The following is a 140,742-nucleotide window of genomic DNA, read 5'->3' on the forward strand; positions in this document are numbered from 1 at the left end:
AGCCAGGTTTATAAAACAAGCCTAATCTCGCTAAACTGTGTTCATTTTATGACGTTACCCACTCCTATCTCAATGTCAGTTCAGTAAATCTATTATTTGAATATGTTCTTTTAAGACTACTCAAACTCTAAACAATTTGAGTCTATTGTTCCAGGATAGTTACACAGAACATAAAAATGTCACTCACCAATACAATCTAACATACTATTTTTAAAACCCAAGACCTGGATGGATTTAAATGTGGACTGCCTGCTACAGGTTACACTTGTAAAAGTTATACAACGGATATGCCTAGAACTGATACCTTGAGCGTGTCCAGTATACCCCGATCCTTAAACGTCTGGTACAGCTTTTTGCGTAGCTCATCCTGACTCAACACGTCAGATTTGGGGGGCATGATGGGCTGTAAGAGAAAGTGATTGCGGGTTACCTGGCAGGTACGGAGGACATGAATTTCCGAAAAGATTCGTGCCTGGCCCCCAGGAAAGCCCTAAGAAGCCGGGCGGGGAGAGGAGCTTTAAGGAAAACAAACATGACGCTTCATTTCCGCCCCTCCCTGAGGAGGGACCAGAGTCTAAGCCCTCACGTGTCTGCTTCCTCCCAAGCCAGCCCCACCCCACCCCGAGTTCGTGACCCAGCCCGGCTGCAGGCCCAGGGCAAGGGGAATCCCCGCTCTGAGTCCTGCCTTTGTAGGGGGCATCCGGAGGAACTAACGACTCTGTCTCCCAATCCGAACTAGGAACTCCCACTCCGAATTTAGAACTCCGGCAGAGACGAGCACTCCCTTTCTCCGTGGTTCTGAAGGGTGGGCGGGGCCGAGGCCCGCTCGCGACTCTCACCTGCTGCTATTGGAGGGCAGAGAACGGGAAAGAGGCGGCTGCTGAAAGCGAGGCACTGCTCAGAACCGGCCCCGCCCCCTCCTGAGGCCCGCCAAGTTGAGCCGCCCTAGCCTGGAGCGCTACAGCGCATGTGCTGGGCTGCAACCGGAAACTCCGCCCACGTCCCACCCGAACGCCACGACAGAGTCTCGCGAGGTTGCTCTGGGAGTCCCAACTGAAGCTGTGGAGCGCGGGTCCCTGCCGCGGGAACTGACTGGGTATTTCCGTTGTTGGTGTTTCGGCGCAGGTAGGAAATGGAGCTGGGAGGGGGGAAGTGGGGACGCGCTACGGGGGACGTCCCAGGCCCCGCGTGACCCGCATGTTGGCCTTGTATCTCCATCATGTTCCGGCCTGGGGCAGCCGGGCCGGACCCGGCCATCCCCCGGCTGGCTGAGCACATCACAGCCCACCCAGCCAATCCACACGGCGTTTCAGCCTGCAAGTGTCCACCAGCTCGGGGGGCTTTGCTTCTTTTGCCTTTCACCAGGTTACCCAGCTAACCCAAGGGCTTCTTAACCGCGGCACTATTGCCATTTGGAGCCGGAAAATTCTTCCTTGTGGGGCCTGCCCTGTGCACTGTAGGGTGTTTAACAGGATCCCCGGCCTCTACCCAGTAGATGCCCCAGCACCTCCCCACCAGTTCTGACAACCATGAATGTCTCCAGACATTGCCAGATATCCTCTTGGAGGCAAAATCTCCCCTGGTTGAAAATCAGTGAATTAAACTTTTAGTAACAACCGTTTCTGCATGCTGTGAGGAAGATAAAGGAGAGTCGGGTCTCTAAGATGCATAAATCTAATTAGAAAAGGAACCAGTCTCTCCAGAAGCAATAATGAAAACATTATAGCCAGAGAACTGGATAAGAACTAAGATGCCGGGCGGCCGGTTAGCTCAGCTGGTTAGAGCACGGTGCTCTTAACAACAAGGTTGCCGGTTCGATCCCCACATGGGCCACTGTGAGCTGCGCCCTCCACAACTAGATTGAAACAACTACTTGACTTGGAGCTGATGGGTCCTGGAAAAACACACTAAAAATAAAACAAAAGTTAAAAAAATTTTACAAAAAGATAGGAAATATTTTTTAAAAAGAAGATGCATTGCTCACTGAGTAAAGAGTTTAGAAAAAGGAGAGGTGGTTGAAGATTGAAGCGAGCAGAGACATCTCTGGAAAAAGTGTGACTTCATCTGGACTTTGATGGATAGGATTTGGATGGTGGCAAAACTGCAAATACTTGGTACCCAAGTAGGCAACTGCCCTCTCCCAAGCCCATAGCAGTGGATAATTGATCACAGCGCTCTTTCCTGGTGACCCCACTTGTTCTCAGAATCTCTCAGCACCAGTTCCTGGCAGTCACTACCAGTTAATTAGAGCTGGCCCAGGAGAGGAAACCCATTTGCTATCTGTAGTCAAATCTCTTTTTCATTAGACAGCGTATTATATTTAAAGATAAGATTGTGCTGTACACCATCTCCACCCAAAAAAATCTCCCCCATCCCCCAGTTTAAACATCCTCAGTTCCTCAGTAGCTTTTTTCCAGAGCATTCTTCAGCCTAGAGCCTGCCTTCCTGGCAGCACACTCAGACCAGTTATTGATTATTTTTTTGAAATGAGATTCCCAGAACATTCCCCAGAGTTGATGTATTAGTAAAGACATTGTCTTCTCTTGATGCGGCCTAGAATTGCATTTGCTTTTTTTGACCACTGTATCAGACTGCTGCCTCTTAGTGAACCTGCAATAAATGAAAACTTTTGGGTTCTTGTAGATGAACTGCTGTTAAACTTGGTTTAATCCTATTTTTGTGCAGTTCATTTTTTTCAAGCCCAAGCATAGGACTGTATTTTGCGGTTTTTTAAATTCTGTTTTGTTAATTTCACCTAATTCTAGCAGTGGAGATAATTTTGAATCCTGACTTTTTGCCTTCTAATAAATTAGCTACTCTTAGCATGTTATCTTTGAATGTGATGAGCTGGCTTCATCTCACAGTTACTGATTCAAATGTTGAGCTGTACTAGGTTAAGGTCAACCTCAAAGTTCCCTAGAGACCCTGTGCCATCTGTAAGCTGACATGGATCCTGTTGTTAACATTCAAATCAGCTATGAGTTGTGTCCCTTATTCAACACATAATGAGTGCTTCCTGGGCTCTAGCACTGTTGTAGCTCTGAGGATACCACAGACTGTTAGCCATCATCCAGGCTACAGGTCTCTAGTTCTTTTTACATAGATACCGAATTATTTCTTAAAATAACTTACTGTCGCCTGTATTTCCCTTCAAAACACAAGAGGTAAGCTTGGCATGACTTGTTCATGCCAGGAGTATGTGAATGATTAATAACCTACTCTATTTTTGTCTAGAGATTCACATTAAATGAGTTAATGTATAATAAAAGCTCCTAGTATGGTGTCTGATCAAAGACAGCCATTGAATATTAATATTTCTGTCAGTGTTTTAATCTCTTTGGAAGTACCCAATTATAGGCTTAAGGAGATAAGCCTTTTTGTTTCTGAAGGAAAGCTACTGAAGGAACTGAGGATGTTTAAAGGGGCGGGGGATCTTTTTTGGGGGATGGTGTACAGCACAATCTTATCTTTAAATATAATATGCTGTCTAATGGAAAAGAGGTTTCACTACGGATGGCAAATGGGTTTCCTCTCCTGAGCCAGTTCTAATCAACTGGTAGTGCCTGCCAGGAATAGGAATAACACTTACGTGGCTCTTTTCCGTTTCTGCGACTTCTCACATGTCACGGATCACTGGATACACAATCATATTTGTTAATCCAAGAAAGGCAGTTTGCTGAAACCGGGAGACCTGTACTTATTGAAATGTCTAGATTTTTAAAACTATACCTATGTTGAGGTTCACAGCCTGCCTAACCCGCTCCTTCTACACGTGCTGTTTGAGAATCATTCTCTTGGAGAAAATTGAAGTTGAGCAGATCTGCATCCTCTGTTAAGTGCGCACCAGGTGCTTGAAGCAGTTGACTTTTCTCCCTTGCTTTTTCCTGACTGTAGCCTAAAAAGGCTATTTTCCTTAACATATTGCACACATTTCAGCTCATTTTGGGCATTTGCCTTTCTGATGCTAGCCTCACTGGTGTCCCAGGTACCATTTTTATGTTCATTACTCATTACTGCCCTACTTACATTATTATGTACACGTACTCTTGGGGTTCAAAGTGGTCCAGAGCTCCCTGTGTCACTACGTTGGTTTTTTTAGTTGTCTCTCTCAAAAGCAGCTCAAGTCACCCTAGCCACCCGAGACAGCTGCTGTTTTCACCACAGGTGAGAGTCCTGGCTCCCCTCCATTCAGCCAAGAAGCCCTGTCCCTTGTAATGGAGGATTTCTTTATAAGTACCTTAGAGACTTCAGCAGCTTTTCACAAAGGTACACGCGAACAGACATTATCAGCGAGGCCACTGAGACCCCGAGGCCTAGGCACTAAAGAGTCAAAGCCATGTTGGGCTAATTCATCCCACCACGCCTGTCCTTCCTGCATTCCCTTTTCTGTATTCCAGCGACATCCCACACTGTCCAAACTACAGCCCCCACCTCGCAGTTCCTTTCTGCAAACACTGAGCTCTTTTTAGGCACTGGGCTCTGTGTTAGGGATACAAGTTGGAAAAACCCCACTGCCCCTGTTCTTTTCCAAACTTTAGTGGCTATATTGCTCTAAGTAGCTTCACTTTGACACACTGTTGCCCGCCCCCCAACTTTTTCCACAGTGCTTTGAAACCCATGTCCCACAGTAAATGAACTCCTTTTGCCCCCACTCTCTTGACAGAACACACCTTCTACCTTTTTGCTGACACTTCTTGAATATTTTCTCATACTTGCAGGGTTTTTTTTTCTCAGCTTTGATATGTATGTTAGTTTCATAGGGCTGCTGTAACAAATTACCACAAATTTAGTGGCTTAAAACAACAGAAATGCATTACCTTACAGTTCTGTAGGATAGAAGTTGTAGAACGGTCTCACTGGGCTGAAATCCAGGTGTCAAGAGGACTGTGTTCCCTTCTGGGGGTTCTCAGGAAGAATTTGTTTCTTTGTCCTTTCCAGCTTCTAGAGGCCACCCATATTCTGTGACTCGTGGTCCCTTTCTCCATCTTTAAAGCCAGCAATGCTGCGTCTCGTGACCATCCTTCATAGTCACATTTCCCCGACTTCCTCTCGGGCCTCCCTCTTCCACTTTTTAAAGCCCCTGTAATGCATGGGGCTCACCTGGATTATCCAGGATCATCTCCCTATCTTAAGGTCAGCTGATAAGCAACCTTAGTTCCATTTGTAGCTTGAATTCCCCTTTGCCTTGTAAATTAGCATTCACCTGTATCGATTAGGATGTGGACATCTTGGTGGGGGGGCAGGGGGCCTCTTGTGGCTACCACCCGTGTTCGAAAGTGACATGTTCATTTTCATCCCTCTTCCTTCCCTTTCTTATTTCCTTTCTCCGTGAATACATCACATCTTGATAGTCTGCTTGATCACCTCATCCAGATGCTGGAAACATCCTCAATTCCCCAGTTAATCCATTGCCAAGTTCTGTGTCGCTACCTCCTCCACACCTCCAGACCTAGTCTTCCCTGGAGATGCTTGCAGGACCCCTGTTTCAGGGGATGGGGAAATTGAGCAGACACACACACAACTCACACAAACACAGCAGTTGCTTTATTGTAGTATTTGTGCTACATATTGGAGTTCTAAGTAATACTTCGTGGTGGAGGGAAGGTGGAAGAAGTCACAGAACTTTAAAAATAATTGATCTAGAGTTGCACTGTCCAGTCCAGTAGCCACTAACTACAAATGGCTATTTACGTTTTAATTAATTAAAATTAAATAAAATGTAGAATTCAGTTCTGCAGACACATTAGCCACCTTTCAAATGCTTGTAAGCCACTAGTAGCTACCACCTTGGACAGCACAGGTATAGAACATTTTCATTCTCACAGAAAATTCAATATATGGGACAGCACAGAGCTCTCGAGTATCTCCCCTTTGCCCACTACCTAGGCACAGTAAGCCCTCAAATGTTAAATGATCGTAGACACTCCCTTCCTGAGACGATGGGGTTATATGGTTTCCTTCCCTTGCACGTTACCTTGCAGTTTTTCCTTGTCAGAATCGAGTAGTTCCTTCCCTCCCTCAGCTGTTTGTGAAATCAAATTATCGACAGCTCAAGTTCTGCCCAGCTGGGTAGTTTGTGATATAATTTATGCGGTATTTCCTTCAGTTCCCTTTCTGTTTATCCTCACGCTGTACTTAGCGCTGTGCTTCTCTCCTAGTCGTGGGATTTCCATACAGGGTGAGTGTTGTGTGGGGGGGTATAATCTTCCTTATGCATATTTTGTCTTCTGCTGCTGCTTAAACGTCTGTGTGTGGGTTGGGCAGGGGCGGGGAAGTATCTGTCTTTTTTCTGCTGCTTCTTAAATGTTTGTGCTGAGGAAAGTAAGCCCTTCCCTTGGCAAACTCCAGCTATGAAACCTATTCCAGCACAAATGCATGATATCATTGTTGACTTTGTTAAAATTTCAACTTTCCATCCCTCTTCCCCTCCCTTCCTCTTAAAAATTATTGCCAGTTCTCCTAATTTTGCAAAGCTTTTGGGTCATTCCTACTTGTCTTTGTTATCTAGTTGTACTATTTGGGCCTTTTTCTCATCTTTCCCCTAAAACAGGGACCAGCTTTTTCTGTAAAGAGCCAGAGGGTCTCTGTCAAAACTGTTCGTCTCTGCCACTGTAGGGCAAAGAGCAGCCTTAGAAGATAGTGAAAGGATGGTTGAGGCCAGATTTGGCTTGCAGGCCGTGGTGTGCCCACCTCTGCCCCAAATCACATTTTAAATCCTACTTCATCGTGCCAAGAGTCTCCTGTCTGCCTTTTCTTCTGGATACGGCCTTCCGATGCCAGAGTTAAAAGTGCCAGCTGTGCCCTGATTTCCTTTACAACATGTTATATTCATTGGGAAATACATTTCAGATTTCTTTGGATTTCGTTGCGTGTTGTGTGTGAGTCAGCAGAAGTCCCAGTGAGGCTTGATGCGCCCTGGGCTCTGGCACACCTCAGCTGTCCACTCCCCAACACTGTACACTCCTGGTTATCCGGAGTCTCACCCCACGTGGAGGCCTTACTACTCACCACGTCTCCGTGTGCATGTGCTCTTCCATGTTGTTCTAGGTAACATTTACTGAACATCTCTTATGAACAATCCACTGCTGGGTGCTTTACATGCATTAGCTTGTGTAGCCCTCAAGCCCACCCTAAGGCAGCTACAATTGTTGCCTCAGTTGTTCTCTCTATTTCACTGGGAAGGGAATACATTGGGAGTGGGAGATTAAGAACTCTTGGGTGGTCACATTGCTAGTAGGCGGCAGAGCTGGGCTTCAACCTAGCTTTGATTGCAAACACCCTGTGATAAAAATATACATAAATCCATCCATCCGTCTGGATTTTGAGTGTGCTGAAAACCACAGAATCACTGATTCCCCCCACCCCCCATTTTCTCTTAGTTTTATTTCTTGAGCAAACCTCTTAACCCTAGTTCTGAGTACTCTTAATGCATCGGAATTTCTTCCTTTTTGGATTATGATTTCTTCCATCTTTTCTAGAGTACAAAACCTTTCCTCCTTTCTCATAAATGGTGTTTGAAGAGGTATATCATAGGTCTTCTATTTGCAGAGACTTAATTTGTAGCATACATACGTCAGGTAGGAAGACAAATACAGCAGTCTGTAGATAAGTGCTATAGTATCTCCCCTTTGTGCTAATAACATGAAGTAGAGTTGTTTTAGCTTCCTCAGAACCTTGCCTCCTGAAAATTTGTAAGGCAAGCCAATTATTTCTTAATCAGCACCCTTCATTAATCTTCCAGGTGTTAGTACTAATGCTAGCCTGTCCAGTCCAACTATAGCCCCGCTTGCCCTAAATGCTCCAAACTTTCGGATCATGAGAATGTTGGTTTTTATGATTTCATATAAGAGTCTTCCAATTTCCTTATGAAAATACAGTACTGGATTCTACAGGACATATCACAGGTATATAATTTGTATAGTCCAAAAGCCATATATCTATGGTAGTATACTGGAAAAGCAGGCCAAGCTTAGTGGCCTTCTCTGCAACTTCAGGGTTAAGTAAAAAATTGAAATCTAGACTGCCTGTTAACGATTTTTGGTTTTCAGTGTTAAATACTAAAAAATATGTATTTTCATTTAATTAGGAGCTATATATTGAAGACAATGTCTGGAAGCTTCTATTTTGTAATTGTTGGCCACCACGATAATCCAGTTTTTGAAATGGAGTTTTTGCCAGCTGGAAAAGCAGAATCCAAAGTGCGTATGGAACCTTAAAAAATTCCGTGAGAATTGTTACGCTGTTGTAATGATAATGGTGTAGTATGATTTTAGAAGTAGAAGAGATTGGGACAGATGAGGTAACTGGAATCCACAATTAAATGAGGCTTGCTCTGCAGTCCCATGGAGATAGAAGCCAGCCAGGGAACGTCCTCTGAATTGGTCGTTCATCCTTTAATTCAGCACACATTTAGCACACACTAGCAGGATGTACCCTGGTCTTCAGTTCCCTGTGCCACCCACTATGAAACGGGACTCCTTAAGCACATAGAAACTTGGTCCACCTATAGTGGGTCTGGAAGAACAGTCATCACTGCCTTGAAATGCCATGAAAACCCGTTCAGCTCCCAGTGAATCACATTTTTCATCAGAACATCCATAGTAGATCCCTTTATACCAGGGAGGGTTAAAGGAGACCTTTACTTACCTGTCCTCCCGCTGCCCCTGAGACTGCGACAGCTTCAGTGGCCTTCTGCATTACCTACTGGCTGGGTGGTGCCCACATGCTCTCCTCCCCCATGACGCACCCAACTTCCTTGTTGTCAAGAATGGTTCCAGAAAAGCAAGCTTGGTTCGGGAACATGTCGGCATTCAGAGTAAACAGAGCCATCGAGTCTTGAGAATAGCTGGGTCCCTTCCATCTTTCTGTACTAGTCCTGTTCCTAATTACTGACGTTAGGCTGGGTTTCTCCCAACCTCCAAAATAAACTTTAATGTCTGTTAAGACAGGAATTGATTTTTGAAATTAATCGTATGATGCTTTTAAAATGTCCATATCTTACCACTAAAATCAGAAATTGAAGGGATATCCTACAGGTGTCATTGCTCATAATTTTTCCCACACTCCTATGAGCTGCTTAAAACGTGGGTTTGAGGTATCTGTGTAGCAGTAGTCAGGTTGTGTTACACAGCTCCTTAAATACAGCTTGTGTGCACTCCAGTGGCCTGGCGATAGGAAAAGCAGTGCAGAGAAAAATACTGTCTCGTGAGTTGGTCTTAGTTCTTTCTCCTGCTACCACTCACCTGAAAGCATTTCTATAGTTTTCTCCTAATCTCTCAAGATTGATCATCAGTGTAAAATAATAGAAAATGCTGCTGTGAGCCAGATACAAAATACATCCATTTCTCTAAGGATTAAATTAGCTGCGTCATGGCAATGGGACTGAAATGAACATGCTTTAGCTGTGCAAGGGTTTCTGGGGCCGCTGGCTGCCTCTCTCGGCCTCCTCAGCAAGGAGGCTGGGTTAGTTTCCTAGGCTGCCATCTCAGCCTACCACCAACTGGGTGGCTTAGAACAACAGAAATGTGTTCTCTCCCAGGTCTGGAGGCCAGAAGGCCGAGATGAAGGTGTCGGCAGGGCCATGCCCCCTCTGACGGGCTAGGGCAGGATGTGTTCCAGGCCTCTCCCAGCCTCCGGGAGTTCCTTGGCTCATAGCAGCAGAATTGATCTTCACATGGCGTTCTCCCTGCGTGTCTGTCCAAATTTCCCCTTTTTATAAGCACATCAGTCATGTTGGATTGGGGCCCACTCTACTCCAGCCTGACCTCATGCTAACTAATTCCATCTGCAGCGACCCTCTTTCCAAATAAAGTCACATTCTAAGGTCCTGGGGGTTGGGACTTTAACGTAGACATTTGGTGGGGGACACAATTCAACCCATACCAGAGGTGTTCTTTGAAAAATGCATGTTGAAAAGTAAAATTCCACAGGAGTAAGGCTGCATTCAGGTTGTGAGTTCCCTCTGCATTGTAGGACTTTCCCACCTTCTCCAGTTAAGTCATTTCAGCCCATGCAAAGGACTGTCTCCTGCTATCACACAGATGACCACTCACAGCTGGGATTGAGCATGGCCTCCTGCCGCTCCCTTCCAGGCCTCCCTGCCATGTAAGCTCCTTACACCTGACAGAGGCCCATGCCAAGCCTTTAGGAGTGCCACCTCATCTGTCTCCACTGTTCACCAGCTGTCACTGCGCACGACCACCTACCCCCACCCTGGCTTGTGCCAACAGCACCTCTGTGGCTCTGCCCCAGCTTACCTAAACTGCCCTCCTTTATCCATAACCACTTAGGTCTTTTTCCCGCCCCCCGTCTTCCTATGAAAAAGATACAAGCATCTGGGAAGGAGGATCTACTTTTGTGTTTAAATGTATTCTTTTTTCACATGCTTAAATAGTTACAGAAATTGGAAACTTCCCTCTTGCAAAATTAAAATAATCTAGTTTCTTGAACACATTCACTATTACAATTATAAATAACTTAATTATCATTGTCTGTTTCTATTGGTTGAGTTTTAGATACCAAATTTAAAAATAGAATATGTGGAAACACTGAAGATCTTTTATAAGTGTGATGACAGTAATAAATGAAGTAAAAGCAGAAAGTGCTTTCTCCCCACAAGAAAAACTATGTATAGAATTTACAGAATGAAACGTTGGCTTTCTTGACGCTCTATGGAACTGTTAACCTGGTGCTGCTCTCACTGTCACGTAGGACGATCATCGTCATCTGAACCAGTTCATAGCTCACGCTGCCCTTGACCTCGTAGATGAGAATATGTGGCTGTCAAACAACATGTACTTGAAAACGGTGGACAAGTTCAATGAGTGGTTTGTTTCAGCGTTTGTTACTGCAGGTCATATCCTTACCTTTTGAATAAAGATCTCTAACTAAAGGTTGGGGTAACAAACTAGAACATGGCACATGGATGCCAGGCTTTGCCATTCACAGGACTTTTATTTTTTTTATTTTGTACTTGTTTTCTAACTTAAAAAGATTATGTTCTCTTTAAGATAAAACTAACCTAACTTTGAACCCAGTTTATGTATTCAACTTTTCCATCGCAAAATACACTGCATGTGACTAATTTGAAGAATATTGTATCAACTGATTGTTTTTCAGTTTTCATTTCTAAGAAAGATTATGCCTTAATTATCTTACATATGAGATTTATTATGCTTCATGACATAAGGCAAGAAGATGGAATAAAGAACTTCTTTACTGATGTCTATGATTTATACATAAAGGTATGGTATGTTCTAAAACTTCTTAAATCTGATTATCAAAAGGGATTCAAACTTTGATAGGGAATGGGTCTATTGAAGTAACTCCCTTATACTACAGTTTTCATCTCAGACTTGCTCTCCTCCAGTCAGAACTCTCTGCAGCTCCCTCATCAGGCAAGCCTTCACCCCCAGGTTATCATGTTATTTAGGAAAACAACTCATGATGGTTATTTTTAAATCGATTTCATTCTCCCCCTTTTGGTACATATAGTTGATTTTATTAGGGAACCCTAAAGAGAAGAGGCAGTCTACATAAGAGAAATTGCTTCATGATTTTAATCTAAAATGTTTCCATCTACTTTACAAATAAGTTCTAGTGCAATGAATATAGATCATAAACCAGCAGGAAATTATTCATATGTTATCAAACAGTCACTCGAATGCCACCCACATTTCTTGATACTTAATTATAAAAAGTAAAATAGGATGTCAGTGGTTAAACTGCAATGCTAACAACGGTATGTTCTCAATGATTTAAATGTTCTGTATTTGGACAAGATTTTTTTGCATATCAGCACAGCTAACAATATTCCTAGTCAGAATTAGCAAATAATATTTTGCCCTCTTATAAAGATGGACAAAGTGATTAAAGTGTAAAAGGTGGTAACTGTTTTCCTTATTAGTGATTCCATTTATTGTTAAGAATTTAACATGTTATGATCCACTCATGTTATCTGAGAAACTGATCACTTAGCCTTGTGTTAAAGGGGAGTATTAAAAAACCTGATTGTTAAAAAATTACAAGAGTAACTTTTAATATCAGTGTGGTGTAACTTTTTCCTAATTCTGAGTATATGGCAGATTTTTAGATTGTTTTATGTAGCCAAAGGGCCGTACAGATTAATCCATGTATTTATAATGAATATAAGTAGGTTAGCATTTCACACACAGGGTGAATCGTGGAAGTTAATTTCGCTGACATAGGCGACCACCATCAGTTATCAGTTTTGCCACACGTACTTCTCCAAAGTAAAACACCAAGACAAAAATTTCCTTAAGGGGAAGTTAACTAACAATGGAACATTTTCGTTGAAAATTTAAAAGCCTTGTTGGGAATGTCTGATTTAATCTAAAACTGAAATAATTTCCTTTTAGCAATCTGATTTGTCTGTCTTTTCACTTTGACAAACTCACTAATACCTTTTTTTCCCCTAGTTTGCAATGAATCCATTTTATGAACCCAATTCTCCTATTCGGTCAAGCGCATTTGACAGAAAAGTTCAGTTTCTTGGGAAGAAACACCTTTTAAGCTGAATGCAGAAAAATTCCGAAATAAACAATGTCACTACAATGGGGTATACTCAGGAATGTGTACATTGTAAGTTACTTGATTAAATAGACTGGAAAAGTTTTACTTGTACTCTCAATTTATCTAAAACTAATGAAATTCCTTGTATATTTAAAAATAGTACATTCGGTTCTTAGAATTATCAACAGATCAACATTTGCTTATGAACAGTGTTATTTATAAAGGGCTGTATTAGTAGTTTTGAAATACCTTTATTTTTTAAGTTGAGAATAAGCTTTTGACTTTCCTCATTCAGATTGCTTGATCTTGATGTAACAATCCAGAACCAAATGTCATTGTCAAGATTTGGTAGACAGATTTAAAACTAAAAGCGTCTGCAGTGAGGAATGAAGTTGCTGGCACATACATGGGCTTAGCTATACATCTAGAAATGTAATAAAAATGAACAGGCAGTATACATAGCACTACCCAAGAAGCCGAAGCAAACAGCTTCTGCAGTGCCAAATGCCACATGCATGTCCCTGTGAGAGACTGGGAACAGTGATCCTGCTGTCATTCTAGAATCCTGGATCCGTGTTTATAAAATGGGGGCTTGGGACCAAAGTGACAGGTTATGTCCTTATATTTCATTTCCCTCATTGTATTAAAGATGGAGTGAACCTGCTGATATCTGTACTAGTAAAGCATTGTAAGGCAATGGTAGCATTATAGACAAAGCAAAGCCTGCATTACGTTGACATTTGCACTCTTGGCCTTTCAGGCTGTGCACCAGAGAGGGCGGGGTGGTCTCTTGTACTGTAACAAGTGTGGGATCCTACTGTGAACGAGTAAATGTCAATTGAAAACCACGGAATATAACCAGATGCTTTCTACGCTAATTATAAGCACTTGAATTTTCTTCTTTTCTGAATAACTTGAGCGAGCAATTCTAAGTTTGGTCTTGTATCTTTGTGAAGTTGCTACCATAATTTTTTACCCCATCTATTTATTTGATTTCTTAAATAAAGATGTTTGTCCAAGATTGTGTAAGTTTAATATCAAATGTTTAAAGTGCTGCTCACCCTGCCACCATAACCGTTTTAGTTCTATTTCCCCTATTGAACGTCCGCAAACAAATATACTCCTATATCTTACCCCATTTTACAGAACTCACATCACCTCACACTAGGTGCCAGAGCTCTGGGAGCACTCAAAGATACTCAGCTAGACATCTAGGAGTAATTTCAGCCGTGCTCATTGGAGAGACCCAAATACGTATTCATTTATAGTTTGCTCTGCGCTCCGACGTAGAATGCAGAGGGCTGTGAAGCAGGCCAGCAGGAGCAGCGGCGGGGTGTTTGAGCAGCAGTTCTAGGGTAGAGACCAGTCCCACCTGGTTGAGCTGCACAACAGCGATCCTTTTCTAGGCTTGAGAAGGTGAGATGGGAACAAGAGCCCTGTGTGAGTATACTACTGTAGTTAAATGCCAGATTTCATGTATGACCGACTGCATCTTTGAAGGATGCTCAAAGGCAAGTCCAACAAGGAGCGTAGGAGCCAGTGGGCTGCATAGGGAAAGCATGCTGGGCTGGAAGGTGTGCAGAAAAGCCACACTGGCATGTGGAGGGGACAGCTGACATGACGGGACGAGGACTGGTTAAGGAGGCTGAAGAGCTAGCAAAGCATAGATCTGGTAGGTAGCTCCCTGGGCGTCAGGCTGCCCTGAGCACTAAATTTGTAATCAGCACTCCTAGAGTGATCCAAATAAAATGCACAAATCTGGTTTTGTCCTCTTGCATGCTTCATCGTTGCCCACACTTTCCGTGTATGTAGAGACCATGCATCTCTGCTGTGCCCATACTACACCCGTGTTCTTTCTCTGCCGTCACATCAACTCTTCCTGGTTGATGGTCCAGTGGTGACTTCTCAGAATCCAGACTATACAGGTCCATTTTCTACTTAACACTTCACTGCCCCACAAGCCACTGGTATGGTGAGAACTGGCATCAATGCCACGTTACAGTGAGAGCTTATACAAGTTTTTATAGAGATGTAAAACAAAATTTTCTTTTAAGACAAGGAATATCTAGAATGTTTTAACATCAACTAGGGAATTTTTAAAGGATGAAGGTGACAAAAACTAATCCATTGATGGAGTTCTACCTTTCCCTCTTCCACACAGCAGTAATTGCTAGATCGGCTGTCAAATGTGCATTTGTCCATTTTCCAAGGTCAGCAGTTTGCCCTCAACACTGAACCGTCTCAAGGCTTTTTACATTCACAGCATGGAAGCACACAGAAGGCCCAACGCCGGTTGGGGTTGGCAAGCAACTGCTGTAATACAGGCCCCTCTCCTCCCAAACTGGGGAGCACCAGACAGTTCTCTCCCGCTAGCTTCCTTGGGGCTCTGCAGTTGCTTCCAGCACTCCTGCCACCACCTGCTTCCTTCCCCCCACCCCTTGTTTTTTTCCCTATTTTTCTGTATAGGTAATACAGGCCAATTAAAGCACCTTTTACTTTCTCCCAAAGAATCAGATTTTCAGCTACCTTTTGCTGCTGGTTGAAGAGCGTTTTCATCAGTTAGTTGTAGTTTCTTTGAAGGCCCAAGCTGTTCCGTCAGGTTTTGTTCCTCCTTAGTTACATTTCAGTACCATGTTTGGTCACTTAGCCCCGTTCCCCGGGTCCCTTTAAGTCACCATGACGATTACTCTCCCTTCCATCGCCTGTCCACACAAACAAAGATCTATCCGTTGCCTTGATCAGTTTTTTGCTGCCCAGCTCTAGACCTCTTAAATGCCAACTAATCTAAACTTTCTTGAGCTAAAAGTAGATTATTTGAAAAGATGCTTAAAAGTTTAAAAACCACTAAGGTATGAGTTAAATCTACACAGGTATCAAAATCCTAGTTTGTAAATACCTACACATATGTGTGTTACGGGCTAAGCTGAACCCCTCCCTCTGCCAATTCATTATGTTGGAAATCCCAGCCCCCAGTCCCTCAGAATGGAACTATTTGGAGACACGGCCTTTAAAATGAGCCCATTAGGTTGGGTCCTAATCTAATCTGACTGGTGTCCTTACAAAAAATTTGGATATAGATGGGGGGAGGTGGGGCAGAGCACGCAAAGGAAAAGTCATCTGCAAGTCATGGAGAGGCCTCAGGAGAAACTAAACCTACCAACACTTTGACCTAGGATTTCTAGCCTCCACAACTGTGAGAAAAGAAATTCCCATTGTTTAAGCCCCCAGTCTGCATTTTGTTACGGCAGCCCTAGCGAACTAATGCAATATGCTTTCCCTAGGTACTAAATATCTAGATGGATACCCAAGAAACCGACACAGGCCTGCCTCCAGGGACAGGAATTTGGTGGCAAAGGTGGATGTTTGTCCCTTGTGCCTTATGATTTTGAACCATGGACTCTACTACCTATTCAAAAATAATCATAAAATTTACTCCTAATACCCATTGTTGACCAAGGTGTGGGTAACTGGCACTTTCATATACTACTGCTAAGATGTCTATCAGCAGAGAACGGTTTGAATAGCTGTTAGACATCCACACAGCTAATAAATGAGGCAGGTCTACTATAATGGAAATATGTCCAGATTATTAAAGGGGCAAGTCACAAAACAATGGGCACATTTTTTATTTGAAAAAACAAAGCAAGTCCCCTTGAGAAAAACCAAAAGGAAGAATATATTATACCAATTTGGGGGTGACCTGTTAGCTCAGTTGGTTAGAGCGTGGTGCTAATATATACCAATTTGTTAATGGTGGATTCCTGTTTTGTTTTTTGGATGATTACAGTTTTTTTGGGGGGGGAAGTGGGAGGAAAGATTGATTATAAATAATAAAAAATAGAGCTCTCTTTAACCTGAGAATATGAAGCGATTTAATTTCCCCAAATTAAGTGTTAAAATGTTTTGCTTATAGCCAAATTATGTTAGGAAATTAGACTTTCAGAAGCTTAGCTTATTGTAATGATACTCTTTTCCAGTGGTTCCCAATGAATGGGGCCAGGGAAAGAACCATACCTATTTCATTTTTGAAAATGTACCCCCCACCCTGCATGACAACCCCCATCCCAAGTATGTCCTTTGATGACCCACCACTACACAACTGAGGGACCCGTCTTCACTAACATGAGGTCTAGGCATTGGTTTGCCTCTGTAGGACAGAATCAGCATGAATGGCGCAAATGTGAATTTTACCCACAAAAGACCACAATTCATTTTATCCGTAACTCTGGTCACTGCAGCAAGATGACGAAAAATCTTGAGAGCAAATCACTAAACAATGTTCAGTGAAAGAGAAGACACTAAATAAACACATGACCAAATAAAGATGTCGTCATTTACCCTCACACGAAGTACAACCCTTAGCATTTCCTCTAAGAATGATAAAGTTGACTTGGGCGGGGGGGGGGGGGGGGGGGGGCAGTGGCACACAATTGACGAGTGATTACTGGTGAGATCAATTCTGGTATGTAGAATGAAAATGTGAACTCCTAAATAATTTTAAGGAGAATGAAGAAGTAATCAAATAACTGCCATGCAAATGCATTCAATTTTAATCTTTAATATCTAACATTATTGCCTTAGGAAAGTTTCCCCCAAACCAGGAATCGAATGCTAATTACATAAAAATATACATATATCAAAAGTAGTTCTCCACTTTCCCGGGAAAAAAACACTAACTTCTAGAATATTCAAGTGCTTTGTTTTACTTATAAAGTCTCGGTCATCTCATTTATTAGCTCTGGAACTTAACATATTTAAATTAAATGTTATTAGACAACTGTTACAATTTGTAAATGTAAGGTGCCATTCATGACTGAGTAAATAGATTCTTCCACAAATGTCCCTTCTCCCATCCACTAATGAACCAGCAATATGGTTAGTTTAATTTTATGAGTAAATGATCCATTGCTGCAAATGCTAATTCTCTTTCCACTCTGTTTATTTGTGTACATGTGTGAGCTGGTTAGAACGCTCAGGCGCCCTCGCTAACGATCAACAGCAAGATGAGCTAGGCTTGGGCTTGCGGTGCAGACTGACCGTGTCTGTCTGAATGAAGTGATCTGACCTATCCTCCGCAGCAAGCACTCTTCGAACTGCTTCCTCAAAGGCCGCTGCGACATTCGTGGCATCTTTTGCACTTGTTTCAAAGTAAGGGCAGTCGCCGTTGTCCCTGCACCAGGCTTGGGCTTCTTCAACAGACACTTGCCGTTCACTTATGTCAATCTTGTTACCCAAAATCACAAAAGGGAAGCTTTCGGGCTCTTTTACATCTGCATAATATATGAATTCTTTCTTCCAGTTACTCAAGTTCTGGAAGCTCTGAGAATCATCGACACTAAAAGTGAGCAGGCAACAGTCTGAACCTCTGTAAAATGGTGTCCTCAGGCTTCTGAATCGCTCTTGACCGGCAGTGTCCCAAATCTGCATGGTAACAATATGTCCATCTACCTCCAAATCTTTATTTAAAAATTCCACACCTATTGTATGGAAGAGCTGGGTATCAAACTTATTAGTCACATATCTATTCATTAGAGAACTCTTCCCAACTCCACCATCTCCAAGGAGAATTACTTTTAAAAGTGATGATTTTCCTGCCATTATTAACCTCAAGATCTTTGACTTCAGAACCCTGTAAAATAAAAAGGTACCATTACATTCCTGTAGACCTGCACACTGATTCTATGAATATCAGCATTTGAGGGAAATAAAACAAAGAGCCCCAGTTCCTTTCTGCACAGAGAATACGTAATAGCAAGAGCTGTCATTTACAGAGCACTCAAGCACGCGCCAGGCACCTAATGTTCCCTACGAGAGCTGGTGAGGGCTCACACTTCCCTTCCTTGGGTCTCAGCTGACTGCAGCTGGTACAAGGCCAAGTCTGCCCCAAAGACCTTGCTCTCCACTGCTCCTCTCTACGCACAATAAGCTCTGCTACCGCTTGTTAGAGATGCAGCAGGAGACCAAAGTAGGCAAGTCTCTGTAACAACTTCAAACAGCCCTTTGGTGACAGACACAGTGGCAGTGTTCACCAATGGCTTTCCTCTCGTGCCAGGGGTTTTCTCGACGACCCCCGCTTTCTCTCTTCCAGTGCCATTACCATAGGAGCTGATAACGGGGAAACCAGAGACAGAAGCTGACTGACCTGGCAGTGAACAAAAATAAGCCAACCACTGAGTAAACAGACTCTGTTCTCTTCATCACGAACACGATTTTGAGTTTGCCAAAATTAATGTCAGCAGCAATGGAATTTTTAATATAATATTGTAATATAGCACATTCTACCCTCAATACTCATTTGGGCAGTTCCAACTCTTAACAAACGTGCTGTTACATGTGTGTTTTAAGGGGGAATGAAATAAACCTTAAACAAGAATGTGGTACTACGTGTACCCCTTGGAGGGCACCCTGGGGCAGGATTAAAAACTTTCCTCCACTACAGGCATCAGCCTGTCGGGTGGGATTTCAGATGCCCATTTACAGATGGCTGCTTCTAAGCACTGATGGGAGCGCTGTTCCTATTCAAGCTTCTGTTTTAATTCTTTATTAATGGAAAGCATACGCAAAATTCCTGAATAATGAGAATAATATCATGAAGCTCCATGGACCCTAAACCTAGCTTCACAATTATCAACTTATGGCAAATCCTATTTCTTCCATAACTCCCCATTCTCCCATCTCCCTATTTTGAACCAAATTATATCACTTAATCTGTAAATATTTCAGTAGTAAGTGGCTTGTAAGTATATTGAAATTTGTGAAAGTAGACAACCTTTCGCGTAGCACTAACAGAACTTTCTGCAAGGGTGGAGATGTCCACCATTTACAGTGTCTAATATGGCAGCCACCAGCACTTGGCATATGGCTGGGGGGAGTGAGGAACTGAATTTTAAATTTAATTTTATTTTTATTTAATTTTAACTAATTTGAATAGCCATATTTAAAGAGCCAATAGCTGTATTGGACAGCACGACTCTAGAGCAAAAATGATAATCAACATGAAAAGTAGATATTGTGAATCGCTCAATGGGAAGGTAATAAAGACATGAATAATAATTGTGATATTTATTGCTTAGGATGAATTTGCAAGACCACTGCAGTTGCAGTAAACATTCTGTGGCTATCTCCTAGTTATGTGCAAATGTGACCCAGTGTAATGTAAGTGAACATGTCCTATAATGTGTAAGAATTCTGCATTTCCAACGACATGCTACACTATTCTGGTAAAACTTGTAGCAACTTGTCCCTAACTCTTACTGGCTCTTTTAAATTAATACTCCAGTAATTACTGCAATTAATACAATTTAAACTGGCCAACAAAAGTATGAGGCAATTAAGGTGCATATACCTCTTGGAGTCTTTCGACTGCCAATGGATCACTGTGCCCAATGCCCAGACTAAATTAATGTCAGAGAAGAAACTGAAACAATCTCAAGCCTCTTAATTTTGTGAAATAGGTAACAATGTGCTAAATCGGTTCCTTTAATACTTTGCAATCTTGCTTAAACAACTTCAACTTATAGAAAAAGGAGTGACAAAACCAAAAAAGCACACAAACTATTCTGACATTTGTCAAATGCCCCCTCCTCAACATTCCTCAGTAGTTCAGAGATTCAAGTCTAAGTTCAACTTCTAAGGCAAGACACTTGGCCCTGCTCCCCATTCTCGGCTTCAGTCACTACTCGGAAATGCACAGATGGGGCTGAAATTCAATTCCACTTGCTCAGTTCGCACTCTCTCCCTTGCCTTCACCTGGCACATGCTGTTCCCGCTGCTGGTGATTCCACCCCAAGTCACTTAGGGCCCTCAGAGCCACTCAGCTTGGTCATCGCCAACACTGGGAACCTTCCCAGCAGCCCCCATCCCAAGGTTGTTCCTTTCACACAATGTCTGAGACACGTGAACACAAAGTTCCATGTTCCGTAATGCAGGTGTAACAAATTATAAACCAGATTATACATGCTAACCGCCTCCACTCAGATGACTGTTTGCATCAAATTAAGTCTTGGAAATTCCTTGTGATTTGTCATTTGTAATTTTATCAGGACACTTTCTTTTTTCCATAATAACATGGGATTTCCTAGTTTGTGCCATTATTATGATCAAACAAATTTGGGGAATGTTAGACCCACACACCAGGAAATAGGGTACAATGTTTACATTTCCCATCTATAATTTGAGGCCTCCCAGATATCCTATTTGGGAGTCGGTTGACATTTACTAAGACAGCTAATATACACACACAAACATCTCTGTGATTCTCAGTAGAGTTGTATATAAGCATATATATACATGGTGATACAGATACTTGTACAAAACATCTTATTTCCCAGTGACATCTAACAAAAGCTAAATTCATGCAATCTACACAGTAACATAACTATAATCAGCTTAGACATTAAAAATGTTACCTTTTTCTTCTCTGAAAACAGTAAGTCCTTTGAAACTTCTTTAGTGTAAGCTGAATGAATGAAGGTAGCCTGCTATGTTATTTTCAGAACCCACCTTAAAATGGAATGTGAAGTCTTTTATACTCCAGTTTGGAATGGTTGCCCAAAGACAACAATCTTCATCAAGATTAAAACACTTTTTTAAATTCTATAAGGAAATCTGAATAAGAAAAGCACAGTAAGTACATAGGTCATAAATCTCACCTTAATTGTTCAGTTCAAGCATCATCATCTGCAAAGAAAAAAAAATTAGAAAGCTCACTTTAGCAATGTACATTAGATTTGTTTTTGTAATTGTAAGAGTACACGCAGGTGGGGAGGGTCCGAGGCCCACACCCGGAAACCTAGCAAGGTAAAGTTGCGTCTTGAGTGTGGAGGCGACGACTTCTCCGGTTCCTCGGCGATGGCGGCGTCCGGGAGTGGTATGGCCCAGAAAACCTGAGAATTGGCCAACAACATGCAAGAAGCCCAGAGTATCGATGAAATCTATAAATACGACAAGAAACAGCAGCAAGAAATCCTGGCGGCGAAGCCCTGGACTAAGGACCACCACTACTTCAAGTACTGCAAAATCTCCGCGTTGGCTCTACTGAAAATGGTGATGCATGCCAGATCAGGAGGCAACCTGGAAGTGATGGGCTTGATGCTGGGAAAGGTGGACGGTGAAACCATGATCATCATGGACAGTTTTGCTCTGCCTGTGGAGGGCACTGAAACCCGAGTAAATGCCCAGGCCGCTGCCTATGAGTACATGGCCGCATACATAGAAAACGCCAAGCAGGTTGGCCGCCTTGAAAATGCAATTGGCTGGTACCATAGCCACCCTGGCTATGGCTGCTGGCTCTCTGGGATTGATGTTAGCACTCAGATACTCAATCAGCAGTTCCAGGAACCGTTTGTAGCCGTGGTGATTGACCCAACAAGAACAATATCTGCAGGGAAAGTGAACCTTGGAGGCTTCAGGACATACCCAAAGGGCTACAAACCTCCTGATGAAGGACCTTCTGAGTACCAGACTATCCCACTTAATAAAATAGAAGACTTTGGTGTACACTGCAAACAATATTATGCCTTAGAAGTCTCATATTTCAAATCCTCTTTGCAAATTGCTTGAACTTTTGTGGAATAAATACTGGGTGAATACACTGAGTTCCTCTGGTTTGCTTACTAACGCAGACTATACCACTGGTCAGGTCTTTGATTTGTCTGAAAAATTAGAACAGTCAGAAGCCCAGCTGGGACGGGGGAGTTTCATGTTGGGTTTAGAGACACACGACCGAAAGTCAGAAGACAAACTTGCCAAAGCTACGCGAGACAGCTGTAAAACTACCATAGAAGCTATCCATGGATTGATGTCTCAGGTTATTAAGGATAAACTGTTTAATCAAATTAACATCTCCTAAACCATCACTAAGTAGTACTTTTGCCTGCAAGCCAGTCTGTGAAAAATACTCGAGTAACACATTAAAACCAGGTACCAAAAATCTGTTAGAAGTATAAGGTGCTCTGAAGTGTCCTGAACATTAACACCCTGTAATAAAACTCTTCAAAATGAAAAAAAAAAAAAAAAAAGAGTACACGCAATAATTAAAATGTGGAATATCTGACTTCTATTAGCAGCTAGATTTTTAATTTAAAAGGAAAATCACAGCTGAAAGCTGCCCATGACCATTCTGAGCCTAAAAGAAGTCATGGAATCAAATACTACACTTTAATCGTTTTTTTCAGAAAGTTTTTCACCTGCCTACCCTTTTTTTCTAAGTTTCATACTAAAGAGAGCTATAAAATTTTCTTAAGATGAAAGGTAAAATGTTTCATTTCTTCTTCAGAATTTGCCTCAATTTTGAGTGGCTTGGAATAATCATATTCCAGGGAATAAAATACAAGAAAAATGAACATAAGCAAGGCAAAAAGAAGGGCCACGCGAGGGAGGGGCACTAATGAGAACACAGGAAAAGTCGGGCTAAGGCACCAAAGAGTGTCGTGAAGCTTCTTTCTGGGCAGCCAAGGCCGAGGTAAAAACCTTCTTGTGACCAAATAAAAGCCTGCTGTCAGAAAGGAGAAGTGGCTCCTGGCACCAAAGGCCAAGAAGGCAGACCCGCGGGCATCCTGAAACTCACAGGACAATGGTGACGAGTACCTACCTCCAGTGCCCTTGAAGCAGTTCAGCACTGTGCCAGGCTCATTATAGGCGTGCAGGAAGTTTCTGTGGAATGAACACATGAAGAAGTCTTTACTGGCAGTTTTCGCAAAAGGTTTCTTTATGGCCATTTCTTCAGTCACATTTCAGTAAGAGTTATGGGCAGAACAAATGAGAGGATTACGCAGGCAGACGCTGGGAAGCCCAAGGATCCTAGCCAGAGACCAAATTCAGTGTGACAGTTTCCCAGTGAGCACCGCGGGGCTGTGCTCAAGTACTAGCCTCTCTTGGTCTAACGAAATGGTTTCAAAGCCCCTGCCCCCCTAAAAGCAAAGGGCATTTTTGTGGGACTTACATACAGCTGCCCTTAACTTATCAATTCAATCGATGGGAAAAAAACGAGACTCCAAACCTTGACCTTTTGGCGTTAAGGATAAAAGAGTAATAATGCAGGCAGACCTCAGGGACACTGGGCGTTCAGTTTCAGACCACCACAATAAAGCAAATACCACAAGAGCGAGTCACATGAATTTTCCGATTTCCCCGTGCATATAAAAGTTATGTGTATACTATACTATGTGTGCAATAGCATTATGTCCAAAAAGCAATGTACATGCCTTCATTAAAAAATAATCTATTGCTTAAAAAACATGCTAACTATCATCTGAGCCTTGAGCGAGTCCTAATCTTTTTGCTGGCGGTTGCCACAAACCTTTAATTTGTAAACAACCACAATATCTGCAAAGCGCAAGAAAGCAAAGAGCAATAAAACGAGGTATGTCTGTAATAACAAGGCTAACAATGACCAAGCCCTGTAAGGCATTCACTCCTCACAAGTCTCTCTTTATCCCTATACTCCAGACAAGGGCACTGACTCAGAGGTCACACAGCTAGTAAAAGGTGAAGTGAGACCTGAATGTGGCCAACTGACTACTCTAAAGCCCAGCACACAACCTACCAGGGACAGCTGCATTTGCATTCATTTCTGGGGGTTTTCCTATTGCTGCGGCGGGTATAATGAAAATAAGCAGTTGCAATGGTACGTCTTTCAACTGCTCGCTTTATTTCAAGATCTGCACAAAAACAAATAAACTTGACAGAACTAGTAGCAGTCAATCCACTGACACGTAGTAGAAAGCAGTATTAGTGAAGACTATACACCAGTTTCCAGTGTGGGCTGTTCCAAAGCAATGTGTCAATGCTCGTTTTAGGCACACGCTGTCCTTAGAAGGCAGCCTCACCAAGGTCAGATTCCACTACAGGTGGATTTGACCACAGGCTAAGCTCAGCAGGGGACAACTGTGAGAAGAGGGGAGGGAGCAGGAAGTGGGACCAGCCCAAGCCAAGGCAGCCGGAGCCACACTGGGGGAGCGCCTGCACTTGGAGCCTGAAGAGAGAGGAGGGTTCCATGCAGATGGGAGTGGAGAGAGAGGCCTGCACCAGGCACGGCCTTAGAAGCCAAGAAGGATTTTGGAAATGACTTAAATGCCTAACTGGGGGGTGTTGTGCACACCTTGCGGAGACATGGAGACATGGCACTGTAGAAATATACCCAAATAGTAAGCACACCGTGACCACACAATGTAGAAGCTTACAGGTTTATATTAAAGTCTGCAAGTCACCCCAATAAATTTAATTAAAAAAAAAAAAAAGTCTGCAAGAAAACCTAGAATAATCAATACTGAGTTCAGTCTTCAAAGTTCTGATCTGGTTGCAAAGTCATACTGTTCTAAATATCAAAAGTATATCAAAATGAATCAAAAGCTTCATTTTCACTTAAAGTCTAGCTCGACTGAATGCTGCAGTTAAATGAAATGGAAATCATCTTTAAATTCTTTAAATACTGCAATCCACCAGACCTCAAGGAAAATGGCTTCCTAAATTTTTCTACAACTAATTATATTAAAAATCACTGAATATGACACCAAAACCACAAGCAACAAAAGAAAAACTAATAATAAATTGAACTTCATTAAAAGTAAACTTTCGTGCTTCAAAGGATACTATCAAGAAAGTGAAAAGACAACACAGAATGGCAGAAAATATTTGCAAACCAAATATCTGATAAGGGACTTGTATCCACAATACATAAAGAACTCTTACAACTCATCAATAAGAAACAATAACCCAATTTAAAAATGGTCAACATCATTACCAAGTAGGGAAATGCAAATCAAAACTATGACATACCACTTTGCACCAAGATGGCTAGAATAGAAAAGATAAACCGTGTTTCCCCGAAAATAAGACCTAGCCAGACCATCAGCTTTAATGAGTCTTTTGGAGCAACAATTAATATAAGACCGAAACACGGTAGACAATAACAAGTGTTGAAGAGGTTATGGAGAAACTGTTACCCTCATGCACCGCTGATGGGAATGTAAATGGAGCAATGATAATGAAAATCAGCCTTGTGGTTTCTCAAAAGGTTAAACATAGAGTTACCACATGACCCATCAATTCCTCTCTGAGGCACATACCTATACCATAAATCCACACAAAAGCTTGTACACAAATGCTCACAGCCGCATGATTCATAAAAGCCCCAAAGCGGAAAGAACCCAGATGTTCATCAACGGATGAATGGATAACAAAATGTGGAATATCTATACAATGTGGAATATCTATACAACAGAAGATTAATCAGCTATAAAAAGAAAGACGTACTGATACACGCAACAACAAAAACATTACAATAAGTGAAAAAAGCCAGACACAAAAGGCCACATATTACATGATCCCATTTATAGGAAATGTTCAGGATAGGCAAATCCATAGACAGAAAGTCGATCTGTGATTCCAGGGAATATGGGGGAGAGGTAATTGGGGAGTGACTGCTAGTAATAAGGGCAGAGTTTCTTTTTTGGAGGACAGGGTGAAAATACTCTGGAATTACAGAATGGTGATGGTTACACAGCTTTGTGACTATATTGAAAGCCACTGAATTGCACACATTGGAAGGATCCTTCCAATATAATATAATTCACAGTATGTGAATTATATAAAGAATACAGATATACAATGGGTGCCAAAAAAAGTATACACATTTTAAGAAAGGAAAAAACTGCATTAAAATTGTAATACTCAATATATACCGATAACAAAACATGAATACAAGTCACGTGTATACATTTTTTTGGGAACCCCTGGTATGTTTAGATACACACAGCCTAAGGTCTTATTAGCAATAAGACCCTAAACTTTGATTTACACACAGCCACAAATACTCTTTGTCCCTTCAGCAGTGTCCTTTTAAATAAACCAGTCACAGGCACAACAGATACTATTTTAGGATTACAATACCACGTGCTGGCACCAACACATGCTGCATGTGGCACACACTAATCTGAATGGAAAGTTGGATAAGTAGGTCACTGGCAGGAAAGAAAATAAACCATGTTTTCAGCAGATACCTCTAACCAGCCAGTTGTGTATGTGTCGGTTTCCTAATTGCAATGTCACCTCCCTGGGAAGGCTCCCCAACACCTAATGCCATCATTCATTTGTCCTTTTTTTGTTCTGCAACATCTTGTACAAAGCTTTACAAATGGTGAGGTATCAAATAAGTGCTAAACTGAGAACAAAGTAAATTACTTCCTCCTTTATTCTTGTTATTCTATTCTTATTTTCTCCTTGTACTTTCCGTACATACAATTTTTTGTTTCTCTAATCAATCAGTTCTTCCCCCATTCTATTTTTGAGGATTATTAAAATGTGTGGGGACAAAAAAATTGATTTTTAACATGCAAGTCTAATGAGAAAATCACTTTAAAGTAAGTACTGCTGACTGCCACAGGGAGCTAGTGAATATTAGAAAAGACAACATTCCTCTAACAAGTAGCCAAAGGGATAGGAGGCTGTGTTTATAAACTGCTTTTCTCAAAATTTCAGATTTTGAAACACAACTCTGTAACCTCTTGATTAGTTCTCACTTCCAAACACTTAAATTGCATTTATTACTGTTTTAAATTTAGGAACAGATTTTTTTTCAAAATGGCATGTTCCTTTTGCATTCATCCTGAATGTCCTAATTAGAGGCATACCGCTTATTTCATTTCATTTCATAGCTTGAGAAATTGAGGCTCAAAGAAACTAAGGGAAAAAAGCATGGATAATCTCTAAATTATTTCTATTTTCACTGGAGCTGTATTTATTTCCTTATAGTATCTTAACATAGGTGTGTCTCTGTCGCGTCCAGCGCAACACCGGCAGTGAGGGTGCGAGAAGGGGCAGCTTGGGTTAAGTTTTTTTTGTTTGTTTTTTAATTAATTTTATTGGGGTGACAATTGTTAGTAAATTTACATAGATTTCAGGTGTACAATTCTGTATTACATCGTCTATAAATCCCATTGTGTGTTCACCACCCAGAGTCAGTTCTCCTTCCATCACCATATATTTGATCCCCTTTACCTTCATCACCCACCCCCCACCCCCTTACTCTCTGGTAACCACTAAACTATTGTCTGTGTCTATGAGTTTTTGTTTCTCATTTGTTTGTCTTGTTCTTTTTGGTTTATATACCACATATCAGTGAAATCATAGGGTTCTCTGCTTTTTCTGTCTGACTTGTTTCACTTAGCATTATTCTCTCGAGATCCATCCATGTTGTCACAAATGCTCCTATATCATCTTTCCTTACCACCGAATAGTATTCCATTGTGTATATGTACCACAACTTCTTTATCCATGTTCATTGCAGCTTTGTTTACGGTGGCCAAGACATGGAAACAACCAAAATGTCCTTCGATAGATGAATGGGTTAAGTTTTTAAGAAAGAAACAAACAGAGACTTAATGCAGTTAAAGCTCTCCGAAGGCCAGGGGTCTCTCAGTCTCAGAGGACTGGAGCCCAGAAGAAGGCCGACTGGAGGTTTTATTGAGGTATACAAATACAAGAAAGTAACATTGTTTCTTACACGGTCTGTGAGACTCATACATCATAGCAGAAAAATGCTTATTCCAATCACCCTTTGTCTATAAGCAGCCGAAGCACAAGGTCCCATGATGTCTTACTTAAGGTATGTACCCTCTCAGGGTCAAGTCTCTCATATTGTAACAGCTCCGTTGAGATAAGTGGAGAGAACTGATCTTTATTGTCCTCATGACTTCTCTCACAAACAGGTACCAGGGAAAAGCCAGAGCCAGCAACAGCTTTTCCCAGGCAGGGGCAAGGGGAGGCAAGGCCTTTTCCCACATTTTTCTAAGGCAGCTCATTGGGAGTTCCACCTGGCTTAGGTTGTATCTCCCGTGAGATATCTTACCCGTCTTTGGCTGCAAACCATCTTTTGGGGACCAGACAGAGAGACATAAGGTGTAAACACAAGAATGGAACAGAGTCCCAGAAAGGCACAGTCTTACAGACTCTTCTTTCCTTAAGGAAAGACACGGGGGGGGGGGGGGGGGGGGGGCGGGGAGACAGTCGGCTAGGCTGTTGTGTGACTACAGGTCTCACTTAACAGCCTAATTAACTCCAACCTTTGTTTCTAGTCTTCCCGGTTGTCTTGCTGAAATGTATGAGCAAGAAGCAAGTCAAGGAAGTCAGTAAGTCTAATGGGTACTATCTCTACAGCAAGAGGGCCACCCCAAAAAAGCAAAATACCATAGGAATAGACCAACTTGGAGCCACAACTTGCCAGATGAAATTAATTATCCAATGGACCACTGAGTATTACCTCATCGAGACAGCAAGAGAAGGAAAAAACTGAAATCAAACCACACTATCAAGCTATTTTAAAGAACTCAGTTCAATAAGTACTCTTTTCTGAAGACGAGTCATCTAATTAAACTTTGAAGAAATACAGGCTCACAGTTTTGCTTAAAACAAGGCACCGCTGTAGTTAGGTATACTAACTAATCATTAACAGTTGTGGAGACAGTGGGAAGGGAGAAGAGAGGAGAAAAAAGATTTGGTTAAGGAACTGACTCTTCTTAAACCATCCTGAAAGTAGAGCAGCCTTATCCAGGAGAACTTTCTGCGATGGAGGAAATGTTCTCTGTGCTGTCTAACACGGCGGCCACTCACCACATGTGGCTACTGAGCACCTGAAACGTGGCTGTCCAGCTGAGCAACGGAATCTTTCATTTTAATTAGTTTACATTTAAATTGCTACGTTGCCCTGTGTTGGACAGTGTACATATAGAGTGTGCTTAATTGGGAGTCCATGGAGGAGCTGCAGGGGGAAAAACGCACCTTCTAGAATCACATGTGAAATAAGCACGAGTGTACGAATGGAAGCGTGTGTGCTGGATTGAGCTTTTCTCTGCAAAGAGTAAAAAAGGTTTCAAAGAGTAAAAAAGGGCCTCAAGAAATGATCAAGACATATCTGCATCATGTGTATATTACATGTGATCCATTTGTGTAGCTCATAACTTTCTCAAGACTTCATCTTTACTTGGCATCACTGTTTCCCATTCTCTCCCTCACTCATAAGACTTTATTAATATTGCACTTTGACCATGAACTGTGATGGTTCAGCAAACAGACTTACTCGTGGAAAACTGCTAATCCTGGGAGTAAGGATAACGTTTTGTTCTTTGTTGTGTTTAATGAGATCTTTAAAAGGAACAAGCATAAATAAATCTACCTGTAATAAGTGGGGACAGTTTAAGGGTACACTTTGGGAGACAGAATTAAAATGCAAAGAAACAGATAAAGATCACAAGATAGGAGGAATGCAGTACTGAGAATTGGCTGGGTGTTTCAGGAAGAATGCATTATAAAAGAAAGAAATTTAAAAATGCATGTTAGAAAAATACATTAAAGCAGCTAAACACAAATGTGATCTGCAATGACCTACTGTAACTTAAGGGAACATTGGTTCTGACTTCTCTCCTCAAGTTAGATAAGAAACCAGGTGTCTTGAATTTGGAAAAGGTAAGGGCTGGAGGACTTCCAAATAAACTCAGGAAAGAATTAGTATACAAACACTGCCCAGATGCATGAAGCCACAGCAAAGTGGAACTTCTTGGCTATTAGAGAAATTAAGTAAGAGGAGTGGAAATTTCCCAAGAAGATATATTTCAATGGCAGCTACATGTCTGGCATATAGGACTCAGCTAGATTAGGTTCCCATTCTGCAGGGAAGTTGTCACCAGGGCAAAATGAGAAAAACGTTAAGAGTGCTGCAGGTAGCTTTCCAGAAAGTTCACTTCATCCCACTTCTCCATCAACGATGCCCCCATCAAGGTAATGAAGCTGACTTCGCTTACAAAAAGCTTTCCAAGCCTGAATTTACTCTGCCATCACTACCTATTTCACCTCTATGCCTGATTAACCTTCTATTCTGCTCCCTACACATAGGCTCCCAACTTTATCTCCCTCCTCTACATATGCAGAAGTTACCAGACATCTCCTAATGTTCATCTGGTACCCTGATGGCAGTTCAAATACAACATATCTAAAACCAAGCAAATATTTTCCCCATTTCCAAAATCTCTGTCTTCTTCTGTCTTACCCACTTCATTCACCCACACAAGAAATGTGTCCATTTCCCTCCCTACCTATTGCTATTGTCATGTTTGCTCAAATAGCAAATGCTACGACCGGGATAACATTAGCCACCACTGTTTACTAAATATCTACTAGGTACCTGGCATAGAGCACCTTCAAATCACCTGCAAGTTGGACAATGTCACCCATGTTTTATAGATCAATAATCTCAGGTTCACAAAGATCAACTTCCCCTGATCTAATTAAACAGGGCAGATCAAACATGTGTAACCTTCACTCCCACCAAATGACAGAAAGGACTAAGAAATGTACAAACCCCCAAAAAACAAGAGGGAACAATGGTAAATGAGAGACAGCAACCAAATTGAAAAAATGGAAAACAAATGGTCCACTAAGTGACACACTGAAGAGACCAGGAAACCTAACACACTTCTTGACACTTACTGAGACAGGTTGGCCAGGGCTGAAAGTGCAAGGGTTTCTGGAATACGGGAGAAATTGACCGGGAGAATACGACCACCCCTCTGCACCCAGTGGCCCCTTTCTCCACCAGAATATCTACTTCCTAAAGAAGTGTGAGCAGCAGAAAGTGGGGATGAAACACCACGGACAGGAAGGGAGAGGGGAATCAGGGACAACGTGCATAGGAAACAGGGGCAGGGCAGGCTGTTTTAAATTTCTGAGGAAACCACAGAGCTACTGGCCATTTGCAGGACACTGTGCAAACTGGCACTTGAGGAAGTTCAGAGTTTCAACATTAGATCACCCCACATTCCTTTCAATGACATCATACTAATACAGGGAAGGGACATGAGGACTACTTTTACAAAAGAAGAAACTAGGAGGCTGGATTCCAAGCCTGCCGCCTACGTGCTCCAAGACACAGAACTCGGGCAGTTAATCAATCAAACAGAACAAACCATCCAAAGGCTGTTAAGCAAAGAGATTCCATTGTGGCCAGCCCCCATCCCCGTAGGAACAATCCACAGGTTGTGCCTTACAAAAGTTAAAGATAAACCTGCCCCTATTCTTCTTGCACCTCACAGAAGTTAAAGATAAACTTAACCATTGTTCTTTCCTCCTTTCACCCACACCAAGAAATTTTCCATGGAAGTGTACATGAACCCTAGCCCAGCGGACAGAGGGGGGTCTCTCTTCCACTAGCAGTTAGAGACCGCCACTGTCTGTGGGTATCTTTCCTTTTCTTACTTACTCTTTGCTAAATAAACTTTCACTTTGAACTCTACATCGGCTCACATTTGAATTCTCTCCTACCTGAAGCCAAGAATCTTCTTGGCCCAGGGCTGAGACCTCACTCCAGGGGATTTGCCCGCGGGCATCAATACCTCTGCAAGTTGGTTTTCCAGGGCTGGCATGGCAAAATATCAAGCTCTGCACAAATATTAACGTGGAACAGAATATGAGGGCGGCAGCTGCTCCAAAACAACTATTTAAGGAATTTTATTACGAAGACTGGAACTCATTCCAGAGAATACTCTGCATTCACCAACGTGTGGTCCTCAACAATTCTTCTGTTGTCCTGACTTCCAACTAAACCATGCAGGTATTTTTTAGACACATGCACCTAATCACTGCTGATTCCACATGCAGGAAGCTGCAGACTAGAGCAGTCACCTAACAGCACGCGCAGCCCAGTGAGTTCTAACGTTTTTGAGCCTGTTAAATCATTTAAACACTCCTTTATTTGTCAGGGTTCTACATAGCAAGTTCCAGAAACAAATCTGTAAGTCTTTCGCATTGATAACACAACCACTCTTATGAGAACTAACCTTCTGCAAACTACTTTAGCCTCTGTACACAAAAACCTAATAATACACGTCTCAAGAATTTGTAATTAAAACAGTTAGTTCAGTTTACACTGAACAGTTCAGTTAGTTTTCACTCCTCTGCTATCCTTCACACTTGGATAATGAATGTGGCCATGGAATGAATGCGTCAAACTGTGCCATACTGTTTCTCCATCCCGTTAAACAATAGCATAGATTTGTAAGGCATCAGGCATGGGACAAAGTGAAGTCTGTGTCCAGACTCCTCACGATGAAATGAGCTGGGCTGGGTGAAGCCTCTACTGCCTGCTTCACTTCTACCGTGTTTCCCCGAAAATAAGACCGAGCTGGACCATCAGCTCTAATGTGTCTTTTGGACCGGGTCTTATATAAGACCGGGTATGATATATGATGTGATATGATATGATATGATATAATATAATACCGGGTCTTATACTAATTTTTGCTCGAAAAGATGCATTAGACCTGATGGTCCGATTAGGTCTTATTTTCGGGGAAACACGGTATTAGGTTGGTGCAAAAGTAATTGCCGTTTTTGCAATTATTTTTAACCTTTTAAACTGCAATTACTTTTGCACCAACCTAATACATTTCTTCCAAAACACACCCATCTGTCTCTATGCCATGCTGATCTAGCTGTCACCTTACTTATATTCATGTACATCTAGTCATCCTCTCTATGCTCATAAGCAACAGCATTCCAAACCCTGTACCTACCATGGTCAAAAATTAATGAAAGAATCCAGAATGTGAAAATACCCAGGACTCATCTTCACATGTACAATATGAAAATTCACTTTGGGAAACAGATTTCTCCTTCAAGTGACTTAGTGAGCCCTGCACCCCGGGCCTCCTGGCAAGCAGGGGCCTGAGGCTGCTTCTAGCCTGGCCTCCTCCTCGGCACAAGGCAGTCAGGCCTCCCTCCACCTACACACCTGCCTAGCCAGGTCTCCTCCCTCAGGTATCCTGTCCTTTTATTTGCATCACAGCTTTCCAAACTCCCTGAGGCATTTTGTGAGTTCACCCCTCCCCCACAAAAAATCCTTAATAAACGTTCTCTGTTGATGACCTACTTAGTCACAAGCCCTATTTTCTTGTCCTTGGTTTTGACTAACAAGTTTATTACCTACCTAACTTTCAAGTGAGAAGTGTTTCCCAAACACACACACACACACACACACACACACACACACACACACATCCATTTGACATATTTCCTTCTGCTGCTTAACCAGCAAATTGCCTGGGGCAGAACTACTTAGAAGCCAATAATTTGATGTCTCTACTTGGTGTCATATACTCTCATAGAAATTATAAAAGTACAACTGTCTCATTTTACAAAGAAAGAAATGTGGTGACCTAACTTGGCCAGAGTGGCAAGCCAACTACAGATGGAGCAAGACTTCCTCTGAGGCCAGTGATGTTCTTCCTGCACCAACTCCTTTTGCCCCTTCCCAGAATAAAACCCCTCCAGTAAGAAAAGAATACACTTTCCTTCCTTGGATCCCAAGTCATAGCGATCATGTTAAGCTGTATAATTTAGAATACCCTCTACCCCACAGCAGACAACTCCTGATATGAGGCAGAGAAATCTAGTCATTGGCAAAGAACACGCTGTCAATTAGCATGAGTCAAAAAGCAAAGCTACCCACAAAGATTCCTAAAAACAGAACCAGCCCTTCTGACTCCTCTCAATCAGTCACTCCCAAAGTTCACCTAAAAGTTACACTTGTCACCGGAATGACGCAGTACATATATTGAAGGGCTTAGTCTTAGATAGGCCTGATGAAAACAGGCTGGAAAATGCAAGAAAAGAAAATAACACAAAAGTCGTTCTTTAAAAAAATGTCATCATTTATTTCTTGATTTCAATGATAAAACGCATGCATAAATACTGTCTACTGAGGCTAAATTTAAGGAAGAATTTTATGCTCAACAAGAATGGCTACTCAATTTGATTGTTAAATATTCACGTGGTCAAACTACAAAGCTATCAAAAGGACAGCAACTTTTCTTCATTTCACCTAAGTCTGTCCACAGTAAATGCCATGTTATACCTGTGTGTGTGCCCGTTTTGTTTGTGCGTGTGTTTTTGGGTTTTTTTTAATGACACCTGGTGCCTGACCTTGAGCAGCCCGGGTAGTAAATTTTGTCCTAGGACAAAGTCGGAACCTGATCTTATGATTGTAATTAGACTGGAAGCTCCTACTGCCCTCCAAATCACCAGCACCTTTGTATCAGTGCCTGACAGGCTACTCAGAAAATGTCTGTTGACAATTCGAATAATACAGAAACCAAACTCCCTAAGTCTACTTCCAGGGATCTGAATGGCTCTCAAGTTTTTTTTTTTTTTTTTGACACTTCTGCCCTAAGAAAAAAAGGATTCTGTTATCAGAAAATTATCTTCTCAGTCCTTAATCTTTCAAATGAATGAATATGCCTCTTAGTCAAGGGAAATCTCAAGTTCTCAAATTTACCCCTGCTCTTAAAATAATGAGGAAGAATCCTACATAGGAAAATAACATTGCATTTGAACTACAGAAGCACTAAAATGTGAGCTCTGAAGTTCCACGGACTGCTGTAAAGCAGGGTTTCTCAATCCCCGCACTAGTGACATTTTGGGCCAGACAGCTCTTTGTTGTGGGGGGCTGTCCTGTGCATTTTAAGTCATTGAGCAGATCTCTGGCCTCTACCCACTAGAAGCCAGCAGCACTCGCTCGCAGGTGTGAACCAAAATGCCTGCAGACATTATCAAAAGTCCCCAGTTGAGAACTACCTCCCACAGGCCTGCTTTGAATCCTGGTCTGCCCTATGTGATTATGCGGACCAGACTGAACCCTCCTGTGCCCCAGCAAATTCCTCATCTGTAAAATGGAGTAATGCCGCAGAAATGCTGTGAAAATTAAATAAAATTATGTATGTACAGGATTTACATGGAGAGAACAACCAGTGCCAGAGGAGCTGCCCAAGAAATAATTAAGATATTAGGGGAGGCTAAAAATTAACTTCTAAAACCAAACCAACTTAATTTCAGGCCACCAGAGTACTGTAGCCTTCATGGTTAGAAGTAACTGAGATAGAAAGAGAAAAGAAGAAGTAGGAAAAGAAGGAACAGCACTCAAGTTATCTCCCTAATCTCCAAGAACCCAGCTTGGAATCAAGGCCAAAGATGTTCTACTTAGGTTTCACTGATCCACTCTAACCTCACAAATGATAAACCAAAAATATCGCCACATCACAAAACTCTCCAAAATAAATGTCATCAAGCCAGAAACGTTTTAGTATAAGCAAGAGGAATTTACTACAATGTCTACACAAAGACACTGAAACCACCAGACTGCCCCCCACCATTGTCTTAGATTTGGGAATCTAAGATACTAAGAGTTCTGGACAAGCCGTTATAACTTCAACATAAGCTTCTAAAAGAAAAATTAAGAACAGTCTCCTTAAACACCCGACTGAAGAGTTCTGGGTTTCCTTCATCTCTACAGTTTTGCTCCACTGACCAGTTTTTGAGATTACAGGCAATTTAGGAATTTTTCCATAACCATGGTGCCAGAGATTGAAGGATAAACACGTAAAAAATTTTTTTTTTAATTTAAAACAAGCAATCAGATTCTATCCATTGCTTTCATCAGGACGCTGAAATCCTATAAAACGATTGTGGCCACGTGACCATTTGCAAACTAGCAGAAAAGTCATTCCTCAAAAGAACCGTGGTCACGAGATGTGTCATCACTTAAAAAGAAACAACAAAACTAACACCTCCACAACGACTTGGTCAGCACTTAAAATTCTCATCCTGCCTCTTTACATAGTAAGTTGGAAGAAAGGAAGGAACGCGATTCGGAAACATTAGCCAGCGTGAATCAGGTAACGCCCCAAACCTCCTCCAGCCCCCAGGACTGGCTTTACATTCCAAACCCCTCACCCGAGTGCTAGTAACACATTAGCAAAGGTCCACCTAGGGAGCGAGGCGGAGGTCGCCAACATCAACTCGTGCCTTTGCTTTCTCTACATGAACCACTCGGGGGCAGGTTTGGTTTGGGTGGGCTGGGGTGTGTGGGTGTGTGCCCCGAGTGGTTGGGAGAAAGGTGGGTGTATGTGTGTGTCCCCGGGGGTTGTGCGTGTGCCTATCTCCCTCCCGGGGTTTTGTGTGTATGTATCTCCCTCCCTGGGTGTTTGGGGAGTGTGTGTCCCCGCGTGTTTGGATGTGTGTCCCTCCCCGGTGTGTGGGTGTGGGAACCCGTCTTTCCTGCGTCAGTCAGGAGGAGGTGGGGGGCAACAAGTCGTCCCCCTCCCGGGGCCGGCGAGTGGCCCGCGCAGGCCCCGCGTGCACCCCGTCCAGCTAGCTGCCCGAGGCCCAGGCCGTACCCGCCGCCCGCGCGTTCACCTCAAACCCTGAAGCCAGCGCACCCGGCCCCAGCCCCCGACCACAGCGCCTGGCCCCCGGCCAAGCCCGAGAGTCCGCGCCCCGCTCACCTCGCGGCCACACGGCGGATGTCCGGGAGCTCCGGGCTGGCCGGTCCAGGTGCAATGAGGAAACAGAGAGGGTCGGGGTTTCTGCGGGATGGACAAAGTAGCAGCGCAGCCCGAATGCAACTCCGGCTGCTCCCGCCTAGCGCTGAGGCAACAATATGGCGACGGGCAGGGGCGGGGCCTAGGAGATGGTGCGGGGCCTGGGAGGCGGTGCGGGGCCTGGGAGGTGGGGCGGGGCCTGGGAGGCGGGGCGGGGCCCGGGTAATTGGGGTCTCGAGGTGGCCGTCTGCCCCTGCCTCGCCCAATCCCCAACGGCTGGTCCTTGCTAAATCAAGGTTTTTCTTGCGGCCGGCTCTCCCTCGAGTCCTCCGGCTGCGTTCCGGTGAGAGAGGGCACGACATAATACTTACCTTTGTTTACGTAAACTGGGAAGAAACCATCGCGTAAGCACAAACACAGGATGTTGTGATTACGCTGAGAAAGCGAATGCGCAAAGAGAAAACCGGTAGATGAAAAATGAAAACAGCTGTGATTTGAGGAATAACAAGAATTAAATTGAAAAATTTTTCTTAATCTTGTTACAATACTGGCTCTGTCATCTCTAAATATAAAGCAGTATTGGGAAAAGGCAGTATTGGGGAAGCTATTCTTAATTACTTATATATGGAGTTGAGTGCCTGGGTCTTCCTATACAAACACCCAGGAGAGCGAAGGGGTTTTTAGTAACCTCTCAATATATTTTGTGGGGTACATATAGTTTGTTTATTTTCCAAGAGAAAGATTTCACGTTTATGAGTTGCTAGGTTATCATCATTAAATAACCTCTGGCTCTTCAGGGAGTCATTTTCAGGTAATGAATCCAATGCAGTCTTTTCATTCAGCTCTGGAAAGGTTGTGTTTGAGTTTCTCGCAAATATAAAAGACAGTTTTAGAATACTTGTGAAAATTACGCATGTAAAAAAGATTGAGTTCTAGTTTGAGTTTAAATGAATTTTTCTTTTATCCATGCAGGATATTTCCCCAAGGAAATATGAGTAAAGGTTTATAAAATACGAATCTGTTGAAAATAAGGAGGGGGAAGAGATAGCCATTATCTAATTTTAATTTTAAAACACAATAATTAAAACTACACAATAAAACATATAAGAACATTACAGTTAATTTTCCAAAAGAAAAAAAAATACATAGTGTCATGTATATAGAACTAAAATGCAACAAGCAATGCCCAGGGTCACTAAGGAAAAGCCACCTAAAAATTGTATCTCAATCATAATCAAACAGTGATGGAATAGGAATTGATCTCTTCAACTGCTAATACAAACCAGCTATTAACAAGTGCTCTTACAAAATTATTGTATCTTGGCTTAAAGTAAGCCCTGAGAAATCCAAGAGTTTTCAAAAACAGGTTCTAAGAAGGTCCTACAAGTGATTCTTAGGCTGTTCCAAAATGTAAGTGAAGCATGCAAACATATCTGAGTGTAGCTTATAGTCAGCACCTGAAGAAAGAATAAGGAAAGTTACATTTTCTGAAATAAGTATTACTTGGTCACTAGCCAACTGACACTTAAGAATATTCGTATATTCTGTCTGGTCTCTTCCACCATTCACTTCTTTACCTAACTGGTCTGACAGTGCACGAGTAGTTTGGGTCAAAAGGTTTTTCCCTAAAGGGCAAGTTTGGGGGATTTTTGTTGTGGAATGTGTGTGGTTGGCAAGCTGACACAAGTTAGACAGATGGTCTCTATCTCCCTTCCTCCATGAACTTGTTTACTGATGAAACCATTTAAGAACTGACCCAGTTTGACTCCCTTCATCTAATTAGGACTTTTTGTCTTTATGTTCTGTAAACATCTAAAGCATCACTCATGAAGGAAAAAGTGGTTAAGCTTGCTAGGCATTAATGATTCCTTAAATGACACCTATTCATTTAGTACTGTGAGCAGTGGGAGTCAATACTCCATTTCAAGCCAGAGTCTGAAAGACATCACCTCTGGTACCTCTGATGAAAAGCTACAAGTGGGCTCCAGACTCAAGTATAATAAATACTTATTATAATTGATTACAGGCATACCTCGTTTTATTGAGCTTCACTTTATTGCACTTCACAGATGTTGTGTGTTTTACGAATTGAATGTAAGACCCTCTCCCAGCAAAAAGATTATGTCTCGCTTTATTGTAATACTCGCTTTATCGTGGTCTGGAACCGAACCTGAAATATCTCCAGGCGTATCTGTATACTTTTTACATACAAGGAAAAACACAAAACTCAATAGTAGGCAATTTGACCATTAAATGACATTTAAATAATCAGAAATTTGATATTTTTCCCAAGTCATTGGCCAAAATAGAGATTTGTCCTCAATATTGCATAGATGTTCTTGTATAGCTATACTAAGAAGGGAGAAAAGCATAAAATGTAATTCAAAATCCATTATATTTCACTTTAAGGGAAAGTCAGAGTGAACCTAGATAACAACATATAATATTAAGTGAAAAAACATTACCAAATAATATATGGAGGAAAATCCCAATTTGGGGGAGGAAACATTTCTTGTATAACTTTTCAATATACCGGGGGTACCACAAAAATGTATACACATTTTAAGAGATGTTATCTATGTATTACTTTTCGAAGTTGAATTGAATTACGTAGCAATGTGTAATATGACGTTCGCTCAAAAGATGGCATTAATCAAATGAACGCTAGCGTCATTCATTGTATTATAATTTTAATACAGTTTTTTCCTTTCTTAAAATGTGTATACTGGGGCGGCCGGATGGCTCAATTGGTTAGAGCACAAGCTCTTAACAAGGTTGCCAGTTCAAATCCCGCATGGAATAGTGGGCTGCGCCCCCTGCAACTAAGATTGAAAACGGCGACTGGAGTTGGAGCTGAGCTACGCCCTCCACAGCTAAATTGAAGGACAACAACTTGGAGTTGATGGGCCCTGGAGAAACACACTGTTCTCCAATAAAAAAAAATGTTTTTTAAATGTGTATACATTTTTGGGGATCCCTCTGTATATTGAAATATTTATCTAATATATTTATTTATATGTATTTACATATTTATATAATATATACATTTTCAGTATTTCAAACCAATATCACATTCTTCCAGTTTGCTTAGAAACTAAATTCAGCATGTTTCTTACATTAATACAGAACTATTGATCCCAATGCTTAAGTCAGATAAAATTTCAGTATATGAGGAAATATCAGAAATCTGATTTCTTCACTACGCAGCTTAAAAAGGAGTACTGAATCAAAAAGTGAATAGTAGCATTATCCTTAATCTATATATCATCAATGAGCGAATTTCGTAATTTGCAATCTTTAGATTGATGCAATCAAATGCAAAGTCTGACCCACAGCCATGATAGATCATATATTCTTGCATGGGTCCAGTGGTTGATGAATGGCCACCTGGGAATCCAAAGCCACTGCCATGCTTCCTTCCATCAGTCTGCCCACTGTCAGGAGATGGAGCATGGGAGTCAGGAGCTAACACAACCGGGCCCCTCCCAAATGCGTGGGTAACCACCATAGCAGCCCACACTTTTCCATTGCCTACAGCATAGACTCACGTTTATTCTGTCTCCTTGGGTGGTTTTACGATTTGCAGGAAATGAAAAGTCATTTCACGTTAGTATTTATTCAACAAATATACAGTGAGCGTGCACACTGTGCCAGGCACTGAGAATACAGTGGTAGATAAGACACGGGGAGAATTCAAGGGGTGTCCCTAAGCACCCTCCCCACATTTTTATTCCACCAGCTGTGTATATATCATATGACCTTACCTTGGTGAATAAATAGATTCAGTCCCTTCCCTAGGAGCTCAGAAGAGCAGAGGAGACATTTAATAAGCAACTTAACAACTTGGATTAAGGCCTTTGAAGGAAATAAACAAGGTGTACTGAGTGGGAATGCAGAGTGATGGTATCAGAGAAGACATGAATGAGGAGGTGACTCAGGCTGAGCCCTGAAGATGCATAAGTAGCAGTGGGAAGGGCTGCGGAAGAGTGAAGCAAGTTGAGGGAACAGCAGTTCCCGCCAAGAACCTGGCACGGAGCAGCACTCAATAAAATTTGAAATAAAGAAAAGATGCAAATTATTACAAAATCTTCATAATTGATGGAAAACCTGAAATTGTAATTGTTTCTCTAGCCATAACTAGATCTGATGTATTTTCTTAAAGATAATAAGTGTATGTTGAATAGTGCTGCTCTTTCTCTACCACACTCTAAACATAGCTTAACTCGGGTAATTACAGATGGCAGAATGGAACAGACATTAACATTCAGGAATGAAGTGGGGAATTTGATCCCTTGGCTGATTTCCTGACAAGTGTGAGTCATAAAGTGCACTTCACCTTTAAAGGCAGTAGAAGGAAAATCCCAGGCATGCTACAGTCACGTTAGATAAAAAGTATATATGTGTGGGTGTTTGTGCATGAGTGTTTATTTAAAAAAAGAATGGAGAGCGACCATGAAAATCAAAACAGTTGAAAACAAAACAATGGAATTTAATAAGTCATGACAATTCCGATGTATCTCAGAGACGCAAGGGTAGTTTAACATTAACAGTTTAAAGGGGGGAAAATACAATCAACTCAATAAAGAGAAAAACATGTTCAGTAAAATTCAACACCCATTTGTGATAAATCATCTCAGCAAACCAGTAATAGAAGTCCCTTAACCTCATAAAAAATTATCTACTAAAAATCTATACAAAATATTATTGTTAATCGTTAAAATCTATAAGTATGTGTTTTAAAACAAGAAAAAGATAAATATGTCTGCTGTGACCACTCTGTTCAACATTGGAGGTCCTTACACACAGAAGTAAAAGGAAAAATAAGTATGAGGATTGTGAAGTGAGAAACAAAACTGTATTAAACAAAGACGATACGCTTAGAAAATCCAAAAGACACTATAGAAAACTTATTCAAAGAGTTTAACAAGGTGGCTTGCAGTAGACTGAGTGTTTGTGCCCCACCCTCCAATTCCTAAATTGAAATCCTAACCTCCAATGTGATGGTATCAGGGTGTGGGGCTTTTGGGAGGTGAGTAGGTCATAAGGGCAGAGCCTTCATGACAGAATTAGTGCCCTTATAGAGATCCCAGAGAGCTCCCTCACCCTTTCTACCACCTGAGGACACAGCACAAAGAGGGCTGATGGGGAAACTGAACTTAAAATGGTTCCCTGCCACGTGGAACTGAGCTAAAATGGTGGCCCCAGCAGAGAGAGAAGTCCCCAACCTAAGCCCCAGCCCACTTCCGCACAACCCCTCCAAGCCACACCTTGAGCCAATCACCAGACAACACCTACCCCTTCCCCGACTCAAGGAAGTTCCCAACCCACAAATACCTGCTCAAAACCCTGCTAGAGGCTCAGTCTTTTGGGAAAGATCCCACTGAACCCGCCGGGGTTAATAAAGCTGTGTTCTCCCTGATCTCTGCGTGCCGCTTGAGTTTCTCGGTCCTTGCCGTTTTTTTCTGCAACAGGGCCACCCATGAACCCGGAAGGAGGCTCTTATCAGACACCAAATCTGCTGGCACCTTGATCCTGGACTTCCAGCCTCCAGAACGTGAGAAATAAATTTGTTGTTGATAAGCCACCCAGTCTATGGCATTTTGTTATAGCAGCCTGAATGGACTAAGACAGTGGGTAGATTAAAAAATAGTTAACAAAACTAAATTCCATGTATACAACCAATAAGCACAGGAAATATAAGTAAAAAAGATACCAATTTCAATAACAAAATTATAAAATACTTAGGAATAAATCTAACAAAAAATGTAAAGACCTTCATGGAGAAAATTGGGTGTGGTGACTGAAAGAACTAGAAATGTGTTAATACAGTAGCTACTAGCTACGTGTAGTTACTTAAATTGAAATATAAATCAATTACGATTAAACAGCATTTAGGATTCAGTTTCTTAATCATTTCGCCTAATTTCCAGTGCTCAATAGCCACATGTGGCTAGCCCACTGGACAGTGTAAATATAGAGTACTTCCACCATCACAGAAAATTCCACTGGACAGCACTAGACTAGAACATGTCCCTCCATCTCACAAATTTTCAATTAGAATGTGATCATTTATACTACACTGCTTATGTTATCACCCCATAAAGGGAAGTATGACTTAGTAAGAAATATGGATTAGGAGTTGTAAAGTTTTCTTGCCTTCCAAGAGTTTGGGAGATTGTCTTTTTTGGGGGAGGGGTTTTGCTTAGCATCTGAAGGCCCTTCTGACAGTTAGGAAGTCAACTATTTTGTGAGTCTTTTCATTATAAAAGCCCCAAAGGCGAGATACTTTGATACTTGCTCTTCCAGAACCCTGGCAACGAGGATACAGGCACAAGACCCAAGACTGGCCAATGAGATACTCTCTTTGAAGCTCTGAGTCTTGGGCAAGCAACAAAGAGGTGCTGGAACAGCTCAGAGTTCATTCTGGCATGGATTGTGGCGGCGTCTGGTGTCTAGTGGCTACAGATGGTGCCTATGGTGATGGTGCCAGTGGCAGTATTTAGTACCCAGCAGTGACAGCACCTTCATCAGGCCATGCATGTTCTGGATTCCTGTTGTTCCTGCCCACTGAACAAACTCAGTGTTCCAGTCTTACCTCTAAGAGCTACCCAATATCTCCCCCCAAAAAATTCATTTTCTAAGTCAGAAGGAGTTGATATCTTTATTTGCAACTACAAACTCTGACTGGTACAAAGTTAGAACGTATCTTACAGATTATCTAGTGCAAGCTTACTGTGATTCAGAATGTAAATGCAGGCAAAAGGAATGACACCTCTTAACACTTTCATATCAGTCAGCTGAGGCTAAGCCATGCTGTGGTTTAAAAAAAAAAATCTCAGTGAGTCACAAAAACAGATTTCTTTCTCGCCTTAATGTCCGTTATGGGTGGTTCCATGTCATCTTCCCTCTGGACCCAAGCTGATGAACCTGAATGGTCCAATGGAGCAATCCTCTGATAATATTGCAGGTGTCACTGGCTGAGAGAAAAGGACCAAAATAATACCCCTGCTAGCTCTTAAAGCTTCACTAAGTCATGACATTCATCATTCCTACCCACGTCTTTGGCCAAAGCAAGTCACACATTGGGAGGTACAATTCTTCTAAAGGATGGGACACTGCAAGTTACATGGCAAATCTTATCTGAGTGCTGTGGTGACACTGGGAGTGTCATCAAATTTTGATCAATGATACAATAAGATACAATCTAACACAATTCTTATGGCTTTATTTTATTAATTTGACAAATTTCAAATTCCATAACATAAAAGATTTATTTTGAATAAATTAGTTTTCTGGAGATTGGGCTTAAAACATTAACAATAGTAACACTTGATCCAGTTTATTAAAGTTAGATGCAGTGCTTCCAAAGTGTGGGGTGAAATATGCAGGACAGAAACACTATGAACTCATATGGAAATTCCATTCTCACTTGAAGTAAAAATCTACTTTACAGAATTGCATTAAGCATCTACCATGCCCAGAGTTAACCTTGGGGCTTTGGGGGATACAAACCTGATGGACAATTAAAGGGAGAAAACATGTCCTTCACAGTATAAAGCAGTGATAAAACAGCAGTGATAGAAGAAATGAATCAGATGAGCTAAGTGTGAAATCCTCCTGCCTAGTAATATAATGGAATTGTGTGAGGAAGGGACTGCTTTACAACAAGCCATACAATTCAGAATCACAATAATTTTATGCCAGAGGGTATGTGTGTTTGGCAGGACACATGGAGGGGAGGAAAACTGACCCAACATCTTACTAAGAATTTCCAAGGACTTTAGTCCTCACTAAACACAATGGCTGTAAGTCCTTAGTAAAGGCAATGGTTATAGTAATGAAACCTAATTGAACTCATCTTTGTCAACTAAATTATGAAACTCGGGGAAAATATCCATATTTCCATTTTCTTAAAGAAAAAAAATCTTATGACCTTTATCTTGTAGATAAGAGTGAAGTTTTTTCTGATTTCAAAATGTCAAGTTTGCATGTGGTTAACCAAAAATAATTATTGACACAAAAGTTTGAAGAAGTGTAATTGTGACCGATGTAAATGTAAAATTATTTATGTAAATTCAGTTAAAGCTGAACTTTAAATGAAGGTCAGTACAGTTCCTTTGGTTAGTAAAATATGGTTTACTTCTTTTTTTTTCTATGAACTTTTTTTAATTAGTTTCAGGTGTACAAAACAATGTAATGCTTAGACATTTACACCCCTCACAAAGTGATAACCCCCTCCCCCAATCTGGTACCCCTCTGACATCGTATATAGCTCTTACAGTTCCATTGACACTATTCCCTGTGCTGTACTCCACATCCCGTGACTATACATAAATTGTAGTTGACATTCAATATTATTCAGCTTCAGCTTCAGGTGTACAGCACAGTGGTCAGGCACCTACACCATCCCTGAGGTGGTCTCCCTAACAAAACAAGTGTCCATTGGATACCCTACAAAATCTTTACAACATTACTGATTACATTCCCCAAACTCTCTTTCGTATCCCCGTGGAAATCTTGTGGTTTATGGTTTACTTCTTGAGAGTTTTAAAAAAACAACTCATGGGGGTGGCCGGTTACTTCAGCTGGTTAGAGCGTGGTGCTAATAACACCAAGGTTGCCGGTTCGATTCCCACATGGACCACTGTGAGCTGCGTCTTCCTTAAAAAAATTAAAAAATAAAATAAATAAAATCTGAACACACTTTAAAAAAAAAATTTAAAGAAAAACGTTTAAAAAAACCCAACTCATGTGAAAGAAGCCAAACACAAAAAGCCACACATTACATGATTCCATTTATATGAAATGTCCAGGACAGGCAAATCCATAGAGACTGAAAGTAGATTAGTGGTTGCCAGGGGCTGAGGGGAGGGGAGGATGGGGAGTGACTGTTAATGGGGACTAGGTTTCTTTTCGGGGTGATGAAATGTTCTGAAATTAGATAACGGTGATGGTTGCACAACTTTGTGAATACACTAAAAACCGCTGAGTTATAACAAAAAATGATTAATGCACATGAGCTAAAAAGACTCATAAGTTACAAACAGTGTTAATATATATATATATGATTTGGGAATGATTATTTTCAAAGAGCCGTTTTTAGAATCACCAACATACAGCCAAGTACACTCTGTAATGCGTAGATAATTAATTCGACAACAGCCACAACATCACCAAACAACTCTTTCAACTATCTTCCTTATTAATACTTGCAGGGTCTTCTAGCAAATAAAACAATGAACAAATAGAATTTAATTTTGATCTCCTTTTCCTTATTTGTTTCTGGTGAACATGCTATTGAAGACTAAAATGGAAAGCCATGCACAAGAAAAGGTTATGACAACTGAACAATTAACCATATCCTAGTGTTTGAGCATATATGGGCCTAAGACTTTATATTATATCTGATGCTCACTCAAAAATACTACATGGGGAAGAAAATCTCAAAAATGTTCTGGGAAAACCTGTTCTCCCTGTTCCACTTTCCCAATTCTCCATTCTTTCCACTCTCAAATTATTTTGCCTGTTGTAATCACTCCCCCTGAATTTGTTTTTAATTCTTTACTTAAATGTACATGTGCATTCATATATCATATTTCTGGCTTTTCTGGTTTTGTTAAGTGTATTAATTCAACAAATATTTGTTGAAGGTTTTCTATGAGCTAGGAACTGTTCTAGGGGCTGGGGATAAGCTGTGAACCAAAAAGACAAAAATCCCTGCCCTTATGGAGTTTACAATTTAGCCAAGGTGGTGGGTGGGAAACAGACAATAAATATAAATAAGCAAGGCATTGTATTTAAATAGTGAATAAAAAAATCTATGAAAAAAATCAGAAAGGGTCTTGGGAGGTAAACAGCCAGGGAAAGCCTCACTGCCCAAGATGACATTTGAGCTAGGGCTTGAGAAAAGTAACTGAAGTCACAGAGTATCCAAGGTAAAAGCATTCCAGGCTAAAGCAATAGCCAGTGCAAAGGTCCTGTGGCAGGTGTGTGCCTGGCACAGTCAAGGACCAGCAAGGAGGCCAGTGACCTATTGCAAGCCACGTGGAAAAAAGTGTTCTCAGGAAGGAAGCACGTGTCAAATGCTGCTAACAGGTTTCATGGTTGAGAATTGTCCCTTGGATTTAGCCACGTAGAGGGCGGAAGTGGTTGTGACCGACACCAGTGGAGAAAGCAGTGCCAGCTAAGAACTCAGGCATTTCATTCAAAGGTTTAAGCGGGAGGCGGAGTTCATTGGCCTAACTGCTGTGGGCAGGACAGCATTTTGCAAACTGGAATATGTGTAGGACTCACTGAGGGCTTTGTGACAGCCTCGATTTGGATTCAACAGGTCTGGATGGGGCCCCCATTTCTGCATTTGCTCCCAGGTGATGCTGATCCCGCTGGTCCCAGCGCCTCACTAAGTAGCCAGAGTGTAGGGCTGATTTTATCTGCAGTTTCCTTCCTGAGTACAGATATAACCAGGGACGCATATGGCAACTGCTCTGGGTTGATTCTAGATTTTCTAGGTTCCAGGGGCTCGCTACCATTGACAGTGCAACTCAAATGTGTGGCTTCAGAAATGGAGAAGAAACAGAGAGAAATGGGGAGCAATGATTGTGGATCGAAGCTTTAGCCTTGTTTGTTGTGTCGCTGAAAGAACAAGGGGCTGTCTCTGCAGAAATGCAAAGACCAGGGCCCAGCAAGCTGCAAACGACGGAGGCCCTGGATGCTGGAAGACTCCTTCCTCTTTACCTGGCACAGGGAACTGGGGGCACCTCCTGGGAGGGCCCTTCGAGAAGATTGCCGTGTTTCTCCATTACAGGTCTGAGTGAAGTGGGACAATAAAAGTTCAGAATGACTCACTGAGATAAATACCCAACAGAGATCCTGTCTCCAATTCCCTCTTTCAGTTCATCTGATTGTGTTTTATAATAGCTTTAATGACATATAATTCTGACCATGCAATGCGCCCATTTAAAGCATGTAATTCAATAGTGTTTGGCATATTCACAAAGTTGTGCACCTGTCACCGCAATCAATTTTTAAACATTTTCATCACCGCCAAAAGAAGCCCCCGTGCCCTTTAGCCACCAGCTCCTTTCCTGGGAGTTCTTTCCTGTCAGACATGGTGAACATCTGCCCCTCCCGACAGAGGGGCACCTGGTTCCCCCGCCCTGGGCGGGGCTCAGTGGAACACTGGCAGGACAAGTCCTGACCATGCTAAGGGTGGGGAGGAAAATGGAAACTAGTTTGCAGCCCTGTCTCTTCAGTCTTTGACAGACAGGCATGTTAGGTGGCATCCAGCCATAGATGACTTGGGCCTCACGGGGCACTCTTGCAAATGCCTTAATGTTTTGTTTCCATCCACAAAGGTGAATTTAGCAAAGTATGATACCGTTTTGATGATTTAAAAGCAGCTGTTGGGTTGTTCTCTATGCCTATCTTTATGTACATTTCGAAAGTGAATATATTCCAAAAATAAAAGTTTTTAAATGGGCTATATTGTAATTTGCTTATTAATTAGACCTGTAACTTTTCCATGGCTGTTTTAGATTTTTTTAGAAATGTGTCATCGTTTGAAAAAGATTAATACTATTTGGAACCTACTCTGATTTGTACCTTGTCTATATTAGAAAAGCAAGAATATGTCCAATGAATTACTTTTTTTTTTTTTATTTACTGTTCTGTAGGATGCTTGCAATGTTTTAACAAAGGATGCAAAACAGCTTGGCTATTTTGTCATAATTGATTATTATCTGTGTTATATAGTTTCCCTAGGTCACACAGAGAATAAAGATCTAAAGACAGAGAATGAAGACATATTTGATAGGAAAGGGGATTGGAAACTGCATTTATAGACTTATAATCTTCAAATTCATCAAAATATAAACATATAAATGTCTCTTTAAAAGCTACATGTTTTTACATTTTAAAATTTAGTATTTTAGGGGCGGCCAGTTAGCTCAGTTGGTTAGAGTGTGGTGCTCTTAACAAGGTTGCTGGTTCAATCCCCACATGGGCCACTGTGAGCTGCGCCCTTCACAACTAGATTGAAACAACCACTTGACTTGGAGCTGATGGGTCCTGGAAACACACACTTAAAATAAATTTTAAAAAGTTAAAAAGAAAAAGACAGGAAGAAAGAAAAACACCACATTAAAAAAAAAATTAGTATTTTAAAAATCACTTGCTTTTCAGAGAAACAGATAACCCACATGGGTGCCGTGTGGTTTGGGAAGGCCCCCCTTATTAGGAGAGTCAACAACCCATGCCAGGTGTTCCTGGCTGACCTCCCCATCCGAGGGAGGGAGTCACAGCACTGGGCCAAGGTGGAGTCTATAAACCACACACTCCTGTTATTGGAAAAACAAACCACCATAAAAATCGTTCAACCTTGCATGGAATTAACAGGAAGCCTGGATGTTTCTGGAAGCAAATTGATATGCAAAAAAAAACAACAAAAAACCCCACTTGTATTATTACGACATAGTCCTGGCTTTGTCTTTGTTTACCCCTCGGCAAGTAATCTGTCTCAGCTTCAATTTCCTTATGTCTAAAATGCTGGCAGGGTAGTTGCAAAGATTAAATGAAATGCTGTATATAAAGTGCTAGGAATCTAGCGAATATGATGATAGAGCATCCTTCCCCCTGCCTCTGCCTGGCTAACTTCATCTCAAGATTTACCTGAAGAGTCACGGCCTCTGTGAAGCCCTCCCTGATACCCTTGGGTCCCCTGCACCCGTCTCTTCAGTGTCTTAAAATGTTGGCTACATGGCATTGACACTTGCCCTGCATTTGTGGGTCCCAAGGCCTGGGGCACTGTCTTGATCACCTCTTTGTCACCAGCACCTGGCGAAGTGTAAACCAATGTGCAATCATTACTGCATAGCCTTTCTGACAACACAGTGACATCTCTGGAAACCTAATTTTAAATAACAATGCAAATGAGATTATGTGAAGTTGTCATGCTTCTCCCTTTGGATTGCGGGCTCTTCTGAAAGCAAGAAGGTGCCTTCTATAATACAGGTCCTTACAGTAAATACCTCTGACAGGAGAACACTTGAGTCAAATATTTTGCATTTACTGGTAAGTTATAAATAACAAAGCAATCTGACCTAAAAGATGAAGGCCCAGCCCTCCCAAAGGCAGTGGAGCACTGCCAGCAGCAGGCTTCCTGACTGGTACTTAGAAATGGTAATAGGGAATGAAAGGGGCCTCTGATCAGAGGAAGTGCTGGGGAAGAGACAGAGCTGCGATTGTACCCAACTTTTTCTCTAAAAGATGTAACATGGACAAAAGGCGAGTGATATGGGAAAACCCATGAAGAGAACAGTTCTACATTCAGATATAATAACTGATGTTTGTGCCCAATGCAGAGAGAGAGAGATTCCCGGTAACCGTGGCAACCAAGAGCCACGCTCTACTTGTGCAGAATTTCTGTGGTTTATTTTATATTATGGGCCACGGGTAGGGAACTTGAGGTTGGTTGTATTTTATGAAACATTCATTTGCAATATTGCCAATGTAGGGAAGGAAAAAAATCTTTTTTCTTCTATCGGCTAGGTTCTTGACTGGGGCTCTGCAACAACAGACAGATTAACAAGGGGAAAGCATACACATTTATTTAATATAAGTTTTACGTGACATGGGAATCTTCATAAGGAAATAAAGACTCAAAAAAAGGGTGAGACCTGGGTGTTTTTATATTAGGTTTGATGAAGAGTGGAAAGTCATGGGAAAGCGTGATAGGACAAAGGGTATGAGTAAACTGGGGGAAACCTAGCAAGGCCTGTCCGTTCAGATTCCTCTCAGCATGTCTCTCCATCTGCAGAGATAAGGATGCTACTTTCCTTGGGTGTGGGAGGCCTCGGGGAGAAGGAAGAGATTAAAGAGTCCTGGCCATTTCTCAAATTCCTTCAGCTTCAAGTATCCAATATACCGAGGCACCATATTTTGGGATAATGTGTCCTGAACCCCATCATCACGGACTTTGTCGACTATAAGGGTATAGGGAGTGCAGTCTCCATGTACTTGTGTTTGAAACCAGGCATATGACATTTGGACCATTGCTGTGGCCACTTAACTAGTATCCCTGCATCTGTCCTTGCTTCCCTCCCCACCTAACTTAACCCAGCAGCCAGAGGGATCCTTCCTAAAGGTCATTCAACTCTTATCACGACCAAGTCCCTTGCTTCCATGGCTTCCCATCAGACTTGGAAAAAACCCCAAAGTGCTTACCATGACTGACAGGGCCTTTATGAACCCTGTGGCACTTTTACTACTGTAGGCAGAAAGAGAAGGGCCATGGGGAGAGAGGGGGAGGAAGGGAAGAAGGAAATAAAGGTGAGAAAGGAAGGAGATGAGATCATTCTTAAGAAAAGGTGCAGCTACCAGCCCGCCAGATTTAGATTTTGGTGACTTGGGACGCCAACTTGGCCCTCAAGGTGAAGTGTAGCTAACTGGAATAGATTACAGTGCTATTAGCATTGCGGGCAGGGAGAACTCTCCACCCCGCGTGTGGTCGTGGCAGTTCCAACAAGGGCCCAATAAGGACAAGGGAACCCCACCTCCCGATGGAAAGGAGGGGTCAGCAAGGACCCGAGCACCACCCATAAATCTTGAATATTTCGCCTCCTCATTCTAATAAAATCCTAAGCCTCTTTGTTCTTCGATGCAGTTGTTCTTCTCTGGACCTGCCTGTTCTCACACCATCTTGAGAGTGTACTATCTCCTTTCTTTAATTAAATCCACTGCTTGCTTGACTTTGCTTTCTGGCTTATTTGGTGCATCCTTGAATTCTTTCCTGCAATACACCAAGAACCCATATTCCGGCAACACTTTGACTTCACCTCTCTCTCTGTCCCCTTGCCACTGCGCCTCAGCTCCAGTCGGCCCCTGCTATACCTTGTCTGTGACAGGCACACCCCCATTTTAGGGCCTTTTCCTGTAAAAATGATTTTAAATTAAATGAAAGATGTTTTACCCTATAAGCAATTAAGAAAAAAAAACACCTTTTCTTTTTAGGGAATAAGAAATAGAATGTGAAAGAATGATTACCTATGTATACTTAGAAAACGTAATGCTATTTCATTGGCTAAAAGAAAAAAAACCCAGGTTACTATTTTCCTATCTCTAGTTGCAAAAGGCACTGACAAAGTTGATATGAAATGAGGAAGAGTACCCAGATTTTTACATCTGGGAGAGTAAAGGAATTTCCATTTTAGGTGCTTTTATCTCTGCAAATTCAGTTTGCAAAATTCCAGTATAAAGAAAAACTACCAAAAAAACAAAAAACAAAAAAAACAAACAGAAAACCCCCAAACAACCCCAAAACACATAAAAAACCCCAAACCGAAAAGCAAATACTGACATGAATTAATCACACTTGGTTTCCATGTGCTGTGCTTTTATACCCACTAAACAGTTTTTTTTTTCTTTAAATATTTCTTTGGGGGAGGGGACACCACACTCCTCAATTAAGAGAAATATTTTTACAGAGGTCTTTTATTTTTTTATACTTATGCCATGAATTCACAGGGAATGGGTTCCAGCCGCTCAGGCTCCTTTCCATTGGTTCTCACAAAGTGTGCTTCTCTGGGTGGGGCAGGCTGGCGTTTCAGCTGAACCCAGGTACCTTTCTTTTTGGCTTCCTTCTTTTTCTGATTATTTTCCTTCACCCGTTTCAGGAAGCTATCTCGGCTCTTAGAAGTGCTTAATATGCTCAATACGAACATTAATTCTCTTGGCAAGAATCTTGCCCTTGACTTGTTTGTTTACAACAATGCCAACCACATGCTGAGTAACATTGTAGACCCTTCCCGTTTTGCCATGGTAACATTTGTGGGGCATTCCTTTTTGAACAGTGCCCATTCCCTTGATGTCCACAATATCACCTTTCTTGTAGATTCGCATGTATGTGGCCAAAGGAACAACTCCATGTTTTCTAAAAGGCCTAAAGAACATATAACAGGTGCCTCTCCTCTTTCCCTTTCTGTTGGTCATTTTGACAAATTACTGGAAGATGGCGGTCCCGGCCGAAAAGGAGCCCCACTAAATAGTTTTTAAGATCATTTCAAGTCATGTCAAACCGCACTTTGTGAAACTTGAAGTTTTAGGGGACTTTGTAAGTTTCTCTTTGGAAAGATTAACATGTTACATCGTAATAAGCAGCCCTGGGAAGCCAGAGGGAGAAAGAGATCAAAATGGAATTCACACTCGATGGCGTCAAGACAATTTCTTCAAAACACATTTTAGTTTTGTGCACCTTTTGGGGAGTTCTGTCATAAGGCAGGTAGACTGTACATGCTTAGGCCTTCAGAGCCCTGACAGAGCAAGTTAGGAGAAAAGAACTGGTGAAAATATGTAGGTTTGTAGGTAACTCCGAAGTAAACTTGTTAAAACAATCACAATTAACATTCTATGAATTTTTTACAAAAGAAAAGAATCAGCTGTAATCACACAGAAGGCTTGTTCTGTTTAAGCATTATACATATTGGTTAAATACCATTTGCAAAGGCCTCAAAGAAGTAATTTCCTCTTTAATTCACTTATTAGAGAAATGTTGGTGGATTAAAAGGCTGAGGTGATGGACTTTCTCTAACAGATTAATGGCTGTTTTTACATAAGCAAAATTGGAACTTCAAACCTAAAGGAGTTCAGAGTATGCCACCCCCAAATATGCCATCCTGGCATGAGGATCGTTTTGAACTGAAAGCAAATGAGAAAAAGCAGACACGGGATGAGCTCCCGGCCCTCCCCCATCTGCCTGAAAGCAGAACATAAATTCCCCTCGTGAATTCCGTACCAGGAAGTGGGTGACAACTTTATTACTAGAGGCGAGATGGCACCCAGAAGAGCTTACACAAATGAACTTGACTAAATAACGATTATCCCCCATGTGTTTACTTCCCCAGTTTGCTGCCCCTAAAAGCTTAAAGCCCTTTTCCTTTGTCTTGCTACTTCTCTATAGACTTGTTCTTTGTTAAGATGTTAGATAAGCCCAAGGTCCAGCCACCCCTTTGCATTACTCATCATTGAGTTTCTCCTGCGTGTGTACCCACTGTGCTGCTCCTTACTAAACTGTTTTTCTCTTGTGAATGCCCTTTGTCAGTCTAATTTGCAGTCCCAGATCCAGAGCCTCAGAGGGTTTTTGTCCTCCCCGCCTGACCTTACACACATGTCCTTGGGAATATGCAGGCTCCCTAACATCAGAAGCCAAAAGTCATAGTTAACGAGTATCCTGGAGACTTGTGCAAAAAAAAAAAAAAAAAAGAAAACGATTCCTTCAACTAAGCAAGAGGACTCGAAACAAAATTCTGTGGGATTAGTTATTGGGTAATTTTCGTTGCTCAAGAGAGACTGTAGAGTGAGAAAAGAGGGGGGAACACAGCAAAGTTCTAGTTACCCAATGTTAGAGCCTAAAGTATTCATGTAGTCAGTCCCACATCTCCAGGAATACGCTTCTCAGCAGTCAGTATTGAGACAGGCTCGGACAGGGAATTTGGAGGATGAAAATCTGGGAGTAGTTTGAGCTGGGCTATTTATGGTTGTGTCGCTTGGGCAAGTCAAGGCACCTTTGTGGACCTGTTCTGTCATCTGTAAAGTATACAGAAGAACAGTCTTAGAGTTCTGGAAAGGATCAAGTGAGGGCGTATGTGTGAGCCATTCTCAACTGTGCATCTTAAAATCATTTGAGGAATTAAAAAAGAAATGTTGATGCCTGGGTTGCATACCACAGATTCAGATGTAATGGTTCTAGGGTGGGCCCTCAGTATCAGTGGGGTTTCAAAGCGCCCCAGATGATTCTAATGTGCAGCCCCTGACAACTATACGATAGGCTGATTATTAAAGCAGCGCTTTTCAAACTTGCTTGGACAGGAACACGTGGGGATTCTGCCAAAATGCAGCTAGGATCCAGTAGCTGGGGGCCTGAGAGTCTGCATTTCTGACAATCTCCCAGATTATGTTGAGCTGCCCTCAACCACACTCTGAGTACAGCGGAGTACTAAGTGGCCAGCAGCACAATGGTATGGAGTTACCCACTCTCTCTCCCCAAACCATCAACTTTTAGTGATAGTGGTGTGAGCTTCAGAAACGCCATTCTTTCCTTCTTCTTAGGATTGTTTTAAAAATAGTGTGTACAACACCTGAAGCTTAAGCTGAACAATCATGAATGTCAACTACAAGTTTGTATATGTGTATATGTGTGTGTATATATGTATATGTATATATGTATATATATATATATAATATGTATATATTTACAAGAAGCGGAGTACAGCATTAGGAATAGAGACTGTGGAAATGTAATGGCTGTGTGCGATGTCAGAGGAGTAGTGGATGGGGGAATGGGGGTTGTCACTGTGTGAGGGATATAAATGATAAATGTCTAACTATTACATTGTTTTGTGTACCTGAAACTAATGGGGGAAAAAAGTGCGTACAAGATGTTTAAAACAAGCCTAAAAGGGTGGTACAAATAGAAGGTGTCAGTCTGGTTATCGGCTGTTAAGAGAACATTTGTTTACAAGCACACCCACTTGCTATGGTACCACTGCTCCCCACATTCATTACAGATTACATAGGTCATCATTTCTTCATCGGGGTTTGAATTCCTCACCCAACTTGGAAGGAAAAGTGTTCCTCTGGCGATTACAGTGACCCTGCAATTGAACTTCTCACAGCGTCTGCATTTTATTTTCTTTGTCTGTGTGCCCTCAATCACCTGGGGAAGATAATGTTCCTGTATGCCAGATTCCGTGTAGGAGGCTCTCAATTGTTTCAGTTCCTTGCTTGCCATTTCCATGACAGTCATTTCGGCAAATTCTCTTGGAGACGTGGCCCCGGAGAGCAAGTTTTGTTGTAAGTGAGAATTTTGGGGGTTCTTCAGATTGGCAACTTTGCTTCTGATGCAAGTTTTATATTTTTTGAGGTTCTTTGAATAAAGGGTAAAAATGTGCTCTTCGATTTCCCTTGCAAAGTTTTGCCACAAATCAGCTTTGGGATGATATGTGGAAGAACTAGTTAAAGCTTCATAAAGAAGTTCTGTGCATTTCGTTCTCATGGGCACTGCAGGATCCAGCGACTCATCCGGTCTCTTGTCAGTGGATTGAGGGTCAGCAGCCTTGATGTGCTCTTCCTTAGGTCCTACTGGACGGGGGCTATTTTCAGGCACAACCATTTCCGTGGCTTTTGCCATAACATCTTGGGATGATAGCCAAGAATTAGGACTGGAGCCGCCCAAAACCTCATCCTGACTTGCGTCATGAGCAAGTCCTGCATTTTCTTCATGTCCACCTGTAGGGGATAATTTAAGGCTCTCCCCTGGTTTGAAATGAGGATCCTTATAAAGAGCTTTCCATTCTGACAGAAGACGCTTGGCTTTCTTTTTCACAGCCACGGTGGGGCAGTTTTTGAGGACTCTGTACACAGCCCTGACTACATCTGTCTGCTGGAGGTGCTCCTTAGTCACATGAAGAATTTCTAGCTCAGTCAGGTGGTTGCCAAGATCCTCAAAGTTCCTTTCAGACATCAGTTGCTCAATAAGGGAAGCGCTCGCAGCGATCTGGGTCTTGTCAGACATTTTTACAGCTGCAAAGAAAAAGAGGTTTCCATTTTCTTAGGCTTGTATTTGCCAGTCACAGCTTCCTGCCAGTTACCTACGTGGTGTTTTCTAAAAGAGTTAGGTCATAAAAATGGGTGCGACATGTTAGAAAATGGGATCCATGGTGTGGTGTGGTTTAGTTTCAAAAGTCTGATTCTCAGCGGTTAAAAAAAAATGGCACTGCAAACAGCTTCTGCATCAATAGCTACTTAAAGAAGCTTGCTGGAAGATCTGCTGCAATTTTTTCCAGTTCTAATTTTACAGATCAAGATTTGTCAGTTCCTTTGGATGGAATTTGGTGGTCACGTTGGAGATGAAATCATGCCAGTATCAGCATCAGCAGGGTAAGGCTGAGCGAGGCTGGACTACGTCCCCCCATACTCCGCTATCTAACTCAACTTGCTGATTTGACCATCTTTAAGTGGTACTTTTCTGAATATACAAGAATGAGAAACAAGGCACAAAGGAGATGCTGTTTTGATGTCCCACGGAACCTAAAGAAAAAATGAGCTAGCACAGGTTGGGAGGCAGATGGAACCAGGTCTGACGGGCCCCAAAGTAAACAGGTGCCACTGTGCTGACATCTGCGTCTTCTAAACAATCAGTAAAGGTTCGACTAAATTATCCTAAGGATTTATGACTCTGGACTAATTGGTCCCTAGGCCAGAGTTTGGTTCCCTTAACTGTTTTCTCTTTTTAACGTTTAGGTATAAAAAGTTGCTTGATGATTATGTCTGTGTGGATCTCATCCTGGGCAGGCAAATGTTTACCTAACCAGTCTATTTTTCCCCCCACATAATCTACATATATACAATCTTGATAGCAGGGACCCTATCCTTCAAAAAACCCATTGACTCCCATTTTATAGCACTTGATATTAAATAACCACCACTGGACGTACACAGGCTAACAACACTGAAGCGATTACAGACAATAAACGCAGTCTTCCTAGAAACCATCTGACAAAGGCTGTAAAATGTAATGTCCTTTTAGTGAGCAATTCTACTTTTATAAATTTACTTTAAAGAAATGACAGACAGGGAGGCTGTATACATAAGAATTTCCTTCAAATTGAGAAGAAACTAGGTTCCAGATAGTTAAACTTACACACGAATATTAATAGCAGCATTATTCATGATAGATGAAAAGTGGAAACAACCCAAATGTCCATCAACTGATGAATGAATAAACAAAATGAAGTATGTCCATACAATGGAATGTTATTTGGCAATAAAAAGATACATACTACATGGATGAGCCTTGCAAACACTATGCTAAGACACAGAAGACCAAATATGGTACGAGTCCACTTACATGAAATGTCTAGAATAAGCAAATCTATAGAGACACAAAGTAAATCTGTGGTTGGCTAGGGCTGGGGAGCAGGAGTGACCAGTGGGGTAGAATGACAAGGGGAGTGGCTGCTAAGGGGGGCAGAGTTTTTCTTGGGGGAGGTGAAAAATCTTTTCTCAAGTTGATTGTGGTGATGAGTTACACAACTGTCAATATAGTAAAAAACCACTGACGTGTACACTTTAAAAATGTGAATTGTATGGTATATCAATTATATCTGAATAAAGCTGTTATTTAAAAACAACACATAAAGTCTGGTCCAAATTTTATTTAAAAATCACAAGTGAAAGGCCAAAAATAGATACACAAAATTTTAACAGTGGCATTTTCTGATTGGTAAGATTTGTTCTTTTACTCTTTTCTGTATTCTCTATGATGAATATGTATTATTTTCATAATCAGAAAAGTTATTAGTCTAATATAATTTCATGAGAAACTCTATACATTTAAGATGTGCACCTACTGAAAAATGGCACGGTAAAACGGAAGATCAATCAACCTTCCTTCTAGAATCAGAATATCGCAAAGGGGCTACATCACCTGTGACTTTGCATTCACATTAGCATTCGCAATTTCCTCAGAAGTCTATCGCTGAATCTAAAACGGCTGACTCTCCCCTCAAACTCTATTACCAAATATAAAGAATTAAATACCCTTGGCCACAACTATGAGGTTTCTCCTGGTGTTTCCGGGCTGGGACAGCTCAAGGATGACCAAGATTCTGGGTCTTACATTTTTACTTCAGAGGGAACTGGAGTGTAGACAACCTGGGCAGTTTCTTTTTTTGTCATTTTTCTTTTTTTAAGTCATTTAACAGTCAGTCAGTGGTTCATCAATTCAGGATCTTAAGTGGCTATTTTTCTAATGATCAGGAATCAATACTTCAAGATCATTGATTTTCCTTTTTAAAATTCCACTTTTAAAGACTAACAACAGTAAAAGAGGTCTTCCTAAGAATCAAAGCTCAGTAAATAAAAACTAGGCAAGATGGCACAGAAGAATAAAGAATACATGCCCTCAACTGCTGGATGTTTCTCTCAAAACGTCTGCCTGGGATCGTGGGGTCTGGAGGAAGTCAAGCAGCCATGTCATGGTGAGGTTCTCAAGCCCTCCCCCATATGCTGGAAAGTTTCCTAACAAAGAAGAAATATTTATCCTGCCTGCATATTCTATATTCATTCTATATGCATCACTACCGCAGAAAGCAGGATTGAACTTTGCTGGATGTCAGCAGGGTGGTTAATAAGAGACAGGTCTAGAGTGCCCACAAGGGGTTAGGCAATATTTAACTCAGGTCAGATCAGAATTTCTCAACGAAGGGTCAGAGTCTCAAGGAGATTCTGAAGGAGATTTAACTGGAACTCCACGGCTTCAGTGCCATGCCAGCAGCAGTCTGTCTTACTAGCAAAACTTGTTCTTTACACACATAAACTTATAGAAGTTGATGTATTCATGTATAAGCACTTTGCTCTTCACTTCATATGCCCCTTTATTTACCTCTCCTCGTTTATTTATTTTTAATTTTTAATTCTGGAAAACTACACATTACCATACAATTTACCATCTTACCCCTTAAGCATACGGTTCAGAAATGTTAAGTACATTCACAGTGTTGTGCAACCAACCTCCAGAACTCTTTTCGTCTTGGGAAACAATCCCTTTCTCCCCGCTAGCCCCCTACAACCACCATTCTCCTTTCTATCTCTATGAATCTGACTACTTTAGATACCTCACATAAGGGGAATCATACAGTATTTGTCCGTGACTGACTTATTTCACTCAGCATGATTTCCTCAAGGTTTATCCATGCTGAAGCATGTATCAAGATTTCCTCCTTTTTTAAGGCTGAATAATATTCTATGAAGAGACCACATTTTGCTTATCCATTCATTCGTTGCTGGACATATGGTTTGCTTCCACCTTTTGGCTCTTGTGAATAATATTGCTATGAACATGGGGGTACAATATCTCTTCAAGACCCCACTTTCAATTCTTTTGGGTATACACCCAGAAGTGGAATTGCTGGATCATATGGTAATTCGATTTTTAATTTTTTGAGGATCTGCCATACTGTTTTCCATTGTCCTCCATATTTGTAACAGCATTTAAATCCTGTTAAACTGTCTCTTTCCCCTATGGGACAATCATGTGACTATAAAGCATTTATTACCCTAGGAGGGTATAGCGTGGAAACAACTGGGATACAAAATTTTGAGAACTGCCATAAAAAGACAAAGTAAACTGTATGTCCAGTTTTGAGTTCTACATAACTCATTCAATAAATATTTATTATGTACCTAGTACATGATAGATGCTGAGTCTCTCTACCTTGAAGGACCTTCCAGCCCAGTGGAAAGAATACAAAGAAACCGGCCAATTTCACTCCACAAGGACAGACACTGGCCACTAAAGGACGCAGGAAGAATACTGAAACTGAACCTGGGCCTGCCACCATCGGGCCAGCTCCAGTTGAGTCTACACTGCCTTCATTCTGATTCATGATGCTTTGTTAGAGGGGTCATCTTCCAGTACAGATCTTAGCAAGATAGTCCTTTATTTTCCCCCTTCAAGCGTGTCAGAGGTTCCCCTCTGCTCTCAGGTTGGAGTTAAGGTCCTTGGCCAGGTGATGAAAAGCTGCCTTCCAGCCTCCTCCGTGACCCCACAGAACCACGGACAGGCACTGCCCATTTCACAGCTCTGAGCCTTTGCTCCAGAAGCTTCGAGCCTAGTCTCTCACGATGAGTCATTCTCAGTCCTGAATGCAAATCTGAATCACCTGGAGAAATTAAGGAACAAAAACAAAAACAAGCAATGCCAGGCCCTTGTTTGATAGAATGGTAATGAATTAGAATCTTTGAAAGTAGGCCTGGGTATTGTCTCAGTTCTCCAGGTGATTCTGATTTAAACCAGGACTGCCACCACTGGAGAGGCACAACTCCCTTCCTGCAGCAGGCCCATCCCAGTTACGCTGTTATCAGCCCAAAGACAGCTCCCGCCCTGCTCCTAGACGGAACGCACAGAACCTGACTTCGGGTTTGCTAGATGAGTGACATTAAATCAGGAAATGTGAAAAACATGTGCTGTGCACAACTCACCTGAGAGCCCTCCTACAAATAACAACTGGTGACTGTCATATTTAAAATGACACGATGCCCCCAATTCCTCATATTCATTCCCTCACTTACCTCTTAACAGTGGAAGACAATGTACATTTATTGAGCAACTCCTTGCCATACACACTCATGTCATCTCAATCGTCACAAGAACCGAGACAGGTGTACAACTTATCTCCATCTTACTGATGAGGAAACCTGAAAAAAACATCAAGTATTTGCACATTGTTTTTTATGGTCCGTACCATGTTAATTTTTGTTAATTGTCTGTCTTCCCCACAAGACCCTAAGAATGACATTTGTTCCATTCACTGATACACACCTGGCAAACACCTGGCCAGTGCTCACTATTACTCAACAAATGTTTTTTGTTAAATGAGTAAACAGCACCCAGGATGTTCTCCTCTTTGCTTGTGAGCTTCATTCTGGTCACTACAGATCACCTTGCTTGTACCCATTGCACCTAAGCTCAGCGCCCTCAGCTTCTTCCACGAGACCAACCTCATCTCAATTCTAGTTAAAAAGTCATTTAAAAAATTCTAGTTCAAAAACAAACAAACAAACAAAAAGGGAGCATGGTGCCTACTGTGGACTAATCAAGTGAGTTCCAGGCGTCAAGCCATTTATGAATAAGGAAGGTCAAGAAGGTACAGTTCCCAGAAGTAAGGAGTATTTAGAACATTGGGTAAATTTCATGACCATTTTGTGCCTCGATTTCCTCATCTACAAAATGGGGGAAATCCCACATCCTAGGATTAATATGAGAATTAGACGAGATAGTCCTTATAAAGTCCTTAGAAGTGTCTGCCTGTTACACTGTAAGCCTGACAATTACACAGGACTACAATGAAAAGGCTTACACATATTTACCACAGCAGGCATTGTTCTGGAACAGGGTTAGCAAACTTTTTCTGTAAAAGGCCAGATAGTAAATATTTCAGACTTTGCGGTCCATCAAATCTCTGTATGGACTACCCAACTCTGGGCTCTTATGGAAGAACAACAGCCATAGACAATACGTCAATGAATGGGTATGGCTTTGTTCCAATTAAGTATTTTTTTCAAAGACAGGCAGGCTGGATTCAGCTGCAGGCCAGTGCTTGCTGATTCCTTTCTAGAGCAACGCTTTCTTCAATTGCAATGTAATACAAGCCACTGACAAAATTTAAAATTGTCTAGTAGCCACGTTAAAAAACAAACAGGTGAAATTAATATTTTATCTAACCCAGTGTATCCAGAATACTGCCATTTTAAGATGCTATCGATATAAACAAATTACTGAGATATTTTATATTCTTTTTCATACTGATTCTCCAAAATTCGCTGTTTTACACTTACTGCAGAACTCAATTCGGACTGGGCACATTTCAAGTGCTCAACAGTTAGGTAGCTAGTGGGAGGGAGCAGTCTAAAGGCCCGCTCTGGTCCGGGTTCGGGTTCGGGTTCGAATGGGTGTGGTGCGACAAGCAAAGCCGGAGGCAAATCGTCCCCGGGTGAGTCTGGCCCCCAGCCCAGAAGCAGCGGCGGCACGGAGAAATCTGCCCACGCCGGGACCTCCGCTAGAGGAGACTAGGGCACGTTCGGGCCTACCCGGCCCAGGAAACACCGAGAGCCTCCCCGAGCAGGTGTGGGTTTCCCCAAGCAAGGGTGGGCCGAGACCCCAGCCAACCTGCAGTTGCAGTGTGTCTCACCGAGAAGCGTAGGCGATGCCTACGGGCCCTCACTGATCCCCTCGCCCTGAGTGAACTTCCGGTTCTCAGGGCGGGACCAAGACGGCTCAACCAATCCAAGCCCGCAGACCAAAGAACGCAGCCTGGATCCAGCGCGTGCGTGCAGTGGAAATGGCGCCTGCGCAGAGGGTCAGCGCCCGTCGGCCCGCCTCTCCGCAGCTGGGTGGCGGAGGTCGCGTAGTCCAGCATCCCTGCATGAGTTGAAAAAAACTAGCCCGACTAACGTTTTTGGGCAGCAAGATTTGTTGAACTACTCTGTAGCCTACCCTATTTGCTTCCAGTCAAGACAGTGCTCAGCTAAATGTTGACAAAACTTTGGACAAAAATACGAATTATCTATTTAACGCAGTAATTAATTCAACAGTATTTACTGCATCCCTAGCATGCATCAGTTCGATACGAAAGTAGTAGACATTCATGAAGTAGCCATGTGCTTCCCGCGCTAATCATCTGTACACATCTTTCCGTGGAAGGGTTCAATAAAACCAAAGTGATGGTAGAACTAGAGAATGTGGCAGCCTTCTTTGCTGATCCCCTTCTATAAGGTAACTTGGGGGAAGGTTCAAGGAAGCAGGGCTTTGCTCTGGACTGAATGCTGTAATGAAGCAGGTGATTCTATGATTGAGCAATGTAATAAACCTTACCTATAAGGAGGGAAGACAGACCAAGGTTAAATGTGTAATTAGTAAAAAAGTAAAAGTAAACAAAACCCAGCAGCAACTCAGTTTTTAAAACTGTTGAAATACTGCCGGTCCATCCTGGATATAGCCTAAGAGATTTTAGTTTTAAAAGGCTATTGCAATAAGATTGTTTCGATCACAGAACAGTGCAACACGTATAAATCTATGGAACAGGCTGGGCTCTGTAAGGTGTATGAACGAAGAGACTCTTAATTTTTTTTTCCCTCACCACTGCCTTGAAACAACCTCTGTGGGCTCTCTCCCCTGCCCATTGGTTCCTCCAGGGCTGGAGCTTGAGGCTTGAGTAAACCCCACAGCTTTTCCAATGACTCTCAGGTATAAAGAAATAATCTTATTTTTAGGTTGTTAAAAAGTCCATTCTAATCCAATATAAAAAATTCAATTACTCATCCAATTAGAAGTTCTGACCTTTCCTCAGCTCAGTTGTGGTCTGTAACTCTGTGGAACAGCAAAGGGGAAAGACATGGATCAATTTCTTCACTTACCTTATTGCACCCTTTCTGCGCTTCCTCCACTATTTTCTGGTCTCTGTCAGGTGAGGGTAGGAGGAGGAAGGAGCAGTAAAAGGTCTTAGTTAACTTGAGTTGTAGGTTGAATGGTGGTCCTCCCACCAAAGATAGATATGTATCCCCAGAATCTCTGAATATGACCTTATTTGGAAAAAAGGGTCTTTGAAGATATAATTAAGGATCTTGAGGTGATAGCATCCTGGAATACCCAGGTGGGCGCTAAATCCAATGACAAGTGTCCTTGTAAGATACAGAAAAGGAAATAAACACAGAGACAGAGGAGAAGGCCACATGAAGATGAAGATGCACATTGGAGTTGTGCAGCCACAACCAAGAATTCCTGGAGCCACCAGAAGCTGGAAGAGGCTAGGAGGGATTTTCCCCTAGAGCTATGGAGGGATTGTGCTCCTGTCAACCCCTTGAGGTTGGACATCTGGCTCCAGAACTGTGAAAAAAATAAATTTCTGTTATTTCGTACAATTAATAATGTTGTTACCTGGTATTGGAGTTCTCTGTGTGCTAATGTCCAAATGCTGCCTCTTTGTTCTTTGGGGATTTTTTTTTGGAGACACCCCCCTCCCTCCCCTGTTGCTGGGAGTCCCTTCTCACCTATTCTCAGATGATACACTGGTTGAACATCAGCTCCTGCTTTTGGTGGCATGTCCCCACCCTGCCTTTTTCTGTTGTGTCACCTCATTGCAGACAGGCCTCTTGGGCAGGGTCCTTTCAAAACAGCCGCAGGCCAGCTATTTGCTTGATGTACACTTAGCAGACGGGAAAACCCCAGCAACTCTGCCTTTCACTAAGCCCTGGAAGCTGAGGCTGCTCCCTCTGCAGCCACTCTCTGCCCCCACACTGTATTTCCCTGAAAATAAGACCTAGCCGGACCATCGGCTCTAATGCATCTTTGAGAGCAAAAAATTTTGCTGCAAAAAAGACGCATTGGAGCGATGGTCTGGCTAAGTCTTATTTTCGGGAAAACACAGTAGGTAGTCTTAGGCAGCCCCAGCTGGCTTCTCACTTGTTGAATTTTTCAGAAGAGTCAAGCACCATTTCTTGTGCCCTTTCATGACAGGAGAACCTGCCAATCTCTCCAAGTGGTTCTCTCAAAGTCCCCTCCACTTGCCTGGAAGGCAGGAGCAAGCTTCCAGAATTTGAACAGCCCTCTTTCACTCTTGCCTTCTCTTTTACATAAGCTGAAGAGGGGTGAGGGGCCATAGATGGCAGAAATAGTTTGGGCTCTCCACTCAGCCTTGTGTAAATGGTCTGGCATGTCTCTAGAATCAGTGGGTACTTAACAGTGTGCTCAGTTTTGGGGCCTTGGGCGAAACTCCAAGTCAGGAAGAGTCCCATTTAACATTCTCTTGTACCTGTAGTCATCTTTAGGTCATGTCCATACCTCTTGCTCTCCTTTCCCACACCATGAGTCCATTTGTGTTGTTTCTCTAGAATGTGCATTATTCTACCATAGATTTATGGCAACAGATTAGCAGAGAAACGAAGGACCAGGAAGTCTGGCTTTAATCAATTCTTGGTGCAGATCATAGAATGGAAATTCAGAGGCAATGAGACAATATTTATACTACTTGGTTACTGGGGATGCTTCAAAATTCCATTTAATCAGGAAAATATAGAAAAGGTACAAAAAGAAATAGGACGAAAGGACGCCAATTCTATTCAAAAACCTCTGCCTGCCTACTCAATTGCCGTTTGCACTGCTGTGAAGAAATCTGAGCTGAACCCTACCCCTGGGATTTCATTGTCAGAGTGGCTTGTTACCAGAAGGAATAGTCTGCCAGTGATCCTGATATGTGGACTTCTCCAAGAAATACCTCACTTCATTTTGGTTCTCAGGTTTTTCTTTTAAAGGGAGTTCGTTTTGTAACAGCGGTTCACCAGAGTGGCAAGACATAAGCATTGAACTAAAAATCATTGGCCTGTGCTGCTTCTTTGTCTTTTGTTCTTGCATCATGTAGCTTCGAGGCTCATTCTCATGGATTGACACTGTACACACCATGCACAGCCCTCCTTTCATGATATAAGCTGGGCGTGCTGCCAGAAGGGACCATTCATCAACAACGACAATATAAAGGATAACCATGTTCACTCCAGGTCTTCTAAGTCTTCAGGGGGAGACACATTTGGCCAGAAGTGTACCATTCTGATTTACGGTGCCCAAGAGAAGCATTTTTCCATTTCAGCCTCATTTCCTCCCCATAACGACCTAACACATTATACTTGCTGCAACATTTGACTCATATAATAGTTTTTATTAGTTGCTCTTCATTTCAAACCTGATGCAAACACCACCTAGTTTTCTAGCTGCTGGAGAGAATGAAGGCATCGACTCCTTTGTCATAAGAGTAAATCATTTAGGTTGGTATGTTGGCTAAGACAATGACAAGTACTCAATCCCAGCTTTTATGTGATGGGGTCCACGTGGTGGACATCGGTGGGTTTGAGCCAACAGCTTTCAGCCCACTTCCTGCACAGCCAATCAGGTGCCCCAATCTGCCCTAGCCAGGGGGCAGCCACATGACCCAAGCTGAGCCAACTGCACACCCCTCCCCAGAATAGGAATTTTGAGCAGAGTAACGTGGACAGTAACATGGTGACAGGTCATTCTGGCAATGGTTGCATGCTGATTAGCATGCCTTCCCCCATAGCTCTGCTTCTAGCCCTGCAGTCCATTTCTAAGGCTGGATCACTGGTCTTCCACCTGCCTGCACATTCCTGCTTCTTTGCTGTATCCTCCCTTTGCTGTAAGTCATCTGAGATCTGTTTCTGTTGCTTGCTACCAGCAAAGACTAACTGACACAGCCCCCATCTTACTGTAGCTGTGAGATTTGAGAGCCATCAGAAGAGAATCCCTGATCTTACCATGGTGCTTTATATGAAGCACCATTGTTCTGTTGTATGAAGGCATTGGAAGCTGCAATTATAAAACAGAAAATATTAGTCAGTAAAGGTTACACTTGTAGCTGTTGATTCCCGATGCTTGAGTTATAAAGATGGTCTCCCTTCACTTGTCAGAGACCAGCAGAATGGGACATAGGACCAGTAAGTGTTGATAGGAAAGGATGAAAGTCCTGCAAGATTGGATTCTCCAAGATCTCAGAGGTGACTGAATTGTAAGGTTCTGGATACCCAGAAAGAAGCATGAGTTCACAAGACACTGGGAAAGGGAGAAATGGATCAAAGGAGGAACAGCAGATGCTGTAGACAGCCCTCTTTGTTGTGTGCCTGGTGGCAGCCACACACATGCTCATAGGCTGCCACAAGGGGGCACTGCTAGAACTCTGAGAAGGTCTGAAAACTGAAGGATAGGTGCAAAAGTGTCTCACAGGAGAGCGGGAGAGCTGTGTGACTATAGCTTGGACTCATGAGAAAAGAGATTTTTAAAAAGACAGTGACATGGAGGAGGTGATGGTGATGGAATAGAGGAGGTCAAAGAACTGTGAGGCCAGGATATTGGATGGGTCATTTTCATAGATGTTACCACATTGGTTGATGACAATGTCTAGGAAGGACAGACAGATGTAGAACTATTTAACTGTGCCTCCAATGAACAGTGACTTTTAGATGGAAGTCGAGAAATAAGAGATTGTGAACAAGAGTAGGGCAAGGAGGATGCCGCCTTCAACTCCAGACCCGGACATGTGTGCAGTGTGGGAGGATGAGTGGCTTTCATTTGATAAGGCTGCAAAGGTAGAGGTGGTCCTGGGAGGGAACTCAGTTCAGCTGAGGTTGAGAAATGAGGAAGAGATTTTGGCATGAATTAAGATGGAGAAGAGTTCCTTCACCAGACAATGGAGTATGTGTGATAGGGGAGGGGGCAGAAATAGTGGGAGTCAATGTCCAGAAAAGGAAACCCCTAACAGTGTGGGGATGAAAGAGTGGGAGAAGATGGATGACATGGGGGTTTGCATATTGGATGGTGGCCAGGGACAACAGATATGTGAGTCATGGCTGAATTAGCTGACCTTAGGTTTCCCAAAAGGAAGCAAAGTATGATTCGGTGCTGGTGTAGGTTCGAGCTCCATGACATTAAAGGCTGTTGACTGGAATTTAAAACAACATGTGGGCATTTATGGGTCTAAGAAGTTAGCCCCAAATGGCAGGGGCAGCCCTCAGGAATCAGGAAGAGTGGTCACCTGAGTCAGGATTGTGCTGTGTTTGAAATCCTAGGTAGGCCAAGAAAGGATTTACTTTTCTCTCACCTAATAAAATATCAAGCAGTAACCAGTCTGGGACAGAGGTAGAGATACCACAATGTCATCAAGGACCCAGGCTTCCCCCAGCATGCACTTCTCCATAGGGTGTGGTCCTTGCCCTTATGATCCCAAGGTAGCTGATAGAGCTCCTGCCTTCACAAGCACATTGAGGGCAGGAAGGAAGAAGAGAAATGGCAAAAGTGGGCTTCTGGCTGACAGCCTTCTTTATGATCCTTCCTGGAAGCCCCAGCAATGCTTCGGTGGCCCCCTCCATCTGGAAGAGATTTTGAGAAATGAAACCTTTCAGTTGAGCACATTGCCCTCTAACTCCCCAAATATATTTGTATATGGTTATATTAGTAAAGAAAAAGGTAAGAATGGATATTGGGTAGGTAACTAGAAGTCTATGCCACAGCTATTAGAGAAACATGAAATATTATTATTCAATTCAACTTAACTGAGTTTCCTGCATTGATTTTCTATCCCTATGTAATGATGCTCAGGCCTCCCTATTTCGTTTTTGGTTCAACTTCTTTTCCTTTAACCTGGATCACAGGGACATGTCCTTTACTGAAAGTTCTCTTTTGTTCTAAGCCACAACTATGGTCTCAAATTTCCTTGGTCACTGAATGGACAGGAGGTTGCCATCAAGTTCTATCACAGTATTTGAAAACACGTGTATCAGTTAGCTTTTGTTGTGTAACAAACCACCCCAAATTTTAATGCCTTAAAACAACAATTTTATTATCTCTTACAATTCTGTGGGCTGATTTGATTTAGCTGGGCAAGTCCTCAACTGGTATCACTAGAAACACTATTTCTGGGGTAACCATAACTACCAGTTATCCAACATATACCGCTACAGTGCTGGGTAGACATTGTATGAACAAATTATTTCACACTAAAGAGAAGCAATGTAGTTTTCTCCCCCCAAGGAGTTTCAGTGTAATAGCTCAAAGATAGCTTGGAGCTATTTCTGACCCAGAATCTTAAAGCAGAATAGCCTTTCATCCTCAAAGAATTCACTCAGATTCATTACCATACAAAGCTGTTCTTGAATTTGGAAGAAAAGAGAAACAGAAAAGAAGGCATCCATCTTTTCTTTGAGTCCTGCTACACGCTTAATTTAGTTTTAGATAGTTCTCTGAGGTGTTGAATTCAACAACTTATGCTAATTTGTATTGCAGTCATGAGGCCTAATAAAGCCCTCATGCTTTTCCCATAATAGAAACTCATTTTAAGAGTTTTTAAGACTATAAATTATTTCCATAGAGAAAAGAATGAAAACCACATTTTCCAGCAAAGCAAATAATCACACACATAACCAAACATTGAATTAACAACCATACTTTCTTACTTAGAAAAACTTAAACCATGACCCAAGGTGATTATTTGGATACTATTATTACAAAAAATTTAAATATACAAGTTGGCCATAAAAGATCAGGCTAAGCCACTTAGGTAGAAGTCTATCTGTGATGTCATAGTTTTTAAGAAGTGCCATAAAAGTCAAACAGTTAAACGTTTTGACTTTTTTTGTAATCTAGAAATGTTATATAGAGAGGTTCATCAACCATGTAGACAAATCAAATATACTAGGGGGAAAAAGCAGAACTGACATTTCCACATTTTATAAATTCAGAAATGAATGAGAAGACACAGTAGTACTATATTGAAAGCAAATATTGATACATCTTATACAAGAAAGGCATCTTACAATAATGTTCGTACATTACAATTTTTCAGTATTTCTAAAATGGAGGGGCATTTACGATACCATATCAAAAAACAGAGAACTGACATAAAAAGCCAAATATAAAGATATAAAAGACAACAGTAACATTCAACCATCCACAGATAAAAGGCTGCCTGGACATAAGCCTGACACCAGCAAGACGCCGTCCACTGCAATTTCTCCAGTTTTGCCTTTGCCACGTTCAGCTTCAAAAATGATCTAATAATGGAGAGGAAATAAAAAATTACTTCAAAATATTCAAAACAATGATATAATCAAACTGTTTAATAAACTGTTAAAGAGGACTAAACTCATGTGTCCCTATTGCAGAGACACAGGCTTTGACGTTGAATATATAGTAATATATTATATTTTCCAGATATCAGGAATCCACACTGAGTGAATATTTTCAGAGAAAAAGGGGTCACTGTAACACCTAAGAGAATCTGGAAAGCCCTGAAAAGCTGAGAAGGGTAAGGTTTAACAAGAAATTTTGAAATTCCCATTTAACGGGGAAAAAAAGCAAAAATAAAATATGATTTGCTTTAAGAAAAAAACTGGCTAGAAGAAATATTCCCTGTGAACATCTAATACAAAACTGTATAGTCAACAGAGAATTATTTTGATATATTTGGATTTTGGTAGTTTGTAGTAGTATAGTAAATTTTCTTAAAATATTGATTCACATATTCAGAAATTATCTGAAATGTCATTGTTTCCATGTGTTGAAAAATGTTTCATAATAGGTGATAATCATTTTTATCTAAGACATTTATTAATAATCAAAAGAGAAGCAAACTTCTTTATGTCTTAGAAATTTCTATTGTATAGAAAACAGAATGAAAACAAACAAAAAAAACCCCTTATCTTCAAATTGGACACAAAATGACAGGGATGGCTCACTCAAAAAAATTAAGGATATGTAGTGACTATTTTATATTCACTCATTCACCCAAAAATATTTTCAAAGAAATATTATTAAAATAAAGTTTTGCTGAATGATTTTCATCAATTTCTTCAATTTTATAATGTTTTTTTCAAAAATACTTCATGTTGTCTTTATAATCAGAAAAAGACACCAGAATATTTTTTAATTCAATAATTATGAAAATAATAATAGCTACAATTTATGGAGCACCTATTAAACATTCATTTTAAGGAGAAGTAATAAAGAGGATAAAATGAATAGTGGGCTCTTTAATTCTCAATATCAGAGATAAGCAGATTTAGAGGACAGCAAAATTATTCTGATTCAAAGATGGTTAAGGTTACCTTGGAACAAAAATTTTAGAGAAAAAATAATGTTTAATTAATTTGGAACATGTTATTCTTCTTAAAAATGACACACACGTAATTCTATCACAAAGAATTCAACAACATGTATGTAGTAGTGTGGTTATAAATATATTAAAATATGTATTGATGTGTAAAGTAAAATGCAAAATATGGAAACACTCATGTTACTGTGGAATGATTATAATCTTTATTTTTTTTAGTAAAGTGATTTCCCTTTGTCTTTTCTAAACTTTTTAAAAAATAAATTCAAACTTATAGAAATTGGCATTATAAAGAAAGATCCTTTAAGAATCATGCGTACAATAATGCCATCATGCAACTATTCACCATCCCCAACAGCATCTCTTCCTGCTTCATAAATAATAATAGAATAGTTTCCAAGGTGGCAGAGATGAAGCAATTTTAGGCTTGCTGTTACCACTGTGTCCCACTTTCCTCGGCTCTCCAAAGAGAAAAAGGGAGCCTCAAAGGGACAAATGGGGGCAAAGAGGGACTGTGACTGCCCACTTCCTGGGCTGCTCTCTGTTGCCCCTAAGCTCCCTGGATTCATTTTCTTGAGAACAAGTTATCACTGAGTGGCGAGTGATAGCACAACTGGGTATAGAAATTTCTTCCTCCCCTAGTCTCTTCTCAGGAGGGAGCTGCTTTCAGGAAGATGTGCCTCTTGAATAATTTTTAAAAGCAGTGAGCTAAGAAAGCAGACATCTCACAGAAGCTGAAATAGGTGGGATAATGAGGGTGGGCATGTCTGGATCTTGAGATATGCTGGCTATTCCATCACTGAAATCCCTGGCTGATATTCCCAGATAACTAAACATAGACATCAGGATAATTAATTGATATCCTATTTGTGTTTGTATTTAACTGCATTTTTCCTTACCCTGGTACAAAAATATTAGGCAGGCTGTTTATGTTCTCTTATCAAGAGACTTTTTTACAAAACAATCCCCTTCCTGATGTTTGTTCTCCCGCAAGCTTAACCTCCTTAAGGAGACAATGCTAATAGAAGGTAGAGTGACCTTTGTGGGAGATCACCTGTAAGTCCTTGGCATATCCTACCTCTTAAGAGTGTCTGGCCATGCCAGATAATTTATGCTAACAATGTGATTTATGGTGGGATCTCAGGTTCCACAAGTATTAGCCTGACTCTGGAGAACCTAGAGACTGAGTAACTAAGGTCAGCCAGACAGTTAGTCATGCAGGCAGACTGACCCCCAACAAAAACTCTGAACATAACGGCTTGGGTGAGCTTCCCTGGTGGACAACATTTTATGCATGTTGTCACACAACATTGCTGAGAGAATTAAGAGCTGTCCATATGACTCTACTGGGAGAGGACAGCTATAAGCTTGTGTCCAGTCTGTCCTGGACTCCGCCCTTAATCTATTTCCTTTCACTGTAACAAACTGTAATCAGTTTTTCTGAGTTCTCTGACTCCCTCCTAAGGAATCATGGAACCTGAGGGTGGTTTTAGGGACCCTAGACATCAGCCACTCTCTCAGTTCAGTTCAAAAAACATTAAAAAAATGACCTTTTAGCTTCCATTCATTGTGATAAGTGCTTGGCATAGAACAAACAAGATGTTCATTGCTATCTTAAGGAATTTATAGCCTGGTTCAGAAGGAAGTTGGTGAGAGGAACCTGACACACAAATAGATCATTTCCATAGAGTGTGTGACATGCGTGTGTGCACCTGACAAGTATTATCATTAGTTGTGCTGATTGATTGACTTGCTAATTTTGCTCCAGAATATAAGCTCTTTAAGTGTAGGGGAAAAGTCTTATTCATCTTTGCAGCCCCCGTGCCTAGGTACTATCAGGAAGCGTTTTGTTCTATTTGTTAAATCATTGAAAGAGAATGTAAATATCTAGTTTAATACTGTTTTTCCACTTACAGTTTCGTTAGTGTCAATCCCTTGATACAACTGAATTTTCCCGGTCCTCCACATTTCATCCTCACTCGTGCTCTCCTCCCATGCCAGGACATTGTTACTGTTTTTCACAAACACTCGAAGTTTCCCTACTTTGTCTCCAGCCAGCCGGTAATGAAAGAGCAAACAGAAGTTGCTTTGGGGCTGCAAGTAAGGGAGGAGAAGTCTCAATCGGCCAACGTCCTTCTTATGGCCTGCCAGGGCTGGAACTGCCATATAGTAGCCGAGAGCTTTAGGAGAAGAAAAACACACACTGAATGAGGCCACTGTAAAGGATTTGGCTATAGTGTATAAAATATTTATAAAAAAATGAATGGTAGATAGTCTCCTATAGGGAAAGCTGAAGTCCTTTTCATTTCGAACACGGGAACAAAATTTTCATGCTAAAATAGATTTTAGGGATCACAGAGCTGAAATACTTTGTTGTATTTCAAAAATACTTTGTTGTATTTCAAGAAAAGGAAACTGAAGGTCAGAGAAACTGAGGAATTTGTCCATATTCACAAAGCTTGGTAATAGCAAATGTGGGGTAAGAATCTAATTAAAAGATCCTTTAGCACTGTAGGCAATTTGCAGCTGATGGAGAACTTGTGTTCCAGAACTTTCCAACTTGGTTGTTTAAACCTCAGAATGCATTTCCCCACTGAGACAATGATATGTATGATGGTCTGTTACTTAGGTGGGTCCATAGTGTGGTATTTAATCCACAACATACGTTAATTTGGACTAATGGTTCCATGGAGCTCAACCACCACATGTAACATATCATTCCATGTTCTGATTTAGGTTGACAGGAACACATCTTCTATTTCTACATATCCATCTTCTAAGTATCTTTTAACCAGTGGTAATGGATGTTTGCTCATCTCCAATCTTCTGGTTGTGGCTTTGATGAACTTAGGCAAAAATTCTCATAGAATGGGGTCTGAAGAAGTTGAGAAGGAGGAGGAATTCCTATAGAAGCCAGGAGGAAGACACTAGGATGGAGTGGAGTCTTCCACTAGTGTAATTCCTAGAGATACTTGAGGACCCATGATGCCCAGTGGAGCTTGAAATTCAAATCAACAACATGTCTGAGATACACTAAAAAGTATTCACTGCTTATCTGAAAGTTAGGCATCCTATGCTTTATCTGACAACTCTACCAGCTACATTCTGTCTTCTGTGACCCACTGTGGCAGGTTTCCCCTTCTCTCTCAGCTAAAGCCCACTTTAACTGGTCCTGGAGATTTTATCCTTCTATTAATGCTGATTCATCCCATGGTTCTTTTTTATGTTTAACTCTGGAGGGAAAGACAAGTCCACCTAGAGATGGAAGTACAAAAGGAGAGGGAGTACAATTTGGGTGATGCAAACCCCTGGGTCTTTTGTGAATCAGGTGTTTATAAATAGGGGACTTCCCATTGATGAAAACCCAACTTAAGACATTGTTGACTGTGTGAACAGTCAAGATCCTGGAATAATCTATAGGCTCCCAGTGTGATGTAGCTCTGGTAGACATAAATTTGGAGATGCCATGATGGAAGAAAGGATAAACTCAGGTTGGTTATCAACAAGATAGCTTCTCCAAAGATGGACTGTCTCTGGCTTAGTTAAACTTGCCCTGAGCTTGCTCTGAATCTTTAATGATAGTCCCACTCCCATAACTTACTGTGTGGGATGTATCTCCTCTACCCTAATCCCAAATTCTAAAAGGAATTTTTGTTAGGGAATATCCGGGTTTCCTGACTACATGTGAGGGCTTGAAAGAAAAGATCTCAGGAAGGAATTAGTCTAGAGGAAGGATCTAGAAGAAGGCTCTTTTAACTGAGGGCTGAGCCTGTACATCCCCAAATAAATAATTTAATTGGTAAGGAACTAGAGTCCCTGAAGGTATAACAGTTGTCTCCAATTATACAGTTAGCCTTAGGAGACAGGGATTCAATTTATATTCCAAATGAGATCTGCCAGCCAAACGCTCTGCCTAACATGAAGGCTAAGGCCCATCAATAGTGTTTAGGTAGGCAATGGAAAGAGCTGAGGCTGAGAAAAATCCAACGTTTAGTGGAAAGAAAGAAATTCTAAAGCAACAGAAGCAAAAGTTCAGTACAGGAGTTCAGGTTGTTGATTTGATGCATTATGGTTTTCAGGCTTTGAGGGTGACTTTACTAAAATTCCAGGTTTAGGTAGAGGTCCTATTTCCTTTCAAGATTTATTTCCCCCCCAAAAAACAAAAGAAAAACTATAGTGCACCATAACTAGCAAATTGTGGAAAAGGAACAACTTTTTTCTACCATTGCCTCAATACTCTTAAACCTTATGTGAATTCCAACATCTCTCTCTCTCAGCAACAGGAGAGTGAAGATGGAAGAAGTTTGCTGGAACATCCTTTGTTGGGTGGGAGAGGAATTAAGGAAGAGAATACGAGGTCTGCCAAATAAGTTTGCAAACTCATCCCAGAAAAAGTGCTACATACCTCATTGCTGAATATCACTACAGTCACCTTTGAAGTACTCCCCTTGGGAAGCTGTGCACCTACACCAGTACCTAGTCCACCCTCAAAGCAATTTTGGAACCCTTTTTCTGAAATGGCCATCAGAGCTGTCATTGTATTATCCTTGATGTCCTGAATGTCATCAAAATGTCTTCCTTTCAATATTTCCTTTATCTTCGGGTAAAGGAAGAAGTCATTGGGGCCCAGATCAGGTGAGGAGGGAGGGTGTTCCAATGCAGTTATTTGTTGACTAGCTAAAAACTCCCTCACAGACAGTGCTGTGTGAGCTGGTACATTGTCGTGATGCAAGAGCCATGAATTGTTGGTGAAAAGTTACGTCATCTAACTTTTTCATGCAGCCTTTTCAGCACTTCCAAATATTAAACTTGGTTAACTGTTTGTCCGGTTGATACAGATTCATAACGAATAATCCCTCCGATATCAAAAAAGGTTAGCAACATTGTTGTAACATGTTCGTGAACTTAATTGTCAAACCTCATATAATATGCCAAACCAAGTTAGTCATTTATCAGGGGAGACTTCGGAAAGTCTAAAAGTTTCCAAACATGACAAACAATCCCGACCTAACAAATGATAGGAATAATAACCCTCCCATAACTGGAGAGCTTTCTTTACTTATACCATATCGCAAAACATGAAATAGTGAAAGCTAAATACCATTATCTCGATCAGCAGGATTCCAGTCAAAATCATCTTCTATATCCTGTTTCCAGTCACAGACCCCATGGTCGAAGCTGCAGTCAACTGAGATGTTTAAATCTGCTAAGAAAAAGGGTGCATTTCATAATTGTTAAGAGCATTAGAAAAATGTCTAACATTTGGAGCTTTGGAAGGCAATGCCGTGTTTTCTACTGCTGTCAAGAGTTTAGCTAAGCTAATCCATAGTATTGCTGCCCTAGCATCCATTTTGTTGGGCTAAGCAGCCTGTGGGGACCTTAAACTGATGCTAGCCCTCATGCAAGTTCATGCCCAAGATTACAGCCCGTGGTGTCACAAGTAAATGTAAGTTCCTGATATGACTTCCCTGATAGCCCTTGTGATAAACCATCTCCCCTGCCTCCCAGGGCCTTCTGCTTCTGTATTCATTCCTTAGATAAGACTCCCTTGGATTCAATCAAGATTCAATTCAATCTTGTTGGTTTGAATTGACGAATCCAGCCTTATCCTGGGAACCTTATGCTGAGGAAGAAAGGAATGGCAAGGACAGGGAAACACCTAAATAGAGAAGGGGCAGCAGCTGGTTGTTGACTTATTACAATCTGTGAAATATTCTCATACATCATATCATCTGATTTGATTGTTGCAAAAATTCTATAGTTAGAACCATTTTCAGGAAAGTAAAACTGGGTCGTGATTTGTCCTAGTCCCGCAGACATGGAGTGCTGGAATTGGACCTGAATCCTAAATCAGACTGAAGTCAGGGCCGTCCATCTTGTAAATATCCCAAGTCAGCACAAACACACTGCTGCTGTTCTCACTTTCCTTTCTTTCTTAACCCTTATTTTCCTCTATTCCAGTGAAGATACTTTATTTCTAGTTCCAGTTTTAAAATTAAAAGGTGCCCGGTGATACTTGTTTCTAGTCTTCAATATTCTTTAGGGAGTATTATTACTAGTTTGAGAAGTTGATGTTATCAGCCCACAAATAGTACAACATGAATTTTTCAGGCGGTTTATAACTGTGCTGGCACATCTGTCCCAAACATCCCACTTTTTCTCAACATGCAGGAGACTAGGAATGAAAACGGGGACAATGGAACAGTATAAAGGCAACTACTCCTTAAAGAGAGAAAACTCAAGACTGGTCTCGAGCACAATATTTCATTTGTATAGCACTGTATGATTCACAAAGTGCTTTCAAATATATTCTCTGATTTAATCCATACCACCCCAAAACAGATGCTGTTGGTGCCACACCAATATCTGTCAGCATGTATGTTCCCGTGCAAGCAAAAAACTTTCTACTGCAAACACCCACAACACTCTGAGAGAGAGTATTCGTTCGCTGGAGCATGCCTGGCCCAAGCCAGGCAGACCAGAATACCAGGGAACTACTGGGAGAGCAGTCAACTAGTGATGGACAGGTGTTGGTGGATAAATACCTCTGTTGTCTTACCTTTGGGTAGGACCACTAAATGCTGGAATTGGGCATGTACCTGAAGTCAGACTGACTCCAAGTTCTCTCTAGTCTTGCAGAGGCTTCAACTGGAATGGAGGTCCAGTTGCCACAGTGGTGTCCTTCCCTGCTTTTATGGCAGGCCAGGAGCACCCTCCTGGGAACAGACTTCAATCAATGTCAGATGTGAGTTGGTGTATAAATACTCTAGCTCTTTTGCCTCTCTAGGAGGACACTGCTGAGCCACGTGCTCTACAATGGCTCCCAGACTTCCCCAGCGGAATTGAGCTCCAGTTGTCCACAGTGGAAACTTGCTTTATAACGCACCCTTCTCTTCCCTGGCTCACTTCCGTGCTTCCCAACTACTGTTTCCTGGGATCACATCCCACATAAAGCACTCACACACAAATTCTTGTCTCAGGGTCTGTTTCTAAGGCCCCTAGCCTAAAAGGAGTGTTGCTCTTCTTCCAACTTTATGCATGAAAGCAATGAGGCATCACAAATCTAAGAGACTTGCCCAAGACCAACAGCAAGTGGAAGCATTGGGGTGTCCACCTGAGTCTTAAAATTGAGACTGAGTGCTCCAGGACACCTTACTCAAGAACCTTTGAAATCACAGTGATATATAAAACTGTACACTTTCTGTGTTTCATTAAGGATCATGGAAGAAAAAGAAAAATAAGAAACCCAGTAGGTTTGGGGATCCAAAGAGGACTCAAATAATTTATTAATGTCACTTAGCAAGTGCAAAGCAGAGCTGGGCAAAAGTTCTGAGCATCTGGAGAACGTGGCTTATTGCCTGAGCTATGAAACATTTTCTTCCTAACCAGGAAAATGGGCAATAAAATGTTTAAAGCAGAGAAATTAAAAATAAAAAGGAACACTTAGGAGAAATATGGAGGAAAACAAGATGCCTATAGGAGTTGGGTCATGGGTCACTAGCCTTTGGAGAGTTTTGAGTAGAAGCTTCTCAGATTAAATTTGGATGACTGAACTAGAGAGGTACTTTCTTCATGGTGGAGATTGTCCTATAAACCAAAGGAACAGAATTGGAGAATGTACTCATGAGGTAAACACCAAAGGGAATCAAATTGGCATATATAGTGGTAAGTAAAAGACAGTTTGAAAAGGAAAGAGAAGATCAAGGCATTCATATTTACACTAAGTAAAAGCAATAAATACACAAGTAGGCTTTTCCCTGATGTCTGTGTAGAAATGTCACATATAATTGGTCATGTGTAGTAAAACTGGTAAATAAACTGAGAGGAATTAGGGATCATGCCTAAGGAATTCCAGATTATGAGGCTTTGATAGAGTGATCACAAAAATGGTCTGAATTTTTCCTCCTCCCTGTATCCATGCTCTTTGCAAATGTGACTTTGTAGCATCTTCCTTAACTCCTAAGTCAAGACTGGCTTTGTGAATTACTTTGGCCGATAGAATATGGCAGAAGTCATGTTGGGCCAATTCTGGGCCTAGACCTCAAAAGGCCTGTGTGCCTCCACTTTCTCTCTTGGAACTTGCCAATGCCTCATGAGAACAAGCTTGGCTAGCCTGTTGGAGGATGAGAGACCACATGGAGCAGAGCTGAGTCAGCCCAGTTGTCCCAACTGAGGCCCTAGGCATGTAAGAGAGCCCAGCTTAGATCAGCAAAGTCACTGAGCACGCTCACAGCTGACTGCAGACACATGGTGAGCCCCACCCAGACCAGATTAGCATATTAGCAGAACCGCCCAGCCAATCCACAGACTCATAAGAAAAAATAAATATTTACTGCTGTAGGCCACTGAGAATTTGTGGTTTGTTATACAGCATTACTGTAGCCATAAGTAACAGGCACTTTGGGCCAGTTTTTAGTGCATGGTGATTTTCAGTTTGTGAGCCCTTAGGTGTTGGATTTGAAGCAAATGAGTCATTTTCTCCCATCTCCATACATACAATCTGCCTCAACTCTTCATGTTAGGTGTCAGGTGAGAATGATGGAGCGAAGAAGACAGCCTTATATTGTAATCATTGGTATTAAGGACATCCTATTTTCATACTGGCACTGTGTGTCACAATGTGACAATTTTTCCCTTGGGTGTTTAGGAATGAAGCAGTGACTCAATCATTGCACCCTATGAAGAAATGAATACAATATGGGACACCGTGGGAAAGCATATACTGGGAGAAAGGGTTATTTACCTTTGCGTTCCAGTCTGGATGTTATAGCTTTTCTTTGGACCAGAACCAGACCATATTCATCTGCTCCATTCACCTTAGGGACTACCAGAGAACACTTGATCAGTTAAGAACAACCCTAAAACCCCACATGCTAAGAAGGTATGAGTGAGTGACTGAACAAAGAGGGTTTTATCATATATTCTATCGACAGCATAGTTTAGAGTGGTGTTTCCCTAACATTTCCAAGGCATTCACTTGGGTCCAGTTTCCTCATCTAGAACATCTTTTTCCAAAGGTTCCCCGAGTTGACTTAAGTATCTATATTGGTATCACATCCCTTCTCACTAGGTTTTGGAAATACAATTTTGTGAGATTTTCACTCTCTATTAAGGGAGATGATGTCATTGGCATGCTAGTTCTCAGATGGGTGGGCTTGTGTCTGCTTCTCACTTGGTTAAATCCAAGAGCCATGGAGCCAAGAACAGACAGACAAAACATGGAGGGAGCAACAGATGCCCAGTGAAAAGGAAATGAAGTCTCAGTGTGGGGGATTCAGGGTGGGTTAATACGGAAACTGTCCTGGAAGGGTTGAGACTTAGGTAGATTCTGCATTCATGGAGAAAACTTAAGCTTAAGTTCTACTATAGAACTGTCTTTGCTACAATTGTCTGTTTTGGCTTTTAAAATCATAACCACACAACTGTAAAATTCTCCTTTCATTAAGTGGGCCTAAAAAAAGTGCCTTCAAAAAGGAGAAAGGTAGTCTGGCAGATCCACCTGGTAAGGGTCACTCTGGTTTGGGGGGTGCACCGCATGGAGAGCTGGGCAGCCAGATAACTGTTCTTGCAGGATAAGCAGGCTGACTTGACCAGAAGAGGAAAGAGAGGGTCTGTGTCAAACAGGAAAGCCCCCAAGGGGAAAGGACTTAGGCTCCTTGTTTCCCACAGGACAAATTTGATTACATATCTCTGGAAGATGTTAAGTTTCCAGACCTTACAGAGAACCCTGCTTCTTAGGACTTAAAGCCAAACCCATTTTACTTAAGGCATGAAAGTGTCTTTTCTTTCATTTGCCAGGAGAAATCACAATTCATTTTTCATAAAATGTATAAAATAACAAAAGTGATACTCACAAAACACATCTCCTCGAAGGCTTTGCTCCTGTTCCACATGGTTCTTCAGGGCTGTCTTGTCTCTTTTCTCTTCCTCCAGCCCCTTGTTCTTTCTTTCTTCATTCCCTTTTTTTTCTCCATTAGAGCTCGCATCTCTGGAAACGCTCTCTTCAGAGTCGAAGGGCCGCAAGTTAACCTTAGGGTTGGGAGTCCCAGCAGGTTCTGTGATGACATTTTTAATTGTTACCTTCTTTTTCATGCTGTTTTTGTGAGCAAGCAACTTCTTGATTCTGTCTTTGATGGTACCAGGTGCTCTGACGACTTCCTTCACAGACTTCTCAGGAATAACTAAAACAAATAAAAACCAGTGAGAAATTCCACATTGGCTGATAATTAGATCACTCACAAAAAATGGAGCATTTAAAAAGTGTTAAAGTGCACTAAAGGAATGCTTCCAGAATCAACCCATATTTGGCTCTACCATTCGATACTTTAGGAAGAACTAGATTTGCATCCGTTTAAGCAGTTCCACTGTTACTTAGTATCTTAACTACCTTTTGTTAGAGGACACAGCTTTGTTTTGCTTCAGAGACTACAATAATGAAATACCTACTCCTACCAAGCTGGGTTACAGATCCCAAAGTGATGGATTATCCAGGGTCCTCTAATATTTCTGTTTTTACGCAGGTATTCTCCAAAGCTAGTGTTGTCCAGGTAGCCCTAGAGATTTGTCCAAATGTGACGTTCAAAGATTACAGTTATAGCATTAGGTTGAACCATGTAAATTACCAATAATGGGACATTTGTGACCTATAAAAATGGTGATTGATGGTTCAGTGTGGACATACCTATTTTTTCTTCCCCATTCTGTACCCTTCGAATTTCTTCACCTCAATCAATTACTCTCTAAAGCTAATGATTTTATTTTTTGAACGTTTAAAGAGAGGTTTCTATATTTACTGTCTTACATTCATTTCCTATTTCTCAGCACTAAATTAAATTGCTTTTAAAAATGCACCTCTGGATTGATTCATCATACCCCCAGTGGATCAATGACCCGTGGGAAAATATTAGTGTAGAAGAACTCAAGAGGTAGATAAAAGATCATTTAGCCTAACACATTTGTTTTGTAGATGAGGCAACTGGGTCATGTTAAGTGACTTGCCCAAAGTCACTCAGCTACCCAGGGGCAGAGGTAGGATTTGAAAGGATAAAGCAGATGAATGACTTCTTTTCCAGTCCTATTCCCACGACAGGTTTATTCCTCCTTCAGGGTTAATGGTTACTTTTCTCTAGACTGGTTTGAATTCCTTGAGATCTAGAATCTAAAGATGCATGCCCCCCATTCCAGGGACCTATTCATGATAATCAAGATTATCCAACTGATGTTAAAAAGTAACTTTTTAAAAATTAAAAACACTGATCTTTAAAATGAAATACATTGTCCTTTTATAAAATATCTAGGCATGTGCTAGTCTAGAACTAAGCAAGAAATGGTCTAAGGACACCTGAACCAATTTACTCAACTACTTGGACATTGTTTAGAGGGAAATGAAATAAGGGAGTAGACTGAAATACTATAAAATAAATCGGATTAAGATTTTATTAAAATATTTTTCTTGGCAGTGTTTTAATCTCTTCTCCTGCTCAGTTCCTTCTCCATCATTTGGCTGATGCAATCTGTACCAAAGTGGTAGAAAAACAAACAAGGAGAAGTCCACAATATTTTGGGTAATCAAAAGGAAAAGGAAAAATGCTTTGAAAATATATGTGCTCTTAATTAATACATTGCTTTCACTTTGAAATCAATATAAGGCTGTTATGATAAGAGCTACGTTTCCCTTTTCAATGCAATGTCCTAGTTATTTATCAATGTGACAGCCTATAGTTATAAGTTCAAAACCAACTACTACTAATAGAAGTAACACATCATTACTCATTTTCCTAACCTTCAGATGGCCTGTTTCAGCCTCTCTGCCAGAGGTCTCCTGTTGAGTTTTGATTGTAATGTGCTGATCAGATATAGACCTTCCCCTGGAAGCCCCACTGTGTAATTCTATCCATGGTTCCCTGAATCTTTTCCCAGGACCCAGCATGAAAAATGAACAGGAAACACCCATTCCCTGGACATTTCCTTTATGCAATCAGTAACATAAAACGAAGGACGTTTAATAAATAACAAGGAGGGAGTTTCAATGCACACCAGGCAAACCTAAACATCTGCTTTCAGTTTTTGCTTTGAAGTTTCGATTTTTCTTTCTTTTTCTTTTTCTTTTTTTAATCTTTACTGGGGAATATTGGGGAACAGTGTATTTCTCCAGGGCCCATCAACTCCAAGTCCAGTTGCTGTTTTCTCAATCTTTAGTTGCAGGGGGCGCAGCCCACCATCCCATGTGGGAATTGAACCGACAGCCTTGTTGTTGAGGGCTTGTGCTCTGACCAACTGAGCCACGCGGCTGCCCCTCGATTTTTCTTATTGAAAAAAAAAATCCCCTGAAACTAATATAAAAAAAAAATACTATCCAAAAAAAAATAAAATCAAGCCATCAGAATCTTTGTGGTGTCAACAATTTCACTCCGTTAGTATGGTAAAAAGAGAGCTGGGGCAAGGATAAAAAAGCTATTCATATGCATGACTATGAATGGATAGATTTGGTTTTATCTGGATATTGCTGTTTCAAATAAAACATAACTGATTGTTTTCTCTTAAACATTTCTTACTTATTGCATCATCTTCTTGAGACTATAACAATGTGAGAGAAAAGTGCAGTAGGAGGGTCTTTGACCCATTTGGGGATCTCAGATATAAAAACAGGGAATTCCAGAGTTTTCAGATTCATAGGTCAGTCTTCTGCAGATGAAGTTGGCAACTTCTCTTGGGAGACAGTTAAGATTTCTCTAAATATCCACTTGGTCCAAAACTTCTGCTGACCTGAAAATTGTAACTTTACTTAGAAAAGATCACTGATGTGAGAACATCTTTTTCTCAGGAGGAAGATGAATGACTTTGGCTTTCATTCGCCTGTGCTCAGTTCACCAGATGATCTGTTATCTGGCAGGGGAAATGCTCCTGTCATCTGTGCTTCAGACACAGTCCCAAAAGAAGAGGCTTAATCGAAAGGAGAGGCTTAATCGTGGAAAGGAGAAACTTAATCGTGGAAAAGAGAGGCTTACTGCACCAAGGACCCCAGGAAACAGGAAGTGGCAAGGATAACAGAAAAGCTAGCCAGGAGAGTTTGTCAGGGAGAGGCCCAGGAGAGCTCTCCATGCCAGAGGAGTAGCCGTGGGTTATGGGCTCACCCATCCTGCGTTAAGCACACAGCCCAGTTTCCTGGGTCTGACGCCTAGCTCTCACATCTTCTAGTGGTGTGCCCTCTATCCAATACTTAACTTCTCTTTGCCTCAGTCTTCCCATTTATAAAGTTGAGATAAGAATAGGGTTTTTGTGAGGTCTAAATGAGTGAATGCATGTCAATTACTAAGATCAGTGCCTGACATATATTCGGCTTGTGTTTGCAATTATTTTTAGAATTCACCACCAGACTGTTGAAAATCTGTTGCTGTGTTAAAAAACAAATGTCCAGGCCATACCTCCAAACTTCTAATGTTTATGTTATAATTGAAAGAGAAAAAATTGGAATGGCCTGGGTAAAGCAATACCTATGTTCTTGAAAATGGTCTGTATAAACTGAATTAAATCAGAAGCATATTTCTAATGACTGAGGAAGCTGCTTTTTGATGGGGAAAATTGCTCGATTTTTGTAAAGAAGCCATCGCCACTATTACTTCCACTACTAGTGCATGATTACTGAGCATTTAATATATTCTGGGCTGGAGCTAAGCCCTTTATATGGACATTTATTTATTATGTGTGGATTATGTCATGAAATCATCAATATTATGGACCTGATGCTATTATCTTTATTTTGCAGATGTGGAAACTGATGCACTGAAAGGTTAAATAATTTCTTCTCAGTCCACAGGTAGTAGGCTAGGGAGCCCAGAATCAAGCCAAGGTCATTTGATTCCAGAAGCCATGCTCTTGGTAACTCAATGCCACAGTGTCCCTTCCTAAATTGACTATTATTACTCAAGTTAGGTAATACCAAAATGTTGATTTTATTAGAATGAGGTACAGCTGCTATCAAATTAAGGCCAAATTATCTAAGAGTATTATTAATACTCACACATATTAGAATAATAAAAAAATATATAGATCTACATTTAGGGTGCTTCTTCCTCTGGGTACAGATGGTGAGTAAGGATAATCCACTAACTCCTCTTCTGTACCGCAATGTAGAGTCTGGATTTCTGAAAAACCAATGAACTCAATGCAGAGCACATTACAGAATTGCCCCACCCTATGAAGGGGGAGCTGGGTGTTTCTTTACAGACTCCTGGACCCACTGGTTGAGGGTTGTCCCTAGGGGTGTTAACTCTGGGTTGTACCTACAGGGCGCCGAGCAGCCTTCTAAAGAAAGCTGGAAGGCCAGAATGCACAGACAGTCCACTGCTCTGGGCCTAGCGGTGTGCATTGGAATATCTACCCCACCTCGCTGCCATTAGGGAGCTCCAACGGACTATGGTCTGGCTCATTACAAGCACCTACCACAGGACTACCATGATACCCATTTTGGATAGGAGGAAACTGAGGTTAGAGGGGTTTAAGAAACTAGCTAAAGGTCACAGCCAGTATGGGGCAGAGCTCAGATTTAGATTCAGGTCTTCCTAGCTCCTAAGTCTGAGCTGCTGAGCGTTACACCACATGGCCTGAGACAAGTGACACTGCAATGCACATGTCCACATTTGGTGGTGTGATGTAGCCCTCGGTCACATCCAACATGAAAACTGATTTACCGTATTTTGCCATGTATAATGCACACTTTTTGGCCCAAATTTGTGATGGAAAAATAAGGGTGTGCATTATAAATGGGTAGTACTAATTCCATATCTACATAAATGTTTTTAATTCTTTTATTTATGCTTATGAGTTAAAAGTGTAACTCTAGAAATCAATAACGATATTCACATGCAAAAGAATACCCTGCAATACGATAATTGGTTTTGTTGAACTTAAGACGAACTTGCAACGATGAAGAGTTCTTGGCCTTCTAGGATGTATAAATATTGTAAATTTGTTAGCAGTACATAAAATTTCTTGTATACCTTGTGTCTATTCTTGTGTTTTGTAATTATTTGTCACATAAATTTTCCTGTACCATGTTAAAAACTAAACGCTAAAATTCCTTTATAATACCAAAAACAAGTACCTAAATGTAAACAAATAAAAACTTGAATGAAAAAATTAAAACAAAAGATTGTTTCCCCTGAAAGTTTGGGCCAAAAACGTGGATGAGCATTATACACGACAAAATATGGTATTCAGTCTCCTCTCAGGGGCCTCTCAAGGTTATGGCATCCCTTCCCCACAACCCTCCTCCCCCCTACCCAATGCACAGGCAGCCAATCTCTCTTTCTTTGAATAAAGTTCCAGAAGGACATCTTGAGCACGTCTATACAGAGGGATAGAAACCACAGCATCGAGTAGCTAGAGACTACATGGCTGTTTAAGGCCAGAGCCGCCCCCCCCCTCCCCGAAAGTCTGCACAGTGAAACGCAGCATTTTCCTGCTCCATGTACAGACACCTGGCGGCCGTTTTTAAGAGAGAATGTAACCTCCACCCATTGGGCTTAGTCTGCTTTGGGAAGCCACTATTATTTCACATTCCTTAAAATATTTATGGGCACAATTTATACTTTTCCACACTATTTTTTTCTTCTAGACTACATGCTGCCCAGTTCTTTTGGCACATCTTCATGGAATTTGATTTCCAGACTCACTTTCTTTGGTTATATTCTTTTGTACACAGTCCATCCAGGGGCGCTCAACCACAGCCCACTGGGGTACTGTGAACCTTTTATAGGTGTGTTGCTCAATGTTTATCATGGGACAGACAATTTATTTTTGCCATCCCTGAATGGCCACTCTGTTGTGTCATAAAGAGCCTTGGCTGGATGGGGACATGAGATGTGATACAGGTCAAGGTACCGCTTGAAGCCATATTTACTAGAACATGTGGGAACTCTGCTAAAGGGTATATGAGAGAGTAGGGTCCGGGCAGTAAACAAATCTAGTCATGCAATGAGCCAAAAGGACACAACCAGAGGGACAATCCTGGATGACTTTAAACATTGTGACTTTAAACATCGCTGCTTGTCAGGGGAGTGATGGCACTGCAATGGTTACTGTCTTGCCTTGTAGACATTCCAGGTACTCATTGTGATTTCTACTTTTCTTTTCTTTCGGGACACACAGCAGGATTATATATATATTTTTGCCCCTACTTCCAAGCCAAATTAACTAAGAGCTGGTGTGTTATTGCCCATGCTTCTCTCGGTGCTGTGACAAACCTACAGCCTTGGACTGATACCATGGTACCAAAAGATGGTGAGACCTCTGTCAGTCCGGGTCCCTAAGTGATTACATTGAGAGGAAACACCCTGATAACTCTCTTCAGACAAGCACGAGTGAGAAACAAACCACTACTATTGTAGCTGTTAATAGCAGTAGCATTCTATTGTTACATATTCGGTTTATAAATTTAAGATTTTACCACCTAAGCAGTAAGGAATTCACAAGCAAGAACAGTGGGACTCTCTGCTACACATTAACAATGTGGATCCAGGTTTAAGGATGACAGATAAAATGACATTAACTTCATCATACTTTGTTTTGGTTGTGTATTGTTGAACTATTCCTGATTCACATGGTTAAAATCTTTAGCGATTCTAAACCCCTGACATTTTAGGATTGCTTCTTACTGCACCATGACCTAGCCTATCCTGAGAGATACATTTGCCCAGTGTCATTTGTCCTTAAATCTTATTTTCAGTATTTTAAAGTCTGCTGTGACCAGAAAAATATCCAGTACCCTTGCTAGTCTTTGATTTAGTTCCTACAACTTCAGTGAGTCCTGGACATGTAGTCCAATTAGCAGAGAAGACAAGACTGAGGCAGTTAAATTTTCAAATACTGCACGTGCACTCATGGGGGAGAGAGAGGGGAAAGGGGGGAGGGAGGGAAGGCAGGAGAGAAAGAAACAGGAAGGGGACATAGAGAGAATGCTTTATCAGGAAAAGTTAGGATGCCATGACCAAATGCTACTTACGAGAACACTGAAGTCCACTGCCTTTATATCCCTGCTTGCACTTGCATTGGAAGGATCCTTGGGTATTGAGGCAATTGGCGTAGAGGCTGCATGTGTGAGTATTCACAGCACATTCATTTACATCTAAAAACGTGAACATCCATGAACAACTTTGTGGTAACACAATGCGCTGAAAGACTATCATCCCTTACACTTGAGCAGCTCCAGGGCCAACCACCAACACCACCACCAAATTAAGTGTGGCCTGAGGATTGAGAGGTGTTCGTAACTCCCCCACTTTGGCCCAGAGCCCTGGTTTGCCTCCTGCCCAGTATGCAGGCAGTGTCTACAGCTCATGCCCCCTACGGCAATCTCATCTGCTTATCAACACTGCTGAAGTCTGGAAGACGTTTAGGTTGTTTTCTTAACTTTTCCATCTGTCTAATTTAGAACTAAATCACAATATCAGAAAATAAATTCTATACATGGAAGGGCTTAGAATTCCTAACCAATGAAGGACAAGCTGGGTTAGGAACTGTTGACATCATCTGCATTCACAGGTAGTTTGTTCAAAGACTGCCAGGAGCAAGGGTCAGCTGATCTGAGCTCATCTGCTGGATTTAGACTAGGAGAGTTTGCCAAATTCCACCCAGGTGAGAGGTCCATTAGCTCTTCACTTTCGAGCTACGCTTTTGTAGACATATGCACACAAAACAGCCTACTGTTATTAACTGCAAAGAGAGCTCAGATGCTAATATCAATCACTTTTAAAATCACAAAGATTTGTTTCCCTGGGAAGCTCTCCATGTGACTTTGCACCCTGTCCTTTGGAACCTCCCTGTAGGTATCAGGGAACAGGCTTCTGCTCTGTGACACAGCATCACTGATTACAGAGCTGGAACGGGTCTGCAGCAGGGCGTGGGGTCCAAGCCCCTGAGAAATGAGGATTTTACCAGACTGTCTAGGATGGCCTCTGTGATTGAGAAGATTTAAGAGAAGAGCTGTGGAAGCTTCACAAGACGGTTCAAAACCCAGGAACCGAGTGTTGTCCCAACACGATGACACAGGACGTGTCTAGCCCGGGACGCTTTGAGTGTAGGGTTGAAAGAAATCCTACTTTTCCCTCAACTGTTAGCTTTCCATGTCACGTGCATGTTTGCTACACGTTATGTGAATAGGATTCTACAGGGAGCCCGAATTTCCCTTCGCTGTAGGACAGGCCCCATCACACATTACATCAGGGAGATGGGAATATATCCAAGGGCTCCCCAAACACCCTACTTCACTTCTTCATCGAGACTTGGAATCCCTTCACTGAGGGATAAATATTTTTATTTCCCACAAATCAGGCCCATATCTGAGAGCAGAATCTTATCAGAGTGGTTTCAGTGACCCTGAAAAGGGGACATTTTAGGGGATGTGGGGCTTGAATCATGAAAGGGCTGAAAGAGAGAAAAGAGCACGTGCCTTCATCTCCATCTATTTTTCCAAAGCCACCCCTGATGCAAACTGTCATAAACAGATCACTAAGATCAAGATTAAATAGGCTTTGTTATTCTTTTTTTTTATCAAATACAAAAACTGCTTTATTGTTCCCATTTTTAGATATGTACTTAGATAAAGAATCAAAAATTAAAAATGAAGCCAACCAATTTTTTTTTAAAGGCCACAAAAATCACCTCAACATATTTGCCCCCATAACAGAACTGTACAGACTGAAGTTCCTTAATTTAAATCTTTACTGACTTGGCTTCATATAATTTAGGTCATCAGAGTTCCCTAAATGCCTGAAACATAAAAAGTGTAACCTTTTCTGTGTTGTTAAGCTGATCGGTTACAGCAGATTGCTCAACTGACAGACTAAATCAAAACAGCTGTAGAGAAAGCCTACAGGTTTGGTGGAGACAGGGAAAAAGGAAACAGTGACACCAAATCTTACCTATACAGTCATATCGGCCACTGATATATTTCAGCTCAAAACCAACATGACATTTGCAGTAGTAGCTTCCAAATGTGTTCACACACCTTCGGTTGTAGGGGCAAACGGCTTTACCAGAGGCACATTCGTCAATGTCTAGGATGTAGAACCAGAAGGTGTCAGCGCATGTGCACACACATACTACTACATGTCTGCTGAGGGAATTAATATTTTTCCAGCTATGTACATTACATAGCACATTTAATTTTTGAAAACAAAGTCAGATAGCCACACTGTAAGCAAACCAAATACACAAACATCTAAATTTTGCATTTTACAAAAGAATTGCTTTATTAGCAAGCTCCTCCAAGTCCTGTAATATTGACCCAAATCACAGAAATGTGGTTTCCTAAGAATGCACTTAGATATAAATTGTGGGTCAAGTGTAATGATGTAAAGATGCAACTTTAACAGACAATAGGCTTCCTTCCTTTTCTACCCCTGAGAGTCATGTTACACAGGTGCTGCCAGTTCTGTTCACCAAACCATTAGGACCCAGGCTTTGCTTTCACTTTCAGATATCAAATCAAATAGATGTCATATTGTTATTTTGGAACTGTGCTTACACAGACAAGTCGGCATTGGCTTATTTCATTGCATTCTTAAAAGAATAAATAAGTGATAGACTGACAAAAATTATTTTTCATGCATATCCTCTACCCCTTCCAATAAAAATGGCACCCAACAAATTAAAGAGGTGGGTGAGAATTTGGATTCAGTTTGGTCAGGAATTAGCCTTGTCATATAAATCTTATGTTACTACAGAGTACTAACCCCTATGATTCTAATTAAATCTTTGATTACTCTCAAAGAGCAGAGCCAAAATTTTCATTTACATGATTTTTAAAAAGTGTTTAACTGATTTAGGACCTACTTCGCTGAACTTTCTAAATGCAGTTTATCAAGTTATGTACAGTTAGGATAAATAAACATCCAGCACCTTGACTGAAAAACACTGGAAAACATTTCTACTACAGTAAGGAAGTAAGAATATTAAATCATACTGGTATTTCCTTATTTAGATCAAAAAGATTAAGAACTCTTTCAACATTCTGATTTGGTTTGACATCCCTTATTAGTGTTATATGCTCCTTGCTATAAATATTATGTATATTTTGTGCATTATAATTAAGTACAGTACTATGAGGATATACAATTTGGTGGTTAAAGTAAAATGTGTAAATATACTAAAATAAAATTATTTTTATTCTTTTTCCACTGTGGCATTAGGCAACCCCAAAATAATAGAGAAGTGTTCTTTCTAGCATCCCAAAGTATGTCTAGAGCATATATGGGTAAAAATGTTGTCTCCGAAATGGACATACATCTGTACTTTTGGGAGATTGTGATGTCTAGTCAATAAGCAGACTGTGATAAATGAAAAAGGAGGAATTCAGTAAAGGGAGCACTGGAGGGAAGAGGAGTAGGAGTGGAGTTGAAGTCAGCTGCTTTACCCATACAAATTCTTCCGTTTGGGGCCAGGCGGAGTCCCAAGGATGGACACAGACACCGTGGCCCTTCCTCTGTGTCTTCACAGCCGTACTGGCAGCTTGTCATGGCACATGTTCTCAAGTCTGAAAAAGTGGGCAAGGATTAGCCTTTTCCTTCCAAGATGAACAAAAGTGCTTACTGAGAAACAATCTCTGAATTCGGGGGTATTAAACCTAACACATAGATTGTTTTTAAGGGATAAGCTTCATTACTTGAGAACCATGGAAGAGCCAAATGGAATCTGTGCAGGAGTGGTGACTTGGTGGCCCTACAGTCTGTTTGGTTGGCCCATTGAATTTGACTGTCTTTAGGCAGGGCACACACCCCTCAATTCCCAATGATTGCATCTTTCTCATCCTGCACGAGCTCTAATCGCTGCTTTATGTCACCTGGCTGGTCTATACAGTTTCAAATGCAATTTCTGACGTAGGTGATCAATCTGAGTAATTAGGGTAAAGTAATTCATTCTAGAGATCTCACCATGCATGCGAGTCACAAGATTCGGTCTTTTAGGTGCCAGTATTTAAACATGGAGCAGATATCGCTGATTGGCTACCCGAAAGCCATTTTGGACCCCTTTTCTCTTGTCACTCCCATCATTGAGGCTGAAAAGCCAGATACCTGTATTTGGTTTTTGTCCAGTTTCCTTTTTAGCAACTAGGAGTGGCCATAAGACCCAGTGATGGCCAAAGAGATACGCAGATGAGTCTGATGGAGGGAGTGGGTCTTCTAGAAAAGATGCTGCTGCATGATAAAAGGGGCAGGTGTGAAGAGGTGTTCATTCACTGGTGTCAGTCCTTTCCCTTTTGTCTTGTCTACCTTAAATATACATGTGGCCAAGACATGGAAACAACCAAAATGTCCTTCGATAGATGAATGGATAAAGAAGTTGTGGTATATATACACAATGGAATACTATTCGGTGGTAAGAAAAGATGATATAGGACCTTTTGTGACAACATGGATGGATCTTGAGAGTATAATGCTAAACTAAATAAGTCAGACAGAAAAAGCAGAGAACCCTATGATTTCACTGATATGTGATATATAAACCAAAAACAACAAAAGAACAAGACAAACAAATGAGAAATAAAAACTCATAGACACAGACAATAGTTTAGTGGTTACCAGAGGGTAAGAGGGGGTGGGGGGAGGGAGATGAGGGTAAGGGGGATCAAATATATGGTGATGGAAGGAGAACTGACTCTGGGTGGTGAACACACAATGGGATTTATAGATGATGTAATACAGAATTGTACACCTGAAATCCATGTAAATTTACTAACAATTGTCACCCCAATAAATTTAATTTAAAAAAAAAGTCAAAAATATACATGTGATATCTGGAGTGGCCATATTGTGACTATGAGGCCACAAGCATGAGAGTGAAATCAATATCCTGAGGACGGCAGAGACTGAGTATTTGCTGAGCTGTTCTGGAACTGCCTGCTTCCAGCTTTTTTAAGCAAATGAGATAATTTAGTTGTATTTTCCTGCACTCATTGTTAAACATAACTTACGTCACAGAGATGCATTCCTTAGCAGGGGTCCAGTATGTGTGGATCAATTTCTATAACGGGGAGCATGATGAATATACTCCCTTCATCTACCCCATCTACAACATGCTGATCACCCAGCTGGACAAAAGAGACTGTAAGGGGTCAGGTGAAATACAATCAGCATCCAGGAGAGAGGTCCAGGGCTAGTTGGACACTTTGAGCTATAAACACGGAGGCACAGGTAACCAGTGTACATATACAGAAATAGACAAAGGGGGTACAGGGCTAGATACACAGGCTAAGGTAATGTAACAAACACCTACCCATGGTTATATTTCTAGTTTATTCTTCCTTCTCTTTAGTTGTCGTCTTTTAAAATTAATTTTCAAAATTTACCTAATTCTATCTTTCCATTGGGAGAAAGATATCTTTTTTGGCACTGACTAGGCTTTCATGGAATGTTTTAAAAACATCCATTAGCATATGTCTTTTCAAAAATGTTAAGTGATTACTATAAAAGCCTAGATAGTGGTTCCCACGGAGGAGGGGGGTTCTGGCAAAGTTCTATTTGGTAGTGGTTACATGGGTGCTCACCTTATAAGAATTCATTAAGCTATGTGTTTGTCTCTTGTGGGTTTCTGTTTAATTTATAATAGTAAGGCTTTTTTTTAAAAAAAAAACTCTTTGAATGCCTGCTTTATCTCTTCAGCTTGCTTGCTAAGAAGAATCTAGATGACTAGTGGTGTTGGGGCACTCTGCCAAGGAGGGACAGCACAAGGACCAGCCAGGGCAGCAGGGAGCCATGCGTTAGCCAAGATTTGACAACCGCGGGAAAGCCCAGGATGGGCTGGGGAGTCCACGAGGCTGCAACCATAGGAAGCTGGCAGACTGCACAGGCTCCAGGCTTGTTGGGGGTTGAAGGGCAGAGGAGAGATATGGGGAGAGGGGAGGGAGGAGGGGCGGGGGAATGGAGGATGGGTTTACCTTTCAGTCACAACATAAAACTTGAAAAGCCTTCCTTCTCAATAAAGGAATGGATATAGACTCTTACCCTCCCACAGGACATGGGTTTCTCTTTATCACAGAAGGCTTTTCTTTTTGGCAATGGGAATCACAATGTATTTCCAATAAGAGTGACTAACCTTTGAGCGTGGGGCAAGGGGCATGAGAATGGTGGTTGGTGTCCCAAGACGATGTCCCAAGATGGAATTTAAATTTATCACCTTCCTAAAACAATATGCTTATGTTCCTGAAGGAACCAAATATATCCCTGCATATATAGAGATAGATAATTTATTTTTCTCCTCGGCTAGTCTTTCTATTTAAAAAGTCAGTGTCCAGAATAGCCACATCCACAGAGACAGAAAACAGATGAGTTGCTGCCAGAGGCCATGGGGGGAGGAGTGGAGAGTGACTGCTAATGGGTGTGGGTTTCCTGTTGGGGTGGACGGGATGTTCTGGATTAGACAGTGGTGATGGTTATACAACACCGTGAATGTATGAAATGCCACTGAATTGTATACTGTAAAATGGGTAATTCATGTTATATGTATTTTACCCCAATTAAAGAAAAAAAGTGCTCAAAGATATTTTAGTCAGGGGCGATGCTAGAGTTTGTTTTTTTTTTTTCAATCACTCAAGGTAACTTTTCCCCAAGCATCAAACGGCAAAGTCATGCCTCAAAGGTTGACTGATAGCAGCCCAGATATTGAAACTTACTGGCACACGTGGCGTCTGGCATGAGCATGTGGCCGCTGAGGCAAAAGCACTTGTAGGTCCCATGAGTGTTCACACACCTATGTTGGCACGGCCGGGGTTTCACTCCACATTCGTTCACATCTGCAGGGGGCAGTTAGAACATGGAGAAAGGTGAACTGAATCGAGAAACATCCAGATGTGGAACGGAGTTGGCTTCCCTGGACATGGGGCAATGACTCGCCTCTCCTCCAACCTGCATTAAAGGGTTGGTGAGGATGTGGATCAAAGGGAATGGTCGTACACTATTAGGGCACTGTCAGTGGGAACAACCACTCTGGAAAACCGTTTGGTAGAATCTACTAAATCTAGATCTAGACAGACTCAAGACCTAGCAATTCCACTCCTGGGTGTTTACCCAACAGAAATGTGGATATAGCTCACCAAAAAACTCCCATCAGGACGATGGATAAACGACCGGTATACTCAAAGGAATACTACAGAGCAACGAGGCTGAACCCAGTACAGCTACAAGCAACAGTGGATGAAGCTCACGAACACGATATTGAGTGGAAGAAGCTGGATATGTGTACATTGAAAACCAGGCACAACTAATTTGTGATGTGAGATGTCAAGATATGGCTCCTTGTTGGGGTTGGGGGCAATTGACTGGAGGGGAGTGTGAGGGGTTTCCGGGTGGAGTTTCTGTGTCTTGATCTGAATACCAGTTACAAGGGTATTTTTGAAAATTCATTTATTTGTACATTTTTGATACATGCACAGTTCTGTGTGTGTACTGCTTGAGTAAAAAGTTATCAATAAACAACTTAGATCATACTACGTTTAATGCTAATCCCAAACAGCCTATGACAGATGCCAACAGCATAGCCTCCTTTCAGTTGTTAACATTTTAGAAGGCTCCTCAAAACCAAATTTGTAAATTAAAAGAAAAGAAAAAAGAACAGGAAAAAAAAGGCTGTGAGGCTGTGCTCTAAATGCTAATAATCAGTTGGTGAGATTGAGGGTGGCTTTCTTCTCTGTGCTTTTCAGTGTTTTATAAAAAAGAATTATAAACATTAAGAATCAATAATTTTTTCATTCAAATGAAAAATGATACAGAAGGAGATAAAACCTTGAAAGTGACCATGGGTGAAGGGGCTTGTGTTTGCAAATGCTGTCATGGGGGTACCTCCTGTCTTTACCCTTCAAGGAAGATAGAGAACTAGAAAACAACCACATTTCTCCTAAAGCAAAAATTCAGCATGGCAGCAGGCAAAGTGTATCCTTGAAAAAAAGGAAGTGGCCACTTTTGCCTCTGAAAAGGACCTTATATGGGGATTTTCCGATGCTCTAGCTAGACATCTGAAAGCCCCTCTCCATTGCCTATCCCCTGCACCCTACCATCTCCCGCAAGGATCCTAACCACTTCAAAAGAGGGAGTTGAAGAAAGCTGATTGGACACAATGGGAAATCCAGGAATACCCCTCACTTGGGCCTCACTCGTCTCTTGGAAGAAGCATTTTTGGGAAAGACGTCGATGGAGGACTGAGGCCTGTTGCCATTAATGGGTATATGTGGGCTTTGATCAGGCTGCCCTGAGGCAGAGAGGCTGTGGGGGAAACACAGACAGTCTCAAACTTGAGCCAACTGGGCCACTCCCTTAATGTTAATATTTCACCGAGACTTGACGACCAGTGTGAAAATTATCTCCTCTATTCCAATTCTCTCAGAAGGTATCTTGGTAGAGAATCCAAGACATTTGGAAAAATAGGTTTTCTGGTGTGAAACCACTAGTAAGGGTACAGCTGAATTATTACTTATGAGAGAGAGCATGATTTTGGACGCATCTCTCTCTAGCAGCTGGCTGCGGTTCTGGGAAGCACCTTAGGGCGCTGGCCTCTACGTTGGGGGTAGGACATAGGAGATTTGAGAGACGCCTCTCTCAGGCTGCAGAGCTGGCAGCTCCAAGAGACGCTGTTTGTGTATACAGCTAACCTCTGGGCTGGGCATGGCAGAGTGCAGTGGGTGCCTGCCCTTCTCTGTAATTCCATTCTCCCTTTTGGGACCCTGGCAGCCTTTTTCAAGGGCAGCTGAACTTGATTCACAGCTCTTTGCTCAACTGCATTATAGGACTGGGGGCACGTTCTTAATTGTTGCAGGTTCTTTCATGCCAGGGTTTCTCAACCTCAGCATTGTTGACATTTGGGTCAAACCATTCTTCGTTGTGGGGGGCGGCCCAGTGCACTGTAAGTAGCAGCATGCCTGGTTTCTACCCGCTAGATGCTGGTGGTAACCCCTTCAAACATCTTCAGATGTCTACTGGGGTAAGATTCCCAGATTGAGCAAATAAAAATCCAGGATGGCCAGGTTCGCCTGGAATTTCAGATAAATGACCAGTACTTTTTTTTAGTATACATATTATCCCATGCAGTATTTGGAGCATAAATTATTTGTTTATCTGGAAGTTAAACCTAACTGGGGATCTGTATTTTATCTGGCAACTCTTCCTAGGGGACAAAATTGCCCAGATTGAGAACCACTATTCTTAATATTGTAAATAAACTCCTTAATATCTTCAGCTAAATAGTCTTTGACAAAAGCCACAAATTGCCTTTTAAAATGTCAATTACAATAAAAATATGCATATCATTCAAACCAACAATTCCAGTTTTAGATATTTATTCTATAAAAATACCCACTCAAGGTGCAAGCATATACACTGAATGCTATCTGATTCAGCTTGGCAAATCATTGGACACAACTTAGATGATAGTGGTTAAAGTATTTTTTATATAAATAATGAAAGCATTCGTATTATGAACAAGGACACAGGCTTAAACAGTACGAGGTGGCTCTGTGTATGCTGCCACGGAAAGATGCCCATGAGAAATACTGAGGTCTGTACTATCACAGAAGAGGCCTGCAGGGGTGTAGGACAAATTGTTAACTATGGCTAGAGCAGGGACTGGGGGTGGACACTCTCACTTTTTAATTTATATCCTTTTGCATTGTTCTATATTTTTAGTGAAAAATATGTATTACTTCGGTAGCTTAAAAACACAATAAAAGTATTTGTTTAGAGAAAAAGAGACCTTTTATCTGACATCTTGAGAAAAGCATCAGAATGACTTTTCTATTTTTCTGGGAGAAGAGATTGGCTGAAAATTCTAGTTCTCAAACCACTTTCATTTGATGTCTCGAGTTGAAACCTATGAAATCCTGAGCACTCTCCTGTGTCACAAGCCCAGGTGCAGTGATGGAAATGCTTCAGAAAGGTCTAGGGTAGGTTTGTACTAGGACCCTGGTCTGTTGGACTGACCTTGACTGCAGGTTTTCCCGGTGTATCCTGGGAAGCATCTACATTTGTTTGGTCCCACACACTCCCCAAACTTGCACCCAGGTTCACACGTAGCTGTGAAAAGAAAAGGTGTTTTGAACAAAGATAAAAGAACAGTAGCAGTTAGCACAGAGAAACGCACGCGTGTCAAACTCCGCCGCCTTCTGTACAGCAGAGAAACCCATGGGGACATATAAGGGATGGTCTGCTTCCTCTCTGGTCTGTTTTCACCTTTAAGATACTGGAAACTGTTTTCCTTGTAAACTAGATCATACCCTACTATTCCTCCACCCCAACGATGCAAGTTGTTTTAACTTTGCTTAGCACTTCCACACGTCCAGTGCCATTCAAAGAGAACGAAAGCCTCCCAGACCACAATCAGCCAGTTTTGCATGTAAACACAAAAGATTTAATAAAGGAAGTATAATGTGTAAGCTGGAAGAGACTCCTGAAGCAAGTGCTATGATCCCTCTTTTTCTTCTGTCACTTGCCTCTTTTGCTTCCATATTTCCTCTTCTATTTTCCATTTGAATGACCAAAATCTTTTGCATGCTGCGTGTTATCAGTAGAAATGAACAACCCACAGACTGGAGATGGGGAAGCACTACCTCCAGCCCTAAAGATGGGAACAAAAAGCCTGATGATAATGATGATGATGATGATGATGGCATGACAAAGGCAGGATTTGATTTTCTGTTTTATTCTGTATTCAGACACTTGACACAAATTAGGCACTCACTCAATCAATATTTGTTTGCTGAATGAAGTCGTGGGAGAAAACACAAGGACAGGATGTTTAACTGATTGCATTGGGGGCAAGAAAAAAAGTAGATTTCTTTTTTTTCCTTCCAAAGATGCTGGAAAGTTTGAGTCTAGCTCATAGGGAGGAGATAAGGAGAAAAAGCAGCAGATAGGAAAAAAAAAAAAAGGAAAATGGGAAAACCCAAAGCAAAGAAGGGGAGAGAAAAAAAATAACGAATGAGAGAGAGAAGAGGCGTAGGGATTCAAAGGCCCTCAGCAGTTTTTGGATCGACGTAGTAGGAGCTCAGGAAGTAGTCATGGTACAAAAGTAAGACTCAGCATTTGTCCTGGAATGCTGACTTCTCTGCCCATTGATTCCATGGCTCATAGTAGGTCCACCTCTAAACAAGCCTGTTCCTACAGACGCCAGCATCTTCCCCTTCACCCCAGACCCTCGTTTATATTAATCTCACCATTCATGTCCGAGTTACCTGGAATAAGAATCTGTCATCTGTTTTTCCTTGTCCCCAAACCAGACAGTTACAACATCCTATCCCTGTTCCTATCACTAGATGGCTCACTGAAGAAATTTTTATCGAGCTAATGGGAATCATTTTGCCCAGATATTACACCCCACCCTTCCTTTCTCCCCGCTTTCCCCGCCACTGCCTGTGACCAGTGCTTGATGATACAGGAGTCCAATAGCTTAGCCGCTGGTTTCTGGGCAGGACAAACTCTGTGGTGCAATTAACACCCCAAGGCTCCCTGTGGGGTCAGGGAGCTTTGCCCAGCTTCTTTGCCTGTTCCTTCACGCCCTTACAGATTTCTTCTGAACGCACCCCTCAAGAGACTATTTGCACACGAATCCCCTTTACAGGCTCTGATCCTAGGAAATCTGCTGTCAGACATGAGACTAAACTGATATTCCAAAAGCATAGGTCTGATCATGCCATGCCTTGTACAGAAGTCATCAAATAATCTTTACTGCCTCTTGAATAAGCCACAGGAATCATAAGTATAATCTGATCTCCATCATCTTTTGCAGCCTTAGCTTACTCTGTTCCCTACACATAGGTACCACTCTGCTCAAACTAGATTGCCTGCCATTCCCTAGACCTACTCTTTGCTTTCTGCCTCTTCCTTTCTACTGTTACCCCACCTGGGGCACCCCTCCCTCTCCTTCCAGTGGTTAATGTCCTTCAGATCCTTCAAGGACTACCTTGCTTAGTCCCTTCTTCCAGAACCCTTCACAGATTTCTCCAGCCACATGTGAACTTCCACTTAACTCTGAGAGGGCCATGAAACTTTGGCGGGCTTCCCTCGTGAAATTGATCAGTCTCCACCTTCTTACATAATTAGACATATATTTGGCTTCTATCTACTACCTGGTTCTAAGCGCCTTTAGAACACGGACTTAAACATTCTATCTTTGTTTCTTGTGCTGTGTTTAATAGTACTGTGGACTTATTTGAGATAGATACTCAAATTGTTTTGAATAGTAAATAAAGTAACAGGTGTAGAACTTTTAACAGGGCAACATTTTATGGCTCTGAATAAATCATAAGTGAGAAGGTAGGGGGGGAAATTCTTCCCAGGAAAATTCTTCCACTTTTGGAGACAAAAGAGATACAATTTGATTTCCAGTGTCTATTTTGTTGTACATAACTACTTGGAGATGTAGCTTTAAATTTAGATGTTAGAAAAGTAGTCTTTGATGTTTTTAAAGTCCTGAAGACCTCTGACCGTTCCCTGGAAAGCTATTTCCAATGTGGTCCAGACAGTAAGGCCCAGGATCAGTGCCAAATAGAACACAGGAGAAATGGTGAATAATACTCTTGCTGCTATAAGGTCAAACTCCAGAAAGATATTTTCAATTCATAGTAACTTTGGATCTGAAATTTCAATAGCCAATCCATAGGACAAGGGAAATTCAGTTTATGTCTAGTCTAAAATGGCCCAAAATTCAAGTGTGCCTTAGACCAAGTAAAGCTCTCTTGTTCAGTTCTCCCCAGAACTCCTCCATCCTCAGCTTTTCATTAGGGATTGGTTCATAGACAACTCTTTAGCCCATCTGGCTAAATGATGCACGCTTCAAGGTTAATGACATCAAGTTGAGCAGACCCTGCCTGGGGAGCAGAGACCAAGATCTAGAAATCTCTGGCATTGAGGCAGAGCCTTGGAAGAATGAAGGGTGAATAGACGGATGGAGGTGAAGGCCTGGGTGGACTGGGGTCTCACAGGCTGGGTTCTGACTCTGCTTGTTTGGGCAGGCTGACCTGAGTTCTTGTCCCATTACCATGCAGCCCACGCTGTGGCTTAGAAGTCAGAGACCCACCAATCAGGGACTAACCGCCCTGTTATTTGGTGCTTCAAGGAGCCTGTGGCTTTGCTGTCGAGGAGGGCCATGCAAATTGGATAAACTATGACAGAGATTTTAGATATAAAATTCATGGCAATGGTATTAACCTGAACATTTGACTGGGGCAGTGAGGGTGCTGACAAGCTCTTCAGCCTGCCAAACGTGCATAGTGAGCATTTTGCTTGAACCCTCTGCACTTGCTCTTTTAACACCTTGCTTTAAATTCTATCATGCCTACGGTATCGTAGCGTCCACATAAGCATGAAGAATGTGATTGGCCACGTGCACCATGGCCAAACTGCTCTGATCCAGTTACAGAACAGCCCTTCCAAAAAGCCAAGGCTCACTCTCATTTATTCACCAGAAACATGCCAAGTTTTATGGCAGGAGGTGCTGATGTTCGTGTGACTATAAAAGAGATTCCAAATCATGTGTCTGACCTGGCTTTTGCCCCTTTCCACCTGACTGACTTCAATAAAAATGTGTTATGTTGTGTCTAGAAAAAGAATAAAGCAACACTTAATTCCTCCATCACCTGGTATTCTAACAGAAGTCTGTGATGAGTTATTAGCCCTTCCTGAATCGAGGGTAATTTATGAGGTATTTTCTGTGTGTGCCAGGTGAATAGCATGCCCTTTAATGCTCACCCTCTTTACCCTTGAAGTAGGCATTGCTCTCACCATGTTGCAGAGAAAACGGAGACTCAGTGACCTTGCCCAAGGTCACCCACATCATTTTGGTTCTCAAGACAATGCTTTGATCATGACTATCAGTGTGAGGACCTACCCCTTTAATTGACAAAGTCACAGGGGGATGTCTAACTTTCTTTATCTAGATGGGCAAAAATGATCTTCAAATATTTTTTCAAGCATCTTCATACTCCTGTCGACTAGTCACAAGGAAGCTGTGATGGTGGGAGGTTTTGCCTAATGAGCCTGTAGGAGCAATATCAGTGTCTTCCAATGTTTCCTAGATTTAGGATATTATCAAGCCCTGCCCTCATCTATGGTCTATCTAGATATTTTTGAACCAGAGAGAGAGGAGGCAGTTGGGGCAGGGGCAGACCCGCAGAAAGAAGGTAGCACTGTTATTCTTAAAAACAGCCAAATTGTTTGTGCTTTACAGTTTACAATCTAATATGAGGCACACCAACACCTGAAGTGTACGGCGCATGCAGTCGTGCGTGTATCCCATTTAACAGATGAAATTGAGATTCAGGCATATGCGACCCAGGGACACGGGGACAGTAAGACCAGATTTCTGCCCTGAAGGAGTACACCTCAGCAGACGGTCAGCCGGGAAGAATGAATGCAGATTTGATTCGTGTACACTGCGAGTGCTTTTTTTGTATAATAAAGTCATACAAAAAATAAAATGCCACAAAACTCTATGCAAATCCCTGTCCTCCCCAGCCCTCCTGAAATTATCAGAAGACTCTCTCAGAGTTCCTAACACATGGTCTGAGAAACAACATCTAAAACGAATTGTGGTTCCTTACTTTGAAATTTGTACACAGAAATCAGAAAAATATTTAAAATCTTTGCATATATGCATGTATCCTTGAAACCATCTAGAAACTGGCACAATGGGCCTTCAAAATGTGAGTAACAAAATTATAAAGTAAATGGCTTACTTTCATGTTTGTGACTAAAGCCTACTGGCTGGGTGATTCATAATTAAAAAGTGTATTTCATTAGAAATCAGTTGGAAAAAAATTATAATTCGAGAGAGGCATTTATTGACCTATTTTTGCCCAACTCGGTTTCTCCAGATTAAAACAGAAATAATAATAAACAACCCAGTCATGCTCGCTAAGACAGCGACAGAAAAAAGTGGCAAGGCAGGTCTCTTAAAACAAATCATGTGTAGCGTAATGGTGTCAGCCACATTTTGGACAGGAAGACATCTCACAGGAACCCCGAGTTTGGATGTTGGCAGTTATCCATGTCTCTCTGCTGAGGAACCCCCTGGCTTTGGTGAGAGCTACAGTGTCACAGATAAAACGCTGAAGACCCTGGCCTAGCCCTCGAGCACAGGGTGGTCTGAGTTTTTACAAAATTACCTTCACAGACTCCCTTGCTGCTCTTCCTCCAGCCATAGCAGCAGGCCAGTTTGGTTCCATAGCGACAGACCCCAGGCTGGAGAGCTGGTGCCGACAACCCGTGATCGCTTGGACTGTGGATAAAGAGCCACATGTCAGTACTGAGAAAACAGAAAGGGCAACAGTGACCCTTCCCTGCTACTAAATGAGCAGCAGAGATGGCATTACCTGGCTTTTTCAACAAGCCTGCCCTAAGTGCTAAATTAAATTTTAAAAACCTGAATTTCGGGTGGCCAGTCTGGGCTACCATCCCATGCCAGCACTTTCCAATAATTAATGTTGTTCATTTTTTTCTTCTGTGTTTTAAGAAAATTGGGTTGCGGAATCTACAAAACCAGCTCACAGAAAAGTGGCCTAGTTTGCTTACGAACCTCATAGCCAATTTTCCAGTCTGTTCTGTAGAGACACAGTGGCTCCCCAGATCTGTGTCTGTTTCAGTGCAGAGTGGTAATGTGCCTCTGTGTCCCAGACTGGAGCACTGCATTGTTACCCCATTGACCACCTGGGAACCACTGGCCAAACTGGAATCTCCACACACTATAGTCAGGTAAGAGCTGGAAGGGCTCCAGAGATCCTTCAGCAAAGCCCTCCCATGTTACAGATGCAGCAAGTCCAGCCCAATGGAGAAGAGGCCCCCGCAGCAGAACCAGTGGGCGCGATTCCAGCCCAGGCACCTTCTCATTCCTCACTGCTTCCTGGAAACACAATTCGCTAAACTCTTTAACTGTAGAGCAGGGGTCGGCAAACATTTTCCACAAAGGGCCAGATGGTAAATATTTTATGCTTTGTGGGCCATACAGTCTCTGCCTGATTGCAAAAGCAGCCGCAGGCAATAGTAAACAGATGGGCGTGGCTGTGTTCAATAAAACTTTTTTTATAGACACTGAAATTTGAACTTCATATACTTTTCATGTGTCCTATAGTAGTGTATTCTTTTGATTTAGCTTTAACCATTTAATAAGGTAGAAACCATTCTTACGGGTCACATGAAAGCAGAGGGCCACCCAGCCTTGGCCTGTGGGATGCAGTTTGCCGACCCCTGATCAAGTGAGCTCTGCCACCAAGTGCCCCTTAGTGTTCGCTGCATGTTTACATACTTAGTGGCTTCGCATGAGAAAGGGGTGCTGCCAGATTCTGGAAGAAAAGACTTGAGTTGTATATTTTTATGGAGGGCGAGGGTTGTTTCCACACACATATTAAATACACTGTAAAATGTTTCCTGGGTTCTTTAACAGACAAGCAATGCACATTTTACCACGTGCTTTCTGCTGCAGGACTGAATTTTATGCGAGCTAATAACATCTTAGTCAAGGTCGGGAAGTTAAAGAACCTTGCAGTTTTCCCTCCTGATCTGCCTCTCCCACCAACTTGATTATTCGGTTAACAGTTACAAACACATGATCTGTGACATTTCATTAACTGGGAACACAAAATGCAAGGATGATTTTAATTATTACTTTTTCTCGAAGGGCCTTTGTTTTCATCCTCTAATGGAATTAATTTGGGGGACTTAAAAGTTATTCAGTCAACCTCTGAATAGGATTTTTCAACCTCTACAACCTCTCCATGACTGATATTTTGAGCCAGATAACTCTTTGTTGTTGGGGCTGTCCTGTGCATTGTAGGATGTTTAACAGCACCCCTGGGCTCTGCCTACAGAAGCTAGCAGCACCTTCCCCTCCAGTTATGTCGCCAAAAATGTCTTTAGGTATTGTCAAATGTCCCTTGGGGCACAAAACTCCCCAGAGTTAAGTACCACTGCACTAAAGTGAAACACTGATGGAACACTTGCTGTATTCTAAGCTGTCTTAGGCATACAGAATAATGAGAATGACCCAATCTTTGCTGTCTTAAGTTCCCAGTCTATTGTAAATAGATACCCGATAGTATAGAACAGCATGGTAAGCAGCTTCACAATGCTCTCAGAAAGGGTAGTGACTGGGAAGTAACACAGCCATCTGCTGGAATCTAATCTGGATGTTACTAACAGTTCTACAAGGGAAACCATAATCTTGACCCAGTCTGTGTGTAACCAACAACACCCAAACAAAAACCACGGACTCCTGAACATAAAGCATGTTGAGGAAAGGAGTGCTGGTCTAAACACAGTGATGTACTCAAGAATCTTTTGTTTTTAGCATTTTAAACATTGAGATATAATTCATATAATATAAAATGTACCATTTAAAAGTGTACACATCAGTGGGTTTTAAGATATTCACGGTGTTACTCAACTCTCCCCATTATCTAATTCCAGAACATTTCCACCACTCCAAAAGGAAACCCCATACCTAATAGCAGTTAGTCCTGATTCTCCCCTCACTCCATCCCCTGGCAACCACAAATCTATTTTTTGTCTCTGGATTCACCCATTGACATTCACATAAATGTAATCATACACTATGCGGTCATTTTGCATCGGCTTCTTTCACTTAGCACGTTTCCCTGGTTCATCTACACTGTGGCAAATGTCAGTACTCCATTCCTTTCTATGGCTGAGTAATATTCCATTGTGTGGACGGACCACATTTTGTTTATTCATTTACCAGCTGATGGACACTTGTTTGTTTCCACTTTTTGGCTACTGTGAATAGGGATGCTATGAACAATTATGTACAAGTTTCTGTGTGAATACGTGCTTTCATTTTTCTTGGGTATATTCCTTGGGTATATTCCTAGAAGTGGAACTGCTGGGTCATATGATAACTGTATGTTTAACTGTTTGAAGAACTGTCAGACCGTTTTCCAAGAGGGCTATATACTTTATATACCCACCAGAAATGGATAATGGTTCCAATTTCTCTATATTCTTACCAGCACTTGTTAGTGTTCATTTCCTGATTACAGCTATCCTAGTGGGTGAGGAGTACTATCTCATTTTTCTTTTAATGGGATTCTTTTCTTTTCTTTTTTTAATTGGGGAAGGGGAACAGGACTGGGGAACAGTGTGTACTTCCAGGACTTTTTTTCCAAGTCAAGTTGTTGTCCTTTCAATCTTAGCTGTGGAGGGCGCAGCTCAGCTCCAGGTCCAGTTGCCGTTGCTAGTTGCAGGGGGCGCAGCCCACCATCCCTTGCGGGAGTTGAACCAGCAACCTTGTGGTTGAGAGGATGCGCTCCAACCAACTGAGCCATCTGGGAGCTCAACGGCAGCTCAGCTCAAGGTGCCGTGTTCAATCTTATTTGCAGGGGCGGAGCCCACCATCCCTTGCGGAACTCGAGGAGTTGAACCAGCAACCTTGTGATTGAGAGCCCACTGGCCCATGTGGGAATTGAATCGGCAGCCTTCGGAGTTAGGAGAATGGAGCTCTAACCGCCTGAGCCACCGGCCGGCCCAGTACTATCACATTTTGATTTGCATTTCCCTGATGGCTAATAATGATGAGTATCTTTCATGTGCTTACTGGCTATTTGTGTACCTTCTTTGGGGAAAGGTCTATTTAGGTCCTTTGCCCATTTTGTAATTCGGTAATTTGTCTTCATGTCCTTCATATTTGAACCATAGATTGAAACTAGTTGGTAAAAACAGCTATCCCCATGCCTTAGTGAATAAGGTAATGCAAAAAAACTTCCACCTAGGTCCTCAGAGAGTCAGTTCCTTGACCGTACATGCCTGTAATAAACCTCGCTGATATGCCCAATTCTGCTTTCTCTTCCTTTAACAAGATGGAGCTGACGTTTGGGGAGCAGAGTGGTGGGAGGAATTAACTTTGCCTGGGAAAGAGGATGATGGTGTCACAGGGGAGATGACACATGAGTTGCAGTTAAAAAAGAAAACACGACAAACAGGAACACTATATGGGAGAAATTCTGCATAGGGGACTTTAATTTCATACATGAATAACAAATGTGTGATTGATTTAATTAGAGTCCAATCTATCAACAAAACCTTAGATATGACCTGCTGACTTCTTGACTGCAGGTTTGCAAGCAATACACCCCCCAACTCCAATAGGAAGGGCCTTACCTATTTCCTGATGCCAAAAAAAAAAAACCACCCAGCTTAATCCTCAGTAGGGCATTGCTGTGTATTGAGCAGTCTGCTAGGTACAAAGACAAGCATGGCAGACAGAGTCCTTGGTAATGAGCTTCAGATGAGAAGGTGAGGGTAAGAGAGGCACTAAACATAGTCAGCTATACGAGCTTCAAACAAAGACACATAGTCTGTTCAAAGGGATGCAGATTCTCTGAGGGTGCAGACTTTAAATGAGACTGAAGATGAACAGGGTCAACCACTTGGAGTGAGGGCAAGAATATTACAGGCAGAGTGAGTGCAGGCTGAGGTAAGAGACACCAGGCATGTGCTTGAGGAACGAATAGAAGACCAAATGATTGGACAACTGAAGGGAGATGAGCCTCAAAAGGTGGGCAGTGGCTCCATCACAGAGGGTCTTGTGAGGGCAATTGGACCTCATATCCTAATGGCAAAAGAACAGCATTGAAGGGTTTTAGGTGAGAAGGTTATTTGAGAAGATTTTCCTTATTATGGCAGAAGTCTGTAAAATGGACTGGAGGGAGGCAGAATGGAGCATTTGGCTCAGAAGAAAGATTCTGGTAGCTTGGACTGGAGCAGTAGCAGTAGAGGTGGACAGAAATGGATGGAATCAAGGTGGATCCAAACGACTTGATAATGGATTACTCATTCATTCAACAAGTATTTGTTGGGTATCTACAATGTATCAGGCACTGGGTTAGTCTCCAAAGGTTCACTAGCAACCAAGAGGGACAGAAGATCTCTGCCCTCGTGGAGATCATATTCTGGCCAATTGGATGTGGAGAGCAAGAGAGATACATTATCTGATAGAGGGCAGTGTTGTAATTCTGGAATGAGGAATGTGGATGGAAGAACATGTTAGGGAAGAGAGTAAATCATGGGTTCTCTTTGGGACACGCTGATTTTGAGGGCTCATCAGACAGACAACCAAGGAGAGATGTTGAGTAGGAAGTTGGATATTTGGGCCAGAAGTCTAGGAAGCAGGATGAGATTTGGGAGACATCTGCAGGTAGTTGGTTATTGAATCTCTGAGAATGGATGTGTGTAAGAAGAGAAGGAGGCTTAGGGCAGAGCCCTAAGGAAACTAGCATATGAGAAGTGGGCCAAGGAGGACAAAGATCCAGAAAGACACCCAGGCAATGCTCAGGAAGGTAAAAGAAACACCAGGTTAGTCCAGTGTCAGGAAAGTCAAATGCAGAGATTGTTTCAGGAAAGAGCAGGATCAGCTCTGATGTTAAGAGGCTGTAAAATACGGTGGTTAGGATTACAGTCTCCACCCTGAGTTTGAATCCTATCTCTACTATATATTAACCTGTGACTTTCAGCAGGTTACTTCACCTTCCTAAGCCTCAGCTATCTCATTTCTAAAATGGGAATAACAAAAGTATTTACCTTAAGGGATTTTGTGATAATAAATGATTTAATATATGTAGGGCTTGGGACAGTGACTAATGCAGTAAATGCTCCCTAATTGATTATTTTTAATAGTACTAGCAGCAGGATTAATATTATTAGATGTGTTGAATAAGGTATAAAGTTGAAAATAGCTATTGACTCATAATCAGTTAACTACATCTCAGTTTGAAGTAGGTTTCTGCTTTAGTCTGAGTCCTCTGAGAAGCAGAAGCCAAGATGGGATTAAGCATGAAAGGATTTTAGTACGGGAAAGGCCTGTGAGAGAAAATGGGAAGGGAACTGGGGAAGGCTGGGAGAGCCATTGGCCCACCATGGAAGTCTGATCTTGAGTGAAGGAGAGAGGGAAAGAAGATTGGGTGGAAGTACCCAAGACTGCTGTGCAGTCTAAGGAAGGTTTGGCCACGCTGATGGGGAGTCCAGGAGCCAAAGTCGACCTTCAGAGGAGAGCAGTGTTTCCCACAAAAGGGTCTGCCTTACCCTCTTTCCCCGAAAATAAGACCTAGCTGGACAATCAGTTCTAATGCGTCTTTTAGAGCAAAAACTAACGTTAAGACCCGGTCTTACATTATGTTAAATAAGACTGGGTCTTATATTATAGTAAAATAAGACCAAGGTCTTATATTAATTTTTGCTCCAAAAGACACATTAGAGCTGATTGTCTGGCTAGGTCTTATTTTTGGGGAAACACCATAGTATCCCTGACAAGCTCGGCCTAGAAGAAGGCATGGCCTCGCTCAAATGTGAAGATGGATTTTCAAGAGCAGAGTAGGTGGGTCCCTCTGTCAATTACGCCCCCAGCAGCTGGAGGTCTCATGGCTGCTAGTTTCCACGTGACTTTACTTTTTAACGTAAGTAGGGATCAATTTTCACTGTAAGGGGAAATTGTTGTAGAATTTCACGTTAAGGAAAGTGATTTAGATAGCATCCAGGCCTAATCTATCATTTACACATGAAGAAACTAGGGCCAAGAAAGACTGGGTGACTTTTCATTGATATTAGAAGTCAGAGAGAATATACTTCACCAAACTAATGAAGGGGAAAAGAATCTGCCACCCCAAAATATGACTCTTTGGGCTGATTATTTTTAAGTAACAGCAGACACAAGCTCTAAAAACCGAGAAGTTACCCTTTGGTAAAAGGCCTTTACATTTATAAGGAAATCTCCATTTGTAAGGGGGTCTCCCTCACTGTACCAGGAAGAGGAGGTGACTTTAAATCTCTAGAAACTCTCATCAATGGAGAAGGCTAGGACTTAAATCTGCATAATAGCCTGACCTTTGTTTACTGTACTTTGCCTGGTCACCTCCCAGAACTGGTTCCCCACCACCACATCTTCTTTTACCTTAGCTGGAGATGGTATGGAAGGTGGTGGCTTGGGCTGTCTCAGTTTTCCTGGGTTTCTCCCATGTATACAGGAGGGATGCATGTTTTTAAACTTCTGTTTGTTTTTCTCTTGCAATCTGCCTTTTATTGGGATGGGGGAGTCTCAGCCCAAACCCTAGAGGGTAGAGCTGTATTTTTCCTCTTTTACACTATTCATCCATCCATTTATCCATTTGTTCATCCAAAATTTATTCCATAACTACACATATCAGGCACTATACTAAGTAGTAAAACTCTAGAGGTATATGAGAACCGCCTCTGCCAGCAAAGAATTTATAGTCTAAGGATGAAGATAGACAAGTAAACAAATAATTATACTCCAACATGATGAATCCTACCAAAGGGGTGAGTTCTCAGGAGCTGGGAGAAGATACAGGAATTGTTAGGTTGGGGGGTGGGTAGGGAAGTAGGTGAGGGGTTTTCTGGAGGAAATGGGGCCTGATATGAATTCTGGTGACTGATAGAAATGGGAGAAATCCGTGTAGTGGGGAAGGTGTTCTAGGCAGAGAAAATAGCCTGTGCCAAGGATGGAGCCACTAAGAACATGAATTGGTGGCCTATAAATGCGAGCACAGAAAGTGACGTGTTTGGAGCAGGAGAGTGGGAAGGGAAGCAGAGAGAAGAGTGGCATGGAAAAAGAGCAGAGAGATAAGCAGGGGCCAGAAAGAAAAGGCCTGTGTCCATGTGAAACATTTTGTCTATCCTGAAAGCTCCAGAGAGTTATGGAAGGGTTTCAAGCAATTGGAAATATCAAGGATTTTACACAACACGAAACAGCCTCCATAGAATTATGGTGAACTTAATAAGCGCCAACAAGATTACTAAAACTATGAGATATGAAATCACACAAAACAAATTGAAATTTGTTGAAATACGATATTTTTCCAAAAGTCTAATTAGAAACTTTGGTGAAAGTCCCCTGCACAGGTGGGCAAACCCATTTCATATGTATTGGTCAAAGTCAATTACTTTTGATTATGCAGAATACTGCCTGGGGTTAACTAACAGGAGAAAGTTACCAGAAGATGAAATTCATATACTGTTTGCACATTACCACAATTCTCCAGAGACATCCTCTTTCTTGAGTTTTATTGCTTTCACATGCTTGCCTGTAGGTGAAAAGGTGAAATTGAGAAATCTGAGGTGTATTAATTTCTCCCAAGTCATCATTTTTTGACATGCTACAAAGTATCACTTGTAAAACTCTCCAAAATGTTAATGACTAACACTTGGGCCATCAAAAACTTGTTAATAAAGTAAGATTTCTCATTCACTGTAAGGAATTCCTTCCCCAGTCACAAATGCATCTTCAAGTTAGAAGATACCAGAAATTTGTCGTTAAATCTAGCCTTACTCTCATTTGTTTGAAAAATGAAAACAATAGTTAGGAACCAAATCATGATTAGGAATTATAAAATAGATTCCGATGTTCGGGCAACTACATAATCAGAAAACACCAGTTCCACCTTCAGCGGCTCTGTGGATGCAGCAACATGTTCTGTACATATTTTCTAAAGAAGACCAAGCAGCTTGAAACAACACTGAAAGAGAAACCGTCAGAGAACCATGCGAGTCCATAAATGAGCAACATGCCTTTTAATTAATGGGTGTGTCATCATGTGTTCACCCAGTTTTGAGAGACAGCTTCAAAGGGACAGCCACAAATGGGATTTTACTGGTTTGATCATCAAATTCCACATCTGGTCATGAAAATGGAAAATTAGTTTAAAGGGGGGAAGTCACTAGTGAATAGAATTGCTAATAATTACTTGCTGATTTATAGATGCCAGAGGATATTGATTTATTACACCAAAAACCCAGTTCTGCATTCTATGTTTGCCAGTTCTTTTAATGCACATGTGCAGCTATTTAAAATTATGAATAAAAATAAAATTAATTATTAAATGTTTCTGTTTACGTTGAAACAATATTATTGAGGGGAAGAAAGAAATCCAGCACTGGCAAGCATGACTTTGACAATAACAGTAAGGCACACTATCTTCTAAAATCCTTTAAAAACTGCTAAAAAATGCTTTAACTCTTAGTTTCTAAATAGTTCTTGCATGACATTCCATGTTAATGTTAGCAAATGATTTGGATTACTTTCCCAGCAATCTCTTCTACCTTTGCTCTAATCCCACGCCCACTCACAAACTTTCCCATCACTAATTCAATTATTCTTTTACTTTAATATCTGATTGTGAGTATTCTGGATAAGGGACATAAATTATTAGGTTAAACTATATGAAACCGTCTTTTTTTTTTAAAGTTACAAATGGCCAAATAGCTGTGATTTCATATGTTGCAATTTAATGATCGTGGAAGAGAAGGTTAAGCAGTCATCAAATCCGTTTCTGTGTCTCCCAGGCACAAAGCTACACTATACTTTCCAGCCAGCTTCTCAGGTAGGTGGAGCCACATGACTGGTTATGGCCAATGGAAGGTAGGTGACCACCTCCACGTCTGCTCACAAAGCCTCATGGGATCCGTGACGTGCTCCTTTTCCATCAACCCATTGAATAAAGAGCACTCTGCAGACCTGGAGGAAGATGGCACCTCTCAAGAGGGATAGGGCCTGGTCCCAGGTGAAGGCATGCCTCTCAAACATGCCTTGGACTTTGACGCAGGTAAAGAAATAAACTTTTACTGTGTTCAGCCACTGAGATTTTGAGATGCTTTGATACAGAAGTTAGCCTACTCTGATCAACACAATAGTATTTCAAAGAACTCTTTCTTTTCCTAAAGTCTAGTACACATGATTCTTCCCTTATAGGTGAATCCATTCACACACACCCCCACAAAAAAACAAAACCTCACAGAGTTGTCAATATGAAGTGCACTTAGTTCCACACTTAGTGAAGCATGTGTTTTGAATGTATAAAATAGGACCACTGCCTTCTGGCATATCAAGAATGCATGGTTAAGGCATTGTATCAATCATCAGGATTTAATAGATGTCTGAGTATGAGACTTTATACATTTGGCTGGACTGACCCAACCCCATAGAACCTGATAAATCTGGGGTCATCAATAAAAAGGAGTTCATGAACCTAGAAAGAGAATTCTTGATCTTGGACTGAAACGATCTGCCACCTTGGGAGGTCTGGCTGGGCTGACCAGCTGCTCACTCTCACTCTTGCTCTCTCTCTCTCTCTCTCTCTCTCTCTCTCTCTCTCTCTCTCGCTCACACATCTCTCTTCCTAAACAATGTTTGGCATATCGAAGGCCCAGAGAACCTGGTCCTGAGGAGGGAAGTATTAACGTAGGCAAGCAAGTCTCTGTGGAAAGGAGGCCCTGAGCTGCAGGAGTCTGAACTAAATGCTAAATTTCCCAGAGTTCCTTTAATGCATCATACAATTTGCTGTCTACATTGATCAAATTAATCAGAAAATCACCGTCTGCACAGCTGAAGTTAATTTAAAAACATTCCAGTGATTGTGGAAGTAGTATAGTATTTCTTCATGGGATTCCTTATTTTCTGCAAAAATATACTGTGCCGGAATTCTTAGTATGCTTGTTTATGGTCAGGTTCCAGGAAACTTCATGATATTCTCCAAGACAAATTGAGAAGTTAAAACTTCTTTAACTGATGTTTAAATCTGTTTAAATATTGCCAAACAAATGAAATAATTTTTTTTCTAAATAGGGATAACAAGGTCCAACCATGAGGGGTTTTTTGTTTTTGATTTTTGTTTTGTTTTGTTTTCATCAGAGCTCCCAGTATGGCAAGTCCATTGTACGTAACCAGTTAAGATTAATTCAGGGTTCCCATCTATCTTCAAGATACAGAGTCTAAGTCGAACAGGCAGGCTCAGGGATGCCCCAAATCATCTCACCTTCCTGGATATGTGGACTATCAAGCTCCTCGGTTCTAGTGTGTGGTGATGCCTCTTCCAATTTCCCACACCAGGAGTGGAAGGGCAAAACTTAGCAGAACTGAGAACTTCACTGCTTCCTCTATTTCTCTCACTTACCTTCCAAGCTTAGGAGTTAGGTGGAAATTGGGGATGGAGGAGTATGTTAGTTTGGGTTCCCTCCGAAGCAGACCCTGAGACAAGGATTTGAGTGCAAGTGGTTTGTTTATGAGGTGAAGGGAACATCAATAGGAGAGTAGGGAAGTGAAATAAGGAAGGGAAAGTAGTCGAAAAAGCCAGTGTTATCAAGAGAGCTACATTTATTTTCTATCACATTCATTCATTCATAGTGAACATGGTGGAGAATGATATAAAATGGAGTTAGAGAAATAGGCAAGGCTAGATCAAGCAGGCCCTTTCACACCATTCTAAATAGAATGGATTTTATTCTTAACCCCATGGAAAGTCACTGAAGGGTTTTAAGGAGAGGGCTGACATGATCTGATTTAAATGTTAAGAGGAACGCTGGGATGTGGACTGGAGGGGGCAAAATAAGCTATTGAGAGTGTTCAAGTGAGACATGGTAGTGATGTTGATCCAGAATGCAGTTTTAGACGTCCTAAACTCAGTGACACATCCCAATGGATGGGTCAAGAATAGAGAGCCTGGGCTTCATATTTTGAATTCATCTACAGATAGATGCATTGAAAGCACTAGGACTGCAAAGATCACCTGGAGAGGGTATAGATAAGGAATAAAATAGAGTCAGAAACTGATCTCTATGGACATGGGGACTGGTAAAAGAAGTTGAGAAGGAAGGAGGTAACCAGTGTGGCAGAAGGAAAACAAGTGTGTGTGCTGTGTTGCTTTTAAAATACATCCAAAATTTCTTTGATATGCTGCCTTTCAAAAAGTTAAAAATAGAACTATTTTATGACCCAGCAATTCCACTTCTGGGTATTTATTTGAAGAATCCAAAACACTCATTTGAAAAAAATACGTGCATCCCTATGTTCACTGCAGCATTATTTATAATAGCCAAGATATGAAGCAACTTAAGTGCCCATCAATAGACTAGGTAAAGAAGAGGTGGTACACATATACAATGGAATATTACTCAGCCATAAAGAAGAATGAAATCTTACCATTTATAACAACATGGATGGACCTAGAGGGTATTATGCTAAGTGAAATTAGTCAGACAAGGAAAGACAAATACCATATGATCTCACTTATATGTGGAATCTAAAAAACAAAATAAACAAACAAATGAAACAGAAACAGACCCACAGATACAGAGAACAAACTGATGGTTGCCAGATGGGAGGGTGGTTGGGGGTGCTGTGTGAAAAAGGTGAAGGGCTTAAGAAATACAAATTGGTAGTTACAAAATAGTCATGGGGATGCAAAGTACAGCATTGGGAGTAGAGTCAATAATATTGTAATAACCATGTATGGTGCCAGGTGGGCACTAGACTTATGGGGGAATCACCTGGTAACTTATATAAATGTCTAACTACTATGCGGTACACCTGAAACTAATATAATATTGAATGTCAACTGTAATTGAAAAATAAAATTAGAAAAAAAATAAAGCTTAACTCCCCTCCCCTTATGTGGGGCTGTATTTAGTGACTAGTTTCTGACAAAGAGAATATGGTAGGAATGAAGGAGGACAACTTGTTAGATTAGCACATAGAAGGCATTGCAACTTCCTCCTTGTCGTCTCTCTCTCTTGGAATTCTTGCTATGTGGGAAGTCACCTGACAAGTCACAAGGACACTCAAGCAGCCCAATGGAGAGGTCCACAAGACAAGGAGCTGAGGCTTCCTGCCCACAGCCATGTGAGTGCACCATCTTGAAAGCAGACTCTCCAGCCCCAGTCAAGCCTTCAGATGACTGCAGCGCAGGCCAACAACTGGCTGCAACCTTGTGAAAAACCCCAAGCCGCATCCACTTCAAACTGCTCCTGAATTCCTGGCTCACAGAAACTGTGTGAGATAATAAATATTGTTTTAAGCCACTAAGTTTTGGGGTATTTTATTGAATAGCAATAGATAACTAATACACGCGGTGTCTAGAAACAAAGAAAAGAGAATACTTGAAGAGCAAGGTGACGATATTTCTATAGATATTTGCTGGTTTGGTATTTTAATTTTCCATTTATTTTCCTCAAATCTGAGATGCCACGAATTATAAGCACACTGTTATTAGGTGTATTACGAAAGAAAAGATGCTGCCAATTAATCTAAACTATGGCTCATTACCTAAATGACAATTCTGTGCAATTGTGTGATAATTCTGAGCATGAACTGGTCATGACCAGGTTATCTTTAAAGAACACAGAACCTGCAATACCCTGCTTTGCTCTCTATTGCTCTCAGAACAAAGTCCAAACTCTTCGGCTTGGCATATTGGGCTCCTTGCAGCCTGGTTCCAGCCTGCCTTTTTTGCCTCTTGGCAGCCACTGGGATCATGACCACAGATGCTGGCCAGTCCACTCTGTAGCTTGGGCCAAAGCCTTCCTTTTGCATTCCTTTTGCAAGTATGTATCTACCCTGCCAGCCATTCATTTATTCCTATGCAATATCTACTACAAATTAAGCACTGGAATACACCTTCTTCTCCGTTTTATATTAGGTGGACTCACTCACATTCTGAGGCTCATGTCCTGCTGTCTCTTAGAATTCCCCAGCAGGATCAAATCACAGTGGCAACTTATTTTGATAAAACTTCTTTCCCTTTTCTGTCCCTACTAGAACAGGGGTCACCTCCCAAATAAACCATGCTCACTCGAATCCTCCTCACAGAGTCTGCTTCTGAGAGAATGTAAACTTAGAGAGGAAGGAAGGAGGGTAGAGATTCCCCAATTATTCTACACATGTCCCTTGATTGTACTGGGCAAGAGTCAAGCTAAACAGGGTCACTGGTGATAATGTGTGAGAAAGCACTTTGTAAAAATGTCAGCTTTTATGTGTTAAATTTTGGGGGGAAATATATTTGGAATACAGGCATACCTCGGAGATACTGTGGGTTCAGTTCTAGACCAGTGCAATAAAGCGAGTCACACAAAGTTTTTTGGTTTCTCAGTGCATACAAAAGTTATGTTTACCCTATGCTGTAGTCTACTAAGTGTGCAATAGCATTATGTCTAAAAAACAATGCCTTAATTAAAAAACACTTTATTGCTAAAAAATGTTAACCATTACCTGAGCCTTCAGCCAGTCCTAATCTTTTTGCTGGTAGAAGGTCTTGTTTCAATGTCAATGAAAACACAATATCTGTAAAGCTCAATAAAGTGACGCAAAAAAAAAATGAGGTATGCCTGTATGTGGAATGTCACTGCTCTTAGAGAAGAAGACCAAATCAAATGCAGTTCTTGGGAAATCATCTAATTTCTTCAAGTTTCTCCATCGCATTGTCTGTTAAACAGACACACTACCCATTTCTTAGGGTTGATGAGATAACTGATTGAAATCACACTGCTAAGTGTTGACACATAGTAGTGTCTTAACAATATTTGTTGAATGCCAATCTGGTTTATGAAAGCTAGACAATATACTTAATCTCATTTAATGTTTACATAACCTTGGTTTATGCACATAAATTACATATAAATAGGACTTGAATACCTTCTAAGCCAATGAAACTATTGAAATAAGGTTGCTCAGAAAGGACTTCTATGATATAATTGGACATTTCATGGTCACTATTTCCTAGAAACACTCAACTCTTTAGTTTTGGGTATATTCCCACAAATTCTCGTTTTAAGAATAAAGAAATGAATGGCATGGCAGCCATTCACAAATCACTAAAATTACGTTTAAAAATAAAATAAAGTCTAGTCCATAAATCTAAATACAACAGACTCACAGTCAGGCTTCCTGTGAAAAGCTGAATAAGCCCCCCCCCCCCACCTCCAAGATGTCCACATCCTTATCCCTGGAACCTGTGAATGTTACCTTATATGGCAAAAGGAACTTGGCAGATGTGGTCAAATTAAGGATTTTGAGATGGGGAGATCATCCTGGATTATCTGGGAGAGCCTCGTATAATCTACAGGATTCTTCTTAGAGGGAGGAAGACGACTGAGAGTCAGAGAAAAGGCAAGGTGACAAAGGAAGAGATTGGAGTGATGTGGTCACAAGCCAAGGACTATTGGGAAGCTCTAAAGGCTATATGAGAAAAGGAAGCCATTTTCCCCTGGAACCTTGAGAGGGAACCAGCCCTGCCAGCACCTCAATGTTAGCCCGATAAGTCTCACTTTGGACTTCTGATCTCCAGAACTGGAAGAGAATAAGTTTGTGTTATTTTAAGCGACTAAGTTTGTTGTTAATGGTTACAGTGGCATTTCCTTAATATGGCTCTGAGAAAATTCAATTCTCTATGTAGGGTGTAGTTTGCAGAAAGCAGGACTCTCCCAAGCGTGCCTCTGCACAAACCCAATCATTCCTTCATCTCTCACATTGTTTGTACTCAAATTCAATAGAGAAAAAACATGTAGCAGAAATATGTTATAAGTAGGGAGTTGCTCCAAACTTGAATCTCAAACATAGGGAAGTTAATATATTTATCTTATGTGCCCAAGGCAAAAAGATGGCAACTTTAGGACCTGGAACACTGGAGACAAACTTCAGATCAATAAATGTTCCAGACTGATGCTGTTCAATAGAAAAATAATAGCCACATGTGGCATTTAAAATTTCCTAGTAGCTACATTTTTCAATATGAAACGGATGAAATCAATTTCAGTAACATATTTTATCTAATATCCACAACATTATCATTTCAACATGTACTTACATAAAATGATTAGTGAGATCTTTTATGTTCTTTTTTCATACAAAGTCTTCAAAATCTGATGTGTATTTTACACCTACAGCACATCTCAACTTGGACGGCCACCTTTCAGGTACTCAAATATTGTGACAAGGGGCTAGTGGCTACTGTATTTACTGTATTAGACAAAGTATTAATAGGTCTAGAGTATCTAAATTGTCCCAATGCCCAAAAGCATAAAAAAGTCTAGGGTTAAAGCCAAATTCTGAGGCTTAAGATCACAGAAATGCACACTGCTAATGGTTTATTCATCTGATGAGTATTAATTGTCTACTATGTGCTAAGACCATTTAAGAGGCATATAATTTTCTACATCGCTAAAATTATGGTGCAGTGTTTCAATTAAAAAAACAAGCGGTGCTTATATTAAAAATCTCTCTCTATAACAGTGACAATTTTTGTGATCAGCTGTGAAACCTCAGGAAATAACCAGTAGACATACTTTTCCGCAGTGAATGCCTTGCCTTTTCTGTTAATGTGTTGCCTGTAACTCAGAGTTTGGAGTTGATTAAATACGGCTCTGGGCAGTTCCTGAAGAGCTGACCACTTGACATTTTCAAGCATGCTGCAGATAATAAACACACCCGCTTGTGAACCTGATTCTGTGTAAAGAAACCAGGTTTCATATCTTGAAAGCTGCAGAATCCTGACACAAATTCTCCATTTTAATATTATTTGGTTTATTTGGGGGCTTTTTGGCTTTTCATTTAATTTGGTGGCACTTCGAAAGTGACGCTTCTGGAGGTCGGTTTGCCGGCTGCTAATGAACTAGCAATCTCATTTCCAAAGAGCACTCTGTCTTCCTTAAGGGGCTTTCTAGCAACACAGGAAGCTCCAACGTCCCAGGACAATGTGATTATGAGCGAATGACATCTGCTCACATTTTGATCAAGAAAAGGAAATTGAAACTTGTGACCATACATTCTGAGAACCTGGTTTGAGGTTTGTTCTCTTTGAATTTCAAAATCCCTTAATACTGTGGTAGACTCTGGCAAAAGGTCTGTTTTCTGTAAGTCAAAGACAGAAGAAGCCTGTACCTTTAAGAAGCCTGTACCACACCAAGGCTCTCAGCCTTTTCTCCCCAGGAATTGTCCAGCTAAAAAATCTCAATAGCACAGTGATTCTCACTCAGCTGCAGGTGACTCTCCTCCCACCCCCCACCTCCCACCCCAGGGGACCTTGGGCAATGTGTGGGTGTCTGGGGACATTTTTTGGTTGTCACAACTTGGGGAGGTTGCTACTGGCATCTAGTGGGTAGAAGCCACAGTTGCTGCTGTTAAAAATCCTACAATGCACAGAACAGCTCTCCCCCAAAGTTCAATAGTGCCACAGTGCCATAGTGGAGAAGCCTGCTCTGGGGCACACCTCAGAAAGCAAAATATCACAGACAGAGAACCAGGAAAACTTTTCCAGTGAGTGGTTCCCCAAAGGCTGCCCTAATGACTGGTGAAGAGCAGGGACTCTGGGCCAGACTGCCTGGGTTTGAATGCCGGGGCCCTCACCTACTGGCTGTGCCTCCTTGGGCAAGTTACTCTACCTCTCTGTGCTTCATTTTTCTCCTCTACAACAGGCGGGTGAGAATAATACTACCTTCCACACAGAGCAGTTATGGGCTTAAAATGGGTCAATAGTCCTAAAGTGGTTTAGAACAATGCCAGGCCTAACTACAGCAAGCACTATATAAGTGTGAATTTACTAAGTGGCTTTGCAGATCTCTTTAAAAACTAAGTTTCAGGGCTTAGAAAAACTTACCGGCAGTAAAGAAATGGCTTCAGATTCTGAATTGTCATAGCAAGACGCATGAGTCGATTTCATCTGACAACCATGTCCTTTCTTTCCAGTTCATTAACCCTAATCAGAAAGCCATCGAGTAGAGGGACCCCTCTTCAAGGCTGGCTCAGCCCACCAACAGTAAACAGTTCGTGTCATGTCATCCCCAGTTCCTTTCCCGTCCTTCCCCAGAAAAACTAGTGACTGACAATCAGTTGACGCCCTTCAGACAGGGTGGAAAACGGCACAGACACAGATGCGGCTCACCTACCCACAGGCAGACCCTCACACACCTAGCCCCACGGTTGATGTCTGCAGACTACCAAGCCAGAACGCACCTACCGAGCTGCGCGCAGTCTCCCTTCTCCCGGAACCCACGGTGGGGTACCGCGGATGCAAAGGGAACTGGTTGCTGCAAAGCCTGTGGGTGCTGCAGACCTGGTGCCCTTGTTAAATTCTGTCTCAGCGCGCACACATCCGCGGAGGTGTCCTGAGGGACGGGGGACAAAGAAAAGGGGCCCCATGGGGGAGCGCAGGCGCGGGGGCGATCGCCAGCCAGACACTCACCTGGACGCGTTACCTAATCCACCTGCCACCCAGGGGAGCAGCAGTGGGAGCGTAAGTGCCCAGAACGGCGGCATCTTGGAGCGGGACTTTGCCGTGGCCTTCTGCTCCTCCTCCTGCCCCCCGGGAGGGCGCGGGACCTGGACGCAGCGGGGCCGCTGCCTCCACTCTCCTTGGCTGCTCCCGGCCTCTGCTCTTCCAGGCGCGATCCCCGCGGGTGGGGAGGGGAGGCCGGCCCTGCAGCTGGGGCACTTGCGGCCTCAGGAGAGGTGGGGGCGCCCTGGCAAGGCGCTCCGCGGCTCCTCTGTGGGTGAAGCGGACCGGGTGCGCGAGGGAGGGCGGGCCGGCCGTGCACATCTGGCTGGGACCCGCCTCCAGCACCACCCGCGCATCCTCCGCTCTCGGGTCACCGAGAAACTTCCCCCAGACTCAGTTCACTTCATTCTCGTCAGTCCCTGCGTATCGCCGTCTTTTGTAGACATGGGACAGGTTTCGGTAAAACCTGCACTCCAGGATTTAAGAATTTCGTTGAGAAATCAAAGCAGGAACCAAGGATGCTGGTTCAGAACAGCACTTCTGTCCTGCTTCCGTTCAGGTTTTCTCCTAAACACCGTGCTGGCATCATCTTCCCGAACACCCACACCCCTTTTCTCATCTTACTCCTTGGTGGCTTCAGATGTCAAATGAGTCTCATGAATAAGGTAATAAGATCTCGTCAAGGCCTTACCAAAACTTTTTGAACTCTTCATACCATAACCGGGTTTAGTTACTAGAAATATAAAATTGAAAGGAAAGAATATAAGGTATGAACTGTATACCTGCGAATACTGTAAAGTAAATGGTATATAAAATTTGTCTTGGTGAGGGTTTTCCTACAAGCAGACCCTGAGGCAACCATTGGAGTGGCAGTCGTTTGTTCTGGAAAAGCAGAGAACACTGGTAGGGGACTGAGGGAGTAAACCTGGGAAGGGAAGGCAAACAATAGCAGGTGTGTATCAAGGAATGGGGGGGGGGGGCAAGTGGAGCTTCATGCTGCGGGGCAGCTCTCAGAGCCAGCCTCCAACATGGTCTCCACATGCTCTCACCCCAAAGCCCTGGGCGCTTTGACATTTAGACACCATCTCCATTCCGTCATCGCCGGAAGGCTTCTACCAGGGTGCTGATCCCAGGACTTCTGCTGAGCTGAGGGCAGACAAAATCCCATGGATGCTCACTGGCATGGTCCGGCCTGGAGGGAGATAGGCAGAACACCCCACTGGCTGCCACCTAATGCCTAGGGGGCATTCAATCCTTGAATTGAATGGAAAATGATGGTTTTGCCCATGCCACTTCTTCCTAAACATTCAGATCCAAATCACTCTCTCCCCCAAATACACTATTACTTAAAAAAGTCCTAATAAAACATGATTAGCCTAAAACGTAGGGGCCACCCTGCTTTCTTTGTCCTGAGTTATAATGGGCCAGAGTAGAATCTTACAAAACATTTATCTGTCACATTCTAGCTTTGGTTTCAGCACTCTGATGCTGTTTCTCCTTTTTGTTTTTTTTCAGAGCCAACTTCCCTTCTGTAGGCTTAAAGGAAATGATGAACATTACACCAGGAAACTTCCGGAGGAAGTCGAACTCTCCTTGGCCAGCCCACCTAATATTTCCTCGGGGACAAAGCTGCCATCAAGTAGTATGAGGAACAGAGAAGGAACCTGGAAATGATGTGTTGCCAGGTTGAATGCAAATGGCCACATAGAGGCAGGTGTTTTTAATACCCACACTGGTGTTGCTCACTTTGAAGAGAACTGCCCTTGGGGGGACCCTACTCCATCTACAAAGCAAAAACAATCTTTGATCAGAATCTCATAAAATCGTCCACACCTTTTACAGGCCTCCATCCCCCCCCCATCTATTTCCACTTAGCCCCCTGTGTAGAACAGGTGTGATGGGACAGTTTTGGACTTTCTCACTATATGATGTGCCCGGCACTGAGATCCCAAACTCATATTGAAATATCAGCACCAGAAGTAAAGCACTGTCGGATGAAAGAGCTGGGTGGAAGAGTATCTGAGCCAGAGTTTTTAAATTCAATACAAATTACCGGGGGGTGGGAGACCTGGGAGGGGGGGCTTGTTAAAATATAGATTCTGATTGTGTAGCTCTGGAGTGAGGCCTGAGTCTTGACTACTAAAAAGACCCCAAGTGATACCCATGCTGCTTTTCTGAGAACCACTTAGGGTAGCAAGGGTCTAGAGATCACCTAGATCAGTACTTCTCAAGTTCAGCTGGGAAGCTGTGAAACTACTGATGCCTGGGCCCCCCACCTCAAGAGATTCTAATGTCTGGACGATGGCTTGGGTGTGGGGATGTTTTGGAACTCCTCAAATGGTTGTAATAGAGAACCACGATTGAGCACCATTGATCTGGACCAATTCCGACATTTTACAGATGGAAACACTCAGCTGCAGCATGCAGAGCACCTTACCCAAGGTCACACACAGGATGAGCTCATGTCTCTGTTTCCATCACATAGTCCTCTCCCTCAAACTTCATTGTGTTCTCTTGATCACCATTCCTACTGGAGAAGAGCGGCACCTCTTCTTAATCTTCTATATTTATTGTAGCCCAGTGATGTTCTAGAAATGTATGCGTTTTCCTCGTCTGTTTTTTCCATTCCTTCTTGCTTCATGAAAAGAGCCCATGAAGTGTAAGACTCTCGATGCAGACACTGCTAATTTCTGTATGGGAAAGTGTATCTTGAGATATAAACTGTTTTTCATCATTCTGTGCCTGTCAAGGACACAGTTCTTGGAGCTCTATGGTAGAAGCAAACATCCCAACCACGTTTCAGTCTTCCTTCACTTCCTTCCCCTCTCCTTCCTTCCCTCTCTGTCCTCTCCCTCCATTCTCGCTCAAATATTGATCTGGAACTTACAAAGTGCCAGGGCTTGTGCTAGGCAGTGGGGACTGCTTGGTGGAAATGTATCCACTAGATAGTTCCTTGTTCTTTTTTTTCTCCCTGGTGACCTGGGCTAGACAACTAACATGTGGTTCTTAGAATGTCTGGTCTTCTTTAACATAATGAGTCTCACCTCTTGAGAAGAATCACTAAGGTGAGATTAAAAGAGAAAAAAAAAGACACCTTGATTCGTTTTCCCCTCAAATGTTGCCAGTTCTTAGAACTCTTCACTGGCTCACTGAGGAAGAAAAAGAAATTGATATTTGTGAATAATTACTACATACATGCTAGACATTTTATAGAGAGTAATTATTTACTCTTGACAACATTTATAAGATAGGTATTATTACACCATTTTACAGATGAGGAATGTGAGGTTTAGAGCAGTCAAATTATCTTGTCTAAGGTCACCTATCAACATAAGAGAAAGAATATAGATTTTGGAGTCAGAACTCACTGGAGATTAATTTTGCCATCAGATTTCAATCTTCATAGCAGATTCATAAACTGGTGGTGGTGGGGTGGGGTCAGTTCACGACCAGAAACAGTGAATAACATTTTATATATGGGGGGAGTATGTTCTGGTGAGAAATAACATGGCTTTCATCTGATTTTTAAGGGAGTCTATGCCTTCCTTTAAATGTCACTACTATACAGAAAAATCCCCTTGCCGTGAATTGAATATTATTGTCTGAATGTTAGCTCCCTTGATTTTAACCAAATTCATAAGTTTCCAACTTAAGGCATTCAATCATCAGGGGCTTTTCTTTTTGTCTCTATTGGGAGTAGGTATGGCTTGAGTCCATCCTGTATACTTCCTTCCTGTTCCATGTGTAAATATCCTTTGCTATTTTCCTGTTCACAATTGAATGTAATAATAACTCGGCATACCTCTGAAAGCCTTGTCTATTTATTTTTTTCCTACATAAAGCCTATATAATGATTTGTGAGAACTAAACACAGGCAATTGCGTTTAGATAGGCCTTAAAAATAAAGTCTTTCTCAAAGTCACTCCAACTTAATTTGGGAAAGTTTGGTTGAGAAATGTTCTGTGGACTGTAAAATTAGAACTACATTTGTGATCCTTTTCTTTTAAAGAAGAAAATAGTGACATTGCTAAAACAAATTCTTCTTTTCTTTCTTTCTTTCCTTTTTTACATGTATACCTCCCTCCCTAATTTCAAAAACTCCTCATACATAGTTTACAGACTTATTCATTCCTTTAACAAACAATTATTGTACCCATGCCAATCATGTGCTGGACACTGTGTTTGACTGGGATAAAAAGATGAATAAGACATAATCCCTTGCCCTCGGTAACAGAAATGTAAATATATTATCAGAATTAATGGCATAAGTGTTAACAGAAGTACTTCAGGGTGCTGTGGAAACAAGGGAGGGAGAAGATAAATTCTTTGTGTTCCATACACGTGAATGTTTGACCCTGTTTTATCCCCTACTTTCATGAATCATTTTATAAAATGATTTTTAGATGGCAAGATTTTTAGAAAATAGAAAATCTTGCTAATTGTATTTGTTCAGATACCAACTTGCCCCAAACCACATTGTCCTGCCCCCAGTTCTGCTACTCTGGAGTGAGGCAGCATTGTTTGGTAAAAAGAGCAGGACCGGAAACGAGGACAATCAGGATTTAGTTCACGGTTCTACCAAGTAACTTCCTCCACTTGGGCAAGCCGGTTCATCTCGTTAGGCCTCACTTTCTACATCTATATCATGCTCGCAAAAGATTCTGGATCCTTAAGTGTCTTCCTCCAAAGTTCCATGATTCTAACATTTTCTTGGACAGGAAAGTCGGAAAAAACAATCAGCTATGACCCAAAATACTGTATTTGAAATTGCCAAGTTGGGTTAATTTCAGCAAATAAGGAATCTTGATCCAATGAATAAATGGATGGATAAATGAGTGAATGAACTGGGTTTTTTTCATATTGTGGCTAAGATGCATGCTGCTTTGCTTCTGGCTCTGATTCCACATGCTCTGTGAGGCCTTTTACATACATACAGGAATTTCTTGAGTACCCACTTGGTGCCAGGCACCAAACGTGGGCAAGTTGTGTAGCCTCTCTGTGTTTCCTCATCTTTAAAATAGGAGGTAACAATATCTACCTCGCAGATATATTTTAACTGTTCAAATAAAATCTCCATGAAAGTTGGCACTGTGTCTCTTTGCTCACCTTTGTGTCCTTAATGCCTGCCATCGTGGCTGGTGTATACACTAGGTGCTTGCTAAATTAATGAATGATGGATGAGTGAATGAATATTTGCTGAATGAATGAGACAAAAGGTTGGCCATTATGGTTATATACACTCCTACTCAAATTTCTGTGCTTCCCAAGACTTGCACCTCCCTAAGTGTTTTGTCACCCGATCTATAGGGTGCCCCAGTCCTTGCACTCTTATTCTGCAGGGCCCTGTCTCTCAGATGGCATTTCCGTCTATATCTGTTCTACTAGTTAGGATCCAGCTTGCTAACGAGATGTGGCCGATACTGGCTAGATACCCACCAAAGATACTTTTCTTCCTAGTATACAGCTAGACTGTATCTCCTAGACTCCAGGCATTTCGGTGGGATTTGAACCAATGGAATGAACCAGAACTGAAGAACACTATTTCCAGGCCTGGTCCCCTAACGCACATGGGACCCTCTACTCAGGCTCTTCTTTCATAGGTCACCCAGATGAACAGGACCCTGGGGCATGCTGAGGACAACTTCCAGGACAGCAGGGTTACAAACAAGATGGAAGGGCCTGGCATCTCCATGTCACCACTTGGAGGAAAGCCACATGAATTCCTTAGACTGCTCTGAGAGTGAGAAAGCAGCTTTTATTGTGTTAAGCCACTGAAGCTGTGGGGTTGTTTGTTATTACAATGAAGCTACCCTGACTATTACACAAGAGAATCTGTCTCTAGTTATCTTTAGCAGAAAAGAAATTGATGGGAAACATATCGGGTAGTTAACAAACAGTATAGGAAGACTGAAATGTCCGTTTGGAAAACAGACAGAAGCCAAGGGAGGAGGAAGTAAGAAACACCCCAAGGTAAGCCTCAGAAGAGACTAGTCAATTGTAGCTGTGGCCGCTGCTGGGAGGGGCACTTGACAATGGCCACTGGGTGGGACATAATTTCTCAAGTGTTCCAATTTCAAGTCCTGCTAGGAGGGTACCTCCAATGAGCTAAGCTTAGGAGGTAGGAGTCCAAGCTCTAGCTGCCAGGTGTCATGGAGAGTGAGGTTTTGGCCATTTGGTTTGCTCAGACCTGGTTTCTCAGCCTCAACATTAATGACACTTGGGACCAGATAATTCTTTGTGGTGGGGCCGTCCTGAGCATTGCAGGATGTTTAGCAGCATCCCTGGCCTCCACCCACTAGTTGCCAGTAGTATCCGTCCCTCCAGTCGTGACACCAAAAATGTCTCCTGATTGCCAAATTTCCCCTGGAGGGATGGGGCAAAATCACTCCCAGTTGAAAACCACTGCCATAGAGGAAAAGCTCCCACCAAGCTATACACGTGGTAGATTTCCGAACAGAGGAGGCAGCTAGGCATGTCCCAATTGGCATCATGAGTGTACTGAATCGGCCTTACAGCAGGCACCAGCAGTGCCCACCCACACTTAGCATCTCCACATCCACGCAAGCCAGCGCCACTTCAACCACTCACATGATGGCCTCTGGCTGCTGGAGGATGCAGTGCCCATGCAGAGCAGATTAGAATTGCCCAGGAACTACGAGCCACCTTGCAGCGGCCAATGACTGATGAGAGCTGCTAAACAAACACCCTAGCCTCCTCCTGCCTGGCTTAACACCATGGGGTAGCTCTGGCTGCTGGGTTCTCCTGGGATTAAACTCCAGTCGCCCACCCACAGTGGGAACTCTCTGCATACACACCTTTTATGGTTTCCTTCCCCTCAGTCTTACCTACCCTCTTGCTAACCATTGTTTCCTAGAATCACCTACAAATAAATTATTTGCATTCATATTTATGTCTCAGGGGCTGCTTCTGAGAGGCAGGGGCTTCTGAGAAGAACAAGGCGGATGAGTAAGAAGGGAACAAATGCTCAGGGATTGGGTGGCCCCAGATATATCTATATCTGAAGCTACACCGAGGAGCTCCATATCTATCTATCTATCTATCTGTGTGTATCTCTATATATACACACATAGATATCTGTTAAGACAGAGGAATTGTAACGGTGGCACTAAATCTTCTATTTTGAGGTTTGGATCTCTGGTGTAATTTGATTTAACCAGTGTAATTTAGCTTGGGACTTTTTGAAAGCTTTTCTTTCTCCACTTCCTTTCCGCCAGGCCTTAATGATTGTACTTGCTGTATATTTACTGCGCAGACTAGTTTCAATGTTTCTATTGACTTCAGCCCAGTGCTCGCATTGTGACTTGGGAGAGGTTTTGCCTCTGTATGGGATCCACTCTCCTGGCTCCAACTTAAATCTACACAACATACGCAAAGGTTGAGATAATCAGCTTAACTGTACCTTCCCCCACTCCAACAGACAAAGCCGAACTCAATAGAAAATTCCAGTACAGGTCAAAGCAATTTACATCCTGGTTGGAAAATATAAAACTTGAGATGTAACAAAGATTCAATGCAGTAGTGTGCAGTAGTTTCTAGAAGACTTTGCCCAGCCGACCCTCCTCTTACTTTAATAAATCTTCCTTCTATATTTGTACCTGACTCATGACTTCCTTCACGGCTGGAAAGCAAGCAGACACAACAATATCTATATATCTAGATACGTGTATAACCTTATCTCTATCACCGTATCCATAATTGCATCTCTATCTCTATAACTACATCCATGTCTGTCTACATCTATACATCTCTAACTACATATCATCACTATATCTATATCTGTGTAATTCTACCTACCTATCCTAACTACCTCTATCACTCTATCTGTAACTACATCTATAACCATGTGTCATATCCATATCTCTGTCTGTAACTCTATCTCTACCACTATATATATATCTCTATTTCTATAACTATATCTACATCTATAAATCTATATGTCTCTCTCTGTTTCTCCATCACCGTATCTACATCTATCACTATCATTCTCTATCTCAAGTTAGTTTTATGATCCTTCTGTCCCTTTAAGGTCTGGATCTACTTGCTGCCCTCCATCTCTATGAGAGTCTCTGGATCCTTCGAATGTACTTACTTTGAACTTGAGCTAGTTTGTTTCCTATATCCAGCGGAGTCCTGATTAACACTACCCATTCTGTCTCCTACCTTTTGCAGTCTGGCCAGTCTGCACTGACCATTTCAAGTAAAGAAAAGAAGAGGTATTTATATCAAACAAAGAATGTTAAGATAGAAGAAATGCTTGTGATCATGTGGTCCAGGCCTCCTATTTTACAGATGAGAAGGCAGGTGCAGAGAGGTCCCAGCTTCCACCTGGAGTCAACCTTAAGATTTTAGAGGTAGTAGGATATGGAAATGGGGATAGAATGAGGGTGCCTGATCAATGTTCTTCCTGCCACCCAGGCTCTGTTCATCAGGAAAGTGAAACGCACTGAAGAATCAAAAGACACCTCTTCTTTTCAAATCTATTGTAGCACATACTATTAGGGTCTCACCCATATCTTTTTGGCATTTTCCACTACTGTAATCCCCCTGCATCCATAGGGCGTAGGGTCCAAGAGCACCAGTAGATGCCTGGGGATAGTACCGAACCCTATATACATAGTGTTTTTTTCTACACATACACACCTGTAATAAAGTTTAATTTACAAATTAGGTACAGTAAGAGATCAACAATAACTAATAATAAAATACAACAATTATAACATTATACTGTACTAAAAGTTATATGAATATGGTCTCTCTCTCTCTTGCAAAATCTTATTATACTGTGCATACCTTTTCACATAAAGGAGGCACTTTATGGCTTCTCTTTGGCATATCGGAATTACCAGCATTACTACTCTTGCGCTTTGGAGCCATTATTAAGTAAAATAAGGGTGACTTGAACATAGGCTCTGCGATACCGTGACAATGGCTCTGATAACTGAGTAGCTACTAAGTGACTGAGGGGCAGGGAGTATCTACAGCATGGAGACTCTGAGAACAGGGATGGTTCCTGTCTCAGGAGGGACCAGAAGATGGTGCAAGATTTCATCACACTACTAAGAATGGCGCACAATTTAAAATGAATGAATTGTTCCTGAAACTAATAAAAAAAAATATTCAAAAAAACCACAACCGAATGAATTGTTTATTTCTGGAATTTCCCATTTAAGGTTTTCAGACCGCCATTCACTGTGGGTAACTGAAACTGTGGAAAGGAAAACTGAGGATAAGCAGGGACTACTATAATTGCCAAAGGCTGCTTATCCCTTGAACACTTGCAATTTTTTGTCTGAGGGATTTTTAGCCACTGATGGCAGCCCTAAACCAACGATAGACAGGGATATGGTGACTCAACATGCCAGCCACCTCGCCTTGTGAGAACTCTGAGGGGTTTTACACAGTCTCCCAGGGTTCACCAGTGGGATCGAGCTCCAGATGCCCAGAGTGGAACTGGCTTCATTAATGTACTCTTTTTTCACTTCCTTCTCTTCTCTGTCTCGCTTTCCCTTTCCTTTGCCAATATTTCCTGGGATCACCTTCCAAATAACCTACTGGCATTCCCTTCCTGGCCTCCGGGGAAACCCCAAATAAGATGCCTATATAGTCTGGTAGAAACAATTTCTATCTGAACTTTGAATTTCATCTTATAGCAGATATGGACAGGGAATCTCCTTTTAAGTTCATTGAACATAAATTTTATTGTATGTGTGAGCCCTGAGGTTCCCCATGGCCAGTTTGAGAACTGAACAGTGGGGTATTCTGCTCTTCTTTAGACAGATACATGGTTGTTTCATCATGATGTATCCATTTATCCTAGACTGACTATAGCCAAGGGGATAAAACCTATAAGTCTAATCCTAAACTCATTGCTTAGCCCCAGATCTTTAATTTTACTGAACTTGTAAACATGTGGTATTTTTCTTGTATAGTGTAAAATATGTATGGTGTGAAAGTGAAGAAAACATATCTTTTCAATTTTGTTCCCAGTACAACAAAGTACACTATAAATTCCCTAAATGACAGATTTATCGTGTAGGCAAATTTTAGTATTTCATTCTTTTGTCAAACTCATGGTACTGCTTGGATGTAAGAAACAAGAATTTATGTAACTGGAAGTTTATGATAGAAACACAATATACTTATTATATATTTGCTAGATAGCTATCTTTGCTAAACAGAAAAAGAATATATAATAGTATTTTGTTGATGTTAAATAATCTTCAGATTATTACATAAGATAACCCGTGTTTGCTACTGGGCTCCATTAAGATAAATTAATTACTAAAACATTTTAGATGATTGTGTATATTCAAGAATTAATAATACAACATAGATCTTCTGGACATACTCAACTTTACATTTGTATGCAAAGTTTACTGTTAAAAAGTTGATTTTCTTTGCTCTTTCATTCAACAAAGGTTTACCCAGCACCTATGTATAAGACAGAGCATAGAACAAGAGAAAATTCCTCTCTAAGAGAACTTACTTATAATAAATGAAAACAGACAATAAACAAGTAGATAAATATACAAATAATATAACTTATGCTTTTAGTTATAGAAATTTTGTTTAGTAAGTTGATCATTCTGTTATATACATAGGCTCTTTTCTTAATTTGGCTTTAGAATCACAGAAAAACAACAAAATTGGAGATTTTAGTGAAGTCACTGGGCCAGGTTTGGCTTTACACTTCATTTAGCTAAACTACACTTGCTCTCTAAAACGTGTCTTTCAAAGCAATATTTTTAAAAAGATTTTTTTTAAAATAGCAAAACATTCTTTTGGATAAATGAGGAGGGGTATTAATTATAGCATGTGTGCCTTGCAAGTGTGACATTGGAGCTCATGCGAAACAGCTGTACAAAGCTTAACATTACTAAGTTCTGATGATCAATGGATCATTCAACATCAGGAAATACAGAAAAATAATACAAGTGCAAACTTCAGCAATACAGCAGTACAAAATCTCCTTCTCAAAGGAGGGAAAATGCCTCGATCATAGTTGTGCTATATTATTGAGTTTTGCTTCCAGTTGGGGAGCTAAGTGAAGAATCTCCTATTTCCTATTGCTCTTAAGGGATTGAACCAGAGACCTGACCCAGACCTGCTAATGGGTGTCCCTGATGTCAACAATATTACTGAAGAGCAGTGTAGCTCTGACCTCATCACCCTGGATTTTGCATGACTTATTTTCCTGTCATGAGAGAGTCCCAAGCATGTATTTGTGAGATCAAATATAGCCGGATTTCTAAGACTCAGAAATCAAGTGATCCAGCTAAAACTACTACTTATTCTTGGTAAAGGTGAATCACTGGATGGCAGTATTTCCAATATGAGACCTTTAGAAAGTTTGTATTCTGATCAGTGTAGGTGCAAACAGATACGAGACAGCACCTTTGAAAGAGGTGGGTCAAAGCCTACCACCCATGGTTTATTCTCTTCCGGTGCCTTTTCCTTTCTGTCCAACTCAGATTGATCCCAGGCCAACTGAGAACTCTGGTTTCCATTCTTATTCATAAAGGCATGGGCATAAGAAATGGTAAATTATAAGACAAGTTTTGGAAAACAAACTTCTAAAGAAGTAGATCCCATTTGATCTGGTATCTTCCATCTTAATTTGTTTTGACTTTATTTTATGACAAAATTTCAGAGATGGACAGGACCTTGTGAATGACCTGGGTCATTTTCACAAATACAGAACTGAGGTTAAAGCCCCACTTCTTACTAGCTGTACCATATGAGTTAATTTTTTTCTTCATTTTCTCAGCTGTGAAATAGGAAGAAGTTACCTACTAGAGTCATTGTGAACTTCAATGAGTTTACACAGACCCAGCCCTTAGAATGGTGCTGGGTACAAGGTAAGCACCCACTGTTAGATGTCAGTGGGGTTGGAATTGATTTTTATGAGACGTGTCCAAGGCCCACGACTGAAGAATGGAAACCAGAGTTTCAGATCCCCACTGTGTAACACCACACTATGACCTACCATCAAAACTAACACTAGTTTTGGAGTTTGGGGTCAAATAGAAGTTAATCTCTCAGTTATATTATTGATTAGCATACCAAAGAGGTATGCATTTTGGAAGGCCTAATTTTCTGCATAATGACAAACAGAAAGCCAGTATGTATTGCAAGAATTCCGCTAACGCTTTCTAACATAAAAAGCTTATTAAAAAGACATCCTGTTTGGCTTCTTCTTTTCTGTAATAAACCCACTAAAGTTTTCTTCTTTCAGCTACGTAAGATCCCCAACACTCACAAACACGCCAATCAGTAAAAATCAGTCAAAAAATATGTTTTATAGTATGGTGGGGTACAGAAACACTTGTGCTTCAATGAAAAGCAATGCACTGTTTAGATCGCACCCTTCCTGGTTTTCAGATTCTGGCCTTGCATTGTCTTTGAGCTATTTTACTCCAAGTTGTAGATGACTGGTAACAATGCAAAATAATTTATATCTATAGATAAGTACATCCTGTCCCTTAGAGTTTCAAGTGACTTCCCTCCCCCATGGAGGAAGAGGCCATTTGCAAATTCATTTTAAAATTCTTGATCTATATATGTATCTGTTTCTTTGGTTCCTCCTTTGAATCACCTGTAATAGTGTACTAGTTCCCACAGTAATGAGCTAAATAAAATCTTTAACATAGGTTCATCTTATACCTTTATGAGTCATGATTTTGCCTTTTTTGAAAATTATCCTTAAACCATGAAAAAATCAGAGCTAACAGATTTTATATACATATAGCTTAAATATTTGAAAAATATAAGTACCTATAGTACGAAACGTATTTTTTTTTAATTTATTGGGGTGACAATTTTTAGTGAAATCACATAGATTTCAGGTGTACAATTCTGTATTACATCATCTATAAATCCCATTGTGTGTTCACCACCTAGAGTCAGTTCTCCTTCCATCACCATATATTTGATCCCCCTTACCCTCCTCTCCCTCCCCCCACCCCCTTACCCTCTGGTAACCACTAAACTATTGTCTGTGTCTATGAGTTTTTGTTTCTCATTTGTTTGTCTTGTTCTTTTGTTGTTTTTGGTTTATATAGCACATATCAGTGAAATCATAGGGTTCTCTGCTTTTTCTGTCTGACTTATTTCGCTTAGCACTATAATCTCAAGATCCATCCATGTTGTCACAAATGTTCCTATATCATCTTTTCTTACCACCGAATAGTATTCCATTGTGTATATATACCACAACTTCTTTATCCATTCATCTATTGAAGGACATTTTGGTTGTTTCCATGTCTTGGCCACCGTAAACAAAGCTACAATGAACCTTGGAGCACACGTGTCTTTATGTGTAAATGTTTTCAGATTTTTTGGGTAGATACCCAGGAGGGGGATTGCTGGGTCACATGGTAATTCTATTCGTAATTTTTTGAGGAACCTCCACACTGCCTTCCATAGCGGCTGCACCAGTCTGCATTCCCACCAACAGTGTATGAGGGTTCCTTTTTCTCCACAGCCTCTCCAACACTTGTTACTATTTGTCTTGTTGATGATAGCCATTCTGACTGGGGTGAGGTGATATCTCATTGTGGTTTTCATTTGCATTTCTCTGATGATTAGTGATGTTGAGCATTTTTTCATATGTCTATTTGCCATTTGTATATCCTCTTTGGAGAAATGTCTCTTCAGGTCCTCTGTCCATTTTTCAATTGGGTTGTTTGTTTTTCTGTTGTTGAGCTTCGAAATGTGTTTTTTAAATATGGGGTTTCTTTATTTGTGGGGCACTGGTTTAATAACTAAAACATCCCCAGTTGCTGTTGTTCTAGTCTTTATTACTTTCATCAACTTGGATTCCCAAACCAGTTTAGCTTTTTTTTTTTTTTTTGGTCACAATTTATTTCTATTTATCTCCAATAGAGTTCTTAAATTTGAACAAAACAAATATCTTTCCCACTCAAATTTATTCAAATAGAAACACTGAAATTTAGTTTAAAAATCAATATATCAGGACCACCCATGTTGACAGGGGAGGGCTATTAAAAAATTAAATGGCAATGATGAGGGCAAAGTGATTTCTCATCAGAGAAGCCAAAAATGACTAACATGATACCACTAGCAATTATTCTTTTTTTTTTTCTACTAGATCACTGGTTTATTCTGAAAGGATATACCTGAGGAACACAGAGATGGAAGAGATGCATGAGGCAAGGTGTGGGGAAGGGGTGTGGAGCCTCATTGCCCCCTTCCCCCCCAGCGCACCACCCTCCTCAAATCTCCATGTGTTTGCCAACCCAGAAGCTCTCTAAACCCTGCCCTTTTGGGTTTTTATGAATGCCTTATAACATAAGCATGGCTGATTAAAAATCGTTGGCCACTAGTGATTGAGTCAACCTCCAGCCCCTCTCCTCTCCCGGAGGCTGGAGGTCGAGGCCAGGTGGTGGGATGCAAATTTCCAATCCTCTCTTCACGCTTGTTGGTTACCTTGGCAGCCAGTCCCCATCCTTTGGGCTTTCCAAAAGTCACCTTATTAACATAAGAAGACACCTTTACCGCTCTCATCACTTAAAAAATTCCAAGGTTTTAGGAACTCTGCCAGTATTGAGGACCAAGACCAAATATGTTTTTCTTATTACAACTCACAATATCTCACTGGGGTTGGCTGTTAGTTGGCATTTATCATTAAGCACACAGTGGGATTTTTCTTATAGGAGAGAACTATCTTTTGATATCACCACTTATTAGCTATGTGACCTTGAACAAGTAACTTAAACTCCTTATGCTTCTGCTTCCTCGACTTTAAAATCGGGAAATTTTTGTACCTACCCAATAGAGCTGTTGTGGGATTAAACTATTTTATTTATGGGAAGTGCTAGTAACAGATTGGCACAGAGTGAGTGACTTACAAGTATAGTAGCAATTATTCTTACTACTCCAACGTGTTTCTTTTTCAATATCACCAAACAATTAACTCAGTTCTCTGCACGCAGTGACTGGATGACCCACAAATTTAACTCCATTCTGACAGTATCTACTTGGAGATAGCAGCAGATCCCACAGGTTAAGGGCTCAGTTCTGCAAGACTGCCCCCCACCTTCAGACGCCAGTTACAAATCCAGGTTGCCAGCTGGGCTTCTGACCAACTGGCTATTGATCAGAGGTTCCAATAACCCCCTCCTTGGATTGGATTAATTTGCTAGAGCAGCTCTCAGAACTCAGAGAAACATTTTACTTACTAAATCACTGGTTTATTATAAAAGGACATAACTCAGGAACAGCCAGATGGAGAACCATGAGGCAAGGTGTGTAGGAAGGGGCACGGAACTTCCACACTCTCTGAGCTTGCCACTCTCCCCGGATCTTTATGTGTTCACTCAGAAGTTCTCCGAACCCTGTCCTTTTGGGTTTTTATGAAGACTCTATTACATAGGCACGGTTGATTAAATCACTGGCCTTGGTGACTGACTTGAGTCTTCAGCCCTTTTCCCCTCCCTGGAGGTCAGGGTATGAGTTCAAGCTCCAGTCCTCTAATCACCTGGTTGAGAACCCTGGCAACCAACCCACATCTTTAGACTCTTTCTAAAAATCACTTCATGAACATAACAAAAGACAATTTTGTTGCTCTCATCACTTAGGAAATTTCAAGGGTTTTAGGATCTCTGTGCCAAGAACTGGGCTGAAGACAAATTTATATTTATTACAAATCACAATATCACACTATCATTTTATCCTTGTGGACAAAGTCAAGGCAATTTTGTAGGTAATTTAGACCAAGAGTACTTTCTTTTTGGAGGTTGGTGGGGAGGGCTTGGATTTGATTATATAGGGTGACCAACTCATCTCAGTTTGTTTAGGACTTTTTGGTTTAACACCGAAAGTCCTCAGTCCAGGGCAAACTGAGATGGTTGGTTGCCCTAAGCTTGAATTACCAAAAAAGGCTAACTATATTGAATAAAATCATATTAAGTTTTCTTTTATCTTCGTATTATAGTAGAAAAAGCATGGGCTTTGGAATTCGACTTGGGCTCAAATTCTTATCAGCTGTGTGGCCTTAGGAAAATTACTTAACTTCTCTGGTGCCCGGGTTAATGTGGATAACAGTACTTGACTTCCAAGATGGTTTTGAGAATTAATGTATAATAATAATGAAGATAACAGTAACAACACAACAACCAACAGCAGCAGCAGCTTCCATCTGTGGAGTACTATGGGCTGGATACTGGTCTGAATCTTTTTCCTGAATTAATTGATTTAAACCTCATTCCTCACAGCAACCCTAAGAGGTAGATACTGGTGTTAACCCCATTTTACAGATGAAGAATCTGAAGCACAAAGAGGTTATGTGACTTGCCCAAGATCACACTGCTAATAAATAGCAGAGCCAGGGTTCTGATCAAGAAACTGGGGCCAGGTAAATTGAAGAGACCTCTGGGGCATCTAATAGGCCGCTAAAGATGCAAGCTGCAAGCTCACAGGAAAGGTCAGAGCTCGGACTCATGATATGAGAGTGATTTTCATTGACCAACCATGTCTAAGGAGTGAAGAAGACTGAATAGAAAAGCTCGAGGAAGGTAAGAATGAAAAAAAAAAAAGGGAAACTTTCAAGAAAGCAGTCAACCATGTCAACTAATTCAGTGAGATCAAGGATGGTGAGAAAAAGGCCATTGGACTTGGCAGGCAGGCCCAGGAGGCTTTCCAGTGCAGTTCCAGGAACTGGGCAGGTTCTGGTGGGTTCTCCATTAGAACCACGTGGCAAACTTGACCGAAACTACGAGTTAAACCTCGGGACTTCACTCCAGAGATTCTGCTTAACTTGATCAGAGCTGGATTTCTGGCTTTTGGGTGTCAGTGTTTCTCTGAAAGCCCCTATAGTGATTCTAATGTACTAATGTACCACTAAGTAAGAGCAGTGGGTCAGGAAGAAGTGAAGGAAAAGGTGCAAGTAACTCTGTGAACAAATTTAAAGGAAGAAGAAAGACACCTTGATCGATGACAACAGCAAGTATTCACTATGAGCTCCTACTATGGGCCAAACTCTCTGTAAACCCTTGGCATACGCTTTGCATCTGACCATCAGAACAGCCTATGACAACAAACATCGCCCAGCCAACGCTGAAGGAGGAGTCTGTTTTCCATGGTGGTGGTCAGGCCCCGCCCTCTGATGTAGATTATTCCAGAGGTTCTGTTTATCATGCATAGGCTCAACTCAGCTGCTTGTTGTGCATAAACAAAGGTGAACAGGATCACAAATCTCCAAACCTGTATCTTCCATGACTGCCCCACCCCACTCCTCACCCTGGCCATTCTCCCGAGGGAAATGGGGTACTCAAAGCACCTGAGGCAAACATTCATGTTCCATCTTGTCACCACTGGCTAGCGCTAGCTCCTACTCTGGTCTAGGATATACATAATCCTCAAGAACTCCTTTTGCTTAAGACCTAGGCTAATGCAGACCTACACAATTTAGCCTCCAAAAGGAACGTGCTTTTCTATGAGGGAAGTAGCCCAAGAGCTCTGGCTGCAGGGGTTAAAAGAGAGTAAGGAGAGTGACAAAAAAGAAGATCCCATGGAGTGGAAGCTGGTAAACTTGTTCTGTAAAGGACCTAGTAAACAATTTAGGCTTTGCGGCCTGTGTGGCCTCTGTCACAACTACTCAACTGTGCTGTTGTAGTACACAAAGCAGTTACAGATGACACATAAATGAATGTGTGGCTATATTCCAATAAAACCTTACTTATGGGCCCTGAAATTTCAGTTTAATGTGATATTGATGTGTCAAGAAATATCCTTCTTCTTTTGATTGTTTTTCAACCATTTAAAAGTGTAAAAATTATTCTTGGCTCCCAGAGTGTACAAAGTCAGGCTGTGGACCCTAGTTTGCTGATCCCTGCTATACAATGAAGATCAGTTACCCCACCCCGTTACGTTTATTTGCTATTTCTGCCATTGCACGTCTCCACACCTTAGCAGACCAGCCTTGATGTACGATCTGGAAAGCCCATTTTGTCCTCAACTATGACGAGTTCCTCTTTGTTGGAGTAATAGTTGGAAGAGACCTAACTCCCCGTGGAAGTTACACTGTGTGACCAAATTGGTCACTTTTTGGTGGAATTTTAAATTAAAAAAAAATTAAATTGCAAACGAAGGAAGATATTTCCAAAAATTTAATGAAGTCATTCCAAGTAGACACTTTTTTTTTCAACTTGAACCTAAACAAAAAACATTCTGGAAACTGAACCTTAACTAAATAAGTATGCCATCTGATCTGAATTTTTGGAGAAAGAAGATAGGGAAAACACCAAGACCACTCAACATTTAACTGTGGAAAATCCTCAGAGACAGAACAGTAGTTGATCCAAAGTGAAAGTTTGAAACATTTAACTGAGTTAAACATTTGGGGTGTGAGGGCGCCATCAGGGATCATAGGCAATGCTTTATTTCCTGTCAAAATGCCTTTCATTATAGATGACTGTCATTTTAGTAAACACTCTGTCCTTAGTGTATAAGAAAAAGGAAAGCCAGATTAAAATGACTTTTAAGTATTACAGTGAGTTGTATATGACACAAAAATTATACTTAAAGGTTTGCAAATGTCAGCCTCTGGGTATTAGAAATGTTGACATTTAAAATCAATTGTTTAAGCAGCTGAAAGCAGCTCATAGGAACCTTTGGAGTTCAAATTTCCAGAAAAACTATATATTTGAAGAGAAACACAGTGGCACGAAGGTTATAGGTCTAGACTTCAGGGAGTTTAAAGGTTTTCTAATTTTTATTTTTAGGGAGTTTGGAACTGGCCAAGACAGGACTAGTGTTTAAATAAAATATGGGTTTTGACAACAGAACATTCTTTGTACGTTGTAAAGATGCTGCTTTGAGTTTAGAGCTGGAGAATTGAAGAACTGTTTCTGCACTTTACTTCTGGAGAAACAGGACAAATCATTTCACCCTGAAGTCTAAGAGGCAATAATGGTTCTAAGAAGACAATGTCAAGGTATCCTGTTTATTCCTAGAATTGGAGTCCAGGGACTATAATCCATAGGTATGGAGAGCCTAGATCTTGTTGGAAAAATGAAGCTCAGGGTTCTAGCAGTAGGAATTGAGGGGAAAGTGCCAAAGGAATAATAATAATAAAAAAAATCACACCAAGATTTGATAACAAAATGAATATAAATGATAAAAGAGTGGGAACAAAAGTCAAAGACGAGTCTAAGGTTTTCATTTGGGAACCTCGTCGTCCCCTGATAGAAAGCAAGCAGATAGAAAAGGCCTTTGTAGGAGAAATATAGTCTAGTCATAAATGGATTCAGCTACAAATAAGAGAAACTTATTCGAAGAGTGATGTCCTATGTCTGTCTGGAAGCATGGAACTAGGTTCAGATAAGAAGTTGAGACTGATCCCAACTAAAAGATATTTATTCAAAATCTCAGATCATTCTTTGAATAGTAAAGTGAATAAAAATTAATTTTATTTTTAGAAGTTTGAGAAAAGATTCTGCACTATCATTAAGAAAACAAAGATTGGGATTTATTGATTAGCAATAGCACATTCTCTGAAATTGGTATAATGATGTTGAAAATATTAAACAGAATGATAACCGCTAGCAATACATAA

The 140,742-nt window shown here is 41.5% G+C and overlaps 6 protein-coding genes and 1 pseudogene across 19 annotated transcripts in view; 2 read left to right on the top strand and 5 right to left on the bottom strand.

Moving 5' to 3' along the window:
- Positions 1-36,995, bottom strand: part of OFD1 (OFD1 centriole and centriolar satellite protein) — a 71,919-nt gene extending 34,924 nt beyond the window's left edge. For 2 of the 6 annotated variants that reach the window (XM_081042091.1, XM_081042093.1), the window contains exon 1: positions 431-683. Coding sequence is in view for 3 of the 6 variants with exons in the window: in XM_081042088.1 (XP_080898214.1) it covers positions 305-403; positions 686-700 (114 nt within the window). In the remaining 3 variants the exon portion in view is untranslated. The other 4 variants (XM_081042089.1, XM_081042090.1, XM_081042088.1 and 1 more) reach the window with 4 other exon arrangements.
- On the top strand, positions 999-12,632 carry TRAPPC2 (trafficking protein particle complex subunit 2). 3 transcript variants are annotated; one of them, XM_081042101.1, is made up of 6 exons: positions 1,048-1,125; positions 6,140-6,178; positions 8,087-8,198; positions 10,711-10,854; positions 11,157-11,243; positions 12,438-12,632. In XM_081042101.1, exons 3-6 carry the CDS (start codon positions 8,106-8,108, stop codon positions 12,534-12,536), a joined length of 423 nt encoding a protein of 140 aa, XP_080898227.1. In that variant the 5' UTR covers positions 1,048-1,125; positions 6,140-6,178; positions 8,087-8,105; the 3' UTR covers positions 12,537-12,632. The 3 variants fall into 3 exon arrangements, with proteins under 3 accessions (XP_080898226.1, XP_080898227.1, XP_080898228.1); XM_081042102.1 differs by having other exon boundaries at positions 1,062-1,125; positions 6,159-6,178; XM_081042100.1 differs by lacking the exon at positions 6,140-6,178 and having other exon boundaries at positions 999-1,125.
- Positions 16,313-36,903, bottom strand: RAB9A (RAB9A, member RAS oncogene family). Of its 2 annotated transcripts, XM_081042098.1 has the most exons (4): positions 36,858-36,903; positions 23,123-23,184; positions 21,183-21,210; positions 16,313-18,160 (listed from the first exon to the last, which is right to left on the bottom strand). In XM_081042098.1, the coding sequence occupies exon 4, from the start codon at positions 18,127-18,129 to the stop codon at positions 17,524-17,526; it is 606 nt and encodes a 201-aa protein (XP_080898224.1). In that variant the 5' UTR covers positions 18,130-18,160; positions 21,183-21,210; positions 23,123-23,184; positions 36,858-36,903; the 3' UTR covers positions 16,313-17,523. The 2 variants fall into 2 exon arrangements, with proteins under 2 accessions (XP_080898224.1, XP_080898225.1); XM_081042099.1 differs by lacking the exons at positions 21,183-21,210; positions 23,123-23,184; positions 36,858-36,903 and adding an exon at positions 21,034-21,140.
- On the top strand, positions 21,336-22,501 carry LOC308494355 (COP9 signalosome complex subunit 5-like). The gene is given in 2 exon segments (XM_081042097.1): positions 21,336-22,079; positions 22,081-22,501. Coding segments are annotated over 2 exon segments (945 nt in total). The 5' UTR covers positions 21,336-21,435; the 3' UTR covers positions 22,382-22,501.
- A 15,366-nt stretch (positions 36,996-52,361) lies between the features above and the next one.
- LOC308494357 (large ribosomal subunit protein eL21-like) lies at positions 52,362-52,977 on the bottom strand (annotated as a pseudogene). Its single transcript has one exon. The product of its transcript is annotated as a large ribosomal subunit protein eL21-like (transcript).
- A 2,285-nt stretch (positions 52,978-55,262) lies between these two features.
- Positions 55,263-62,702, bottom strand: TCEANC (transcription elongation factor A N-terminal and central domain containing). 3 transcript variants are annotated; one of them, XM_081042096.1, is made up of 3 exons: positions 62,636-62,702; positions 61,017-61,142; positions 55,263-56,465 (listed from the first exon to the last, which is right to left on the bottom strand). In XM_081042096.1, the coding sequence occupies exons 2-3, from the start codon at positions 61,063-61,065 to the stop codon at positions 55,399-55,401; spliced, it is 1,116 nt and encodes a 371-aa protein (XP_080898222.1). In that variant the 5' UTR covers positions 61,066-61,142; positions 62,636-62,702; the 3' UTR covers positions 55,263-55,398. The 3 variants fall into 3 exon arrangements, with proteins under 3 accessions (XP_080898222.1, XP_080898221.1, XP_080898220.1); XM_081042095.1 differs by having other exon boundaries at positions 62,614-62,687; XM_081042094.1 differs by having other exon boundaries at positions 62,283-62,687.
- Positions 62,703-68,819: 6,117 nt separating this feature from the next.
- On the bottom strand, positions 68,820-121,488 carry EGFL6 (EGF like domain multiple 6). Of its 3 annotated transcripts, none has more exons than XM_081043161.1 (12): positions 121,113-121,488; positions 103,254-103,366; positions 98,074-98,166; positions 94,779-94,898; positions 91,524-91,643; positions 90,031-90,165; positions 88,113-88,235; positions 80,965-81,291; positions 79,854-79,934; positions 76,212-76,313; positions 73,025-73,290; positions 68,820-70,052 (listed from the first exon to the last, which is right to left on the bottom strand). In XM_081043161.1, exons 1-12 carry the CDS (start codon positions 121,184-121,186, stop codon positions 69,942-69,944), a joined length of 1,665 nt encoding a protein of 554 aa, XP_080899287.1. In that variant the 5' UTR covers positions 121,187-121,488; the 3' UTR covers positions 68,820-69,941. The 3 variants fall into 3 exon arrangements, with proteins under 3 accessions (XP_080899287.1, XP_080899286.1, XP_080899288.1); XM_081043160.1 differs by having other exon boundaries at positions 76,212-76,316; positions 121,113-121,449; XM_081043162.1 differs by lacking the exon at positions 79,854-79,934 and having other exon boundaries at positions 121,113-121,417.
- Between the last annotated feature and the right edge of the window lie 19,254 nt (positions 121,489-140,742).

This window comes from Rhinolophus hipposideros, assembly GCF_964194185.1.
Source record: "Rhinolophus hipposideros genome assembly, chromosome: X".
Classification (NCBI taxonomy): Eukaryota; Metazoa; Chordata; class Mammalia; order Chiroptera; family Rhinolophidae; genus Rhinolophus; species Rhinolophus hipposideros.

Bases quoted from the DNA above. Each gene is read 5' to 3' on its own strand.
- TRAPPC2 (XM_081042100.1), top strand. From the start codon at position 8,106: ATGTCTGGAAGCTTCTATTTTGTAATTGTTGGCCACCACGATAATCCA. The intron at 8,199-10,710 runs GTGCGTATGGAA...ACTGTCACGTAG, and splicing joins CTGGAAAAGCAGAATCCAAA to GACGATCATCGTCATCTGAA. The intron at 11,244-12,437 runs GTATGGTATGTT...TTTTTCCCCTAG, and splicing joins TCTATGATTTATACATAAAG to TTTGCAATGAATCCATTTTA.
- RAB9A (XM_081042098.1), bottom strand. From the start codon at position 18,129: ATGGCAGGAAAATCATCACTTTTAAAAGTAATTCTCCTTGGAGATGGT.
- TCEANC (XM_081042096.1), bottom strand. From the start codon at position 61,065: ATGGCAAGGAGTTGCTCAATAAATGTACATTGTCTTCCACTGTTAAGA. The intron at 56,466-61,016 runs GTAAGTGAGGGA...TTTTCTTTGCAG, and splicing joins TTGTCTTCCACTGTTAAGAG to CTGTAAAAATGTCTGACAAG.
- EGFL6 (XM_081043160.1), bottom strand. From the start codon at position 121,186: ATGCCGCCGTTCTGGGCACTTACGCTCCCACTGCTGCTCCCCTGGGTG. The intron at 79,935-80,964 runs GTGAGTATCACT...GTTCTCTGGTAG, and splicing joins CCTTCGAGGAGATGTGTTTT to TCCCTAAGGTGAATGGAGCA. The intron at 70,053-73,024 runs GTAAGTGGAAAA...CTCCATTATTAG, and splicing joins GGATTGACACTAACGAAACT to ATCATTTTTGAAGCTGAACG.